At 37.7% G+C, this 144179-nt stretch overlaps 8 protein-coding genes and 1 long non-coding RNA gene across 24 annotated transcripts in view; 5 read left to right on the forward strand and 4 right to left on the reverse strand.

The window, feature by feature from the left end:
* Window positions 1-7199: 7199 nt before the first annotated feature.
* Window positions 7200-15120, reverse strand: LOC138698670 (uncharacterized). 4 transcript variants are annotated; one of them, XM_069824827.1, is made up of 3 exons: window positions 14990-15120; window positions 11559-12759; window positions 8493-8763 (listed from the first exon to the last, which is right to left on the reverse strand). In XM_069824827.1, the coding sequence occupies exons 2-3, from the start codon at window positions 12742-12744 to the stop codon at window positions 8642-8644; spliced, it is 1308 nt and encodes a 435-aa protein (XP_069680928.1). In that variant the 5' UTR covers window positions 12745-12759; window positions 14990-15120; the 3' UTR covers window positions 8493-8641. The 4 variants fall into 4 exon arrangements, with proteins under 4 accessions (XP_069680926.1, XP_069680925.1, XP_069680928.1 ...); XM_069824825.1 differs by lacking the exon at window positions 11559-12759 and having other exon boundaries at window positions 7200-8763; window positions 14990-15109; XM_069824824.1 differs by lacking the exon at window positions 14990-15120 and having other exon boundaries at window positions 7200-8763; window positions 11559-11696.
* An 84-nt stretch (window positions 15121-15204) lies between these two features.
* LOC138698671 (uncharacterized) lies at window positions 15205-22338 on the reverse strand. 3 transcript variants are annotated; one of them, XM_069824830.1, is made up of 2 exons: window positions 22028-22338; window positions 15205-19012 (listed from the first exon to the last, which is right to left on the reverse strand). In XM_069824830.1, the coding sequence occupies exon 2, from the start codon at window positions 19000-19002 to the stop codon at window positions 17662-17664; it is 1341 nt and encodes a 446-aa protein (XP_069680931.1). In that variant the 5' UTR covers window positions 19003-19012; window positions 22028-22338; the 3' UTR covers window positions 15205-17661. The 3 variants fall into 3 exon arrangements, with proteins under 3 accessions (XP_069680931.1, XP_069680929.1, XP_069680930.1); XM_069824828.1 differs by having other exon boundaries at window positions 15205-19017; window positions 22028-22335; XM_069824829.1 differs by lacking the exon at window positions 22028-22338 and adding an exon at window positions 21631-21962 and having other exon boundaries at window positions 15205-19017.
* A 4278-nt stretch (window positions 22339-26616) lies between these two features.
* Window positions 26617-34276, reverse strand: LOC138698672 (uncharacterized). Of its 2 annotated transcripts, none has more exons than XM_069824832.1 (2): window positions 34148-34276; window positions 26617-30066 (listed from the first exon to the last, which is right to left on the reverse strand). In XM_069824832.1, exon 2 carries the CDS (start codon window positions 30053-30055, stop codon window positions 28715-28717), a length of 1341 nt encoding a protein of 446 aa, XP_069680933.1. In that variant the 5' UTR covers window positions 30056-30066; window positions 34148-34276; the 3' UTR covers window positions 26617-28714. The 2 variants fall into 2 exon arrangements, with proteins under 2 accessions (XP_069680933.1, XP_069680932.1); XM_069824831.1 differs by lacking the exon at window positions 34148-34276 and adding an exon at window positions 33159-33661.
* Window positions 34277-36486: 2210 nt separating this feature from the next.
* LOC138698674 (SAC3 domain-containing protein 1) lies at window positions 36487-51795 on the reverse strand. Of its 6 annotated transcripts, none has more exons than XM_069824842.1 (8): window positions 51224-51792; window positions 49990-50106; window positions 49303-49390; window positions 47685-47788; window positions 43666-43827; window positions 43309-43521; window positions 41714-41854; window positions 36487-39717 (listed from the first exon to the last, which is right to left on the reverse strand). In XM_069824842.1, the coding sequence occupies exons 2-8, from the start codon at window positions 50055-50057 to the stop codon at window positions 39447-39449; spliced, it is 1047 nt and encodes a 348-aa protein (XP_069680943.1). In that variant the 5' UTR covers window positions 50058-50106; window positions 51224-51792; the 3' UTR covers window positions 36487-39446. The 6 variants fall into 6 exon arrangements, with proteins under 6 accessions (XP_069680943.1, XP_069680942.1, XP_069680940.1 ...); XM_069824841.1 differs by having other exon boundaries at window positions 50854-51792; XM_069824839.1 differs by having other exon boundaries at window positions 50422-51792.
* Window positions 43411-48107, forward strand: LOC138698676 (uncharacterized). The gene is made up of 2 exons (XR_011331922.1): window positions 43411-43536; window positions 47717-48107. It is a non-coding gene; the product is annotated as an uncharacterized lncRNA (long non-coding RNA).
* Window positions 51796-53290: 1495 nt separating the features above from the next.
* On the forward strand, window positions 53291-99734 carry LOC138698673 (zinc finger protein 271-like). Of its 5 annotated transcripts, XM_069824835.1 has the most exons (7): window positions 53291-53372; window positions 55329-55372; window positions 86818-86885; window positions 91211-91281; window positions 93712-93816; window positions 95046-95119; window positions 96772-99734. In XM_069824835.1, exons 4-7 carry the CDS (start codon window positions 91264-91266, stop codon window positions 97790-97792), a joined length of 1218 nt encoding a protein of 405 aa, XP_069680936.1. In that variant the 5' UTR covers window positions 53291-53372; window positions 55329-55372; window positions 86818-86885; window positions 91211-91263; the 3' UTR covers window positions 97793-99734. The 5 variants fall into 5 exon arrangements, with proteins under 5 accessions (XP_069680936.1, XP_069680935.1, XP_069680934.1 ...); XM_069824834.1 differs by lacking the exons at window positions 53291-53372; window positions 55329-55372 and adding an exon at window positions 75927-76080; XM_069824833.1 differs by lacking the exons at window positions 53291-53372; window positions 55329-55372 and adding an exon at window positions 75930-76080 and having other exon boundaries at window positions 86815-86885.
* On the forward strand, window positions 99263-117439 carry LOC138698988 (zinc finger protein 891-like). Its single transcript, XM_069825176.1, has 5 exons — window positions 99263-99335; window positions 106631-106724; window positions 107355-107508; window positions 110810-110892; window positions 116400-117439. The coding sequence occupies exons 1-5, from the start codon at window positions 99263-99265 to the stop codon at window positions 117184-117186; spliced, it is 1191 nt and encodes a 396-aa protein (XP_069681277.1). The 3' UTR covers window positions 117187-117439.
* A 2797-nt stretch (window positions 117440-120236) lies between these two features.
* LOC138698677 (gastrula zinc finger protein XlCGF57.1-like) lies at window positions 120237-130124 on the forward strand. Its single transcript, XM_069824845.1, has 4 exons — window positions 120237-120564; window positions 122399-122500; window positions 122746-122831; window positions 124220-130124. The coding sequence occupies exons 1-4, from the start codon at window positions 120466-120468 to the stop codon at window positions 125271-125273; spliced, it is 1341 nt and encodes a 446-aa protein (XP_069680946.1). The 5' UTR covers window positions 120237-120465; the 3' UTR covers window positions 125274-130124.
* A 1693-nt stretch (window positions 130125-131817) lies between these two features.
* LOC138698678 (myosin-4-like) overlaps window positions 131818-144179 on the forward strand; it is a 12522-nt gene continuing 160 nt past the window's right edge. The window contains exons 1-3 of the mRNA XM_069824847.1: window positions 131818-131972; window positions 134691-134783; window positions 141202-144179. The exon at window positions 141202-144179 is cut by the window's right edge and continues 160 nt beyond it. Coding sequence (XP_069680948.1) covers window positions 131965-131972; window positions 134691-134783; window positions 141202-144118 — 3018 coding nt within the window. The 5' untranslated portion in view covers window positions 131818-131964 and the 3' untranslated portion in view covers window positions 144119-144179. The remainder of the gene's footprint in view (window positions 131973-134690; window positions 134784-141201) is intronic.

Genomic DNA, 144179 nt, shown 5'->3' on the forward strand with positions numbered 1-144179 from the left:
AACTCTCTGGATCATGATCCACAGTTAATTCCCAATTTACCACTGCCCATTGTGCAACTCAAACCAAGAAATGGATTCGGAACACCTCAAAATCTATGCTTCAGTGGTTGACCATGATAATATCTTTGAAAAATATTTCGAGTGCAAGAGGTCAAATGACTTTATTGTCAAATGCCTGGCATTAGAAAACAACAACAACAACAACATAGTTTATTTTCTTGAACTCTCATCCAAAAGACATATATATATATATATATATATATATATATATATATATATGAAATCAGTTAGGTAATATGCACCAAATAAGAAAATAAGTCATTTATGAAGTATATTGATTTCTGAAAAGAAACTGGACTGTACTGGATACTCCATGTTTGGCTCCAGTGTGGTGAATGGTTACAGGGAATAGCCCTCACCGTGATGCATCGGTCTTCCAAGTGTCATTGAGCCGTGTACATGCGAAATCTATGAAAGAGGTCCATGAATTACTTCTGGAGGTGTATGATAACAAAGCCAGCCATGGGCCGAACTCCATGTTTTAAGTGGCACGCTTATTTTAAAAGAGTCTGTCATCAATGGAGGACGACAAAAATTCTGAACTGCACACCAGCACTACTTGTGAAAATCTGGAAAAAACTGTATGACTTATTTGGGTTGATTGTCAAATAACGATTCAACAAGTTGCTGACACCTGGAGTATTTCGCTTGGTTCAGCTCTGGTAATCATCAGAGGTGGTCTGAACATGCGTTGCATCACTGCAGAATTCGTCCCTCATCTGTTGTCTAATGATCAAAAGAACCTTTGCTTCAACATCTGCGAAGATCTCAATCAACAGACCAAAGATGTCCAGGATCATCAAAGGGGACGAGACTATAGCTACAACATGAGACCAATGGTAGAATATTAATCTCCGAGATCCGAGAAGGCAAGATAAGTCAGCATGCAACAAAACCATCGTGATTACTTTCTGCGACACCAAGAGAGTTGTGCACCTGGGATTTGTCCCTCCTGGTCAGACAGTTAATGCGATCTTTTGTGGCAGCTGCATGAGGACGTTCATACAAAATACCGCGACTGTGGCACGACAGAAACATGGCGACAGTCATTGCACATCCTCAGTACTCGCCTGACTTGGTTCTTTGTGACTTCTGTTTCCAAATACTAAATTGAAGCTCAAGGGCGGCCCTTCGACACTGCTGAGGAGATCCAGGCCGAATCGCAACAGATGCTTCACGCAGTTCGAGACGAGGACTTCCGGGCGTGGCAGAAGTGGCGAGATTGCTGTGTGAATACAGGAGCAGACTGCCTCAAATAGGATGAGGCCAAATTTAAATTAGGTAAGTCTTACATTTTTAAGCCTAGTCTGGTTTCTTTTATTGTTTTGCACTAATTCATATAATATAACTGTTTGTACAGTAGAACTGACTTATGACGTCATCCAAAAGCTCTGAAAAGTTATGTTATTAAAAATGAGTCTTGTAACCAAGGTGTACAGAACACACATTAAACCCACCGGGGCGGCTCGAGTGGTAAGTGCAATTGTCTGCTGATTCAGAGTTGTGCTGGAGCGCGGATTCGATTCCTGTTTGGGCTGATTACGTGATAGTATATTTTCCGAGGTTTTTGCTTAAGTGTAAGATTATTTTATGACCCTTTGTCAACTTGTATGGTTACTTAGCAACTCAATGAGATGAACGTGATGAGTCCAGGTCCAGTGCTGAAAGTTACCCAGCATTTGCTCTTAATGAGTTGAAAAAAAAGAGGAATGTCAGGTAATTTCATGGCAAATACTCTGCCTCATCTCGCTTAGTAACCTATTGTGTGTCCAAAATAAGAACCATCCTTGATGTAAACACTAACCGAAGTACTTATGGTGGAAGGAAGGAGTTATTTGATTTCTCATATTTTTTTCTTTGTATACCAGTACGAATATTTCCTAATTTATAGCCAAGACGTGGTGTACCTTTATTCTTTCTTAAAATAATACTCGACAATGCCTCATATAGTGTGAAATGGCCCATAAAAGTGAATTTGTTACTGATAAAACTATAGTTTGTTATGCTAATACACAACAAATTATATTGGCGAGTAATATTGTGTTTGTCGAATTAATTGGGAACTATAAAAATATATAAATCGCCGAGTTACTTTCCTTTATGTATCGTCAGTGATTTATTTGGATGTAAAATTTCCATTGTAAACAGATCTGCAAACTATTAGGGAACTTTTTATTAAAGCAAACAAGTAGTCAGTTTGGTAGTAAATCCCGAAAAAACAAAGTATATGATTATTTCTCGTGACCAGATCATAAGCTTAGTATGAAATGGAAATATAAAAAATTGGAAATTTATCCTTTGAAAAGGTGGAAAAATTCAAATATCTTGGAGCAACTGTAACAAATATAAATGACACTCAAGAGGAAATTAAACGCAGAATAAATATGGGCAATTGCCTGGTGTTATTCGGTTGAGAAGCTTTTGTCATCCGATCTGCTCTCAAGAAAGCTGAAAGTTAGAATTTATAAAACAGTTATATTACCGGTTCTGTATGGTTGTGAATCTTGACCTCTCATTTTGTGAGAGGAACCAAGGTTAAGGGTGTTCGAGAATAAGATGCTTAGGAAAATATTTGGGTCTAAGAGGGATGAAGTTACAGGAGAATGGAGAAAGTTACACAATACAGAACTGCACGCATTGTATTCTTCACCTACCATAATTAGAAATACTAAATTCAGACGTTTGAGATGGGCAGAGCATGTAGCATGTATGGGCGAATCCAGAAATGCATATAGAGTGTTAGTTGGGAGGCCAGAGGGAAAAAGGCCTTTGCGGAGACCGAGACATAGATGGGGGGATAACATTAAAATGGATTTGAGGGAGGTGGGATATGATGACAAGAGACTGGATTAATCTTGCTCACGATAGGGACCAATGGCGGGCTTATGTGAGGGCGGCAATAAACCTGAGGGTTCCTAAAAGTCATTTGTAAGTAAGTCTGACTGTGTACAGCGATTTCTACTAAACTATTGGACGGATTTTGTTCATATTCAGTATCTACGAGTCAATTTATCAGGGAATGATGTACATGAAATATAATAATATTAGTACTAGTCTGTCTGTGTACAGCGATTTCTACTAAACTATTGGACGGTTTTGTTCATATTCAGTATCTACTAGTCAATTTACCAGGGAATGATGTACATGAAATATAATAATTTTAGTACTAGTCTGTCTGTGTACAGCGATTTCTACTACACTACCGGTATTGGACGGATTTTGTTCATATTCAGTATCTACTAGTCAATTTATCAGGGAATGATGTACATGAAATATAATAATTTTAGTACTAGTCTGTCTGTGTACAGCGATTTGTACTAAACTATTGGACGGATTTTGTTCATATTCAGTATCTACGAGTCAATTTATCAGGGAATGATGTACATGAAATATAATAATATTAGTACTAGTCTGTCTGTGTACAGTGATTTCTACTAAACTATTGGACGGTTTTGTTCATATTCAGTATCTACTAGTCAATTTACCAGGGAATGATGTACATGAAATATAATAATTTTAGTACTAGTCTGTCTGTGTACAGCGATTTCTACTACACTACCGGTATTGGACGGATTTTGTTCATATTCAGTATCTACTAGTCAATTTATCAGGGAATGATGTACATGAAATATAATAATTTTAGTACTAGTCTTGTCTGTGTACAGCGATTTCTACTACACTACCAGTATTGGACGGATTTTGTTCATATTCAGTATCTACTAGTCAATTTATCAGGGAATGATGTACATGAAATATAATAATTTTAGTACTAGTCTGTCTGTGTACAGCGATTTGTACTAAACTATTGGACGGATTTTGTTCATATTCAGTATCTACAAGTCAATTTATCAGGGAATGATGTACATGAAATATAATAATTTTAGTACTAGTCTGTCTGTGTACAGCGATTTCTACTAAACTATTGGACGGATTTTGTTCATATTCAGTATCTACGAGTCAATTTATCAGGGAATGATGTACATGAAATATAATAATATTGGTACTAGTCTGTCTGTGTACAGCGATTTCTACTAAACTATTGGACGGATTTTGTTCATATTCAGTATCGACGAGTCAATTTATCAGGGAATGATGTACATGAAATATAATAATTTTAGTACTAGTCTATCTGTGTATAGCGATTTCTACTAAACTATTGGACTGATTTTGTTCATATTCAGTATCTACGAGTCAATTTTTTGAGAGATAATGTACATGAAATACAATAATTTAATAAAATAAATAATAATATAATTAAATTCTTTCAGCCTTTTTGAGAGCAGATTGGATGACAAAAGCTTCTCAACCAAATAAAAGTCAGACTAGTATTAAAATTATCTTTCATATTTCGTAAAATGTGAAAGTAAAAGTCAGTGACTGATATTAAGAGAAAGATTAGTGAAATGCTTACTGGCTACACATCTGGTTGAGACAATGGTCTGTCACTCATGTGCGGGTTTTTGCTTCCATTAATGACATAGCACTGGATGACGTTCAGTTCGTAGCAAAAGAGCACAGGAGCTGTGCCAGTGTCTAAATTAATGCACACCACATTCATCAGAAGTCTTGCTGGGCCTTACAATAGTGTGTACAAACGAACTTAACCTCTGAATTACATTATATATTTTATTTCCAAAATTAAAGTAAGGCTGTGGTAACACTGCAGCCTACATGTCACGATTACAATTCCAATATTTCAGGAATAACATAAGTCAAGGTCCAAGCTTAAATGCAGTGCATTCTTTCGCAGAATAGTTTGTGTGCGATGTTCCACTGGCACTTGATTTTTTTCTTCATTTTTCTATATACACTTTTAACACATATCACTGATTAACTTTCCACATTTTTTACTGTGTTAATATTTAGTAATTTACCTGGCTAACTAGTTTCATTGTCCAAAGCTTAGTGAAGATCCCATGCTATCAGTGTATAGGTAATTAAGTATGGGCACTTCGCGTCGGTACCTTTGATGTAGCCGGACTGATTTCAATGACCTTCAAGCCAGCTAGAGCGTGAGATTCTGCTTTCTCCCTAGAGTTGGCGCTGACATCACACAGCTAGCAGTTGACACAGCGGAAATATAACACATATAATTAATACATCTAGGTACATTATGTACTCAAAATAAAATAAATTGGATCCATAAAATAATAAATCCGTCATTAACTGTAATGTCTAGACTCTTGAGTTCCTTTATAATGAGAGTTGAGACGTTGACCCCAACAACAATTAAAATATGTAATGATTTGATAGAGCTGAAAATGGAAAAACAAAACTCTTACGAGAAGTAAAACCATATACCTATATTATATTATATATAAATATTAAACGAATTGGATAATTAATTTTATAATGTATTATATTATTTTATAATATAATTTATGATATCTGAAATATAAAATATTATTACAACTAGTTTGTCACTGAGAAATAGGGAAAAGCTGTTAACTTGAATTTATTTGAAGCAAAGCGTTACTGGATTATGCAATAAGGTAGGCGATGTTTGGATCCTGTGTCTCAACTCTATTCTCAATTATTATCTTAGCGTATGCTCGATTACACTAACCTCTAGCGCTTGAAAGTGGAACTAACCGCCGGCGCACAGAGAAACAAAACACAGGAAAATTCGCTCAGTGTCCATTCTTTATGATCCTTATTCACTGATTCTATCGTCTGGTTTCCTGTTGTGGCGTGTGTTCATGACTGTGTCGAAAAGGAAGTATGTTTTGAAATTGAGCTGTGTGTTCAGGATGTGCTAGGAGTGTGTTTTTCTATGTTTATAAATTTCGTATTGTTCTAGAGTTCCAAGTTTCTGGTTTTTTTTAGCTGGATGTGTAGTATTTTCATGTCGTCATCTATGTTGCTGTAGCTGTGATTGGAGTTTGTGATATGTTCTGTGTTGGTTGAATTGTGTAGTTTTTTTATGGCTGTGATATGTTTCTTGTACCGTGATATGGAATTTTGAATCTAATATTCAAACTGGATATAAAGTAGAAATAGCCCAAATGTTTTGTGGTGCCTGCTGATTTATATTATTCACACACACGATGCCAACTTGTACAACGTTCTCTAAACCACATGTAACTGCTCATATAAAACTATATGTATTGTTAGAATGTACAAAGGACCTTAAGATCTCCTCGATGATATAGACTTGTAATCTTTGTAGAAATATATATTTATACATATTGCACGAGGAAGGTCAAAAGGTTATAATTTTTAAATGTGAGATAACACAGAATTTAAGCAAATTGTTATACCGAAATTTGAGAAGTTTATTCATCGTAAATTAGATTGAGTAGTTATTACACCTATGTATGTATGTATGTATTTATTCACACTGCAATGGGTATATACCCGGTGGCAGTGGTAACTAATTACACTCAATAATGACAATAATAAACTTATTAATTAAAAATACAATTAATGATAATACTAATAATTAATACTAATAATAATAACAATAATAATAACAACAACAACAGGGAATATACTAAATTAAATGAAACGATCACTTAAAATAACATTTGAAATATTCTAATTTGTATCTTAAAACTAAGATCGAACTAAAACCCACGAGTATATGTTCATATCTGCACAAGTACCTTTCAACATTACACTCATTTCGCTGTCAACTCACTCACTGCACTGGAACTACGACACATTTCACTGATTCTATCCTGATTTCACTAACACTTCAAAAACATTTCACTGTTCAAATACTTTGCACTGCCACTATAACCTATACAGCTTAACTGACAGGAACACGTTTCACTTACACAGCACACTTCACTGACACGACATACTTCTTCACTGATACAACACACTTCACTGACACAACATAATTCTTCACTGATACAACACTTCAATAACAACATATCATTTACACCCTTTAAGTACTGTGTATAATTACCGTCTATTAGTAAGGTCCTTAAGCCTATTTTTAAATACATTTTTGGTTGTTGGTAAAGCCTTTAGTAAGTCTGCAGGTAAAGCATTCCAGTCCCTGATAGTACGATTGAGAAAAGAAAACTTTCCAGTGTCCGTCCTCTGCCTTCTTTCCCTCAATTTATATGAGTGGTCGTTCCTTGAAGAGTAATTTGGCGGCTGCAACCTATTTTTTATTTCTTTCCAGGCTGAACTGGCCATACTTAGTTGAGGCTATTTTCACGCGAAAATGCTAGCCTAGCATTGAACCCTAAGCATGAGGATCAGGCACTCTTCTGTTGGGTTGCAGGTGGCAGGCACTCTTCCTTTCCTCCACCCTATCTCCTGGCTGTTTTGAGCAAATGAGTTCTTCAGCTTGATGCAAGTCATACTGCTGCTATTAGCTGTGATGTGTCATTCTACACTTGTGAAAAATGGATATTGTGTCACATCTAGACGTGCCTTGTTGACTATCTGATTGTAAGGCTCTGTGATTGGATAACTCATTTGAAGCATCACTTTCTGGCGCTTATTGTAGTCTAAGGCTGAGACAACTGCATGTCGCTCACCAAACTGGAAGATCGCAGCTGCTTCCATTCCAATGTTGACCAGCAACTCTTGCAGGAGGGGCAGGGCCACCAGACGATTCAACAATTTGGGGGTCGAACAGCAGGGCACGTAGAGTTTCTTGAGGTTGATGCAGCGAGATACAATGCGCTCAGCCAAAGCCTCACGCCTCACCGTCAACACGAGGCAGCGTACAGATGGTAACGGAGGCACAGGACGCTGTATGTCACGTAGATCCAAGGAAGAGAAGTGGAGGCAGTGAAGCTTGGGGCAGAGCTCTGCAATGACTGCCAGGTCCACGTCTTTCACGAAGGCAAGGTCGAGGCGGTCCAGTGGGAAGCATGCGGCTCGTAGCAGCTGATGAAGTTCATCGAAACTGCAGTGTTCCAGTGACAGTCTGCGTAGGTGCTTCAATTCCTGAAGTGGCAGCAGGCTGCAGGGATCCTGACGAGACAGTGACAATGACAATGACTGGAGGTCCTGGAAGCGCTGTGCCAGGATGAGGAGGTGAGAGGAACTGTGAGTTGAACACGCGAAGCCATGCAAGGATGGCGGTAGACCTTCAATCAGTTTTGTTAGGCCGTCTGATGTAATACGAGTGCGAGCCACGTTCACCTCTTGTAGCTCTTGCAGCTGCAGAATGGCCGGCACAGCTGCGTCTGTCACATTGGAAAGCCGTACATTGAGTAAGCGAAGGCGCGGGCTGGACAGCACCAGCCTCTGAATCACAGAATCGTCGCAGCCACCATAATGGAGCTCCTCCAGGGAAGCAGGGAAGTGTGGCACAATGTTGTTACTCGAAGCACTGTAGCGCACCACTTGTAGCTTGGGCAGTTGGTGCAGCACCCTCAGCACATTCTGCGGCAGGTAGTAGAAGCGGATCAGGATGTTGTAGTGCAGAACATCCGGTATGTCTTCGAGGCGAGTCACTGCCGGATGCATGATGCTGCCGACTATGGCTGTTGCTATTTTGTCCTTCACATAAACTCTGCTGACGTGATGCAGCAACTTTCCTATCAGGCTGTTGGCGAGTGTTGGAGCCACCTGCTGCACTGACTCCTGCAGGTATGTGCACACTTGCTGCAGGTCAGCCTCTGCCTTGCTGTCCAGCAACTTCATTGCACGTGATATGCTGCATCCAAAAGCATCTATTGCCAGATTGCTGAGACGGTCTGGATAAGAGAGCTCCTCCATGCTGCTGCAGCTGTTCTGAATAAAGGAGAAGAAGTTCACTTTATGCTATGCATTTGGAATATGACAGCTGTAGAACATGTGCAAACAACTGACTGTTAAAACTAAATCATAACGTGTAAAGATTCTTATGATGTACCTACAGTTATCGAAACAAAGACTGGGCTCTAGGAGTATTAAAAGCCCTAAGTACAGACTGCACAAGACTGGAGACGCACAACACAGATAGACAAGATAAAGCGTAATTGAGTCATTTAAATTCAATGTAGTTTGTTTTGGAACTTGCTCTGAAACTCAATTTAAAATTACGCAACAAAATGTTAACTTCTTGGAAATACAGATGCTCTCTCATACTCATACACGCACATAACAGGAGTTCATTTACTGCACACCCACACAACTTCATAGGAACATTGTTAGAGAAGCGTGGAGTAGTACAGCCTTGTCCAGGCAGCCTCTGTGATTGGCTACTGTAGTTAGAGTATGGTAATTGAACTGGATGCTTAATAGAAATGTCTAGTTTCCACAAACCACAGAGTAGCGAAATAATTTTCTGTTAATAAAAGCGAATATTTTATGTGTCAAAATATCGTAAGTTTAAACTGGCGAAATAAAACGAAATTTTGTTATACTGGAAATGTTTATTTTGAGCACAAAATAATTCGAAAATACTGTTTTTCAAGTGGCTTTAATTTTGTTTACGAAATTTAATGTAAAGTGTCCAGAGAACAATATTAATATACATAATTTTGGATTTAACACTCAGACCCTATTTCAATGCAGAATTTTGAATCTAATTTTGAAAATGGATTGTCATCGACTTTATATTTAAATATAAAGTAGAAATATTCTGAATGTTTCGTGGTGTCTATTAATTTATATTACTCAACCACAGGAAGGCAGACTGTTACACAATTTTCTCTAAACACCATATAAGTGCCGATAGAAAACTGTAAGTGATGTTAAAATGTTGCTGTTGTTTTCTAATGCGAGGCATTTGACAATAAAGTCATTTGTCCTCTTGCACTCCAATATTTTTCAAAGATATTGTCATGGTTAGCTACTGACGCACAGATTTTGAAATGTTCTGAATCCATTTCTTGATTTGAGTTGCACAATGGACAGTTAGGAGACTGATATATTCCAATTCTATGCAGATGCTTGGCCAAACAGTCATGGCCTGTTGCCAATCTTAAAATGTATAAAGAATTTAACATTTCCTTGATGATACAGACTTTTTACTCTTTGTAGTAACATACAGTAATGTATTTTGCACGAGGCAATCAAAAAGTTGTAATTTTTAAATGTAAAATAACTCGGAATTTAAGCAAATTTTTATACCAAAATTTGATATTTTTATTCACAGTAAAATACAATATAGCCAGGCTACTTTCAAAACATTTTTGTAGCGAAATTGTATATTTTTATTTGCAGTAAAATTAGACACAGCCAGTCTACTTTCAAAACATAGCGGTTCCATTGTCGAATCGCACATGACGTCGTTGTTCTACATGACTATTTAGGCCCGGTTTCTTTAAACTTTTTTTAAATTATAAAAGTATGTTATTCCATTTTAACTGTAAACTTAACAGTTGAAGCATTTCTTCATCTACTGTTAGTACTAACAGACTGTTAAAACCCATGTTAATTTAACTGCTCAATTTCATGCAGCTAAATCATTTAACTCTCTGTTAGCATAGAAGTATTCAATATGGCTGATGCGTCAGATGCTGAAGTTTTATATCTTGATTATTTATAAAATGATATCCATGAATACATAAACAGAGCGGATGATTTGTGTGATTTGACAGAACAGAAGTTCATGCAGAAGTATAGACTATTTTCTGCCAAGCCTGACTTTTCGCTTTCGTTTGTTTGTTTATTTTCAATAATTGGTTTATACTGCGAAATTATTTCCTGCAGAAGGCTTCCCTCGACGGAAGACAAATTAGTCCCACGATTTGTTTTTGTTCCAGTGTTTTCCATTTCACAACAGCAATACCAATACGCTGCTCCATGCTACTATGATACAGACAATGGAAAGAAACATAAGTCAAACTTGAGAGTGCAGAAAGACTTCTATCCTCTCTGAATCAAACAACGGAAACAAGCGAGAATCGCAACTGTCAGAGTTCAGAAAAGAGAAGTAGCTTATACTGGTTATAGGTTATGGTTAAATTATAGAATCTCTGTCCTAACAGAGAGTTAACAAACAGAATGTTAAAATGTGAAATGTAAAGTTGAAGAAACGCAATATTTTTAACAGCAATTTATACTTTTAACTTACAGTTAATTAACGCTATGTTAGGTGCATTTTAACAAAGGTTGAAGAAACTGGGCCGTAATCCCCACTCCCATCTGATCGTTAGGAGCATTTGGATTCTGCGCACTATGAAATGTATGTTGCCTGGCTGTACCTAATTATTACACTTCTCTAAAAGCTAAACTAGTCACATTTATCTGAATATTTCAAAACAAGCTATTTTTACGAGAAAATGTCACTCTAGCATTGAACCCTGCACATGAGGATCAGAAACTCTTCTGTTGGTTACAGGCAGCAGCCAGTCTTCCTCTTCTCTAGACTATCTGCTGGTTGTTCTGAGCAAATGAGTTCTTTAGCTTGAAAAGAGTCATGCTGCTGCCATTAGCTGCAATGTGTCATTCTACACTTGTCATAAATGGATACTGTGTCACATTTAGTCGTGCCCTGTTGACTATCTGATTGTAAGGATCTGTGATTGGATAACTCATTTGGAGCAGCACTTTCTGCCGCTTATCGCGGTTCATGGCTGAGACAACTGCATATCGCTCACCAAACTGGATAATCGCAGCTGCCTCCCTTCCAACGTTGACCATCAGCCACTGCAGGCAGGGCAGAGCCACCAGACAATTCAACAATTTGGGAGTCGAACAGCAGGGCATGTAGAGTTTCTTGAGGTTGATGCAGCGAGATACAATGCGCTCAGCCCAGTCCTCGTCCCTCACCGTCAACATGAGGCAGCGTACAGATGGTAACGGAGGCACAGGACGCTCTGTGTCGCGTGGATCCAAGGAACAGAAGTGCAGGCAGTGAAGCTTGGGGCAGAGCTCTGCAATGATTGCCAGGTCCACGTCTTTCACGAAGGCAAGGTCGAGGTGGTCCAGTGGGAAGCATGCGGCTCTTAGCAGCTGATGAAGTTCATCAAAACTGCAGTGTTCCAGTGACAGTCTGCGAAGGTGCCTCAATTCCTGAAGTGGCAGCAGGCTGCAGTGACTCTGACCAGACAGTGACAATGACTGAAGTTGTGAGAAGCGCTGTGCCAAGATGAGGAGGTGAGAGGAACTGTGAACTGAACACGCGAAGCCAAGCAAGGATGGAGGTAGACCTTCAAGAAGTCTTGTTAGGCCGTCTGATGTTATACAAGTGTGAGACACGTTCAGCTCTTGTAGCTCTTGCAGCTGCAGAATGGCCGGCACAGCTGCGTCTGTCACATCGGAATGCCGCACATCGAGCACACGAAGTCTCGGGCTGGACATCACCAGCCTCTGTATCACAGAATCACCGCAGCAAATGAAATGCAGCTCCTCCAGGGAAGCAGGGAAGTCTGGCACAATGTTGTGGCTCGAGTTAGTGTAGATCAGCACTCGTAATTTGGGCAGTTGGTGCAGCACCCTCAGCACATTGTGCGGCAGGTAGTAGAAGCAGAGCAGGATGTTGTAGTGTGGAACATCCGGCATGTCTTCGAGGCGAGTCACTGCCGGAAGCATGATGCTGCCGACTATGGCTGTTGCTACGTTTTCCTTCACATGTTCTCTGCTGACGTGATGCAGCAGCTTTGCTGTCAGGATGTTGGCGAGTGTTGGAGCCACCTGCTGCACTGACTCCTGCACATATGTGCACACTTGCTGCAGGTCAGCCTTTCGCTTGGTGTCCAGCAACTGCATTGCACGTGATATGCTGCATCCAAAAGCATCTATTGCCAGATTGCTGAGACGATCTGGAAAACAGAGCTCCTCCATGCTGCTGCAGCTGTTCTGAATAAAGGAGAAGTTCACTTTATGCTATGCGTTTGCAATACGACAGCTGTAGAACATGTGCAAACAACTGACTGTTCAAACTAAATGCGTAACATATAAAAACTCGATATGATTGATGTGCAGTTACTGAAAGAAAGATTGGGCTGTAGGAGTAATAATGGCCCAAATACAATAGACTGCAGACGATTGGAGATCCACAACCCAGATACATAAGATAAAACGCAATTCAGTTATTCAAATTAACTCTATTTAATTTGTTTTGGAACTTGTTTCGAAACTCACTTTAAAAAATTGAAACAAAATGTTTAATTCCTTGCAAATACAAATGCATAATGATGTGGGTTTGGTGCAAAATTTTAGTTGGAGTGTTTTGTAACAAGAAATTAATCTAATCTTCAAAGTGAAGGCCATTAGATTCTTGAGTCTTGAGCTACTTTTCAGCTAAGTTTTTTTTTTAACCTGCAACGGTACCAGTTCCTGATTTTTGATGTGAAGAATTCGGTGATATTTTTTTCAATGGACTGTAAGTTTTGTAAATTTCTTCCATGTAACAAGTGGGCCATTGATCATAAATGCCCTGGATTTTTTCTGTGGTTCATCTAGCAGTATGGGGTCGCTCATTGTCCTGCTGCAAGAGAATTCTATTCCGATTAATTAATGCCGGGTACCTCTCTCTCAAAATTTGAACAACCCATCCTAATTGTTGAGAATAAAGAATCGCATCAAATGGACGTTCATTTGGAAGAAACTTCCAGTGTATCACACGTTCAGAACTCCATCTGACACAATGTATTGCAGTGAGGCCGAATCGATATTGTTTATCAACAATTTTGCGAGCCTGACAGAGATCAAGCCCGTTTTGAGGTGTCAGGATTCCGGTAATATATCCGTTTTTCATCACATGTGTGACAATATATTCTCCTGATAAATCTATCATTCAACTGTCATTAGCTATAAGATACCTGCCCTGTGTTGAGCCTACTCAGTTGTCACGGCATGAGTTACAGATCTAAAACTTCTGTATAATTTTCAAAAGTCTTAATGTGGCGATGTATTGTATGTTTTGAAGTACGAAGATCTTCTGAGAATTAGACGAATACTTTTTTTTTTTTTGTGAATTTTCTTCCAAAACTTTGTTATTCTCAATTTTCCAGCCTTAGGTTTTCCAGGACGTTGTAAATTAATGTATCATTCTCCATTACTTAAACCTCATGTCCCATATAACAGATTGATCACACTTATGAGTTTTGAAGGCAACAATTTTAATCAGTTTCATTATGCTCCCATCTAGCGACAGTAGAAGAAGTCATGTTATAACTCTCATCTGAATTGCATGGAACAATTGTACTTGCATCTAGCACTCGTTAATAACAGAGTACGTGGATATAAGAGAGTAGTACAATCACCTAATCGGCCAGCATTGTTATTCCTTTTCAACACGCTTCGAATAGGAATATTTAAAGTAAAACTCAGATATTTTTAATATGAAGGCTAAAAACTTCTAAAAGATATTCTTACATTTTAGAACATTATTGTCAGTCAACATACTAATGTATAAAAACTTCATTTAATAATTATTACAGTATAAATACGCATTTAAGTGTTCAATACACTCCTGCATACACATCACAGTTAGGCCTATAGGTATTACAGCAACATGAACTTAATAAATTACAAGTAACAAATGAAAACAACAATGTTGCAAATAAACAAAACAATAAATCTAAATATTTCCAACTGCATTCCTCGTGCATACTCTCCGGTTTCTACATATAGGGGGATACTATACTGAAATTTCTTAGTTTTAAGAGTTCACAGTGAGGTGAGCTTACAGCTCTCCCAGTGATCACATCAATTTCTACTAATCAATACTATAAATCCCAGGCATTTTCAAGGTATTTTATCAATTTCTATAGTGGCTGGGACATAAGAAAGATTCACCGAATTGTAAATTACAGTTATTTTAGAAAGCCTAGCAACCCCTGAAGACTATCAACAAATCAATACGAGAACCAGATGAGCGATGTAGGCCTAAATAAGATTAAAGTACACTCGAGCTATTGGCGATAATTTACGAATTTGTTTTTGTTTTATAATGTGGCAATTTTTGTAATGTCACTCTTTTAAATGATATTACAAGTCGATGAATCGTTCCCGAAACTATAATTCTACCGGGACAATGATATACAATAACAATATCCCTAAAGTGTTTTTTTTATCTACTTACCGTTGTAGCCTATAGTTATATAACGTCTTTGGCCTATAGATGCGTTGTCACTCGTTAGATAGTACTCGTATTTCGGATAATTAAAATGTAGTCCTGGTACCTGTTTTTATTATTTTGTTGATTAAATGACGTCGAACTGAATATAATTACAATAAATTCTTAAGTGAGATTTTTGTAAACACGTGTATACACCGCCTCTTTGATACAGTTTCCAAAAAAAAAAAAATGTTCATAATTGTTAAGGTAGGCGCTCACTAACCGGAAAAAATTCGTTCGTTGCGTTCGAACTTTTATTATAACATCGCTCACTTGTTCGCATTTCCGAATTATTCCACGGCCGTGTTTAGTCATAAATAGTGTTGTAATTTACCGCTAGAGCGCATTATTTCATTGTGTTCTGAACTGAACCTGGAAATGGAATAGTTTGTAACTTAAATAAACTGTGAAGGGCATACCTGGTTGATTTAGTGTTTTTCCAATCTCATCCCATATGTTCTTTCTGCACATTACATTGCTATAATTATAATTTTATGAATTATAAAGCTCTTCATACTGTTCGACTTAATAAAATAAGGTTCGCGTCATCCATTTCATTATACTGTGGTATCCGTCTGGAGTATTCTATCGCGTCGGGGAGTTTCGCGCGCGTCTGGCCGGATGGAGGGCGCGGGGAAGTGAAACTCGCGCTTCGGCAGACGCTGCGGCGCGGCGCGGGGCAGAGAGAGCGGAAGTAAGGAAGCGCCTGGAAGTAGATTGTTGTGGAGACCCAGAGGCTTAGGGACGCAGAACATTCTAGACGATAGTAGTAAATAAATAACACCGTGAGTTGCGACGAGGAGTGAGTGAGTCAGTCAGCTGCGAGAGAGCTAGTTAGTCTTGTCTTGGACAGCGGAGACGTATCCAGATGAACTGAGTTCGAGGCGCAGTGAACTTGAGTGAGTCCGTGACTGTGGCAGTATCCAGGCGAGTGCAACTTACCCGAACGTCTTGGGTTCGAAGTGCAGGGAACCGCGTCTGGAAGTCTTGGGTTCGAAGTGCAGTGAACTGTATCTGGAAGTCTTGGGTTCGAAGTGCAGTGAACTGTATCTGAAAGTCTTATGTTCGACGTATAGTGAACTTGAGTGAGTGAGCTAGAAGAACTAGCCAAGGCGAACGAACTGTGAACTGACAGTTTTGTTCTGTACAGTGTTTGGTGAACATTAAGTTGAAATCAGGAGTGCATTGTTGTTCTTCTCAATAATATACGTGAATTGTCATTGTCGTTCGGTGGAGTGCAATAACGACTACTGTGTTACTGTGTTGAGTGGAATACCCATTGTTGACGGGTGTGTGGCTAAAGTTAGAAATAATAGTCACATTGTTGTTGTATAAAAGTTACAGTACAATACTTTCAATATTATCGCGATTCTTGGCCTTGCAATCGATATATTTCCCATGACATTCCTTATTTCGATCTTGGCCCGTACGGAAATCCATTTAGAATTCTCTGGCCAGAATTCTGGCCGGAATCCGGTCATGCGGACAGAGGCGATACAGCCAAGTGGGCGATGCTCCATTTAAAATAATGCAAAGAATAAAAATCCGAATGCGCCATACGAATCCGTTCCGGTAACAGGGCGCCTGTCTTTAAGATGCATTTACACGGTTCAACTTTACGCATTCAAGCAATTCATGTACGAATGGTATTTAATATTAATCATTATATATATACACGTAGTGAAGATGACATACAAAACGGCGCGCCATGTAGAAACAAAATCTTCATGCATCTTCACTGAACGTGCGTTTTAAACTTGGTTCTCTCAATATTCTTTCCAGATTGCATGTGTACCGCATGGAAAATTGAACCGTCTGAAGATGCAGCTTTACAACCTTAACTATTGCACATCAATATTAATGTACATAATTTTGGATTTAACACTCAGACCCTATTTCAATGCAGAATTGTGAATCTAATATTCAAAATGGATTGTCATCGACTTTATATTAAATATAAAGTAGAAATAGTCTGAATGTTTTGTGGTGTCTATTAATTTATATTACTCACACACAGGACGGCAGACTGTTACACAATTTTCTCTAAACGCCATATAAGTGCCCATAGAAAACTGTAAGTGAAGTTAAAATGTATAAAGAACTTAACATTTCCTGGATTATACAGTCTTCTAGTCTTTGCAGTAATATACAGTACAGTAAGGTATTTTGCACCAGTCAATCAAAAAGTTGTAATTTTTAAATGTGAGATAACACTGAGTTTAAGCAAATTTTTATTCCAAAATTTGATATTTTTATTCGCACTAAAATAGGATATAGCCTGGCTAATTTCAAAACATAGCGCTTCCATTGTCGAGTTGCGCATGACGTCATTGCCCCCACTCCAGTCTGATCGTTGGATTCTGCACACTATGAAATGTATGTTGCCTGGCTGTACCTAATTATTACACCTCTGTAACAGCTGAACTAGTCATACTTATTTGAGGATTTCAAAACGAGCTATTTTTAAGAGAGAATGCCACCCTAGCATTGAACCTTGAATGCGAGGATCAGGAACTCTTCTGTTGGGTTGCAGGAGGCAGGCATTCTCCCTCTCCTCCACCCTATCTGCTGGTTGCTCTCAGCAAATGAGTTCTTTAGCTTCAAAAGAGTCATGCTCTACCATTAGCTGCAATGTGTCATTCTACACTTGTGAAAAATGGATATAGTTCCACATCTAGTCGTGCCCTGTTGACTATCTGATTGTAAGGCTCTGTGATTGGATAACTCATTTGAAGCATCACTTTCTGGCGCTTAACGTAGTCTAAGGCTGAGACAACTGCATGTCGCTCAGCAAACTGGAAGATCGCAGCTGCTTCCATTCCAATGTTGACCAGCAACTCTTGCAGGAGGGGCAGGACCACCAGACGATTCAACAATTTGGGGGTCGAGGAGCAGGGCATGTACAGTTTCTTGAGGTTGATGCAGCGAGATACAATGCGCTCAGCCAAAGCCTCATCCCTCACCGTCAACACGAGGCAGCGTACAGATGGTAACGGAGGCACAGGACGCTGTATGTCACGTAGATCCAAGGAAAAGAAGTGCAGGCAGTGAAGCTTGGGGCAGAGCTCTGCAATGACTGCCAGGTCCACGTCTTTCACGTAGGCAAGGTCGAGGCGGTCCAGTGGGAAGCATGCGGCTTGTAGCAGCTGATGAAGTTCATCGAAACTGCAGTGTTCCAGTGACAGTCTGCGAAGGTGCCTCAATTCCTGAAGTGGCAGCAGGCTGCAGTGACTCTGACCAGACAGTGACAATGACTGAAGTTGTGAGAAGCGCTGTGCCAAGATGAGGAGGTGAGACGAACTGTGAGTTGAACACGCGAAACCATGCAAGGACGGAGGTAGACCTTCAAGAAGTCTTGTTAGGCCATCTGATGTAATACGAGTGCGTGACACGTTCAGCTCTTGTAGCTCTTGCAGCTGCAGAATGGCCGGCACAGCTGCGTCTGTCACATTGGAATGCCGCACATCGAGCACACGAAGTCTCGGGCTGGACAGCACCAGCCTCTGAATCACAGAATCACCACAGCGAATGAAATGCAGCTCCTCCAGGGAAGCAGGGAAGTCTGGCACAATGTTGTGGCTCGAGTTAGTGTAGATCAGCACTCGTAGCTTGGGCAGTTGGTGCAGCACCCTCAGCACATTGTGCGGCAGGTAGTAGAAGCAGAGCAGGATGTTGTAGTGTGGAACATCCGGCATGTCTTCGAGGCGAGTCACTGCCGGATGCATGATGCTGCCAACTATGGCTGTTGCTATTTTGTCCTTCACATGAACTCTGCTGACGTGATAAAGCAACTTTCCTGTCAGGCTGTTGGCGAGTGTTGGAGCCACCTGCTGCACTGACTCCTGCAGGTATGTGCACACTTGCTGCAGGTCAGCCTCTGCCTTGCTGTCCAGCAACTTCATTGCACGTGATATGCTGCATCCAAAAGCATCTATTGCCAGATTGCTGAGACGGTCTGGAAAAGAGAGCTCCTCCATGCTGCTGCAGCTGTTCTGAATAAAGGAGAAGTTCACTTTATGCTATGCGTTTGCAATACGACAGCTGCAGAACATGTGCAAGCAGCTGACTGTTCAAACTAAAAATCATAAGGTGTAAAGATTCTTATGATGTACCTACAGTTATCGAAACAAACACTGGGCTGTAGGAGTACTAAAAGCCCTAAGTACAATAGACTGCATATGATTGAAGACCCACAACACAGATACACAAAATAAAGCGTAATTGAGTCATTTTAATTCAGTGTAGTTTGTTTTGGAACTTGTTCCGTAACTCAGTTTAAAAATATGCAACAAAATGTTAACTTCTTGGAAATATAGATGCTCTCTCATAACTAATGTCTGTTTTGGTACAACATTTTAGTTCAGTGTGTTGCGAAAAGAAATTAATCTAATCTTCAAATTAACGGCCATTAGATTCTGTGATCTTGAGCTACCTTTCAGCAAAGTTTGGTAACTTGCGATGGTATCAGTTCCTGGTTTTTGATATTCAGAATTCGGTGATATTTATTTCAATGGATGTAAATGTTGGTAATTTTTTTCATACAGCAATTGGCTCATGGATCATAACTGTCCTGGATTTCTTCTATGGAGTCGCTCATTGTCCTGTTGCAAGAGAATTCTATTTCGATTAAGTAATGCCGTGTACCTCTCTCTCAAAACTTGATCAACCCGTTCTATACAAAGTAACAATGTTAACCCATTTATGCCCACTGGGTCGTTAACGACCCAGTGATTATAATTTGTATAAAATATGCTGGTAGTGTTATATTGTGACTTCTATAATATAGGTTGGTAACTGAGAGTGTTGTCTTGAGTTATAAACATCTGTGTTTGATTAGTGCTGCACCATTCACATTTTATTTGAAACTATCTCTCAGCTTGCGTAATTGACTATAATTCTGCAGCACATAGCTAATAATTTCTATTTGTTGGCATGGAGTGTGGCTCATTGTCGAGCTTCTGAATACGAATCTAAAACATCAAAATGTAAGTAATACAGTATATTCTGATAGCATTGTAACAGTTATAGTAGTATAGCAACAATGACAATAGTTTTTTAGAGTGGGTCGTTAACGACCCAGTGGGAAAATGAGAGGTACCATTTTGTCGCTTAGTAATATTTCTGTTTATATGATTCTTTTTCGTTGGTTGTAGTTTATTTTTGTTTTGATATACTAGGAAGGGACTGAAAACTCATGAAATAATATCTGAACTTGAAGCAACAGACACGAGGAGCATATCTGGAGAAATTGATGTTTATATTGCACCACCTGTGCATGGAGAAAGCAATGGGGATTCTGGAGATGAGGAGTGTTATAATCCAGACTGCTTGACGAGGACATTGTTGGAAGCAGAAGCTGAGGTAAGGTTTTCTAATGAAACAAGATATGATGAAAAGGATTTCCCTGAGTCTACATTGGAGGCTACGGTATTGTTGGAAGTAGAAGCTGAGGTAGAGACTACAACTAAAACAAGAGGGGATAAAAACTATAATCCAAGATCTGCACTGAATATAAAATATATTCCGCAGTGGAAGAAGGGTCAGACCCTCTCTAATTTTCCACCTGTTTTTAATCCTGTCCAGTCGAGTCATCCATTATCACTTTCTAAAGACAGTCATCCAGCTGAATATTTTGACAGTTGTTTCAAATGAGTTTGGCGTGCACCCTATAGGAACAGCAGATCGGTACTTAGCCAAAGAAAAGAAGAGGATATCCATTACACAATCCACCTCATCAAGAAATACAATAGTTTTATGGGAGGTGTTGATCAGATGAATCAAAACATGGCAGCATACAGAATTGGAATAAGAGGGAAAAAATTGTATGTTCCAATTGTTTTGAGGATGTTTGATGTTGCCATGAATAATGCATGGTTAACAGAAAGATCAAAAGGAATTTCCTGGGATAATTTGTCCTTCAGACGGACAACTGTAATCGCTATGATGCAGAAATATGGGACCCCAATATCTTCACTGGGCCCCAGAAAGCATCTGAATGTGGGAAATATGGTCGCAGGTCCAGCACGTCGCAATGCTGGACACTTGCTGGTGGTTGGTCAGCCACGTCGCCGATGCGCTGTCTCCAAAAACAAGACTACTAAAGGCTGTTCCAAACCTTCATGCCCGGCTTCGCTTCATGACAAGTGCGTCAGAGAGTTTCATACATAACAGGGTAATTGTGTTTGGATAATATTGAGTCATTTATATTTTACTACACGTATTTTTATGACTAAACTTTATGTGAATATTTACTTGTGCACTGTAAAATTATAAATATTACATGTAAAACATCAATAATATGTTGATTCAATAACACAAAGTAATAATATTCACAATTATTGTCGTTACATGTAGTAATTTAGATATAAATAAAAAGAAAGAAAAAATGTATATCAGATTTTCCCACTGGGTCGTTAACGACCCACCCTGAAAAAGGGCCTAAATGTAAAGATTCATCTGTGTTCGCTCATTTACAATTAAAAATGTATAAAAACAAAAACTATGTGTGACATTCACAACATTTGGACAAAAATAAAGTTACGGGCATAAATGGGTTAATGTAAATATATATATATATATATTTTTTTTCCTAAATGTCGCTGTACCTTATAGATGCATTATCACTCGTTAGTTAGTACTTGTATTTCAGAGAACTAAAATCTAGTCCTGGTACTCCTAGACATCCGCCGTGTTGCCTTTTCTTGCGTTACCAACAGAAGCAACTATAGCACGTCAGTTTCAAATTAATGTAGGCGGTGGAAAAAAATTCCTATACTTCATCTATCATACGAATGAGAACAAGCTCTAAAAACCTTAACAAACCAAACCTAACCCCCGTTATATTAACCAACGTTTCCTACCGAATTTGGTATTTAGAGTATTATTATGACATATTAGCATTAATTTTGACGAGTTGTTGGCGACATTCATTATATACAATTGTGCAAAAAAAAAAAAAAAAAAAAGCATAACTGCAGTAGTGGGAAATGATCTAGAGAATACCTCCTGTTTTTATTAATTTGGTGATGAAATCACGTCGAACTGAATAGAATTGCAATAAGATTTTCAGCACAATTTTTGTTATAACGTGTATTCATCACGGCCTCTTTGATACAGTTCCCGAAGAAGTACTAAAATTATTATTACATTTCAAGATTATCATTTCCTGATAAACTGACTCGTAGATACTGAATATGAACAGAATCCGTCCAATAGTTTAGTAGAAATCGCTGTACACAGACAGACTAGTACTAAAATTATTATATTTCATGTACATCATTCCCTGATAAATTGACTCGTAGATATTGAATATGAACAAAATCCGTCCAATAGTTTAGTAGAAATCGCTGTACACAGACAGACTGTTACTAAAATTATTATATTTCATATACATCATTCCCTGATAAATTGACTCGTAGATACTGAATATGAACAAAATCCGTCCAATAGTTTAGTAGAAATCGCTGTACACAGACAGACTAGTACTAAAATTATTATATTTCATGTACATCATTCCCTGATAAATTGACTCGTAGATACTGAATATGAACAAAATCCGTCCAATAGTTTAGTAGAAATCGCTGTACACAGAAAAACTAGTACTAAAATTATTATATTTCATGTACATCATTCCCTGATAAATTGACTCGTAGATACTGAATATGAACAAAATCCGTTCAGTAGTTTAGTAGAAATCGCTGTACACGGACAAACTAGTACTAAAATTATTATATTTCATGTACATCATTCCCTGATAAATTGACTCGTAGATACTGAATATGAACAAAATCCGTCCAATAGTTTAGTAGAAATCGCTGTACACAGAAAAACTAGTACTAAAATTATTATATTTCATGTACATCATTCCCTGATAAATTGACTCGTAGATACTGAATATGAACAAAATCCGTTCAATAGTTTAGTAGAAATCGCTGTACACAGACAAACTAGTACTAAAATTATTATATTTCATGTACATCATTCCCTGATAAATTGACTCGTAGATACTGAATATGAACAAAATCCGTCCAATAGTTTAGTAGAAATCGCTGTACACAGACAGACTAGTACTAAAATTATTATATTTCATGTACATCATTCCCTGATAAATTGACTCGTAGATACTGAATATGAACAAAATCCGTCCAATAGTTTAGTAGAAATCGCTGTACACAGACAGACTAGTACTAAAATTATTATATTTCATGTACATCATTCCCTGATAAATTGAGTCGTAGATACTGAATATGAACAAAATCCGTCCAATAGTTTAGTAGAAATCGCTGTACACAGACAGACTAGTACTAAAATTATTATATTTCATGTACATCATTCCCTGATAAATTGACTCGTAGATACTGAATATGAACAAAATCCGTCCAATAGTTTAGTAGAAATTGCTGTACACAGACAGACTAATGCTAAAATTATTATATTTCTTATAACTCATTCCCCGATAAATTAATTGGATGCATCCAGAGAAGACTGCATTTCTAGAAGTTTAGCATTTTGATGTTAGGGATGCTCTTTATATTAAAGTCCGTGATTGATATTAACAGAAATATTAGCAAAATGCTTGTTTGGTACACAACGTAAGTGTGGCTAATGAAATGGCCTGTTACCCACGTACATACGAGTTCTTGCTTCCTTTTTGATATAGCACTTGATGACGTTGATTTCATAGCAAGATACAAGTGCTGTTCCCATGTCTAAATTAATGTACACAACATTCGTCAGAAGTCTTGCTCAGCCTTACAATAATGTGTATAAACTTAGTCTCTGGATTGCATTATATTTTTTATTTTCAAAATTAACACAAGGTACTGGTAACATTGCAGCGTACAATTATGATTACAATCGTGAGACAAACTAAAAGAAACACGTGAGACAAAGTCCAAGTTACAGTGCAGTGCATTCTTTTCTGGCATAGTTTTTGTGTGATGTCCCACTGACATTCGATTTTTAATTGTATCTTATTTAGACTGTAATCTGCTTGTAACATCTTTTTCTTTTTTTCTTGTCGATAGCCTTTGTGGGTACTGCAACTTGCAATACATCCCTTTTGCAAACAAATAAATGCAAAGAGTCTCATAAACTGTAACACGTCCGATGTAAAATGTAAGTAAGTAACCCCAAATACATTCACAGCACACAAAATAAGCCAATGTTTGCTAGAAAAACAACAAAAGTATGTGACTTACAGTGTTACTCAAAAGAACACATAAATCAATGCCTTATAAAAGAACACAGGTAAATCCTAACTTATGTGGTTTCTGAAATTAAAAACTCCTTTATCAGTGTTGAATACAGATACACTCGTAATTCGTTTTGGCGGAAAATTGACTTACGCTGCTTCCCTGATCACATATGTTATATAACAGATTGGGCCTCCCCATGTTAAAAATGGTAACATGTGGAAGAGAACAATGACCAGGAGTGCCACCATCGATTGGGAATGATCACTAAATGGAAGTACAGTTGCGCCATGCAATTTATATGAGAGCTATAACGTGACTTCTTGTGTAGTACCTAGATGGCAGCACAGTGAAAGTGATGAAAGTTGTTGCTGTCAAAGCCTATAATGCTGAGCAATCTGTTATATGTGTGATCTGGGATTGTTTCTTAAACGATCAGTAATTCATTGTTTATCATATTGCAAATGCATATAATGTAATGTGTTTACAATTCTTAATATAGATTCCAAAAATACAATTATTGTTGTGTGCACAATATCTGAAAATGTGGATCATATACAGAATGTAGGAAAAGAAATCTACCGGTAACTACTACTTTGTCCTCCAGAAGGCCATATGATGATGATGATAAAATACAGGTTGAAGTGTGTCATCCAACAAAAAATAATAGAATTTCTGAAAATTGAAAAAAATGAGTGCTTCCTACAAAACTTGTAGAAATAATATTTTACAAAAGTTGATTAAAGGATTTTAGTTTATATTGTTCATGCAGTAATAAAATTACAAATCTTTTAAAGTGTGAATGGCTTAACAATTCATACAGTTGTGAAAAACAGCAAGAAAATGCATAATTATTATAACATAATTCTCGTCCAGAATTTTGTGGACGAATTATTGTTAATTAATGCCATTGCTTGGAAATGCTACAAATGCAAAATGAAGCAAAACAAATGTATTGCAAGTTTATCAAATTTGATATCACGAGGACTAAAAGATACTCAGGTTGAAATGTTTTAATTATTGCCTGCTTAATTTATACAATAATTGGTATTGGAAAGTTGTACCTCCCACTTCAGAGTGACATCCAATACTTTCTCTTCCAAGTTGAAGCTCACATTTTGTAATTGTTTTGTAATACAGTAGAACTTGTTTATAGCGACCTCGTTTTGTGCGATACCTCGCCTATAACGTCAAATATTCTGTGGCCCAACTAATTCCCCATAAGACATATGCTTTCCTACCTTGCTTAATACGACAAACGTATATGCGTCTACCTCGCATATAACGTCATTTTTCAACCTCAGTTTGGAATAAGATTTTCTAAGAAACAAAGTATTTTAAGAAATATTTTGTTGAAATCTGACCCTGACAAATTCTTTACAGTCTCCTTCCGTCATAGACCTCTGGAATGCAGGCGGATTCCCCACTCCACTGTAACCTGCCCGAATTCATGCGGTATCAGATCAGTTTCGACAGGAAGTTTTCACTAAGTGCACGCATTTTAACGCAGTATGGCCACTAAAAGAAGTGAGTGATGCTTTAGAAGTCATCAGAATTATTAACATGTTCTATGAAGCTAAGGAAGGGAGCAGTGAAATTGCAACTGAAATTATGAACATAGAACGTAATTTAGCCCTAGAAAGTGTGTATTGGGCAAGTAGGAGACAACAGGGTAAAATGACTGATTACTTCACTTCTATGTAAAGTAGTTTGGTGAGTACTGAACAAACTGTTTTAATACAGAATACTGTATTTATAATTGTAGGCCTTCGTGTATTTTATTATGTTCATGGTAGGCTTAAAAGTCAATACATAAATCTAAAATAAGTCTAATTAAGTTTGTTATTTTTCATTTTCCACCAAACTAGATTGATAATGTGAATCTTGGTTACTACGACACTCGTTTATAACAACATAATTTTTAATATATATTATTTTATTTTAATGTACCGAAGTACATATGATATTTCCATGCAGATATTCTACGTCATCACACGATGAAAGAGTAATGGAACGGAGAAAAATTCTCTCCGGCGCCGGGATTTGAACCCGGGTTTCAGCTCTACGTGCTGACACTTTATCCACTAAGCCACACCGGATTCCACCCCGGCATCGAACAGAATCATCTCAGTTTTAAGTTCCAACTCTTGGGTTCCCTCTAGTGGCCGCCCTCTGCACTACATCATAGATATCTATGAACCTAGGACCGAAGTCCGTCGGATCCCGGCCAACTAGTCACTCATTACGAGTGCACCTCAGCACATGTGTGGACTTCAGTCCTAGGTTCATAGATATCTATGATGTAATGCAGAGGGCGGCCACTAGAGGGAACCCAAGAGTTGGAACTTAAAACTGAGCTGATTCTGTTCGACGCCGGGTGGAATTCGGTGTGGCTTAGTGGATAAAGTGTCAGCACGTAGAGCTGAAAACCCGGGTTCAAATTCCGGCGCCGGAGAGAATTTTTCTCCGTTCCATTACTCTTTCATCGTATAATTTTTAATGTCCCTTGGATGTCGTTATAACCAAGTTGTACTGTATTTCTATCCCTCCTTACTCCTCGCATGTACAACTCTGCCTGTATTTCAAGTAAGATTAGTTGAAATGAGTGACAAATGAATTTTATGAACTGATATGAACACTGCAATAATAAGAGTAAATCTCTGTCACTAGCCGCTCAGACACAATTGGCACAATTGTATGTAAGAAATCTCTTCATTGTACAAATTCTCTTTGGCGTTCAAGAAATCTCACTCATAAAATGTTTTTACAGAAATGTTAACATATTACTGTTCAATACTTCACAAAGCTTCCAGCAGTTTTTTCAAAATAAACTCTCTGCTGTGAGCAAAACTGTAATGTTCTTGTACATAACAGGAGTTCAGTTAAATGCACACTCACACAACCTAATAGGAACATTGTTAGAGAAGCATGGAGTAGTTCAGCTTGTCCAGGCAGCCTCTGTGATTGGTTACGGCAGTTAGAGTAGGGTGGCTGTCACAGCTGCGTGTAAATAATTAAACTGGATGATTGCTAGAGATGTGTAGTTCTCGCAAACTACAGAGTCGCGAAATAATTTTTACCTAATAAAAAGAAACATTTTATTGTCAAAATATCGTAAGTTTAAACTGGCGAAATAAAACGAAATTTTGTGTATATGGGAAATGTTTGTTTTTAGCACGAAATTATTCGAAAACACTATTTTTAAGAGGAACTTTGATTTTTTTTTTTACGAAATTTTAATGTATAATCACCAGAGAAGAATATTAATGTGCAGAATTTTGGATTTAACATTCAAACCCTACTTCAACGCAGAATTTTGAATCTTATATTCAAAACGGATTGCATACGACTTTATATACAAATATAAAGTAGAAATAGCTTGAATGTTTCATGGTGTCAATTAATATTACTCAACCACAGAATGGCATATATATTATTTTAATGTACCGAAGTACATATGATATTTCATGCAGATATTCTGCGTCATCATACGATGAAAGAGTAATGGAACAGAGAAAAATTCTCTCTGGCGCTGGGATTTGAACCCGGGTTTTCAGCTCTATGTGCTGATGCTTTATCCACTAAGCCACACCGGATACCTACCCCGGCGCCGGACAGAATCCCGGCCAACTAGTCACTCATAACGAGTGCACCTCAGCACATGTGTGGACTTCAGTCCTACATTCATAGACATCTATGACGTAGTGCAGAGGGCGGCCACTAGGGGGAACCCAAGAGTTGGAACTTAAAACTGAGATGATTCTGTCCGGCGCCGGGGTGGGTATCCGGTGTGGCTTAGTGGATAAAGCATCAGCACGTAGAAATCCCGGCGCTGGAGAGAATTTTTCTCCGTTCCATTACTCTTTCATCACAGAATGGCAGACTGTTACAGAATTTTCTCTAAACACAATATAAGTGCCGATAGAAAACTGTAAGTGTTGTTAAAATGTAGGCTATAAAGAACTTAACATTTCCTCGACAATAGAGACTTCTAGTCTTTGTAGGAATATACAGTAATGTATTTAGCACGAAGAGAGTCGAAAAGTTTTAATTTTTAAATGTGAGATAACAAGGAATTTATGCAGATCTTTATACCGAAATTTGATATTTTTATTCGCAATAAAATAGGATATAGCCAGGCTACATGCAAAACCTAGCGAGTCGTGAATGATATCATTGATCTACATAACTTGAACCTCACTCCAGTCTGACTGCCAGGAAAATTTGGTTTCTGCACATTATGAAATGTATGTTGCTTGGCTGTACCTCTGTAACAGCTGAACTAGTCATACTTATTTGAAGATTTCAAAACGAGTTATTTTACGAGAGAATGCCACCCTAGCATTGAACCCTGAGTGCGAGGATCAGGAACTCTTCTGTTGGGTTGCAGGAGGCAGGCACTCTTCCTCTCCCCCCACCCTATCTGCTGGTTGTTTTGAGCAAATGAGTTCTTCAGCTTGAAGCACGTCGTGCTCCTGGTATTAGCTGTGACGTGTCATTCTACACGCGTGATAAATGGATATTGTGTCACATTTAGTCGTGCCTTGTTGACTATCTGATTGTAAGGCTCTGTGATTGGATAGCTCATTTGGAGCAGCACTTTCCGATCCTGCAGGAGGTGGACCGCTATGACAACCGCATGCCGCTTGCCAAACTGGATGATCGCACCGGCTTGCATCCCAATATTGACATTCAGCTGCTGCAGGCGGGGCAGGGCCACCAGACGATTCAACAGTTTGGGGGTCGAGGAGCAGGGCATGTAGAGTCTCTTGAGGTTGATGCAGCGGGATACAATGCGCTCTGCCAAGCCCTCGTGCCTCACCATCAGCACGAGGCAGCGTATGGACGGCAACTGAGGCAGAGAATGTTGAGAGTCGCGCGAGTCCCAGGAAATGAAGTGGAGGCAGCGAAGCGCGGGGCAGAGCTCTGCAATGACTGCCAGGTCCGCGTCTTCCACGTCGCTAAGTTCGAGGTGGTCCAGTGAGAAGCATGCGGCTCGCAGCAGCTGGTGAACTACATCGAATCTGCAGTGCTCCAGTGACAGTCTGCGCAGGTGCTTCAGTTGCTGGAGTGGCAGGAGACTGCAGGGATCGTGACCGGACAGTGACAATGACTGGAGGTCCGGAAAGCGCTGTGCCAGGATGAGGAGATGAGAGGGGCCAAAATTTGAACAGGCAAAGCCATGCAAGGACGGAGATAGACCTTCCAGAAGTGTGTTGAGGCCGTCTGTTGTAATGCGTGTGTAAGACACGTTCAGCTCTTGTAGCTCTTGCAGCTGCAGAATGGCCGGCACAGCTGCGTCTGTCACATAAGAGTACCGCACGTTGAGGATGCGAAGTCGCGGGCTGGACAGCACCAGCCTCTGTATCACAGAATCGTCGCAGTTGCGCAGATGCAGCTCCTCCAGGGAAGCAGGGAGGTGCGGCACAGTGGTGTGGGCAGAGACGCTGTAGCGCACCACTCGTAGCTTGGGCAACTGGTGCAGTGCCCCCAGCACATTGCACGGCAGGTGGTAGTAGCGGTCCAGCATGTTGAAGTGCAGAACATCCCGTGTGTCTTCGAGGCGAGTGAGTTCCGGGTGGAGGATAGAGCACGCTACGGCTGTCGCCACGTCCTTCTCCCCAAACACTGTTCTGACGTGATGCAGCAGCTTTGCTGTCAGGCTGTTGGCGAGTGTTGGAGCCACCTGCTGCACTGACTCCTGCAGGTATGTGCACACTTGCTGCAGGTCAGCCTTTGCCTTGCTGTCCAGCAACTTCAGTGCACGTGATATGCTCTGTCCAAACGCCTCTATTGCCAGATTGGTGAGGCGGTCTGGGTAGGAAAGGTCTTCCATACTGCATACAGCTGCGTTATACAAACGACATATTAAAATCTTTAAAATATTTCTAACACCATCTGAGGCGCACAGTTCCAAAACCCTCTAAATCCACTTTTTCACTAAAATTATTTTTTTTATCCCTTTATAGTAAGGATTAATGCACTCTATTGACCTATATATTAATAATGCTCAGAATAGCTCTACATATAGTGAAAAAAGTCATTTGAAAAATAGTTACTTTTCCAATATCCTCTAAATAAAGATTGAGTTCCAAAACCCACTAAATACAAAAAGGAACATTAATTTTTGGCAATATGGTTTATAATATTTATATGAAAAATTATATTTATGTTTTCTACTTTCAAGTTAAGTTCACCAGAAAAAAATCAGTCATTTCAAAATAAAAACAAAAGCAGTGAAAGTTTTTTTTGTTTCCTGAAAAATTTGCTCAAATCGATTTAGAGGGTTTTGGAAGTGCACGCCTCATCTGTGCTCAGACGACCTTCAACTACATATGAACTACATTATTGACAAAATAATTAAAATTAACGATTATCTCCATTCAATTTGGACATGAACACAAATTTCGACTTAAACTAAATTCAGAAAAAACATAGACAATAGTTGTGGATCATCATTACTAACTTCAATGTCTGCATTAAAGCTGTTTTTCATAAACAAAGAGTTTCTACAAATTATCGATTTTGTGCTATGGTAAATATACGAATACAATATAAATTTATCTCAATGTTTACTTCATTAAGAGTATAACATTTTTACAGTTAAGAGAATGAGAATTCGGCCAAGCTTCCATATCATCTACACCACACATGGGACTGAAGTGTGATTTAAGTTTCTCTATGGTTTAGATGGGTTAAATGATAGGATAGCTGAGTGACATTAAGCCGAGGTATGTGACAACTGATAAGGTTAGTGGGTTAGTTCAGGGGATTTTTAAGTGATTATGAGGCCAAGGAGTGTGAAAATTATTTAAGTAGTTTTTCTGTCCCATGTGGATTGTATTATTATATTGTATTTATTTACATTTCATGGTATTCATACATTGCTTCACAGTTAGAATATGGAACATATAAAAAATCTTAATAGTAGGCTATTACAAAGTCTAGACCCTTGTGGTGGCACGTAGAGCTGAAAACCCAGGTTCAAATGCTGGTGCCGAAGAGAATTTTTCTTTGTTCCACTCATCTATCATCATACTAAACTTAGTTTGGGAGTAATTTCTTTAATATGATTTTTCCAGTTTAATGTATTATCGATTTGTAAGCCAAGAAATTTGGATGTTGTTTCTAATAGTGATCTGTTGTTAATTGTTGCACTTGAAATTTGCGAGATTGAATTTGGGCAGGATTTAAATTGTATTATGTTAGTTTTGTTACAGATTGGCTGAGAACCAATCACATATTTTGAGGAGAATTGCCTCTATTGAAGATTGGAATGTGTTGGGGTTATTGGCTGTAATTACTATACTTGTGTCCTCTGCAAATAATATGGGATGACCTACCCGTACATCTTTTATTAGAGAGACAAGATCATTTACGAACACTAGATAATATAGTATGGGGGGGGGGGATAGCGAAGTTTCACCGAAAATTCGTATAGGCCTACTTCCATTTCAGTGGAATTTCCATCACTCCAGTGCATACAATTACGCATGTTGACCGCCAAGCAATTCTAAAGTTGCATCTACACAGTTCACAGTGCGCATACACATACAATGTGGGAAGAATAATGAAAAAAGCAAGTTTAAAACGCGTGTTCAAGTAAGATGCATGAACATTTTGTGTCTACATGGTACTGTTATGCCGTTTTGAAGGTCATCTTCCTACAGGGTGAAGAATAAGTTTGGAATATTGCTAATAACTTTTTTAAATTTTACTTTTACAAAAAAAAAAAGTTTTATAGAAAAGCTGTTTGAGATAGACCATACAATATGATACCAGTGTTCCAAAAAAGTTAGTTACTCAGGTATGCAAAGTGTGACAGTAAACTTTTATTTTTTTAAATGGCATCCTATATTAAAATTTACATATTCCGAATCTCCATTAAATTGTACGTATGAATACGTAGAAATTCTACTCATTCATCAGTTTCATGTCTTTTAACAATTTATTGAACTCCTTTCGTGGACTTTATACTTGAGGCAAATAAGTTAAATATGTAAAATCATGTTGAGTAGGCCACGAAAATAAACAAAACACTGTGACTACCAAACCTGACAACAGATGCTCAAAATGAGAATCATTCACAGCTAAACAATATCCCAGTCTATCACGGAAATAGTCCCTAGTCTTTCTTACAGTATGACTGACTATTCCATCTCATATTTACAATAGACTGTTTTCGTGATAGACTTGGACATTGTTTGGCTGTGAATGGTTCTCATTTTGAGCATATTTGGTAAAATTTGGTTAGTCATCGTGTTTTGTTTACTTTGGCCGACTCAACATGATTTTACGTACCTTAAGGTCTTACTTTAATATTGTAGCCTACCGGTATATCGCCCATTTATATTGTGTGTTTTCTTTAACAATAAGTTTAATTTTTCATCAGATTTTAATTGTGGGCGAGAATTTCGTGTTAGATACATTCAGACTTAAAGACCGAATATCAACATTTTGCAGTTCAGGCATAAGCTACTTAGGCCTAACAATAATGTTAGAATGACATAGACAACAATTGGTTCCAATATTTTTTTCAATATCATCTCATCTTATCATTATTCAGATATACAGAGTCAAGGATAATGTGATTTAAAATTATAGTTATTTTAGAAAATTATCGCAGCCCCAGAAGACTATAAAAAAATTAATACGAGAAACAAACGTACGCTGTAGGCCTACGTAAATACGTAGATATTGGCTATAATTACGAATGTTTTTGTTTCATAATGTGGCAATTTTTATAAAATGCCACTCTTTCAAACGGTATTAGGAGCCGATTAATATTTCACGAAATTATAATTCTACCGGGACAATGAATGATTATGCAATAACAATATTAAAGTATTTTTTGCTAATTGTCGCTGTAGCTTATACATGCGTTGTCACTCGTTAAACACTACTTGTATTTCAGAAAATTAAAATCTAGTCCAAGGTACCTGATTTTATTAATCTCTTGGGGGATCTGTTGATTAAATGAAGTCAAAGTTCAGACTGAATGGAAATTAAAATATTCTTCATTAGGATTTTTTGTAACAAATCACGTGTATTCATGGCCTATTTGATACTTATGCCTACCGCAGAATTGTTAATTATTTTTAAAGTATGTACCGGTACTGTATGTTTGGTCATTTATGCAATTTTTCGAAATTGTGGAAAATAGAAATTTCACCCCTCACCCCCTTAAATTATGTCACAGGGAGAATGAAATTTCTCCTTCAGTCATTGAATCATATCACGTCATGCGGTCTTTTGTTCTAGCCTACAATTGGGATTGCCTTTCCCAATCCCATCTGAGCATTTATTCTCAAAGGTAACAGAGCCCCTTCAGTAAACACGTCTCTTTCGGTGTCAGTCTGTACTTCTGATTTCAGATATCTTACTGTTGGTCTCAGACATAACCAGAAATCTTATCATGCTGTTAAGCTTCAATTTTTTTTATCCTTTAATTAATAGTAACTTGACTTGCAGCTAAGAGCTCTGTAGTAAATTGTTTAGATGTATATTCTTTTTAAATTATGGAATTTTGTTACGGCGAAATATTAGTGGTTCCAAGGATGTAGGCTACTCGTATTACAAAAGAAGGCAATCAGAATTAGAACTTCGTTTCTAGCTACTGCATCATGTAGACAATTATTGGTGAAGGAAGATCTTTCAATTTCGACTGTCTCATCTGTGTAGGCCTACTACATCTACAAGTACATAAATCACGTTTACGTAAGTAAACGGAAATCAGATGTGTTTGGTCATTAGGCCTATATTAGAATAAGATCTAATTTTTAGTAACATTCATTTGTAGACAAAAACAGAGAATATATTTCTATATTAATCTGTGTAAAATAGTAGGCCTACCTAATACAGAGTACCAATTTTAAAGGTTCTGTTAAAAGATTCTTTAAATTCTTGATTACACTCTTTTAACACTTACATCTCACGGATGAACTATAAAGACTGAAACTAGCGCACAGTTAGTTCTGCTGATTTCGGAAGTGAAAATCCGCCATTACACCACCATAGATTCATTCATGACACTACCCCTAGATAATGCACTACCTTATTACAGACCAGTACTGACAACATCACAAAACAAAAAATCACCAGCCTTTGATCATGGCTTGAAAATCCTGCACAGATTCGTAATATACAAAGGCATAATAAAAGCATAAAGTAACCTAACTTGTCATAGATTCGTATATCCAAGGCGTAGCGTGAAACTTTCGTATATCACCAAAGTTATGTTGGTGTGTCTGAGGAGAGAGCTGTAAACATTTGAATGTATACAAGCTGAGTACGAGGAACTGTCTCTGCGCTAGAATCATTTCAAGGTAAAAATTGTTTCGGGGCCGGGTATCGAACCCGGAACCTTTGGCTGAGCGCGTCAACGCTCTACCGACTGAGCTACCCAGGAACTCTACCAGACCCAGGCTCAATTATCCCTTTTTTATCCACATACCCGAAGTGGGTTTGCAAGATGTCTGAGACCCAGCATTGAGTCTGGGTCTGGTAAAGCTCCTGGGTAGTTCAGTCGGTAGTTTGTTGGCGCGCTCAGCCAAGGTTCTGGGTTCGATACCCGGTCCCGGAACAATTTTTCTCTTAAATTATTCAAGTCAGTTTCATAGGGAGCTATACCTGAAAGCCAGATTTGTATAAATCTGTGCTAGTTTAGCCCTATGAAGTTATTTAAATTAAATAACAACTTCACTTTGTTAATGTTTAAATTGTGGTGTTATTTTACCTGATTGTTTTCGATGTAATTTCTATCATCCTCTGAATTGTAACAAGTTCTCGCATTATCTTCTGGCTTCCTTTATGATGGATAATTGATGATCGGTAGTGTTGTATGGGAAAGGGTGTGTGTTCTGAAATTCAATTGGGTGATGAGGATGTGTTGTGGGTGTTTTTTTGTGTGTAAAAATTTCGTACTGTTCTAGGGTATCAGATTTCTGATGTTTTGGTTGAATGTTTTCATGTGAGTTTCTATGTTGCTGCAGTTGTGCTTTGGGTTTGTGATTTGTTCTGCATAGGTTGAATTGTAGAGTGACTTAGTTATGGTTGTGATATGTTCCTTGTAACATGTTTGAAAGATCTTCCAGCTTGTCCAGTATTATTTATTTCATTTAAATAATTTATAGTTCATCAGTAAAAGATTTTTATTGACTCTGAGATTATAGTGTAGAAGAGTTTTTCAATATATATGCTATGGCCTGTTACGAGGGGGATCCAGGATATAACGACCGTTTTGTTGTAATAATTAAAAAAAATGTATTTATTTGAAAAAACAAAGTCTGTTACATAACTGAAGCTTCCTTTACTTCTCTAATCACCACCTACATTTAAACATTTGTCGTATCTGTTCACTAGCTTTAGAATTCCCGTGTTATACTCCTCTGCCGCCAGTTCATTAAGCCAGGTGTCCACTGTCTTCTTCAACTCTTCATCACTTCCAAAACGCGTACCACCCAGAAAGTCTTTCAGCTTAGTGAAAAGGTGAAAATCGCTAGGAGCAAGGTCTGGACTATAGGGCGGATGATCAAAGATTTCCCAACCGAATTGATCCAGCAATTCTCGAGTTGAAGCAGCAGTGTGCGGGCGGGCGTTGTCGAAAAGAAACACAACTCCTCTCGAAAGCATTCCTCACCTCTTGTTTTGGATGACTCGCTGTAGTTTTCATAAAGTCTCACAATAACGATTTGCATTGATCGTAGTGCCTTTTGGCATGAAATCCAGCAAAAGAACACCTTTGCGATCCCAAAAGACAGTAGCCATGACTTTTTGTGTTGAGAGAGTCTGTTTGAATTTTCTCGGTTTCTTGGGTGATGAGGGATGATGCCACTGGCGTGATTGGCCCTTGGTCTCTGGGGTGTTGTGAGACACTCAGGTCTCATCACCAGTCACAATTTGATCAAGAAAGGCGTCTCCATCTGTGTGATATCGCATCAAGAATGTCAATGCTGAAGCCATTCTCTGAGTTTTGTGTTGGTCACTCAGTTGCCGTGGAACCCATCGTGCACAGATTTTGTGGTAGCCAAGATGTTGCGACACAATTTCACCAAGCAAAGAACGAGAAATGTCAGGAAAGACAATATGCAATTCGTCGAGTGATGTGCGCCTGTCTTGCAAGATTCTGTCGTTCACTTTAGTCTTCAGGTCTTCTGTGATGAGTGATGGGCATCCGGGTCGAGTTTCATCGTGGACATTTGTTCGCCCATTGTTGAACATTTCGCACCATTTTCTCACATTTCTTTCATCACCATACACTTCTTTCAATTGCTGGTAAATTTCTGCAGGTTTCAAATGTCGGGCATTCAAAAATCGAATCACACTCCTCACCTCACAGTCGGCGGAATTATCAATCACGTCGTTCATTTTGAAGTAACACAAAATGCACAATGGCGACTTGTTGCAACCAGTACTCACAACATTATGAGAACACATGTTAAGGAAGCCAGTTGACCTTCAAACAAGGAAGGGGAGTCAGCTGCGCGGCGGGTATGCGCGAACGGTCGTTATTTCCTGGATCCCCCTCATACATATATGTTTAATGGCCAAATATATAGTTGTTGTTGATATTATTATTATTATTATTATTATTATTATTATCATCATCAAACAATTTAAATCTTAAATCAGGCATTTTCAACCTGGTGCTCGCGAGCATTGTTGTGCTCTTTTAATGACATTTGGTGCTCTCGTCATGGAACGCGAGCAAGAACGCTCCTGAGGTCATTTTTTTTTTATTCAAACTTTGTTTATCAACAAAATCTTAATAATATCACAGTCTAGTATAAACAGTGAGGTGCTAGGAACAGTAGAATGTGCCGGTACTATATCGCATTGTCTGTAATGAGGCGATATTAGCGATCCTAGTGGTTAGCAACTATCTATGGATGCATATTTATTACGTATTGAGCTTCGTGACTGTATATACTAGATTGTAGTAATATAATAGTTCGTTCTGTCTTTAACTTATCTTTGATGTACGAGCTGGAACAAAGAGTGTTCCTATCCATCCATTATATCTTACAGATCTGGTAGGGCTTCTCATACTTCATGGTATATAATCCCTTTCAATTCATTGTGGATTTACACAGAGAAATCAAGGGTATTCAAGAAAATAATATGGCTGCTCGTGAGGAACTTGAACTGATAGATCTCCAGTCTTTTTCAGCTCTGAAATATTTGTTTCAAAAGGAAAAATAATAGGTTTTGGGGAGCAGAGGATACAAAAAGGCTCCAAATATGGCAGAATGTTTCTCTCAAATATCCGGCTATGCTAGGAACAACTTACATACGCGGGGGGGGGGGGATTTCACTTAACACGACCATGATTAACTAAATCACATCTGCAGGACTGTTTACATCTGTGGCCAGGAAGAAAAAGGTCTTAAGTCAATTTTTTTGAAAATAAGATTTTTATATATTCTGAAAGCGGAAACAATTCTCTACAATCTGGTAAAACGGCTGAAGTCAAATAAGACTCCTGACTGGATTTATACAGCCTTACCAAATCTCCTAAGTACTTTTTGAATCGAGCACACACAGAATAAATACTTTATTCCTTACAAACCATCACATGTTTACTTTCCATGCTTCCCTATTAAAAAGGTCTAACTTGTATTTTAGCCATTTTATCACATACTGATGCCCTTTCCTTTTAAAACTTTAAGCACTAGGGTAAACAGTCCTATATTTGTTTAAGACCCATTTTGCATTCCTAATAATTTACATTTCTCATTTATTTTTAACATTAAAAAGGTCTTATGTTTAATAGTCCCTTCTACTCAGTTTGGGTTCTAATCTTAAAAGTGCTTAAGTGCGGCTATTTTTGGAAATAATCAAGAAAATTGTTAAATGAACAACATTACCTATTTTAGAAGAAATGTAAACAAATGATATCCAGGAAAAACGTCTTAATTAAAAAAACTCTATAATTGACACCAATTTTAATCTTTCTACTGCTTTCCTGAAAAGTATAAAATTTTTACTTAAGACCTTTTTCCTCCCGGCCACAGACATATAGCTATAAGCGAATTAACATTCAAGTTCAAGGATATCATTATTCTAGTAAGTTTTTTAATTAATTAATTAATTAATTTCATTTATACAGGGTGTTTCAAAAATAGAAGGCATAATTACAGATATGTTTTCCCCATATGTAGACAATACAAAAAGTTCATTACAACATGTGTCCGAAAATGCTTGGTTTCCGAGTTATGGCCTTCAAAACAGTGATATTCACTGGAACGTTTTTCTTCCCGCAGGTAGGTGTCGTGACAGAAGATATAAACAGAGGACACTCTGACAGTTAATTCCGAGACGAAGGATACATTGAGTGTTGTGTTTGGCGTCGTAGTGTGCGACATGTACTCAAATCAGGTGGCAGAAGTGCACTTCATGTACGGTAAGGCAGACGGCAATGCTGCGCTGGCTCATCGTTCGTACCAGGAGAAGTACCCTGATCGACGGATAGGTAGAGGTGGCCCAATTGCTTGGCCTCCACGCTCACCTGATTTGAACCCTATCGATTTCTATTTGTGGGGCTATTTAAAATCATTGGTGTATTCGTCTCCGGTGCCTGACATAGAATCCCTTTGGAATCGAATTGTGGCAGATTGTGAGGAAATACGCAATACTCCTAGAATTTGGGATCGTGTTCGCAGGGCCATGAGACATCGATATGAGGCCTGTATTCAAGCAAGAGGTGGACATTTTGAACATCTGCTGTAAAGGCAACTAACTGCGGAAAGAAAACCTTTCCGGTGAATATCACTGTTTTGAAGGCCATAACTCGGAAACCAAACATTTTAGGACATATGTTGTAATGAACTTTTTGTATTGCCTACATATGGGGAATACATACCTGAAATTATGCCCTCTATTTTTTAAACACCCTGTATAATTTACGTATTCTTATAGGCCTATTAAACCTATTCCATTCCATGATACTCGCTCATTTATTATTACATATGGATAGTGCTCACAATCTCAAAAAAAAAAAAAAAAAAAAAAAGCTGAGAACCCTTGTCTTAAACCAATCACATTTATAAAATACATATCAAATGGTTTTTACTTCCAGTCCACAAACCCTACATTTTTCCAAAGCGTAAAGTCCGCCCTCAACAAGACCTTCGTTTTGTCCTTTCCGGGTCAGCACTTGCTTAGTAATGTGATTTCAACTTGCTGAACAGTTTTTTCACCACATCCACAGCGCTGCAGACCGATGCGTCTCACTGCTTACTATGCAGCAGCAGGCTGGGCAGGCTGCAGGACTCCAGCGCTGTGTCCACACAGTCCAGCTGCTGGCAGGCACCCCGCACATCTGCCCTGAAGGCTGCCCGGCTGAACACAACGCTGCTGCCCTCCACAGTGAAGCCATGACGCTGACAGTCCGAAGCGGTCTCTTTGCAGCTGCGATACAGCAAGAGAGACTGCAGCGCATCCAGCGGAAATGTGAGATTCCGACAGCTGTATGCATGCGACATCACCTGAAGTGCCCGCCTGCAACATCCGACACCAGCTATATTGTAAGTTCACTGAAACTATTATATTTCATATACATCAATCTCTGATAAACTGATTTGTAGATACTGAATATGAACAAAATCCACCCAATAGTTTAGTAGAAATCGCTGTACTCAGACAGATTAGTACTAAAATTATTATATTTCATGTACATCATTCCCTGATAAATTGACTCGTAGATACTGAATATGAACAAAATCCGTCCAATAGTTTAGTAGAAATCGCTGTACACAGACAGACTAGTACTAAAATTATTATACTTCATGTACATCATTCCCTGATAAATTGACTCGTAGATACTGAATATGAACAAAATCCGTCCAATAGTTTAGTAGAAATCGCTGTACTCAGACAGATTAGTACTAAAATTATTATATTTCATGTACATCATTCCCTGATAAATTGACTCGTAGATACTGAATATGAACAAAATCCGTCCAATAGTTTAGTAGAAATCGCTGTACACAGACAGACTAGTACTAAAATTATTATATTTCATGTACATCATTCCCTGATAAATTGACTCGTAGATACTGAATATGAACAAAATCCGTCCAATAGTTTAGTAGAAATCGCTGTACACAGACAGACTAGTACTAAAATTATTATATTTCATGTACATCATTCCCTGATAAATTGACTCGTAGATACTGAATATGAACAAAATCCGTCCAATAGTTTAGTAGAAATCGCTGTACACAGACAGACTAGTACTAAAATTATTATATTTCATGTACATCATTCCCTGATAAATTGACTCGTAGATACTGAATATGAACAAAATCCGTCCAATAGTTTAATAGAAATCGCTGTACACAGACAGACTAGTACTAAAATTATTATATTTCATGTACATCATTCCCTGATAAATTGACTCGTAGATACTGAATATGAACAAAATCCGTCCAATAGTTTAGTAGAAATCGCTGTACACAGACAGACTAGTACTAAAATTATTATATTTCATGTACATCATTCCCTGATAAATTGACTCGTAGATACTGAATATGAACAAAATCCGTCCAATAGTTTAGTAGAAATCGCTGTACACAGACAGACTAGTACTAAAATTATTATATTTCATGTACATCATTCCCTGATAAATTGACTCGTAGATACTGAATATGAACAAAATCCGTCCAATAGTTTAGTAGAAATCGCTGTACACAGACAGACTAGTACTAAAATTATTATATTTCATGTACATCATTCCCTGATAAATTGACTCGTAGATACTGAATATGAACAAAATCCGTCCAATAGTTTAGTAGAAATCGCTGTACACAGACAGACTAGTACTAAAATTATTATATTTCACGTACATCATTCCCTGATAAATTGACTCGTAGATACTGAATATGAACAAAATCCGTCCAATAGTTTAGTAGAAATCTCTGTACACAGACAGACTAGTACTAAAATTATTATATTTCATGCACATCATTCCCTGATAAATTGACTCGTAGATACTGAATATGAACAAAATCCGTCCAATAGTTTAGTAGAAATCGCTGTACACAGACAGACTAGTACTAAAATTATTATATTTCATGTACATCATTCCCTGATAAATTGACTCGTAGATACAGAATATAAACAAAATGCACCCAGTGGTTTAGTAGAAATCGTTGTATAGAATACAGAAAATCATAATTATGTGCAGCTGAGAAAATAATGAAATATGAAGCAAAATGACAGTCAAATATGGAAATAAAGCTAGATGGTGGAATTCTTGAAAGAACATAAAATTGCAGAGCATTAAGAAGAAGGCGTATTGAGATCTCTTAAATGTTGGATTGATAGCGAGTAATGGCAGATAATCTAAATATATGATTCTTAAAATGGCTACTTCAAAAGAAACGAATTATAATTTTTACGATCAGATGGTAGAATTTGGCTTTAAATTCGCAAGGAAATGAGAAGTTTACTCAGATTTGGTTCATCTCCTAACAGAAACACCGGCATGTCTGACCTCCTGATGTTGGGCAGCTGCAGCGCGGCGGCGCACATGAGGAGGGGGGGCAGCTGAGGAATGAGGGCGCACACGCGTGCGTAGTTGCCATTCCACATGGCCAGTGACATCACGAGTGCAGTGTGCACCACGCCACGCCGTCTGAAACAAGTATCAAAACAGGTAAAGATGCAGCAAATGCATTTGAAGGATGGAATCTGTTCGTTGAGAAGAAAGTAATCCATTAATTTGTTTTGTTACTGTCTATTCTAGTTGGCTGGTAGACTTGAGTTGCATACACATATAGCGAACGAGTAATGAATGACTGACAAAGCAAACCTTTGCTGTTTGTTTGCTGTTCAGAGCAACATACAAATAAAATAAAAGGTGACCATGGCAACCGCCACTATATGAAAGTCGCAATGGGTACAGAGGCATCGACTTGCTTAATAATTTATGTCGAATTGAATTGGGACAGTTTCAGAACTTGTGTCGAATTTCAGCAACAGACTTCGAAATGTTCCTATGGGCTATTCCATATGAAATCGATCAGTAAAAAACCTCGCATTTTTTTTATACTCTAATTTTTTTTTCCCTTACTTATACAAAGTGCTGAGGGGAGTGCATTTTCAAAAATATGTTGTTGTTGTTTTCTAATGCCAGGCGTTTGACAATAAAGTCATTTGACCTCTTGCACTCCAATATTTTTCAAAGATATTATCATGGTCAGCCACAAGGAAATGGCAAGTTGTAGCCAATTTAAGTCAACACCATATTTTAACGTTTTGGTGGCTACTTCATTCACACACAACACCCAATATATCTGGAGGACCACACCTGCTGTTGGTCGACGGGTCCATTGGACCTAGCTGGGAGATCTTGTTGATCACCAGCTTTCCCTCCTTAAGCCACTGGAGGACGATTTTAGTGCCATAGCAGGTCAGCACTAGGAGAAAAGTAGAAAGAGGAGGAAGGAAAGGGAAATGAACCCCTAGGCCTCGAATGCTCTAATGTCGTCGGGGTCGAAGAAAGTAAGAGTTCAGTCAGAGGACTGGATAGGAAAGGGTAAAGAGGGAATTAGGTATTGAATAGAGGAAAATTATACCAAATTCAGTCATTAACTCATCAAGCTGACCGGTGCTAATGGATGAGTAGCCCCTCCCTTTAGTTCAGCTTGTAAAATTATGCTTACTAACAGCTGCACCACGGGAAGGTAGGGATGGGACATTGGGTATTTGTCCAAATATTTCAAAAGTATACTACGGAAAGTCAAACCGTTTTCGTATTATTGAGCGACAAATTTAGCGTATTTTATAAAAACAACCTTCAGCACTCAGAACTCTGGAACCATTCTGATTGGTTCTGCTGTACAAACTTGTGACGTCATATGCCAGAAATGCTACAGCGCATATAGCAGCCGACCGCCTTCCGAAATGCCGTCTAGTCTAGAGACGTGTCGTGACTCACGTTGACTTGCAGTTATCGTCTGTGCATGCAATGAAAACTAGTCCCGAAGCAAAATGCTACTATTGTGACAATAGCGAGAACATCAATCAAGGAAGTTAAAAATGATGTCAGTGATTTACAGTTTCAGGAGATCGTATCTGCGGCCTTACCGCAGCTTGGTTGGCAGTTGCAGGGCCCGCGTGAGGGCCTGGCCATCGCCAAGCGCTACCAATAGGTACAGTGCCTCCATCTCGCGTCTCTCCTCCGACACGTGGCAGCACTGTTGCACTTCGTCGTACAGCACGAGCAGACGAGTGAGACACTCCAGCAGGTGCGTGTGGTTGATGGTTGCGTCGAACTTGGAGGCGGGTTGAGAGCACAGCCTGCAGCAAGTACAGGTGAGTCATGAAGACAATATCGAGCGTGAATGATGCATAGAGGCAGTATAAGGGAAAGCCATACAACACTATACCGGTACAGCGTGAGTGACACAAACACTGTCTATGCAGAGTATGATATGCTCGTACCTGTAACCAGCATAGCAGTGGAACCTCACAATGGGCTCGAGGATCATAATACCGTGCTTGGGGTTCAAACCCTGGATCACTAAGTCCTGGCGCACGGCTCGCAGGCGGTCGAACACGAAGTCGTACACCACACACCAGTCCACTTCCTGCCGCTGGGCCACGCTGCACAAGGAGAGCCACTGGTTACTCCTCGACAATCGACTGCTACTCCGAACTATTATAGTACATTATGCATGAGCCTATAATGATAGTAATTAAGACGCAAGTATGTTTGTTTATGAAACCAGCGCAAGCGAGTTTCATAATTTTCATACGAGCATTTTAATTACCATTATAGGCAAGTTTCATAAACTTTTTATGCTCGACCATATTTCTAACTTGAAATTATTAAGAAGTATTCACTTTATTTGTATCTGACAGAAGATTGGAAGTGAACTTGTTCATAGCTCGTGAATTGTGAGATGTGCGCAGACGCGAAAGTATTGACTTTTTCCGAGCAACAATGTCATTGACCTTGATGTAATGCAGAGAATGTAAAAACCTGGAAATTGATTTAGAATTGAAAAACGAGATGACAAATTGAATTTATTTGAATATTATTTACAATTAACGCTAATTATTATAGTAACAGAACATAACCTTCTGCGACAGTATTGGATTTCCAGCCTCCGTGATGTTTCCCTCGTCTTTCGATTGCATATCCGACAATAATCGAAAACCTGAACTTTAATGAATAGGTGTACTTTAATGACATGCATTAAAGGATTGCTACCAGGTGTATAATTACTACATTTCGGCATGGTCGAGCATAAAATACAGTAACGTTGCCTTCTACAAATTACCATCGCTGTTGAATGACCTGATGGGTGACCATGGGTCTGACTGTTTTATAATGTTAATGTTGCACGGCAGGGAAAGAAGACCGCTTAAGATAGGCACTCACCAGAATGGAGTCGTTCGTCACATTCGGAGTTTTATTCTTTGTACTATTTAAACTCATCTTACTTATCAAAATGAAAAAGATGTGAACAAGAAAATTACCAAATTTACACAAATTCTAGGAATAATAAATATATTAAAAGCTAAATTAGTACAAAAATCTACAAGAATAAAAATATGTAATACACTAGCATTACCCTCCCTTTTATACGGAAGTGAGATTTGGATATTAAAGAAAAGAGACATGAACAGAATCAAAGCAACGGAAATGAAATTTCTCAGGAGGACAGCAGGATATACTCTTTTAGACCGAAAAAGGAATGAAGAAATTTTAGAACAATTAGAAGTAGAGTCAGTAGAAGAAAAAATCAACAGATACAAATTCAATTGGTTAGATCATGTAAGAAGAATGGAAAATTCAAGAATCCCAAAAGTTATGATGCAGTATAAACCTAGAGGACATCGTCGACCAGGAAGACCTTTTAGAAGACTGCTAGATGGGGCCGAAACAGGTCTACAGAGGCCTAATTCGTGAAGGATGATGATGATGATGATGATGATGATGACTATTTAAACTTAGCATCGCCCACTTGGCCATATACACATGACTGGATTCCGTCCAGAATTCTGGTCAGAGAAATCTTGATGGATTTCTGCAGGGACTAAAGATCGAGATAAGAAAAGCTATGTCAATATGTTGATTGCAAGGCCTCCAATTGTGATGATCACGAAATTTGCAGACAAGTGAGCGATGCTATAATAAAGTCTGAAAGAGCTGAATGAATGCATTCTGGTAAGTGAGCACCTACCTTTAACGGGAGACTTCACTGAAATTCTGAAATTCATGAAAATTTTTCGAAAAATTTTTATTGGCTATTTCACTCCTTTAGATTGTATATTTTCATTCTCCAAATAGATTTAGTTCAAATTTGATTACAAATATGTTTCATTGTTTTTAATTAAGACTGTAAGGGGGCTGTCAAAAATTGTTTTTTTTTTTTTTTCATTTTTTTTTTACAAATTTCTGATTACAAATCTAGTAACTTTTTGTTCTAAAGTTGGTTCCCTGAAATTACTAGATGAAAGTAGCGGAAGAGAATTTTAATAGATATGTGTTACATAAATATTCATTTTTACTTTCAAATCCATTTTTCCGAAAGTTTATTTTTCTTGATTCAACACCAACTTCTTAATGGAAAATATTAATGTAGAAAACAAGAAAATGATATCTTGAAAATATATTTAAGATCCTACAAATGATGAAAGCTAAGTCTAATTGGTTAAAAGAATAATTAGAAAATAATATAAGGAGTTTAGAACTATAGTCCCGTCGCTCTAATTTCCGGCAGCCAATTACGTTGCACGTCGGCTACATTTAAACGTGTGCGTCTTGTGATTCGCTGAGGAAGACGTTATTCATTTCTGAAGGCTCGATAAATACTTAATATAATCGCCCGCCATTTTGGCTCTTTCGTTGGCGTTTGCAGAAAGCACACGACGTTATTTGCCGCTCAATTATTTGCAGAATTACAGTGCGTTTGATTTATTATCATAGGAGCTACGACATGATAATGTTTAACAGTGTGGCAAATAGATTCTTCATATGGTAGCTCGGCAACGAAAGAACAAAAATGGCGAACGATATTACCTACCTAGACTTTATAGAGCCTTCACTTCTTAAGACGTAAGCAAAGAGGAGGAGTCACGCCGGGAAGAACAGCGTCGTGACTATAATTGGTTATGGCAAGAAATTGGTGAAATTAATATAAATTTGATAGGTAAAATTATAATGAAGAGGAGTAACGAAATAGTGAAACGGGAAATGTTTAGAAATTTAAATGGTTGGAAATCATTATTAAATTACAAAGAAATGAAAATCATATGGGGACAGGAAGAATATACAAAAGTTAACAACAGGGAAGAAAGGATGGGGCTAGCGTGGTGGAGATTGGGAATTTGCAGGTTAAAAATAGAAGAGGAAACGTAGAAAAAGATATATGTTCTTTATGTAATCAAAAAGAAGAGCATTTCACATTGTACTATCTTTGCCCAAAAAATGAAAGAACAAGAAACTTTTATTCAGGAGGCATTACTGAAACTAAGTGTAGACATAGCATACTCGTATATAGGAAATTGTATGGAACAGTAAATGGAAGAAAATTGAGGGAAATTAGAAAATTGTTCTATATAGTAAAGAAAAAATGAGAAGGGAAAATTAAGCAACATGCATATAAGATTGGCAAGTTCATGAAGAGGTCCACTGCATTTCTGAAGACGACTCTCACAGAAGAGCTGATATAATAGCAATAAACAGGCAACAACAAAAGGCTATTAGCATAGATCCAACTATACGCATGGAGAGAGATCTAAACCAAGCTCATCAGGAAAAGAGGGCCATTTATGAACCTTGCATTCCCTACCTTAGTGCCAAGTATAACATCCCTCTCTTCAATTGGTCAGTGACAGGTTTATTTTTTTGTGCTCGGAGGCCTTTACAAAAATTTACATATAATTTTTTAAAACAATTATATCATCTTTTGAAATTCAAAAAATCATCTCGCAAATTCTTAAAGATTCCCTGCAGATTATACAATTTTATTTATACCACTCAGAAGGCCTTAATTAAGGATATGCTAATTTTAAACAAAATCTTTTATTTATAAGTATAATTTTATAGTCATCTTCTAAGATTTTATTTTATAATTGATAATCAATGGTGTTTAACTATTACATTTTATTTTTATAACAATATTCATATTTAATTAATTATATTTTTATTTTCTATTAATTTCTGGATCCTCGTGGTCATCCTTAATTAAGGCCGGATGAGTTATTTCTCTCTCTCTTTCTTTTAATTAATGGGAAAGAGTTTTTGTAAATAAATAACTAGAATGATTGTACGTAGTGTGGAGTATATAGCAATAGTCATTAACAGTATTGTAAAATGGAGTTGAGGGTGATTTCCTGGAAAACAGAAATGTAACAGGACCATCATTAACGAATGATATTATACAGATTGTACATAATTTTGATGGCAATAAATATACATCCAGATGCCGTGTGAAATCTGCTGTACCTACTCTTTGAGCAAGTAGTGCACTGTCTTTTGTAGGACTGCAGGAGGTCGCAACTCATCACGGCGTGGTGCAAGCTGACCGGCAGCTGAGCGACTGAAGCTCTTCACCTGGAAAAGATGGACGTTCATAAAATAGCAGCACCTGCTAGAAGAGGTTAGTCACATTCCCTGGGGTTCGTGCGTCTAAACTGTCAACATTCCAGTGTAAAACATACTCTACTCCAGCTATTTGTACCACGAGAAAATAAAAATAGCAAATGTTGCCATAGCAACAATTGGAAAAGCAAAAGTGAAAAGAGTGACTCCGAGAGAACATTAATTGAACGCGGCACAAGTTAACAGGTGAAAGTTCTTTTTTTTTTTTTGCCCCTGAATAGAAGAGTGGAAGCTATAAAAAAGCTTTAATAAAAGTTGTTTCTTTTTAAAAGTCTTCTTCAAAGATACCTTACACAATCTATGTTCTAATTCCAAATTTCAAAGTTTACTCCAGTTATCCCTGCTTCCGGTTTGTTCCATAAAATGGAAATCATTGCACTCTACTGGATGACTACAGAATCATCATCCAGCGTTGTCCATTATCTATGTTCCTGGCTTAACTACTTATCCTTCAATCATAATCTAAACACCAGTTCACTGCAGAGCCAAATCCTAGCAATTCCTCCTCATAGAACATCCCACTATTTATCCTCTTTTACAGTCTCAATCCTCCGTGAATGGAATTGTATACCTCAGATCAGGAGCTGCCAGACAATAGCTACAAGAACAGGCTAAGCGATTTCTTACAGACGCAGTCAAATTGAAGTTATAATTATTATAATGATTGAGTTTAATAATTTCATTATATTTAGATCTGATTATTATTACTATTATTATTGTTGTAAAGGTAAGGTAAAGGTATCTCCGTAACATGCCATGAAGGCACTTGGGGGGCATGGAGGTAGAGCCCCATGCTTTCCATGACCTCGGCACTAGAATGAGGTGGTGTGGTCGGCACCACGCTCTGACTGCCTTTCACCCCTGGGAAAGACCCGGTACTCAATTTTATAGGAGTCTGAGTGAACCTTGGGCCCGTTCTGAAAGTTTGCCAACGAGAAAAAAATCCTGTTACCACCTGGGATCGAACCCAGGACCTTCCAGTCTGTAGCCAGCTGCTCTACCAACTGAGCTACCCGGCCGCCATTGTTGTTATTATTATTATTATTATTATTATTATTATTATTATTATTATTATTATTATTATTATTAGCATTATGCGATTATTACATAATTATTTTATTAGTGTATTGAGAAGATAAAAGGAACTGTTATTGTATTATATTATGTAGGCTATTATCTATTGTATTACCTGGATATGTTATATTAATTATGTTTTGCTTATAGAAATGTAGCAATTTTCTGTCATACTGATTGAGTGGAAGAGAAGCCCGAATGACCTTAACTCTGCCAGTTAAAATGAACAATAATAATAATAATAATAATAATAATAATAATAATAATTATTATTATTATTATTATTATTATTATTATAAGAAGAAGAAGAAGAAGAAGAAGAAGAAGAAGAAGAAGAAGAAGAATTATTGTTTAATGTATCCTAACCAAGCCTTGTGATTCTAATAACGCACCGTGAGTTGTGGGTTAGCTTTTGGTGGGGGGTGCAGTCTGCAGCCCTCTGGAAGTTCCAGTATGTGTAGCAAGCCTTCTCGCTCTCTCCTGGAACAGACAGTGACAAACTTATAGTTTCTTAAAATACTTTCGTATACTGTATCTAGTGCTGCATAGTCTGAGTGGAATTACTAGTGAAAAAGACGATGTTGGGGCACGTCCGATTTTCGTCTATTTCTTCAATATGCTAGGCTATTATTCTGACCGCTGGAAAACTACTGCACCATATTATGTTCCCAAAATACCAAGTCCATGCAATTTTTACACACGTTATGTAAATTCAATGATTTTGTTGTGAACTGCTTTTATATTCCGAGTTTGTAAAGGCCCTACCATACCGGTACCTTTTAATTGTTCATCATGAAACAGGTGTTCATAAAACAATACACGATTCAGGACCTGAAGATGTAATGGCGAAAACGTTTCATATTTCTGTAATATTTTAAATGTTCGGCTAGACTTAAAGTCAGACCAAAGTAGGATAAGTTATAGACTGAACAATACATTGAAAAATATTTGTTTATTTGTAATTTATCGGACCAATATGTCAATGAAGTTCTATGGCAATGTTAATACCCAGAAAAAACATACATAATTATGAGCCAGTGGAAGAAGAGGTGTGCAGGCCTAAATGGGTTTGTACTTACAGTCTACGTTCTCTGGCAGGACACATGTCTGTGCATGTACCTCGAATGAAATCTGAATGCTCACTCATTTTCTTAACGGAGCTTTCTGCATCAGCAAACCAACATGAAGATTACAAACTGCAAAATAAATAAATGCCGTTGAGTGAATGCTTGATGCAAGTTCAACAATCATCCATTTTGAATCTTGCATACACTACTTTTAACACTTGAATATAATTAATTGATTAACTAGCGGACTTACTCGTGTTAATTATGTAAGATTTGTGCGGCTTACATAATTAACACGAGTAAGTCCGCTAGTTAATCAATTATATTTCAACAATCAGTTCATTGTTGACAGCTTGTTACATCAATAATACGACCCATGCTGCAGCTTTAATGTTTTCCGTTAACGATAAAATATGTTCCTCTGCTAAACAAAAATTAACTTACAAAAATGATTGGTATCAACCATAATTCAATAAACTCTCAACAGTACCCAGTCTCATAAACAGTACTTTTATTTCTTTCAGTTAAAGCTTTATATGCGGTAGTTACAAGGTTGTAAATTGTATTTGATGGTCATATTTATTGGAGTTTAGTTGAAAAAAAAACAGCTCCATACACTGTATTCTACTTGAGTCGATACACGATCCCAAGAGGACCTCGTAATATAGTGAATTAATTATAGAATCATGTTTATGAAATAAATGCTGAGAGTATTGCTCACGTTACTCCTTTTGATCTATGCTCATTTCCGTGCACAGAGAAACAAACATAACCTAACTTCGTTTATATAGTAATCTGGAGGCTAACGCTTTTACATGTCAAGGATTTTGGATTAACGTATATCTGGATTTGGATTTGAACCGAAATGATACGTACTAAAATATATTTTGAGTAATGAAAATTCAGTTAGGCTCAACTGGAAAAGGGACGATTAAAAATACTGACACTTGTTATTAACCTCAGGTTGAACCAAATGAAAATATACAACTGTTTAATCAGTTAACAAATATCGTGTTGTAACATTTGTGGCCATGCCCATTTGTGAATCTTTTATTCATTTTTAATGTAAATATATAAGTAATAGTTGTGCTTGGATACATAAAAATAACGCTTTGAGGTTAGGATTTCTCTGAATATGCGAATATAGTTATTATGAACAGCTTAAGTTATAAACTGTAAATTTTGGTCTAAACCTGAATATTTTCTCTATAATATAATAATAATAATTTGCGCTATGGCACTTAACCCGATTCAGAAACCTGTTAACAGAATATAGCCTACGTATTGTAACCTATGGCCAGTTTCGTAATCTTCAGATATACACAAAGGACTGAGAAAAGTCTTCGATTGGGAGGGGGTCATGTCAAACCCGTAAAATATTTCCTTTATTATTTTTCTGGGTACGTTTGGGGCCCCGAGTAGTTGTTCTTGCGGAAATGTCCGGAACATTGTTATGCCATTTATTGCAAAGCATATCTTTAAAGATGAACATTTTGTCACATGTTCATATCATTGTATTTGCTATATTTTTCTGTCAGTTTGTGTTATTGTTTCATTACATGGGAACATTTAATTTAGGAATTTATTTTATTTTATAATTTCAGACTACATTCAAACCGGCACCTATCAAATATACTAGGTACCTAGCCTAAAGAATGTAATAGGCTGACGCTCATAAGAAAAACGCTCAATATGACATTAATATGTTGGCTGTGTTATATTTAACTGACATTAAACGCTGAGGGGACGTTTGTAGTGCAATGTTACGAAATTAAGTTTGATTCCTTGTTGAAACAACATTCGGATTTATAATTTTGTTACTGCATTTTAGTCGATGAACAATGTGTATCCTATATAACTTTACAATCAGTGCAATCTCCAAATTTGGCGAGAGCCAGTTATAGATATGGTGCGTATGATCGCGAAAGCTGTGGTGAAAGTTGAAAGTAGGTAACTTGGCCTAATGTACTACATTTCACTATGGTAAGGAGATTATCGTGCGCATTCTTCTGAATATAGGAACTGTTGCCCATTTACACAGTTTTCTTACTTACGGGAAAATAGACAGTATGAAGGGCACCCTCTCAAATAATTTGGTTCTGATCAAAACGGAACCCGTTTCCGACAATTTGTGTTCCAATATACGGGACACGTGTGCTCCGAAGGTGACTGTCAACTTGAAGAGCGATGTCAAGGTAGGTCTTGTAAGATAGCTCATATCGAGATGGGGGATGTAATCAGAATTCTTGAAGCCATTGCTTGAACACATCGTATAGTTTAACACAGTAGATACAACAAACAGTAAGATAAATTAGGTTAACTGGTTGGAATATGGTCCATTTTCTTAGTTTCTTGGTTTCTGCAATGTCTCAACTCTGCCTCAGAATTGGCAGTGTGAGGCTTGAGACAATCATTTACGAGGGTCCTTAAGAAGAAAAAAAGAACGAAACTAAGTTACTTCTGAGGATATCAAATGGAATCGTCAGGCAAATCATATCGTCGCCTGAATGCAAGAACTAGGTACGGTAACTTGATTTTTCATATTTTGTGACACTGCCTATTTACTTATTTATTGCACTAAGGAATTTTTTTTTTTTTTTTCACATTCAGCAATTTATTGATAAAGTTCCAAAACAAATATGTTTTCTGCCTTTTCGTATTTTAGTGTAAATTCAAATAACGATGCACAAATATTGTTCATGTCCAGCTGTCAAAACAATTGGGCACAGAGACATTAGTGTAGGTTTAAGGAAGTCAGAGGTTGTGGAAAAGTGCATGTTATTCACTTAAAAAGGATTTTGGTGTTCTGTGTTTCTTGTAGAAATTTGCATTGTATTGACCAAGACGCTTGATGAATGGATTTTCACTTGAATTTGCACTGTTATAAAACTTCTTAACTTGTCCACGTAATGAGTCTAAGGAATATGTCTCGTTTTCTTTTACCTATTTGTTATATTGGAAAATAGATGTCGCTGGTATCGTTCAATCTGTTACCTAGATCCTGGATTTTTGCTGTGCTATAAAAGAGGTAACTAAAAAACGCAAATTTCGAGTTACCTAGTTCTTGAATTCACGGGACGATATGAGTCAGAGATTACAGAAATGTTAGTGATTCCAAATGGCCTCATTGGAGCAGAAAGGGTTAAACAGAGGAATAGTGTAATTTAGAAGCTATGTCTTGTCGAATGTGAAAATTTCCATCTACTCTCACTATGAGTGAGAGTAAAGAAAAACAACATTCATAAGATAAAATGCACACTGGGTTTGTTTGTTGACAGCAATGTGATGCGACTCCTGTGAAAGAAGAACTCGAGTCAGATGAGGACAATGGCTCCATGTTTGTCCTGGGCAAGGCCTGGGGCGTGGAAGAGGAGTCCACACATTCTGACGAAAAGGTGACTAGGGGCAAGCACTGAATTTATCACTTTTCACTTCTGGAAGATGATTTCTTCTTATCTTATTTTAATTATATATTACTTACCTAATGGCTTTTAAGGAACCTGGAGGTTCATTGCCCCCCTTACATAAGCCCGCCATTGGTCCCTATCCTGAGCAAAATTAATCCAGTCTCTATTATCAAATCCATTTTAATATTATCTTCCCATCTACGTCTCGGCCTCCCTAAAGGTCTTTTCCCCCCCGGCCTCCCAACTAACACTCTATATGCATTTCTGGATTCGCCCATATGTGCTACATGCCCTGCCCATCTCAAACGTCTGGATTTAATGTTCCTAAATATGTCAGGTGAAGAATACAATGCGTGCAGTTCTGTGTTGTGTAACTTTCTCCATTCTCCTGTAACTTCATCCCTCTTAGCCCCAAATATTTTCCTAAGCACCTTATTCTCAAACACCCTTAATCTCTGTTCCTCTCTCAAAGTGAGAGTCCAAGTTTCACAACCATACAGAACAACCGGTAATATAACTGTTTTATAAATTCTAACTTTCAGATTTTTCGACAGCAGACTGGATGATAAAAGTTTCTCAACCGAATAATAACAGGCATTTCCCATATTTATTCTGTGTTTAATTTCCTCCCGAGTATCATTTATATTTGTTACTGTTGCTCCCAGATATTTGAACTTCTCCACCTCTTCGAAAGATAAATTTCCAATTTTTATATTTCCATTTCGTACAATATTCTGGTCACAAGACATAATCATATACTTTGTCTTTTCGGGATTTACTTCCAAACCTATCTCTTTACTTGCTTCCAGTAAAATTCCCGTGTTTTCCCTAATCGTTTGTGGATTTTCTCCTAACATATTCACGTCATCCGCATAGACAAGCAGCTGATGTAACACGTTCAATTCCAAACCCTCTTTGTTATCCTGGACTTGCCTAATGGCATACTCTAGGGATTTTAATTATATACGAAACTAAAATTAATTCTGAGGAAGGCAACATAGTTATTGTAAGTAGAGTGAGTTGCAGAATGTTTCCAGTCAGCTAACTAGTGTCATGGCATCATGGGATTAAAACTTACTTACCTTATGATGAAAGAGTGATGGAACGGAGAAAAATTCTCTCCGGCGCCGGGATTTGAACCCGGGTTTTCAGCTCTACGTGCTGATGCTTTATCCACTAAGCCACGCCGGATACAACCCCGACGCCGGTTAGAATCGTCTCAGATTAAGCTCCATCTCTTGGGTTCCCTCTAGTGGCCGCCCTCTGCACTACGTCATAGATGTCTATGAACGCAGGACCGAAGTCCATACATGTGTTGAGGTGCACTCGAATGAGTGACTGGTTGGCTGGGATCACTTTGTGATTTAAGACGGCGCCTATACCATCGGATCCCGGCCAACCAGTCACTCATTCGAGTGCACCTCAACACATGTATGGACTTCGGTCCTGCGTTCATAGACATCTATGACGTAGTGCAGAGGGCGGCCACTAGAGGGAACCCAAGAGATGGAGCTTAATCTGAGACGATTCTAACCGGCGTCGGGGTTGTATCCGGCGTGGCTTAGTGGATAAAGCATCAGCACGTAGAGCTGAAAACCCGGGTTCAAATCCCGGCGCCGGAGAGAATTTTTCTCCGTTCCATCACTCTTTCATCATATGATGACGCAGAATATCTGCATGGAAATATCATATGTACTTCGGTACATCAAAATATATATTACTTACCTTGTTATATTAATAACATTTGGTACTACTCTCCTCACAGTAGTTGCTGGAAGTGTTGCCATCTTGTGTTATACGTAATCGATATCATGTCATTCACAAAATAAGTAAATAATGACGCTATGAATAAGTCCTATATAACCTTGTGTATCTAATGCATTTCTAACTGTATGAAAACAAGTATATGTATGTGAACTCTAACAGCAAGTTGTATGTTGCCAGGTGGAGGACGAGGGCTGGCGAGAGGAAGCGTTGACACATGCAAGGTGAGTATTGTATTGTATTGTATTGTATTGTATTGTATTGTATTTATTAACATTCCATGGTATTCATACATTGCTTGCAGCTAGAATATGGAACAAGTAAAAAAACTTAATACTATTATAAAGTCTTAATTTATAGTCACAGCCTAGATGAAATATATACAGACGAGATTTACAATATAGTCTACTAGTACAACACAAAGTTTTAGTATCAATTTCATGAAGTGTTATTGAATGTAATGAATTCACCTACAGAATAGAAGGCGTGAGAAATTAGGTACTTCTTTAATTTGGCCCTAAATAATCTTATGTTTTGAGTTTCATTTTTTATATCGATAGGGAGGCTATTAAAAATTTTTACTGCCATATAACGCACTCCTTTTTGATAGCACAATAGACTTGCCAATGGCGTATGAAAGTCATTTTTTTGACGTGTATTTGTGCTATGAACTGTTGAATTAGTTACAAAGTTTTCACGATTACATACGAGGAAGATTATTAATGAAAAGATATACTGACAAGCCATGGGCATTTGTAGTTTTTTGAAAATAGTCCTACATGATTCTCTAGATTTGGCACCTACTATTATTCTAATTACTCTTTTTTTGTAATAGAAAGATATTGTTATTATCTGTGGAATTTCCCCAGAATATTATTCCAAAACTCATTACCGAGTGGAAGTATGCAAAGTATATTGTTTTTAAGGTATTGATATTTACTATCTTTTGCATAGATCTAATAGCAAAACAAGCTGAATTTAGTTTGGGGGGTAATTTCTTTAATATGATTTTTCTAATTTAAGACATCGATTTTTAAGCCAAGAAATTTGGTTGTTGTTGTTTCTAATAGGGATCTATTGTTAGTTATTGCGCCAGAAATTTGCGACGTTGAATTTGGACAGGATTTAAATTGAATTATGTTAGTTTTGTTACAATTTAATACTAATTTATTGACTGAGAACCAGTCACATATTTTGAAGAGAATTTCCTCTGTTAAAGATTGGAATGTGTTGGAGTTATTGGCTGTAATTACTATACTTGTGTCATCTGCAAATAATATGGGATGACCTACATCTTTTATTAGGGGGCAAGATCATTTATAAACACTAGAAAAAGTAGGGGGCCTAATACTGATCCTTATAAAAAATGTTATACAAAAGAAATGAACAGAAGAAACTAGAAATAATGAACAATGTTTTAATCAGTGAATTTCCTCATAATACTAGAACCTGATAGTACAATTTAGTAGAATATACCAAAATACAGACCATTGATTAGGTAGGCAGTGCTGTTTATGGAGTAGAGACAGATTGTTCACAATGAATGGAATATGTTATGGCGTGTGTGTGATCCTACATGCATTTGAAGCGTTTTAGTAAAATTTGCCCCACATCTGTTGCATTCACATCAAGGTCAGTGAAGTAACATTATTTAACCCTTTGTTGTCAATATGTGTGGGCGAATGTTGTCACATGCCATGCATTACACTTCTGTCCGCATGTTCTCAATGAATTGGCATAGTGGAGAAATGTCTGAAGTATTTTAAAATAATGACGAAGTTATGGAGGTTCAGAGATTGGCATACTCCTTGGTGTTTCCATTGCTTCACCACAGTTTAGTATATACAGTCACGAAGCTTGGGGTGATTTTTTGCAAATCTCGTGATAGTTGCTAGCCGCTTGGAGCGCTGTGAGTACTAGGAACAATAGACTGTGTCACTGCCATCGTGATCTAATACAGGTCGTAAGGCAAACCTGTGACTCGCTTAACCCGATCATGAAGGGTGGCTTTTAAATCATATAAATTAGTTGGAATGCATAAAAACAACATATATTACTCTAAAATGCAGTGTAATTGCAATAATAAAATTTAATTAAAACAATGATTATGAGACACTTCAGACATAATTGACTTGCGAGTTAAGGTGAAATATTTTTGGTGTGAAAATTACGTTGTTCGTATGTGTAATACCTCCCTTTATTTGAATTAAATATTGCGAAATTCTTGTACATTCGTTTATGCACGATTCAATAATTTTCAGTTGCTCCGCACGGATATTTAGATATGTTGAAATTATAGGTTATGTTTACTGTACCATTACTGCAATATTCGCATTTATACATTACAATTAAGCATAATGTCATGTATGATACGCCGCAAATTCAATTTGTCTGTATTTTAATACTACAATTGAGTACTGAATTATTGTATTTATCTACTACCTAAGAGACGAAGTAACACAATTGTACGTACACTAATTTCATAGGAGTGGTATGGTAAATTTTCTGTCTACAATTAAGCAAGGTAGATGTGCTAAATTAAAATCACAGCATATTAAACCCCAAAATAGCTGCCATTCTAAACCTAAAATTTTAATGCGAATATATTATGTTAACATGTAAAATTCTCTTCACAATAAAATAACACAGTTTTGTAATTATTTCTGCAACAAATTATGCAATAAGAAGTAAACAGAACTTATGGACACATTACACTAAATAAAAACTTAGTAATGAGTATTGAGCTTCGCAACTGTATATACGAAACTGTGGCTTCACTTTGTTCTTAGAGGACATTTATTTTTGTGGGAGCAGTGTACTTTTACAATTTCGAAATTCTTTTGTCTTTTTTACGTAGTGAATGGCTTTCCTTTGCAAACGAATTTATGTGCTCTATTCACGTCAACCGTGATCTTGTCTCGGTAAGTTCAGCCTTCTTCAAACACTTTGTTGTTATCAAGGCTCATTTTTCTTTCTGTTTTAAAAGCAATTTATCTATTTATATGTGTAAACGATATCTAGAGATGAAATATAATGAATTAATAATAAATACAAGATAAGATAAAATATAAAATACAAATATAATAAAGCAATAATATATATAAGAAGAAACCAGAGGATATAATATTTTTCTTTTCTTTTTCTTATATATATATATATATATATATATATATATATATATATATATATAAGTTTGAGGCCGAATGACCAGTGCTCGTGTTCTGTTGCAGTTCCAAAACTATTACTAATTACAAGATGAATAGATAAATAAACTAGAAACTAAAGTAAGATAAGAGCTATACTACTTTAATTCATTTAACAAAGACCGCAACAAGATGTACGCATTGAAGATGTGAAGACGCGAGTTTTGTAATGCTGGTATTCAAAGATAAAAACATCGACCAATAAGCTGCAAGCTTAAATTACATGATTACGAAAATAAAGATTCCGATTCAGAGTGAAGACCATAATTCCCAAATCTGTAGAAAAAGAAAAATGCCATGCTGTATTCTTTTATCAAGATTCCGAAACAATGAAAGGTATTATAGCAGTGGACCAAAATCATTTACAGACAAAACTTAGGTTAGGGCGAAACAATGCTGTGGGCGAAAGGTCCGACGGAACGAAATGCCCAACGGGACCATATGTCACTGGATGAAATACATTGAACATACTGCCTGTGGATCGCAGGCCGTACTAGTATTGTCTGTTGAGATTGTGATGTACAAGGTTTGGCAGTTGGTTCTGACGAATTTCAACATGCTGTTCTGCAGTGAATATAATGTTCAGAAATGTCAAAATAACACAGGATATAGCTTGAACTTACTACTTACTGGGTTTTAAGGAACCCGGAGGTTCATTGCTGCCCTCACATAAGCCCGCCATCGGTCCCTATCCTGAGCAAGATTAATTCAGACCCTGCCATTATATCCAGAGTGCTGCATTGGAGTTAAATCGCTCGCTTGAACTTGGTCGAGGGTCGCACCCTCGAGTGAGATACGATTGGTCGTGATACGCTCATAATAAATAGAAGCACAATACAAGGTCATCTCACTGACATGTCTTATCTTGTATGGAAGGCGACAGATAAGATACACATATGTTTTGCTCACACGGTAAAAATAAGGCTTTATTTTCTGTGTTTATGACAAACGTTTAATGGAACAGTCAATGGAACGTACCAAAACAGGAACATGAAGTTATAAATAAAATAGTATGAAAAACTTCGATATACAGTTATTATTGCTAATTAATAATTATTCAATATTTGATTTACCACATATATAATATGATAGGTCCATACATAGTGTTCCGCCTATATACTGCGACAATGTAGAAACGTTTTACAAAATATTATTGATATAGCAGTAGATTAATAACAATATTAGTACAGAGATAACGTCACAGAAAATATAATAAAACGAATAATCATGCTGCACAACTGTTACAGACGCAAAGATTGATACACTAATTATTAGAGATTATTATTATTATTATTATTATTATTATTATTATTATTATTATTATTATTATTATTACTAGAAAACTTGATACAGTTCTTGCATTATCCAGATTGTGTTCTCCGTTTATAATAATTACATTTACATCCAATAACATCTATCAGATGTGGCAAAAACAAAATCAGTCCTGTGTGGGGGGAAAAAAAAAAAAAAAAAAAAAAACCATTTACCTACAACATTTATATTACATTTTAAAGCAAGTTTTGTAGTTGTACTATGGAGAGGTTAGTTAAAGTTTTGAAATGATAAACATCTATGATGTTACTACACAGTTCATCACTGTAACAAGAATGAATTCTAACACTCGGCTTATACCGTTCGAGGATTTATCGCTCGTGACAATTTTACCCATCATGCATGTGCGCTACCTATTGGATTATGCTATGAACTACTTGGCGCTCGAGCGAAAACGTGCGATGCAAACCTCTGTTATGAACAATTTCTGGGTAAGAGTGCAACAAACTATAAGATACTTAGGGTATCACATGAAATGTGTCATTTTAAAAAAAAATATATATATATGCCAGTAAATAGCATTGTTCAAGCATATCCTGCGTTAATTTGATATTTCCAAGCCTTACAGTCATTTAACTAACTGCTGGATCCTGTATAATGAAGACCACAGTACCTATTGGAACTAGTAAGTCACTGACTGTGAACTTGTGTCGCAGAGGCGGGGAGGTGATGTGGGGCCCCAGTGAGGGTGGGCGTATATCGGAGCCCTACCTGTGCGTCATCTGCAGGAAGGCGTTCACGAACAGAAGCGGCCTGCGCCGTCACATCCGCGTACACACGAAGGAGGCGTACACTTGTTCCGTATGCGGGAAGCTATTTTCCAGGCGCTCCCATCTAGAAGCGCACAACAGAATTCACACCGGAGAAAAACCATATGTCTGCGAAATCTGCAGCAAGACATTCACTCAAAGGGGATCGTTGACAGTTCATTACAGAACTCACACGGGGGAAAAGCAGTACCCTTGCCTCGTGTGTAACAAGCACTTCTCCAGGAGGGACACCATGCAGGTGCATTACCGCACGCACAGCAACGAGAAGGAGTTCGCGTGCGATGTGTGCGGCCGGCAGTTCCTGCGGAAGGCCACGCTGACGCAGCACCGGCTCGTGCACGCCAAGCAGAGCAAGGAGAAGGCCTTCGGGTGTGATGTGTGCGGCCGGCAGTTCCTGAGGAAGGGAACTTTGCTGCAGCATCGGCACGTTCACTCGGAGGAGAAGAAAGTGTATAACTGTGACATGTGCAACAAAACGTTCTCGCATAAATACACTCTGATGAAGCACTGCGTCGTCCACTCGTAAGTGGATGTCCTCGGTATCTAGTGGCTGCCTGTCTTGCCTCTGTGTTAGGTACTGCAGCGTCAAAGCTCCCCAGAAGCGATGGAATTTTAGGCTAAAAGATCCTAATGCCAAGGCCACACAGAGCGCTATGTATGCTTTGAACAGTACGTTCGCAAAATATAGCTCTCTTTACACACAGTTTCACTGGCCATACAAGCTGTGGTATATATGCTTTGATCGCTGTCTTAGCTGCATTGCAGAGAGTTTTATTCTCGGCTATCTTTTCAAAACGTCACTGTACACAGACATGCGCAGTACAGACGTGGACAAATTATTAGTAAAATTGAAGATTTTTATTAGTATATATTTTTTACAAAATATCACTCTTCAATTCAGAATACAGTTGACATTTTTGCGTATTTACACATTTAAAAAAATGAAGATTTGTATTGTATATTTTCAAAACTTGACTCTTCAATTTGGACTACAGTTGATATTTCGGATGTTTCCAAATTATTAGCGAAACTGAAGATTTTTATAATATATTTTTACTAAATTTGACTCTTCAATTTAGACTGCACTGGCATTTTTGCACATTTACAAATTATTAGCAACATTGAATATTTTCATTATATATTTTTTTTCAAAATTTGACTCTTCAATTTGGAATACAGTTGACATTTTTGCATAGGCCTATTTCTATCAACTGTAATGATAGAAATATGCAAAATTGTCAACTGTAGTCTAAATTGAAAAGTCAAATTTTGTAAACAGAATTATCATAAAAATCGTCAATTTTGTTAATAATTTGTCCACGTCTGTAGATCACTGGACAGTTTTCTGTCACTCTACGTGCATTGAGCTTGCAACAGTAACCTTCATAAATACACTAGTGTCCAAAAGTTAAGCATAATTCAATATTTTGTTCCCAACCTAACAGAATGGCACCAAACTTATACAAATGAATCATACAGGATCTGGTATGTAACAGAGTAACACATATCAGCAAATTTTGTCTTATTGTGGCCTACGGATACATTTACACAATTACGGTACAAAATCTGACTATCACTTCCACAACATTGATGGAGCTGAGCGGTTAATATGGGGTGTGGTTACCCCTCATGGCTACACAGGCGTCACAGCGCCGTGGCATGCCCTCTATCAGGTGGTTCAAGAGCTCTGCAGACAGCTGTTTCCATTCCTGACCAAGAGCATTGCGGAGGGTTGAAAGTGTTTTCGATGGAGGCTGGTGGGCTGCAACTCGTCTTCCTAATGCATCCCAGGCATGCTCTGTAGAGTTCAGATCCGGGGACATCGCTGGGCAGTCCATGCGCCGGATATTTTCCACCTCATGATACTCGTCCATGCCCACACCTGTGGAGTAACGGTTAGCGCGTCTGGCCGCGAAACCAGGTGGCCCGGGTTCGATTCCCGGTCGGGGCAAGTTACCTGATTTAAGTTTTTTCCGGGGTTTTCCCTCAACCCAATATGAGCAAATGCTGGGTAACTTTCGGTGCTGGACCCCGGACTCATTTCACCGGCATTATCACCTTCATCTCATTCAGACGCTAAATAACCTAAGCTGTTGATAAAGCGTCGTAGAATAACCTATTAAAATAAAAAATATTCGTCCACCAGGTTGTCTCTATGCAGATGTGCATTGTCGTCCATAAAGATGAAGTGTGGACCAACTGTAGCTCTGAAAAATTGCACATGCCGTTCCAATACCTCGTCTCTATACCTCTGGGCATTCACAGTACAGCTGCAAAGATGTGCTGATCTGTACATCTATTGAACATTATGCCTGCCCGCACGAGTACGCCACCACCACAAAATGAGTGTTTTTCCACGATTTTTGTGGGATGAAACCTGGTTCCACGTTCCCTCCAGATTATTGTGCGACGGGAATCATTGGTCAAACTGAATCTGGACTCGTCTGTAAACAGCACATTCCTCCATTCTTCCAAGGTCCAATGTTGGTGTTGCCGACTCCACTGTAAATGGTTCCTTATGTGTACTCAAGTGACCTGGACACACACTGCAGGTCTGGCACAGAGACCGCCTCCGGTATACAGTTTGCCTGGAAACTCGAACGCCTGAGGCAGCTGCAAGCTCAGAAGACAGTTGTCTTGCAGGCATCGTCCGATGCTTAACGTGCTGTTAAGGTGAAATATCGGTCCTCTTGCGGCGTTGTGACCCATGGGCGACCTTGTACAGGCATACGACGAACATCCCCTGTGTTTTCGAACCGTCGCCAAATGACACTTTGTGCCACACTCAGGGCTCGAGAGACTTCGGTCTGTGTCTGACCTGCTTCCAGACGTCCGATTATTCCACCCTTCAAAACAGGGTCCAGTTGGCGTCTCTGTGGCATGTTGCTGCAGTCCTGTATACACTGTGATAAGAAACTGCCCTCTGTTCACAATGAGAGAACAAGAACGAATGGGTCGCACTGGGTCTGTTTGCTTACCTTCGAAACACGTGTTTATTCGGAGGGTAGGCGGAGGTTGAGGTACCCCCTCCCTATGCACAGAGCACAAGTACGATGCGACACACACAGTGATAAAGTTTTATAGCGATTGCTCACCGTTTTCCCTTTCATTTCCCTGTTTTAAGAATTATGCTTAACTTTTGGACACTAGTGGGTAATATTTATTTGTCAGAGACCAGTATACATGGCTGCAAATGACATCCTCAAACTTACAAGCTAGATTAACTACAGTTAAAGTTACAAATTCTTGGGTTGCAAATTAACTATGATTCGATTGCTCTTTATTAACATTCTTTAAAATATATTATTTTAATGTACCGAGGTACATATGATATTTCCATGCAGATATTCTGCGTCATCATACGATGAAAGAGTAATGGAACGGAGAAAAATTCTCTCCGGCGCCGGGATTTGAACCCGGGTTTTCAGCTCTACGTGCTGATGCTTTATCCACTAAGCCACACCGGATACAACCCTGGCGTCGGATAGAATCGTCTCAGATTAAGCTCCAACTCTTGGGTTCCCTCTAGTGGCCGCCCTCTGCACTACGTCATAGATGTCTATGAACCTAAGACCGAAGTCCACACATGTGCTGAGGTGCACTCGTTATGAGTGACTAGTTGGCTGGGATCCGACGGAATAAGCGCCGTCTTAAATCACGAAGTGATTTACGCATATCATATATATTATTTTAATGTACCGAAGTACATATGATATTACCATGCAGATATTCTGCGTCATCATATGATGAAAGAGTAATGGAATGGAGAAAAATTCTCTCCGGCGCCGGGATTTGAACCCGGGTTTTCAGCTCTACGTGCTGATGCTTTATCCACTAAGCCACACCGGATACAACCCTGGCGTCGGATAGAATCGTCTCAGATTAAGCTCCAACTCTTGGGTTCCCTCTAGTGGCCGCCCTCTGCACTACGTCATAGATGTCTATGAACATAGGACCGAAGTCCACACATGTGCTGAGGTGCACTCGTTATGAGTGACTAGTTGGCTGGGATCCGACGGAATAAGCGCCGTCTTAAATCACGAAGTGATTTACGCATATCATATATATTATTTTAATGTACCGAAGTACATATGATATTACCATGCAGATATTCTGCGTCATCATATGATGAAAGAGTAATGGAACGGAGAAAAATTCTCTCCGGCGCCGGGATTTGAACCCGGGTTTTCAGCTCTACGTGCTGATGCTTTATCCACTAAGCCACACTGGATACAACCCCGGCGTCGGATAGAATCGTCTCAGATTAAGTTCCAACTCTTGGATTCCCTCTAGTGGCAGCCCTTTGCACTACGTCATAGATGTCTATGAACATAGGACCGAAGTCCACACATGTGCTGAGGTGCACTCGTTATGAGTGACTAGTTGGCTGGGATCCGACGGAATAAGCGCCGTCTTAAATCACGAAGTGATTTACGCATATCATATATATTATTTTAATGTACCGAAGTACATATGATATTTCCATGCAGATATTCTGCGTCATCATACGATGAAAGAGTAATGGAACGGAGAAAAATTCTCTCCGGCGCCGGGATTTGAACCCGGGTTTTCAGCTCTACGTGCTGATGCTTTATCCACTAAGCCACACCGGATACCCATCTCGATGTCCGACAGAATCGTCTCAGATTAAGCTCCAACTCTTGGGTTCCCTCTAGTGGCAGCCCTTTGCACTACGTCATAGATGTCTATGAACATAGGACCGAAGTCCACACATGTGCTGAGGTGCACTCGTTATGAGTGACTAGTTGGCCGGGATCCGACGGAATAAGCGCCGTCTTAAATTACGAAGTGATTTACGCATATCATATATATTATTTTAATGTACCCAAGTACATATGATATTTCCATGCAGATATTCTGCGTCATCATACGATGAAAGAGTAATGGAATGGAGAAAAATTCTCTCCGGCGCCGGGATTTGAACCCGGGTTTTCAGCTCTACGTGCTGATGCTTTATCCACTAAGCCACACCGGATACCCATCTCGATGTCCGACAGAATCGTCTCAGATTAAGCTCCAATTCTTGGGTTCCCTCTAGTGGCAGCCCTCTGCACTACGTCATAGATGTCTATGAACGTAGGACCGAAGTCTACACATGTGCTGAGGTGCACTCGTTATGAGTGACTAGAGGGAACCCAAGAGTTGGAGCTTAATCTGAGACGATTCTGTCCGACGCCGGGGTGGTATCTGGTGTGGCTTAGTGGATAAAGCATCAGCACGTAGAGCTGAAAACCCGGGTTCAAATCCCGGTGCCGGAGAGAATTTTTCTCTGTTCCATTACTCTTTCATCGTATTCTTTAAAATATCAAACCGTCTTTACTACTTCACATCAGCTTCTTGCATAGAGTACGAAAAGAATTCTAATACCATATTGGTTCCAAATGAATACTTTTCTAGGAAAAAATAATGTCCCCTCAATGTTAACACTGTTTTACTCAATAGGTACTTTGAAGTTTTTAAATAAAATGGACGGTTTTCTTGCTAATTAAATGAAAACATTAACACATATCATTATTCCCTATCATTAGGAAGTCTGCTAACCCATTAGTAAGGGACGAAATGCCGCCATTCAGACTTGAGTTTGTGTGTATCCATAGTTAAGCCAGTGATGCGTTGTTAAACTACGCAGACTTTCAGTGTAATTTTCGAATTAAGCATACACTTAATTACAAAACGCATTACAAAGTATATGATTATGTCTCATGACCAGAATATTGTATTTGAAGAGGTGGAGAAGTTCAAATATCTCGGAGCAACAGTAACAAATATAAATGATACTCGGGAGGAAATTAAACACAGAATAAATATGGGAAATGCCTCTTATTATTCGGTTGAGAAGCTCTTATCATCCAGTCTGCTGTCAAAAAATCTGAAAGTTAGAATTTATAAAACAGTTATATTACCGGTTGTTCTGTATGGTTGTGAAACTTGGACTCTCACTTTGAGAGAGGAACATAGGTTAAGGGTGTTTGAGAATAAGGTGCTTAAGAAAATATTTGGGGCTAAGAGGGATAAAGTTACGGGAGAATGGAGAAAGTTACACAACACAGAACTGCACGCATTGTATTCTTCACCTGACATGATTAGGAACATTAAATCCAGACGTTTGAGATGGGCAGGGCATGTAGCACATATGGGCGAATCCAGAAATGCATATAGAGTGTTAGTTGGGAGGCCGGAGGGAAAAAGACCTTTAGTGAGGCCGAGACGTAGATGGGAGGATAATATTAAAATGTATTTGAGGGAGGTGGGATATGATGATAGAGACTGGATTAATCTTGCTCAGGATAGGAACCGATGGTGGGCTTATGTGAGGGCGGCAATGAACCTCCGGGTTCCTTAAAAGCCAGCAAGTGAGTAAGTAAGTATAATCGATGTTTAATTATTTTAATGTATTTCATTACCTCTTCATTCTGCAGTTATACAATTTCCACCTTTTATACTGCACTAGGATTGTAAGGTATTCTCAATTTTAGGTTATGTTTATTGAAATACGAAAACAAAATTACTCTCACGTTTCGATACTACTAATCAAACCCCGTATTTTCAATAAATCGTACTAGTCACTACTCTCTATTGCCATTTACCTCGCTCTTCATCAGAAAACTATTTCTTGATACATTTCGAGCATGTAGCACTTCTGTCATTGAATTAGTTGAAGCCACAGCACGCAAGGATAGAGCATGTTCTTTTCGTTAATGTTAGTCTGGATTGGCGTTTGCTGTACATATTTGTGCAAGGCAACATGGCTTGGACTATTTTATTGGAAAAAAGTTCAACATGGCATTCCAGGGGACGATGATTTTCCTCTCCAAGTATCAGCAAGTAACTACAAATATTTATCGCCAGAATCGTCACTACTGTCCCAGGCATGGCGGGCAAGAGATTCGTAAAAACATAGCGAACAAAGTGTACATAGCCTAGCCCATGATGTGGTCTTGGGCTTCAGTGTGGCTTCCAGAGACGAAGTAAAGCCCGTAGGCCATGTGGTGTACTTACTACATACAAAAGATTTCTCTGTTCATTACTGAAAATGGATTAAGATAAATTCTACATTCATGTCGCCATTACTCCATTGTCAACTGCTGGTAATGTGTCACCGCAGTGATTAGAAGCAGCTGATGAAAAATCACAATGGTCTACCTTCAGTCGTGTATGTGTAATGATTCTGCAGACGTACAGGGTGCAAGTCAAATAACCCTGCAGATGTTTAGAGTGAATAGCTCATATTGTATGTAACAAAAAACTGTAATACCACATTGGTGGAAAGTTCATAGTTTTCTCAGAAAAAACAAGTTTCCCCCCCCCCTCCAAATGTTTAACACCCTCTTATTCAGTAACTATTGCGAGTTGGATTGTGATTTTTGTCCATATACACAGAAAATGTAATAAAGAATCATTTACGAGGGTGGACCCAAAAGTAACCGGAACCGAACTGTTGCGTGCGAAAGCTTTGTAGTTAAGAGTTGTGCTGTTAGGTGGTGTTAGTTTGGGGTCTCCTGCGACCGTTAGTGAGCTGGCGTCAGTCTGAGTTAAGTGGTTTGTTTGTGGTGCTGTGTTGTTTGCGTTCCTGTTTCAACCGTTTGGCGATTAGTGAGATGGCCGACCACAAGGAACAAAGAGTGTGTGTCAAATTTTGTTTTCTGTTAGGGAAAACTGCAGCTGAGACCGTTGGGATGCTTCATGATGATGCTTTGGGAAAATCACAGGTCTACGAGTGGTTTTCCTATTTCAAATCTAGCAACATGTCAACTGAAGACATGCTGCGCCCCGGGCTTCCTTAGACAGGAAGAAATGACGAAAACATTGCCAAAATCAAACGTGCAATTGATGAAGATCGTCGAAAGACTATTGACGAAGTTTCTGAGCAAACGAACCTGTCACGGAGCATGGTCCAGTGAATTTTAACCGAAGATTTGCATATGAGATGGGTGTCTGCAAAATTTGTTCCTTGCTTGCTCACAGATGAACAAAGAGAAAACCGCGTGAGAGTTTGCCGCGACTTGAAGAGTGAAGTGCAGAACGATCCAAATTTTCTTAAAAGAATTTTGACTGGGGATGAGTCTTGGTGCTATGGATACGATCCAGAATCAAAGCAAGCGTCGAGCCAGTGGAAAACTCCAAATTCACCACGACCCAAGAAAGCACATCAAGTGCGATCCTATGTGAAAACATGTTGATTTGTTTTTTTGATGTGAATGGCATTGTCCACAAAGAGTTTGTTCCGCCAGGACAAACAGTGAACCAACATTTCTATTTGGATGTGTTACGAAGACGAGTGTGCGACGAAAACGGCCCGAAATGTGGAGAAATGGGGACTGGTTGCTTCGCCACGACAATGCTCCAGCCCACACAGCTCTGACGGTCCGACAGTTTTTGACAAACAACAACATGGTGCTTGTGCCTCATCCATCCTACTCACCCGATCTGGCTACGTCGGACTTTTTTTTTTGTTTCCACTGATGAAGAAATGTCTGAAAGGAAAGCGATTCAGTGATGTGGATGACGTCAAAGAAAACACGCTAATGGCTTTGAACAGTATCTTCAAGAGTTCCAGCACTGTTTTCAGCAGTGGCAAAAGCGTTGGGACAAGTGCATTAATGCACATGGACATTACTTTGAAGGGGACTGAAGTACTGTGAATGTAGAGTTCAATAAAAAAAAAAAAAAAAAAAAACCATTCCAGTTATTTTTGGGTCCCCTATCGTATTCCTCTGTCATATTTCAATAGCGTGGGCAGTTTTCATGTAAATTTAATTTAAAAACCACTAATTTCAAGTCACTGAATGATGCAACTACATCACAACATTGTAGCTAGCGGAGGAGGCACGAGGCAGTTCACTTATAATGAGTTTGTTGACCGCTTACATCTGTATTATGATACGAGGTGATGTTGCTGGACTGCTGAAACTTCAAACTTAATTTTCTAATTAACCGCGCATTTGATCACAAAACGTAATACAGGTTTTCTATTCATTTACGTGTACCCTATCGGCTCTTTCAAGCTGCAGGACTATTTCACTTCCATCCTGTATATACAGGATGTAGCAATTGAAAATGTGTGTCAATCAAGTTGAGATCGACTGTGGCATAGTTGTTACAAGCTCAGAATTGGAAACCAAACTTCTTAAGACATCTGATGACACTTAAAAATCAGATCTAAGTTGCTAAGACAGATTTAATTGATTTAAAGATAAATGTGACTAAGGAAAATGGCCTGTGTTTAACGTAAACGTAATGTAGTTAGAATTAGCAGTACGTTATGTCAGTATGCCGCAACTAGGCAGACAGGAAGTGAGGGAGCTTTGAACAACCAGGACACAACACATGCAGGTAGAAAGCGGTGGATTAGTTTAAATGTTGTGGAAACGTCAAATGTCTGTTGAGTTATTAATTCTCTATGTTCCTAATTGCGAGTGAATCAAATCGACTATGTATGTGGTGTAACATTTCTGTTAGAATGTGTGTTCAGTATGGTGCTTATTGTAATTAACTAACAAATATAAATTATATTTATTCGTGTCGTATGTGACACTAAGTTATAAGCATTCCCCTGTTGTCTAATTCTGAATACGTTTAATTCAGCAATTTGGTAGCATACTGATTTTCTGTTTCTTCCTTTATTTAATGACAATTTTAAGGGGAGAGGACGATATTTTTTGGTGAAAAATGAGTATATTTTCGAAAATTTTTTTTTTCTCTAGAATACTCTGTCATATGTGTGGAACGCATTGCATAACATTATGTGGGTATTTGTGTCCTTAGCGGATGTTGAGACGCCATTTTTAAACTTCCTGCGCTATGGATTTTTAAATCACACGCCCCCTTTCGTTGTTTCCAGTAACTTCATTTTTTTTGCAGCCAGACAAAAATGGATATAATTTCTGAACTATTCAAGATACATGCATGAAATTTAGAACACACATTCTTTAGACTATTAGGAAACTTTTCTCTGTAACAGAATTTTGTTAATTGATTTCATTTTAAAAATACGTCCGTTTGTTTGCGAAAAAGGATAACATAAAATTGTTATTAAATTTTAATTGTTTATTTTACAAACGTAGGGACTAATATCAAAATTCTGTTACAGACAGTTTGCAGAGCATGCTTTTGCAAGTACATTGTAAAAAATTGTTTGGATCTATCTTTAAAAATGGTTAAGATATATCGGTTTTAGTAAAATCCTACATTGGGTGTATTTTTTTCAAATCTGAGCCCCCAATTTTTTTTTTTTTTTCAAAATATTTATATTTGGTTGAGTTGCTACAGCTATGAGCTCTCTACATACAAAAAAAAATTAATATTTTACACCAAATAGGAAAAAAGTTTTAAAAAGTACCATCCTCTCCCCTTAATATTTGTTTCTGCCTTAATGCAGAAAGTAGCAGTATTAGTGCTGGCAGCATGTCTACAATAGAAAAATACTCAGTGTAAAACAACCACATGGCCTTCAGAAAACTACTTTATAACGGATTCTATCACATTGCAAGACGCAGGGTAACAAGAAAGATATATAAGTCCTTCAGCACACTGAGGAATTCAATTGTAGGTCTTTGTTTTATTCGGATATGAGTAACGTAAGTAAGATAGTAAATATCAATACCTTAAAAACAATATACTTTGCATACTTCCACTCGGTAATGAGTTTTGGAAATTCCACAGATAGTAACAATGTATTTCTATTACAGAAAAGACTAATTAGAATAATAGTAGGCGCCAAATCTAGGGAATCGTGTAGGACTATTTAAAAAAACTACAAATAATGCCCATGACTTGTCAGTATATTTTTTCATTAATAATCTTCCTCATATGTAATCGTGAAAACTTTGTAACTAATTCAACAGTTCATAGCATAAATACACGTCAAAAAAATGACTTTAATACTCCATTGGCAAGTCTATCGTGCTATCAAAAAGGAGTGCGTTATGTGGCAGTAAAATTTTTCAACAGCCTCCCTATCGATATAAAAAATGAAACTCAAAACATAAAATTATTTAGGGCCAAATTGAAGAAGTGCCTAATTTCTCACGCCTTCTATTCTGTAGGTGAATTCATTACATTCAATAACACTTCATGAAATTGATACTAAAACTTTGTGTTATACTAGTATAATATATTGTAAATCTCGTCTGTATATATTTCATCTAGACTGTGACTATGAATTAAGATTTTATAATAGTATTAAGTTTTTTGACTTGTTCCATATTCTAGCTGTAAGCAATTTATGAATACCATGGAATGTTAATAAATACAATACAATACAACATTCACCATTTGAACAGTTATGTTCATGTGACGTATCGTATTTTCATTGTGTATGATGAAACTAGAGACATCTTGTATTGTATTGTATTTTATTTATTAACATTCCATGGTATTCATACATGCTTACAGCTAGAATATGGAACTAAATTGTGGTAACTAAATGAAATTCGGATCATTATGGTGCATTATGAATTGTCAGGTAAAAAAAAAAAAAAAACCAAAAGGAAGCATCGCTTCTGTACTAATCCATGTGATCCCATTTAAAATGAGTGGATCTTCTGAAATTCCGATTGATTCAAATTGATCTCGGCTGGTACCTAACAACTCCAAGTGGCATGTTCCATAAGAATTTTTGTAAATCAACGCGAACACGTGATCTGGACGGCAAATGGGGATCCCACTGCATGTATTGAGGAGGTTGAAGTAGCCACAGCAGTACTGGCATGCAGAGCAAAGAGATCAATTTTCAGGGCTTTATAATATCTGGATCACATCGGAAATTAATGCATCTGTGGCCATGATTGGTAGCTACAAAATGGCAGCTCCATCAGTCTTACCTATAAGACGTTGGTAGCATCTTCAAGGACACATTATTACTTCAAGGGACCAGGCAGAGGCCGTACACCATGTGCAGGGAGAAGCTAGTGAAAACGAAAAAAATCATATCTCAGAAACTACTGCAATTATTGTCTCGAGGTTTATATGTTGTGAAAGAGAAACTCAAAAATTTTCGTTGGATGCACTTGCAGCAACTATGAGCTTGTGCATATCCTTCTGTGAGGAGAAACAAAAAGTCTTTCTCCTGCATCGTGATTGTTGACATTGTTGCTAAGAGCTTTCTTTCATTGCAATTTAAGCTTGCTTTCATTACAATTTAATCTTGCTTTTATTCCAATTTAATCTTGCTTTCATTGCAATTTAATCCTGCTTTTATTCCAATTTAATCCTGCTTTTATTGCAATTTAATCTTGCTTTTATTCCAATTTAATCTTGCTTTTATTCCAATTTAATCTTGCTTTCATTGCAATTTAATCTTACTTTTATTGCAATTTAATCCTGCTTTCATTACAATTTATTCTTGCTTTTATTGCAATTTAATCTTGCTTTCATTTATTGCAATTTAATCTTGCTTTTATTGCAATTTAATCTTGCTTTCATTGAAATTTAATCTAACTTTTATTACAATTTATGCTTTTATTCTAATTTAATCTTATTTTCATTACAATAAATTTTCCGTACATCCGTGGTGCTACAGCCCATGAAGGGCCAAGACCGACCAGCCAGCTGCTGGCTTCACATCCACATGCCGAAGCAGAGGTGGACGATCATCCAACCAGAATGGAGGTATCGTGTGGTTAGCACGATGATCCTCCCAGCCGTTATAGCTGGTTTGCGAAACCGGATTTTTGCTACCTATCGTAGCTCCCTAAGTGCATCACGATACTGGGTGGGCACCGGTCTCATACACTGGCCGAAATTTCATAAGAAAATTTCTTCCCCCATGAGGACTCGAACCAGCGCGCATTCCGTAATGCGAGTCCTAGGCAGCATGCCTTAGACTACAATGCCACGGCACGGGACTTCATTAGAATTTAATCTTGTTTTCATTGCAATTTAACCTTTCTTTCATTGCAATTTAATCTTCCTCTGGGGTGTGCAGCGTGCAGAAGGTCCAGTGGTTTTGTGTCTGGCTGATATGCAGTCAGCCAAATGAGGGCAACATCGTTTTCAGATGAAACGAGGTAGAACTCTCCTGACACGTGACAGCATCTTACACTGGACAAGCAATTTCAGGAGACAGGTAGTGTTGTATGTCAAAGCAAAAAAACAAAGAAACAACGCCTTACCCAGGATGATGTCGATGAGACACATACAACTTTCCTCTGACGCCAGTCTAGCCTGGCTGACTCACTTTGTACAACAGATGAATAATTCTAGGCTTTTTGTGAAAAGTACTGGATGCCGGAAAGTAAAACCATGTATTTAGTAATCTATACCATTCATAGTAAACAATTTAAAAAAAATGTCGACTTCATTTGTCTAGTTCTTCTGTACAATTACTATCTTTTGAAATACAAATGCTTCATGTGATAAGCTTCTTGTGATTGGAACGGCATCTGAGAAGGCCTCATCAATAACTAAACACTTTCTTATCTCTTCAGAGGAAAGCAGCAGTTTCGATTATGACTGGTATTAATGATGTTTATGATACTAAACAGCTGCTTCTGCTAAATTTGTTTTCTTTAGTTTAAGGGGAAGGACCTACAAGAAATCTCTTTTCTCATTTTATTTTAAGTAATGCCTCTATTTCCCTAACATAGTTTCATATCAATGTATGAAGCCTTTTAAATACAACCTTTTTACTTCTGCCCTCTATAGTACAGTCATAGACATAAAAAATGCAAAAAGTGCAGTATTATAAAGAAAATGATATATCTGCTCTCAAGAGTATCATGGAACCACAAATCTTGTGTTAAATGAAAGCTAAAAGACTGCTAATAAATTTTGTTTGATAATTTTTAGAATTTTAATTTTTATTTTGCATGTTTATGAACACAAAGAAAAATTGCACATTTATTTTTAACTTATTCTTTAATTTGCAATTTGACAATTTCCTCTCAGAGAATTATTCCTGTATAATGTGAGAATATGCCCTGAAAATATTATTCAGTTATCTCTATTATTGTCTGAGATATTACATATTAAATGTTGAAAAATGTAAAATAAACTCCGGATATTCAATGGAGAAGTTAGAGCACAGGGTAAAGGAACTGGAGCGCTGCGGCTATTTAAAAATAGCGTAAAAGCAATTATTTTCTTCCTGACAACCTTGAAATGTCGCTCAAATTAATACTGTGAAGTATTTTGAGGCTAAAAATAAAAGTAAAAAAATGTTAAATTTGGTACATATTTGGTCATTCCTGTAGGTTTTTCCCTTAAGTTGTAGCATACAAATCTGTCAGTCTTGGGTTCGATTTGCGTAATACGAGTGAAGATTTATCCCGCCATCCAGAGGGACTGGCTATATTGTCTTGCAGTATGGTACCGGTAATCAGTGGTCATACCTCATGGTGACTCGACAAAGAAGCCACATTACTGAAATATCTGCGGTTGTTGTTGAACTTAATTTAAACATTGCATCTTATTACTATTTTATATAAAACAATCACAGCGGCAAGGACAAACATGGGGGAGGCTGACTCCATTCGAGTGGGGTGCGGGATGGCTCGATTTGTTGATGTTTCTTAGGAAGAGGATACAAAATATTCACAAAACTTTTTTACATGGCTGAAGAATTCTGTTAAATCACATATTATTGAAATAGTAATTAGATTTTGACTGAAGTGACCTACTTCTCAACAGCTTCTGTAAAATACGTGGTCCTTCAGTTAGGACTTATTTATTTATTTATTTATTTATTTATTTATTTATTTATTTATTTATTTATTTATTTATTTATCTACAGTCATTGAACACAAAGTGTTTTAAACCTAGTCCAAAAATAAAAATTACAAATAAATTAATATTAAAATTTACAGTAAAATTTACACATTTCCATAATTAATATTAAAAAACTGAATTAATGTTATAAAAGGACTTATCTATCAACCATCCAGAGATAATTCTTTTAAATTCGCCCTTGCTACTGCACAACAATTGAGTAGGTACGTATCTGTTTAATATATTGACACTAGACCTTTAACAAATTCAATAAAATTGAAATGAACTTACGGCGATTCTGAAGAAAATACGTATGGATGGGAAAGAGAGGAGGCTATTCTGTAACCTTTATATGAAACGAGTCAACGTCAGGATATGAAAAGAAATGTCAGAAGGAAGTGGAACAGGGAGAGTAGTACCGGTATGACAAGAATAATCTTTATCACTTAACCGTTCAACATTTGGAGGATTTGGTAAAGACCTGTTTTCAGAACAGGAAAGGATGATTTGAATTACATTTATTAGCAGAATTTGGAGTCACTCCAATAGCATGTGGGTATAATTTTGAATTACTGAACGGACAGGTTTTATTTTCCTGAAACGATTTAGGATGGAAAGCATAATCAGCGTCTTATTGGAAACGTTTACATTAGAAGTAATGAGTATTACTTCGTTCTGCGGTCAGCATTATTTCATTATAGTTATACACGTAACAAAGATAAGATCACGGCTTCTCAGAATGCAATATGGAGTACGATTCAAATGGCTGTGGTTTGTATAATACTAGTAATGGAAAAGTTACAAATTCCTTTTCGTTGTTATAAAGGAACACAAGCAGTTTTGTGATATGTGATTGTGAGTTTTTCCTGTTCGAACAGGAGGCAGTCCAACTTGATAAAGGTAAAGCAGACTAAGAACAGCATGAAAACTGGAGTGGAGGCTGTTGCAGCCGTTCCGGTACCCGGCTTTGATGTTACATGTCAAGCAATAAAGAATTGCGTCAGCTGCTCTTGAATTATTCAAAATGTCAGTTGCGCAAAGCAAATATTAACTTACACGTATTTAAAAGCTTAGTTTTTATATCAATTTCTTTAAGAGGGATGCTGCTCTGAAACTCTTAATGTATACAGCTATTAGAATTTTGATATTGCGTGCGTTATATTAGCAGAGGCGGCTCTGCTATAATCTGGTGACTGCGCCTCGGTATCCTGCGCAAATCAAACAATAATTATTATTGCTTTATATTTAAGCGATATTTACACGAACGGCTAGTGCTTTATTTCTGGCGGAACTGCAGTTTTTGTTGTATTTTTCATCATGATACCCGAGAAACGTGTTAATAATTAATTTTTTTGAACCCCGCTTAGGCCTTGAAAGTCGGGAAAAAAGAAATAAAATTCCCATTCACTGGACAGCAATCCCTTTCCTAGGCTTTATAATATATTCTACACAGAGTTTCACCACAGTCTACTATATACAGTCACGAAGCTTGAGTTTTGAGGGTGCTAGAAACAATAGATTGTGACGGTACTATTTTGCATTGCCTGTAATGAGGCGATATTAGCGATCCTAGTGGTGAGCAACTATCTAATGTTTGCATATTTACTACGTATTGAGCTTCGCGACTGTATATACTAGACTGTGGTTTTACCATCTTTCTCTCCAGAAGGAAATCACTGCAAACGGCTATGTAAAATTCACAGTCCTGAAATTGCTAGAGGTAAGAAAATTATTCAAAATTATATTTCGTTGCAATCTGCATTATATCTTTACAATGTTTAATAACGAAGACTGATAATGATTTGCAGATCTGTCATAAATATATAGGGTGAGTTAAAAGGTTTTGTGAGATGCTATGAAGAGAAAATATAAATATCTTGAAAAAAAATACTGCATCTTTTCATAGATGCAATATGAAGAGTCCATTGCAAGAATGATGGATGTCATTTTATTGTCGAAAATGAACCAAGACTGTCGATGCATAGCTTAAGACATATAGAATGTACATACAGAGTTATATGGCATTAACACTGATAGTCATTGTCCAGTAATGATCGGAAAATCACAGTTAAGCTTTGAGCACTAAGCATTTCAAACTTTCAATTGCTTCTCCTGCAAAATGTATTCCAAATGACATCAATCATTCTTGCAGTGGACTCTTCATATCTTGAAGTGTAATTTGGAACACCGTGAAATTTTGATGCGATTTCTATTACATGGGGTTAGTATTACTTGATTAGGATTGTATTAACATCTGAACAACATTAAAATATGATTAAATAGGCTACTTTATTATTGTTAGACAATACCCGTTCGTACCAGCAGTATTATATCAACATTTAGCTCACTGGTACTGTTGAGTCTCACCTTTATTTACAAGATGCATTCGAAGTGTCTTTCATCCATAGAGACGCATGGATGCGTGACAGCTATAATTAGAGTCCGAATTTTTATGTAATTACTGTACGTCTTTTTTCCTTACTATGTATATGTTTGAAAACTAAAAAAGTTGGCGAATTAGGACCCTAAGACCTTTATATTTAATTGTAATACTAGATATTTTTACATATTTCGCACATACATACATACATACATACATACATACATACATACATACGTGTTCTGCCCAAGGGCTGATCTTTCACTACAAACCCAGCATTCTCCAATCTTTCCTATTTTCTGATATCTTCTTCTGCCCCAAACTCTTCTCCCATTCACCACTCCTTCCAGTACATCCTTCGGTAAGCAGTTCTTTCAGCCAGTGACTCAACCTATTCCTTTTTCTCTCTCTGATGAGTTTCAGCATCAGTTTATTCTTTCTTCACCCATTCTTTTCATCGCAGCTTCATTTCTTATTCTGTATGTCCATTTCACACGCTCCATTGTTCTCCATATTCAAATTTTAAATGCTTCTATTCAGTTCTCTTCACTTCGTCGTAATGACCATGTTTCTGCCCCATACAATGCCACACTCCACACAAAGCACTTGACTAGTCTCTTCCTTAGTTCTTTTTCCAGAGGTCCACAGAAGATGCTCCTTTTTTTATTAAAAACTTCCTCTGCCATTGCTATCCTCCTTTTGACTTCCTGGCTGCAGCTCATGTTACTGCTTACAGTATACTCCAAGTATTTGAAGCTGTTCACTTGCTTAATTTCGTATTCGCAAGTTTCCCTTCTTTATTTTTCTTCCGACATACATTGTCTTTGTCTTGTTTGCATTTATCTTCATTCCATACTGCTCACAGCTGACATTTAGCTCCAGTAGCATATCCCTCAAGGCTCATTCTCAATGAAAATTAAACATAATGTAAGCATTAACTTAAGAATATAAACGTTATAGTAAAATCAAGAAGTCATACCATCATTCACGATGGGAACATAAACAGAACAGCAAACATACTTGGTAACCATGGAAACATAACGACGCCATTTTCTCATATTCTATTGTATACTTTAGCGCTTCACGATTGTGTTCTGTTTGCAAATCACGTAAGCATAAGCATGAAAGTTTGGTGTTAACGTCTTACGGTAATGTTTATGTCAATGCTTATGTGAATCATTGTGAATGATCCCATTTGGTAGCCTGGGCGCAAACTTCTGTGTTTATGTTACGGTTATGTTTAATTTTCATTGTGAATGGGCCTTTCTTCTGCTAACAATGCCATATAATCAGCAAATCATAAGGCCCATTCACAATGAAAATTAAACATAACCGTAACATAACCACAGAAGTTTGCGCCCAGGCTACCAAATGGGATCATTCACAATTATTCACATAAGCATTGACATAAACATTACCGTAAGACGTTAACATGAAAGTTTGCAAACTCCAAACTTTCATGCTTATGCTTACGTGATTTGCAAACAGAACACAATCTTGGAGCGCTGAAGTATACGACAGAATATGAGAAAATGGCGTCGGTGTTATGTTTCCATGGTTACCAAGTATGTTTGCTGTTATGTTTATGTTCCCATCGTGAATGATGGCATGACTTCTTGATTTTACCGTAATGTTTATATTCTTAAGTTAACGCTTACGTTATGTTTAATTTTCATTGTGAATGAGCCTTCATGTACTTTATTCTTCTTCCTCCTACTTTCACTCCTCCCATGTTCTGGAAACAGTTGTTCATCAAATCCTCCAAGTAGATATTGAACAGGGTAGATGATAAAGGGCAGCCTTGTCATACTCCTTTCCCTATTTCACTTTCTTCAGACATTTCATCTCCTATCCTGACTTTGGCATGTTTCAAGATCTGTAGCATGGTTCATAACAGGCTATAGTTTTAATTCCTTCTCAGCATAGATAGGCCTAATGTATATTTACATAGAAGAGCGAAGAAAATATATCTTTATATGAGCCAGAACTTTCTGCTCGGAGCATGCATAGTGTGGCATTCTTTGACTTAGAAAAAAGTGACTGAGCTTCAAAATTAAGCTATTCTCTGCTGTAGATTTATATACTACTGCTAAATATAGAGCAATGAGATAAAATGATGTATCCATACAGCTTGTAGGTACAGTACTGTACCTATATTATCCTTTGTTATGGTCCGCTGGTACAAGTGTGCCATGTTCTGACAGATACCGTCAAGTGAGACGTCCCTACTGCTTGATAATATACAGTAAGTACATACATATCAGCCAGAACCTCAATCAGAGGTATTGTGAATATTAATTAGATATTTCTGCTTTAACCTTACAAAGTATATGAAGTCAAATGTATTGCAATTTTGATTTTAAAAAATGTATTTCCTGTTCAAATCAGATAACGAAAGATTAACTTTATTTCCGTGCATATTATGTGATTTCATTTACGCTGATATGTCTTAAATAAAAGTTCATGACATTGACTATGAACAGCATGATAACGGAACTGTGTTATTACGGAATGCGTAGATTTATACAATGCGTCAACATCATGATATTCGTGTTTTAATTTTTGTTTGATATCAGGGTATCACGTGAAGAAAATGAAACTGATACTAATGAGCACTCATATTTAATATAAAAAATATAATACAAACCCGGAAATTCCTTTAGGGAAAATACCACTGTGAAGACCCAGGTTTAGATATTTGGACAATCTGAAGGACCTAAAAATTTTAGAAATTCATGATAATTGGAAAATTGTTTGTCAGGACAGAGCACAGTGGTATTATATTTTAAACTTACCAGCCAAGAGCTTTCATGTAATAATAATAATAATAATAATAATAGTAGTAATCATTATAATAATAATCCTCACAATAATAATAATAATAATAATAATAATAATAATAATAATAATTTCATAAGTCATAATAATAGTAATAATGAATATTCATCATTGTTATTAAATTTTAATTTTTTTTTACTTATTTATTGATATTTATGTGCTGGACAACAGCCGTAGGCCAATTATATAATATAATTCAGCACATTAGTACTATACAAAAGAAATAATAAATATATTAAGATCACTTAAGATATATCAATAATTACCGGTAAGATTAAGATGATTAATGTAAATCAAAACATAACCTATAATTTCAACTGATACATAAATAAAGAAACATAAGAATATAATTGCCAAAATTTACAGATTATATAATACAAGTCAATTAGTCATACTGTACTGTACATTAAATGGATCAAAATTATAACCATGCATATTGGCATTTTTTGTACATCTAGAGATCAGAGAAAGAGATTTAGAATTTCTGATATAGTAAATTTTGTGAACTCTAAATTCTTTTGTAGAAATACGAAAGCTGACATTTCTTATGACTAATATTAATAGCAATGATCATCATATCATAACAATAATAATAAGCATCATCATAGTAATTGTAATAATTAAACTAATTATAGTAATCATCATCATAACACCATTATCATACCAATCACAATAATAGTAGTAGTAATAATAATAATCATAATAATTTTATAATAATCGTAATAATAATCATCATAAATGTCACAATAATCATAATATTAATAATATTTTTTTTTTATTTTATTGTATTTATTAATGTGCTGCTTAACAGCCATAGGCCAATAATAACGCAGCACAGGGATACAATAATAATACAAAAATAAAAATTGAATATAATATTTACAATGGTAATAATACAACATATGAAATAAGTAAATTAGACCTAACATTGTAATGTTAATTAATGGATGCAAATAAAAATAAATCAATCTTAAACGAAGAATTCTTTTCTAATCGATGATATATTATGCCATAATAATAATAATAATAATAATAATAATAATAATAATAATAATAATAATAATAATAATAATAATAATAGTCGTACTGGTAGTATCATAATAATCATCATCACAATCATGAAAATAATATAACTTCACAGTAGTAAAATGTTAAAAAAGAAAAGGTGCCTGAGTTTTCTGTACAGTCATTAGTTTTATTCTCTGTCATGAGTACCAGTAGACTGTTAATGATGAAGAATACGAAGTTGCGAAATTCTGAAACGGCCATACAGCAAATTCAATATAATTATATTATCTTATTTAACATTTTAGCACTGTGAAATTTTATAATATTTTATATATAAAGTGTTACAATGCGAATCACTTCAAAAAATTGTAGGCCTATTTAATGTTATTAGCATTTTGCCAGGACCTGTGATAACTCGTCTTCCTTTTTTTTGCATTCATGTTTAAGGGTCCCTTGACTTTTCAACAAGTAGACACATCCAACTTTCTTCTTCCTTAAGCTACGGTTTGGCTACGGTGATCTTCGCCGACGATCATCGCTGGCGATCTTCGCTGGGATTCTGTCCCGTTGATTTGAATGTGCATGATTTCTTTACGGCGATGAACGTCAACGAACGTCGCTGGGCTCGACGAACTTCATCGGCATTTGCCTTGGAGGCAAAAACGTAGCGATCATCGCCGAGAAACCAATTGTAAAATTACAGTAGGTCATTTAATAACATGTGATTTATACATCATACATACCATAATGGCGGTAAAAGAGAAATCTTTCTGCAATTTCTTCACTAATGAGGACGAGATATTAATTGATTAAACACAAATCCCTGTTTGACATGAGCCAAAAAGAAGAACCAACGTAAACAATAACAAATCTATATTTTGCAACAACCAGAACTGTTAATACAATTGAGTGAAGTGATTCATAATTGAAGGACACACACGATGCGGCAGATTTAGCTACTGAAGCAAAAATTTCAGTGTGAAATAGTAAGTGAAGTGGAATTGCGAGCAAAGGAGAGAAGAGCAACAACCTCCTTCTCACATTCTTTTTTTATATGTAAAATCATTTCCTAAATGAAAAATAATAACATTGTAAAAAGTAAAAATAAAATGTTTATATCACTGGTTTTTATGCTTATCTTTCAGCTGGGCTTATTGGTTTGTGCATAAATTTTGTGGGTAATTTTGCAATATCATTTTCAATTGAACTTAAAACAAAATGAAATTGTTCGGGAGAAAGTCTGAAATATTCCTTAAAATTGATGGGTTCATTTTCAAGATGTCTTAATATCAATGAATTAAAAGACCCCTCTGTATATCTATTTCTAAACATGACATTAACTACTTTAAAGATCCGTACTTGTTTTTCAAGGCAAAATTTATATTATAACGTTATCATATTGTCATCCACTTATCAGCTGATCAGACATGGTCAACTATATAAAACAATAAACTATCCACCTACGAAGTTCACCGGTAAAGAAACCACTCTCTAACTATGACCGCTGGCGATTTCAATCATCAGCGATGTTCGTTCGACGAAGATCGTTGTAGCCAAACCGTAGCTTTACTGTATAGCGACCTTTACATGTTCGAACTTACCGGCTGTCTAATGTGGGCCATATTGAGCTATAAGTTGAAAACTGAAAACGTCAACTTTTTCCTGCATCAATTTAGCCACATTACTATAAACATTGATCTTTTTTCCATACCAGTGAGTGTAGTTACAATATGTCCAATGGGGTATTCTTGTGAAAAACAATATAATATCGTTTATACTATCCCTAAGTGTATTTCTTAATTAGTATTAAATTTAAGTGTTTCTCAGTTACTGTGTAAATAGGTTTTTAAGATTCAACATTGAATAACTTTTTTTGACTTTGATCATTATTCTCCTGGATCCTTGAAATGTTGGAAATAAAGTGGCCCTTCTTGCAGTGGGGTAGGCCTGTCACAATACCAAGAAAGAGGGCTGCCCAACTTGATTAAGTTGCACTCCTGCTCCCCAATTAAAGATGCTGGCATCACCCTCTTCATGTGTTACTCACCAAGACTCAAAACTCTAGAGTCACTTCTTTCTTTCAGCTTGACTTTTGTGTTCGGATTAGCTGATATATTTCTCTGTATTAAAGTTAAGATCCTTTGGCACAAACAATTAAAAGTAGAGAGACATCTCTGGCTCAAGTGCTATCGCGTTGGTCTTCCATCCTGGCGGTCAGAGTTCGATCTCCAGCCAGATCGTGATACAATTTGTGATGGATCAAGCAGACGTTGCAGAGGTTTTTTTTCGGGGTACTCCCATTTTCCTCCATTCCATCAACACTCTCCCCTCCCCCTCATTTCTCTATCATCTGCAACAGTAAAAATAGGCAGGGGCGAAGTTTTGGGGGTGGTACGGGTTTCCGATGTTGATATAGGAAGGGTTTTGTAGCTCTGGACCGCATGGGCCTAACAGGCTACTCGTGTTCGGATGGAACCCAGCTCTATCAGGGGCTGAGGTAGGATGGTCCATCTGTCAGCGTCGGATTCACGAATGCCATCCAGGCCCTTGTCAGACTTAGGACAATTATAGCGTACGTAGGGTGCACAAGGACCAAAGTATGCCTAACTGTATGGATCTGCCCCAGTCTAGCCCTCGGAAAGCAAGCAAAGCCAAGGAGGCAAAAATATTTAGGGAAATATGCAGTAAAAGCTAATTAGGCAGTAGAAGTATATATATTGATGGAATTTTCATTAAAGAAAAATAGATTATATTATTACAATGTACTGAAGTACATAATTATGATATTTCTGTGCAGAAATTCTGCGTCATCATATGATGAAAGATGAGTGGAACAGAGAAAAATTCTCTCCGGCACCGGGATTTGAACCCGGGTTTTCAGCTCTACATGCTGACGCTCTATCCACTAAGCCAAACCGGATTCTCATCCCGATGTCGGATTAAATCCTCTAAGTTTAAGTTCCACCTGTTGGGTTCCCTTTAGTGGTCTACCCTCATGCACTGCGTCATAGATGTATGACAGTGGCACAATGTCCACACATGTGCAGAGGTGCACTCATTATGAGTGACTAAGTGACCGGGATCTGACGAACTAAGCACCGTCTTAAATCACTGAGGGATTATTTTTCGCATATCATATATTATGATGTATCGAAGTATGTATGATATTTCCGTGCAGAAACCCAAGAACTTAAACTGAGAGGATTCAATCCGACATCGGGATGGGAATCCGGTGTGGCTTAGTGGATAGAGCATCAGCATGTAGAGCTGAAAACTGGGTTCAAATCCCGGTGCCGAAGAAAATTTTTTTCTGTTCCACTCATCCTTCATCAAAAATAGATTAGTTAACTTATCAAAATCCAAAAGGCAATTATGTACATGTGAAATATTAATTGGGAATCTCAACATATTAAATTTAGATTCCACTGAAAGTAAAGGATTTGTTTATGGTTGTATCATTCCACAAATTGGAAACAGATTAGAATTTATAAATCTTCTCACTATTCGTGAGCTGCCACAAGGGACAAAGAGTACTTAACCATATAAATGTTCACAAGTTGAGTGAACCATTAATTTTGTTTTGACAATGAAACTCCTACAAGTACATAGCTGCAAATACATTTTGTGATTGATGGAAATATACCTAGTTTTAGAGAGGCAGGTGTTACAAAAAAGTAAAGAATGCTGATGAACTTGGTTTCATTTCGAATATAATTAATAATAATTATTTATTTATTTAATCTGGCAGAGCTAAGGCCAGTAGGCCTTCTCTTCCGCCCAGCCAGACTCTAATTCTAATTAAATACATTTGCTTACATAGTTATTACATTAATATCTAGATCATAAAACAACATGAAAGTAAATGATGAAAATTGGATAACTAATGTTAGTGTGACAATAATAAACACTGGCAAGAAATAGTTATAATAATAATGATAATAATAATAATAACAATAATAATAATAATAATAATAATAATAATAATAATAATGGTAATTATAATAGTAATAATAATAATAATAATAATGAGATAATTTATATATTTATCTGTGATATATATAACCATTAAACACTGAGAAACCTGAAACAGCTATTATTGTTGACAATAATTGTTAGAAAAATATCTCGTTAACCTATTCTTAAATTGATTTGATGTCTGACAGTCCCTGACATTACTCGGTAGGGAATTCCAAAGTCGAGGAACAGCCACAGTGAAAGAAGATGAATATGAGGATGTTCGGTGGGAGGGAATGGATAATATGGGTGATGCTTCAGGAGAGCAATTGATCCTTTCAATGCAGCTAAAGTTACAATCGGAATAATAGATGTAGGTATTCCAAGCCTCTTAAACACATCTTTCGTGAAGAGAGTAGCGGTACCTCTTGCTCCAACCAGAAGTCCGATTACTTCAAGCTCTTCTAGCTGATACTTTTGGAGGTAATAGGGAATGGTAGGATTGTAGATATTCTTTTTTTCCTTATCCACTTCTGCTGGCTGTTCCTCATCCGTTTCGAAATGCACAGTGGGATCAATTATGAATCCAGATCTTGTAGATTCCTTGAAAGCTATTATATCTATGCGCCGTGTACTGCCAGTGATGGAGAGACCATGTACTTCTTCAAAGGTGTTGTAATTGGCATCTTTAAGGGCAGTGGCTATAATTGATCGTACTTGGTGGTGTCTAGCGTTTCGCAGACCTTCGCCATGCGGACAGGATCCCAGGACGTGTGCAAGAGTTTCAACCTCGTCGTGGCAATGCCTACAACGGTTGTCCTGAGATCTTCCCGGCACAGCACGTACTGCAGCAACATTTCCAACCATTTTAATGCCATCGCGCCATTCGCTATTGGAGAGTCCTTCGTGTTTACAAATCCATTTGTTGGCACCAGGATATTGCTTAAATAAAACTACGCCTTTCCCTTTCTGTGAATGACGACACCAAATATCAAATTCTCTGTTCCTCAGAAGGTTACGAATCTTTGTAACATTTAAGAAATATTCATTCTTATGAAATAAGGCATCTTCTGGAACAATGTCAATATATTCTGCTCGTCACTATGACATGGACTTCTATTAAAAGATACAGGCTTTCTTGATTTCAAATAATTGATTGTTATACAAATGCAGATTGTGAACTGAAGATATTAGTAATAAAATAAAGTTGTGCTCTTAAATATGTTAGGTGAAGCATCGGTGATTGCAAATAAAGTGATATGGTAATAAGAAACAGGTTTTACTCTTGAATGTCCAGACTGGGCCTGAAACAAATTTATCTGAAAAAGCCTACAAATCTGCAAGTAGGAACAAAATAGTTAAATTGATTAAAATTCTAGTAAATTCTCTCTTTCAATTTAATTTCAATATCTACAGTGATGCTACACATTTCTATGTTTTTACGTTTGTTTCAGCAGCATTCATGTTCTGACATCGTGGCATCGAGGATGCCAGCAATGCAAAGCACGTGGATTACCCTGATGCGGTGAGTTGGGACAGAGAGCCTCCTGGACCTATCTCTCTTTTATATCCGGATAAGTTTTTCGGCATTTATCTGTATTTCGAATACATTTTTAATGCTTATTATTTTTATAAAATATATGTTATTTATTGTAATGTATTTTATTTACTACCATAACAAGAAGTATGAGTTTTTTTAACAATTTTGCATATTATTTCACTTGTTGCCATAGAAACAGTGCTATTACATAGGCCTGCTTTATGCTATTACTACATAGCTATTATCAAATACCTTAATATAATAATATCGGACAGCTGTATACTAGCAGCATTGGCGTGAGTGCGAAATATCGCGGACCTGACATCTAGCGGAGCAGCGTGGAATTACGTCCACAAATACAAATATTAATTGAACTATAATTTATATTTGAGTTGCTGTTCATGATGAATGACTATATATTCTGAAAAAAGAATTGTCAAGGTTTATATGAAGTCGGAACAATAACAATACTACAAATGAAGAAGGTCGTCGTTATTTAATGTAACATTATTTTATATCAAAGCTGCATATTATGAGAAATATTGCATGCTTCATATTATTTTCCGTAATTAATTGTTGCATATTTTTTCTTTGCTTTAGTGAGGCAAATTAATTCTGATATTAATAATGGATTGAGGCCATGTCTCAAAGCTCAAGTCCACACTACACACTACTGACTAGCAACTAGCTGACTTGTAAACTACACACTAGGGAGCTTTGGACATGTATGCTTGAAACATGGCCTTCTTCATAGATTATTTTTCTAAAAACCATGAAATCACGGTGCAGCACTAAATTAAGAAGGCAATGTCCTATGAATTATGTGGAAAATATAAGGACTTAATATATAATAATAATGTTTAAAACATTGTACCGAAGGCACTAACAATGCAGTGTTCAAAGTTAACGTGTTATTCTACATTATATTTACATTATTTCACTTCCAAAGCATTTTCAGATTTAATAACCCCAATTGCTGATGAGGTATCCATGTTTGTTTAGTGAACAAGTCAGCAATCAAGCAAGCATTTTCGATTACTAGCTACTACGGACTTGATTGCTATCCACTATGTAGCTTTGGATCATAACTTCTGACGTCATATCCGGCTATTTAGTCAACAATCTAGTTCACTTCAGCTGAAAATGTGGCTTTGAGACACGGCCTTACAATAATGCTTTATATACGCATTGCTGACAACTGCAAAGATAAAAATGGTAGTAATCTGATGCTTGTAATAATTAGTAAAGGCATGTGGACAACAATGAAACTTAATTTACTAAACCTCAAAATTTTCAATATATTTTAACTTCTATTCATTTATTAGGCCTAAATAAAACAACTAATTTTTATTGTCCTATCAACACAGAGACAAAGGCATCAGGCCTAATAAAGAATTTTGTTGACTCACGTTTTATGAATTCTCGGAAATCGAAAGTACGATTTGGAGCAATTTGTAATGCTGTAATTGTAGCAATTATAAACAGCATAATATACACAACCTGACATTTTAACACAGCACTAATTAATAAAACTATAAACTAGCCCAGCAACAATATACATTGCAGTTGATTACAGCTTGTTTCACGAGTATCTCCACACCGGCAGGTAGGTAGCAGCACCAGCGTCGTTCGCGCGTAGAACTGCTAAGCTGTCCGGTATTATTATAGTAATGTGTTTGCTATTATTATCATAGGTCCCAGAAAAGAGCGGATAGCCGCACCCTGTGTGGTTTCCGCCGAGCGCATAACCATTTCTCCAGCACTTCTCCAATATATAACAGTACTAACAATAAATGTTCAATAATGTGGACTTGTCATATTCACAGTCATTGCTGAAAATGGCCCCCATTTGCCGCCACACACAACTGACGTCTTCTAATGAATGAACGAATGAACAGCACTCTGAAGTTCCACATCGTTGATAGCTTGGATTTCTTCTCGTATATAATCTTCCTATAAACTCTACCTTTTAGTGTTCCCCATAAATAAAAGTCACAGGGTGTTATATCTGGGCTTTGTGGAGGCCACAAATTATTACTGATTAATCTCGTACCGAAAATACGCCTCAATTCCCTCATTGACACGACAGTTGTATGAGCAGTGGCAGAATCTTGTTGGAAATAAACTGACAATTGTTCCGCATAAGAACACTATGTTTTCTGCTTGATTTTCGATTCTTCACTGAGCCTGTTTCTTTAAATCTTTTAGTGAGTCGTCTAATTGTGGCAGAAGGCACAGGTCTGTTTTGAAACTTTATTCGAAATTTTCGTCTTGTTTTCGCACATGAGCTTCTGCCTCTTATGTACGTATTGTACATATACACACGCTCACACAGTGAGAATTTGTTGCTAGGCATTACCTAAATACACAATAATCACTCAAATTAATTCACTAACGTTGTACACTTGAAGAATCGAGAGTTTCATTACACGACTTCTAAGCACACTGAATGCCATATGGCTACTGGAGGTCGATTGCACGGGAGAAGTGGTTATGTGCATGCCGGAAGCCACGCAGGGTGTGGCCGGCCAGCTGCTCTTTTCTGAGACCTATGATAATAATAGCTCTGTATTAATGTTAAAATACGATCCATGACCTACTGTAACATACTAGATATTCTGTTGCCTTTTGATAAGATGTTTTTATTTTGAGAGTAGAATAAATTTCTTCTCGAAAATGTGTCTTTGTTACGGTAATGAATAAAATTATTTATGCAACTTATGTGTGGCATCTGAGTGAAATGCCAACGAATTGAGTCCAGGATCCAGCGCCAAAAGTTACGCAGCATTTGCTATTAATGGATTAAGGGAAAACCCCAGGAAAAACCTCAATGAGATAACTTGTCCCAACCAAGATATGAAGCGGAGCTCACTCGTCTAATGGTAAGACATGCTCCACAGTGGGGGACCTTTTAAGTGGTTGAAGCGTCGGCTGGAACAATGTTGTAAGTTACAAAATTTTCATTTGGCGTGTTTCCGTGTAATAATGTTTTATGTCATGATACTTTGCTATACTCTTTGGCTTGCAACTGTCCATCAATGCAGTACGTGAAATTTGTCCACTCAAAAGTTTGCTACCCTCATAAGAACAACGTTGTACGTGTACATATTTTTGCAGCTCCTGTAAATTTTACCAAATGTAACTTATAACATTGTTCCAGCCGACACTTCAATTATATTTCTACGTAGAAAAAAAATTGAAATTGTTAATTAATTAGGGAAAAAAATACACACATAACCATTCTCTCCCCTTAAGCAATGTTCAGTACACTATGGAGACTGGGTGTGTAGTCAAGAGAGCTGTTGGTCGCACATTTATAGCAACTCTCGTTTCTGACTCTGTCTCATTGCTGATTCTTCAGGCCTGCTAGCCCCTTCCTAAGCCTTCTAGTGTAATACAATTTTCGTTACAGTACCATGTTCGAAGTTCTCATCCCATCATTGTCCCTAGGTCACAATTATTGCTTTCTTCTTCTTCTTGTTCATGATCAATCAATCAATCAATCAATCAATCAATCAATCAATCAATCAATCTTCTTAATGTATCCAGCTGTTTGCTGACAACATAAAGTCCACTATAGTCCACTGTAGTCTATTCAGTTGTTGTTTTTCACGAGAAATGAGGGGTATTTTGATCGGTGTTCATTATAGATGCCTGTTGCTAGTAGCCAGAGGTGGGGTGTAGTCAATATATACTGCAGGGCTGTGTCTTCTGCAACTGGTACTGATGATTTTAATTTACTTCTTTTGTGGTTTATGGATGGACAGTATAGAAGAATGTGTTCCAGATCTTCACCATGATTATTACACCACAGACAAGTAGGATTATCAGAAATATGAAATCGGTGTAGGTACAATTGAGTGACAATGTGACCTGTTCTGGCTCTTGTTAAAAATGTTTGAACATGTCTGGGCAAGTTTTTGTACATTTCCAGGTCATTTGGTTTCTTTTGTACAGACTGTAAATTTTTTCCTTTGTCAGAAGAGAGCCAATTGTTGATCCATAGGTTTGTAAAATGAGACTTCACTGAAGCAAAAGCACTGGATAGAGATATCACTTGAAGAGGTCTTGGTTGCAAATATGTTGCCTGTTTTGCAATATTATCGACTTTCTCGTTTCCAGGTATACCACAATGACTAGGTATCCGTTGAAATATTATTTTCTTTTGGAGTTCTTTTAGTTTACTTAGTTGTTTCTGAATTGGAATAATTCTATGTGCATATAGGTTTGGTACATATTTAATTATATTAAATATAGCCCCCTTGGAGTCAGTAAGTGTGTTGTTCATGATGATGCATTGGTCTGTGCAGGATCTTCCGTGCTGCGTGCCTCAGCCAGTGAGAAGAAGTACAGTTCTGAGCAAATGGAGTCCAGCAGTAAGGTGAGTGGTAGTCCAGTCTGAAGACCAAATAATTCTAAATTGTTAACCAGTTGTGTTCTTGGCATGTGCAGAGCAAGATACATAACCTCGCAGGGTTATGAAGTAAAATTAAGTCTCGAAGAAGATGGAATATTTGATATGAAAAGTCTAGCACCGAGAATATCACCAAAAGGGTTTCTATTGGTCTTCCTAATGGGGTACTCTATCCCCGGAAAACACACTTTGTAACTAAAAAAAAAAGACTTCGTAACTTATTCAACATTTCATAATGAATGAATGCTCTGCTTGCGACTTTTTCGCTTCCAGAACAAAGCAATGCTGACACTTGTAAAAGTTATCAATGCCAACCTTCACATATACATAGATATAAAATGGATTGTTCTACTTCTGTAATTTTTAGTACCTAACATCCCTTGTATAAATCGGTCAATTTTTATTACTCTACTGCCACTTCCAACGGACTCCTAACGAATATTCACACATTTATCACTGGGATTGTGGCGCTGGAAATCAATTTAGAACACTTTTATGTCAGGCACAACCAATTTCAATTTTTATTGTACAATATAAATGCAATTATCACTACAATGACACAATAATTCTTGCACTTAACACAGAAACAACTTCGGAAACGTAATTAACAGTCGCAGTTTCACTTCACATCTACTAGATGACTCTTGAGTTCCAGCCTATAGGCGTAGCAGGGATGCCAATATCGGCAAATGAAATAAAACTGTGAGGAATGTTACAACAGGTGTGCTAAACGTTAGGAATGTTACAATAGGTGTGTAGCACGTTAGGTTAGGTTAGGTTAGGTGTGTAAGATAATATGAATGGTTACCACAGTTGGCGAGACTGCAATCATTCTCCCACTCCACCTCTAATAACATCACAACGACGGAATATGGCCGCCTTCTTCCTTCAAGTACGACATTTTCCTATATAAGTAAGGAACCTATTTAGAGCGGGTTGGGTGGGACCACAGCTCTCCCAGTGATCACATCGAGTTTCTACTACTCCACACTACAAAACTAAGGTATTTTGTATTGTATTGTATTGTATTTTCAGTGTTTGTTTTTAATTTCCTATAATGGCAGTACAGTAATAAAAATTCACCTATAAATCTATTCATCTATAGTCGCGACGCTGTTATTTCCGGCGTGACTCCGCCTCTTTGCTTACGTCTTAGAAAGTGAAGGCTCTATAAAGTCTAGGTAGGTAGTATTGTTCGCCATTTTTGTTCTTACGTTGCTGAGCTACCATACGAGGAATCTATTTGCCACACCTTTAAACATTATCATGTCGTAGCTCCTATGATAATAAATCAAACGCACTGTAATTCAGCAAATAATTGAGCGGCAAATAACGTCTTTGTGTGCTTTCTGCGAACACCAATGAAAGAGCTAAAATGGCGGGCGATTATATTAAGTATTTATCGAGCCTTAAGAAATGAATCAGCAAATCACAAGACGCACACGTTTAAATGTAGCCGAATTGCAACGCGATTGGCTGCCGGAAATTAGAGCGACGGGACTATAGCTTGCACTTGCATGGTTGGCTGTTATCTTATAAGTATATGACGTCATCATTTCCTTTTATATACATTTCATTTGGAAACAGCCATCTATCACCTGGTACAGTAACGAAAGCGATGGTGCTCTCCCTATAATCAACTTTAGGAACTTTATCTTAACGAAAAACAAATGATGTTAGATGCTGAAACTTCTGTAATGTTTTCACCATTTTGATCCTCAAGAACATACATTTCACATTAAATAAAGATTACATCTTTGGATGTGATTCGTTAATTTTCGGAAGATATGAATATTTTTTAGTATCATAATTGAGAAGGTAGCTAGGAGAGGAGGAGAGAGGTCTGTACTCCAAAATTGTTTCGACAAAAAAGCATTTGAAATATTAATTGATCATAACATAATGTATGTTAACTGAATCAATTGCTAATTACATGCTATTTGAGAGACTAAACTTTTTTAAAACTATATTTTAATAAAAAATTGTACAATCCTTTTTTATTTCTGAAATCTCACGTAAATGAGAAATGTGTTACAGGCCCTTGTTTTGAACAGTACTTTGAATGCCTATTTAAATGTCCCTAGAAGCTATTCTTAGAAGTTTTAAAGTACTTCTATTTATGATTTACTCAAAATTCTTTATAAAACTTACAATTTGGAGTATAGTTTGTTGTTTTACTTTAAAGTTTGCCTTCGGATCCGTCAAACTTAACCTCACTTCCATGTTTTGCTGGAGACACAGATAAAATAGTGGGATGGTAATTTGTAGAGTTGCAGATTAAACTATGGGCAGTTCATTTCTGCATTCTCCAGAAGAAGAGCCTTAGTCTTATATGTCTCATATGCCCCTCTTCCTTGAGTGCTCATGGCTAGCTCAGTTTGCATTTCTTTATCGTAGCAGGATGGCGAACTAAACGAAGAACTAGAAGTGGAAGCTGCATCTGCGGGCTCGGATGTGGCTGGCATGCGGGAAGAGGAGCCGGGGTCAGACAGCGACTCTAATGTAAGCCTGCCATAACAGTCAAGTCCATAGTCTTATCAAATGGAAAGGAAGTTCTTGATTTGAAGAAATGTATGTGTAGCTGTTCCCATCATCCGTATCTCACTCTATGTCCATTTCCCCCTCTCCTCTCCTCTCGTCTCTCCTCTCTCCTCTACTATCCTCTCTTCTCCTCTCTTCTCTCCTCTCTCCTCTCTCCCCTCTCCCCTCCCCTCTCTTCTCTTCTCTTCTCTTCTCTTCTCTTCTCTTCTCTTCTCTTCTCTTCTCTTCTCTTCTCTTCTCTTCACTTCACTTCACTTCACTTCACTTCACCTCACCTCACCTCACCTCACCTCACCTCACCTCACCTCACCTCACCTCACCTCTCCTCTCCTCTCCTCTCCTCACCTCACCTCACCTCTCGTCTCGTCTCTTCTCTTCTCTCCTTTCCCCTCTCCTCTCCTCTCCTCTCTTCTACTCGCCTCTTTCCCCTCCTCTCTCCTCTCGTCTCTCCACTGTCCTCTACTCTTCTCTCTTCTCTTCTCCTCTCTCCTCTCCTCCCCTCTCGCCTCACGTCTCTACTCTCCGCTCTCCTCCCTCCTCTCTCCTCTCTCTCTCCACCCCTCTGTCCTCCCCTTTCTCCTCCCCTCGCTCCTCTACTCTCCTCTCCTTTCCCCTCTCTCTTCTACTCGCCTCTTTCCTCTCCTCTACTCTCCTCTCCTCTCTCTCCTCTCGTCTCTCCTCTCTCCTCTACTCTTCTCTCCTCTCTTCTCTACTCTCCTCTCCTCTCTCCTCGCTCCTCTACTCTCCTCTCGTCTCTCCTCGCTCCTCTACTCTCCTCTCGTCTGTCCTCTCTCCTCTCCTCTCTCCTCTCGTCTCTCCTCGCTCCTCTACTCTCCTCTCGTCTGTCCTCTCTCCTCTCTTCTCTACTCTCCTCTCTCCTCCCTCCTCTCTCTCCACCCCTCTCTCCTCTCCTCTCTCCTCTCTTCTCGTCTCTCCTCTCTCCTCTACTATTCTCTCTTCTCTTCTCTCCTCCCCTCTCTCCTCTCTTCTCTACTCTCCTCCCTCCTCTCTCTCCACCCCTCTCTCCTCTACTCTCCTCTCCTCTCTGCCCTGTGAATTAACAAACAATACATCCTCCTCATCTTCATAAACGATATTCACTGCATGTTTGTGTACTAGACACAACACAATGTTAATTCTTGACTATAAATCTGTGTCAGTCTATGGAACAATTGAATTTGCTATTGCAGGACGATTCGTGGAATGTGGACGAATTCCTAGAGGTGGAGGTGATGACGGATGACAACGATGTTTGCCCTAAGAGGTAGGTGCTGATCAGAAGTCTTGACTCTGGTTCTTAATTGAGATACATCCTGGGGACTGGCGCTCTTGGTGACTAGCAATACAAGGAAATGCAGCCTAGGACTGATGCGAAGTCCATACCTCACTGTTAAAGATATCATGTTGTTACGTCACTTTTCATCTAAGACCTCCAGTCCCAAGTACCAAACAAGAAAAGTGGATACGAGGCATAATTAGCTTCGAATCCTCATATTCATTCGTCATAATTAGTAGTAGTTTTTTACAGTTAATATTTTTATGTTTCGTATCATTATCTTTGATTAGTGTAACATGTAGCTAATTGGTGATCTATGCAATGGATGGGGAAAGGAACTGGCCACCCTACCCCGTTATCTCCGGGCCTAGAGTGACGCCTTACTGGTAGCACGAGGTTCAGACCTGTCTTTGGACAGTTGAGTAAACAACAACATATTGTCTAATGAACTCTTTTTTGTTTAGTTGCTATAAAATAAGGCTAATTATTGTAAAGTGTAAACCATTTTGGCCTATATAGCTTATTTTTTAATATATTAAAATACTGTTTAATACCATCCATACAGTAATGGTTTTTCATGCATTGTAGGGTTCCATACAAATTTTACGGAACAGAAGGTTTAGTCCTGCTGCACCAACAAAAGTGCTCCTTTGTTTAACTCGCCTTAACTTGGAAACCAGTAAAGATTTTGAGTAGGGACCACTAATTCCCATTCTTTCTCAACATTTCTTTCACTTTGAACTCCAACTTTTGAAGGTGTAAATGTCTGTTCTGAACAGATCTCATTGAATTTACAATTCATGTTGAGAAATAGTCAACTAAGCCTCTTGTTAATAATATATATCGAATATAATTAATTATTTATTCCGTCTTATGGCTTAAGCATTCATTACATATGGAAGAAAACACTGATGTGTTACATCTTATTTAGTCTTAATACTAACGTTTTCGCCCTTTGTAGGGCATCTTCAGGTACGAGATATAACAGATATCCATCTAAAATCAATTACAAAAACTTTGCTTTACATTTGGAAATGACATACGGTAACTAGAGTAAAAATATGACATAGTGACAATATTAATCATCCAAAACAACATTAAAAGATCATGAAGTAATACTGAATACGTGATGTTGGCACACAAAGTAGATCTAAATACATTGGTGTCCTAAATATATTGTACTGTTGCCAATAACTTGTTGAAAGTGAATAGAAAGGCTTACAGAGAGTCTAAATCAATATGCTGATCATAGTAAAATCAATAAATTACTAGAAATATTAAAAAAAACTGATATTATTAAATGTAGAGTCGTAAAAGAAAATATCAACACATTGAAGTTAATATTTTTTTCTCACTTTCAAAAAAGATTTCGAATTGTTTTTCTATGTTTTTTTTTTTTTTTTTTTTCTAGACATTGAGCTATCAACTATTATTATTATAAAAAAAATAATAAATTGCAGTGCAATTGATTATCATAGGAGCTACAACGTAATATGTTTAAGGAAGTGATAAATATCGTATATGCCACATGCTTCTTAGCGCTCCTGTAATCGAGGTGACGTCATTGTACGGAACTCATCCAGCATTTGCCGTCACCATTGCTGTGGTGTGTGAGGTAAACGACAAGTGTCTGTCGGCAGGGTGGAGAGTGACGACACCGAAGATCACAAGGGTGGGCAGCTGCGGCAGATGTTGACAGGAGCAGACGATGCCGGCCTCTTTCCCATCATGCACCTCGCGGGCATGGGCAGCTCATCGCAGCAGACCTTCCTCAACATGGCGGAGCTGAGGAACAAGTTCTTCCCGCTGATGGCCCAGCTGCAGCCGCCGCCCGGGGCGGAGATGTTCCGCTGCGACTCTTGCGGCAAGGCGTTCCCAAAGCGCATCGGCCTGATCAGGCACATCCGCAACCACCGGGAGAACGCGTACAAGTGCGAGCTGTGCCCCAAGTCCTTCTCGCGCAGGGACCACCTGGAGACGCACCGGCGCATCCACACGGGCGAGAAGCCCTTCGCCTGCCACATATGCAGCAAGCGCTTCGCTCAGAGGGCCTCGCAGCTGAACCACATCCTGACGCACACGGGCGGCAAGTCGTACGAGTGCGTCATCTGCAACAAGAAGTTCTCGCGGCGGGACACGCTGCAGCTGCACTACAGGGTGCACACCAAGGAGAAGCCCCACAAGTGCGACGTGTGTGGCAAGGCCTTCCTGCGCAACGAGAACCTGACCGTGCACAAGCGCGTGCACTCGGGGGAGAAGCCCTACGAGTGCGACGTGTGCAAGGAGCGCTACTCCCTGCGCTCCACCCTCAAGAAGCACTACCGGATTCACACCGGCGAACGACCTTACAAGTGCGACCTGTGCGAGAAGGACTTCCGGCAGTGTGTGAGTCTGGTGAGGCATAAACGCACCCACCACGCCGCCTCCGCGGCCCAGAAAGCGCCCGAGAATAACTCTAAGTCGGAGCTCTTGCGCCCCAGCAAAATGGACATCCTGAACTCGCTGTCTCTGCATGCCGGCAACAGGGACATCCTCAACTCCCTGCTGCTGCACCCCGCCAGTGCAGACTCGTTGAACTCTATGTCCTCTTTTTTGGACAAGGCAGCGGAAATCCGGAACTTTGTGCCTAGTAAGGTAACAGAAATCCTCGGTCCTGAATGAATTTATTTACGTTCAGAAACCCTTTGCGGTAGAATTTCATACATAACCACCATTATAGTGGGATCTCCGGGACAACGCCTCTCTCAGTTCCTCTGAATGTTAACAAAACACAGTGTACGACAGTCCAGCATGCGTCAGTTTCCTCCTCATATGACAGCCAGGGTTCAAATCCGGCTGCAGATATTTTCACCTCGTCGTAACTTTCCCAAACTGGGTGCTGAGTTTTTCCCCTGAAACAAAAGACAGCCTAATTACAGTGCTGATTATACTGCGTGTTCAGTTCAAAGTGTGTCATGGCTCGCTGTATGCCGTCATGTGGCTAGCCGATGACCCTAGAGTGAATTTTCTTCCTACACTTCCGCAAAGGCGTATTACCTATGTGTCAGAGAAGTTGCATAGCAAGTACGGCGTTCATTCTGAAGAGTACTTACCTATACATACTGTAACGCCAGTAGTGGTAGGAATGTGAACCGTTTGGAAACACGTACTGAAGTGAGTTTTTTCTTACTGTCGGGATATGGGGAGAGGTTAAGACGATTACTTACGTATTTGTTGACATTAACTTGGACGGTCAACATGGACACGGAGCATTTGATTTGTGTTGTGGAATGTTGCCGTACGCAACCGATGATAACAAATACCCTGCGTACGACTTGCCCGCGCAAAACACAGTTCGAAAGAGGTTATGGTAGCACACAGACCGTACAGACTGCCATCTGTTGCTACGACGTTCAAGTTATACCGTACACGTTCTCAAGTTCAGATTGAACGCCTTGATTAATAGGCAACTTCTCTGACATAAAACCTGAAACTCGCTTCAAATCGCTAACTCACAACAGTGACGTCACAGTCTAGTATATACAGTCGCGAAGCTCAATACGTAGTAAATATGCAAATATTAGATAGTTGCTCACCACTATAATCGCTAATATCGCCTCATTACAGGCAATGCAAAATAGAACCGTCACAGTCTATTGTTTCTAGCACCCTCAAAACTCAAGCTTCATGACTGTATATAGTAGACTGTGGTGACGTCATGACACACTTTGAAATGAACACCCAGTATTGCCTCTTTGTAATTGGCCCCCCCCCCCCCCCAGCATATCAGTGACACCTAGGATCATTATTGGTGCCAATACTTCAGTTTTGGGGAACATACAGGTGGAAATGCCTTGGTGGTGATATGATAGCCCCAGAAGAGCCCTCAAATTTGGGTGGGGAGACTGCTAAATTTCCTAATTTAATTTCTTTTTTGTATTCTGAAACAGATATTAGTCTGCAAAACATAAGAAAAAGGCTGCTTGTGTTAGCATGTCAAAAGGTTCAAATATAACACGGGATAGGAACCGAAATTTCCATTGTGCCATGGCAAATGTCTTGCGTGATGTTTTTCATCATCAGTTACAAAGATTAAGCCCATTGATAATCCACCATGCACTCAATCTGCGGCCCTAACGGCCCTAACAGCCCATGAAGGGCCAAGGCCGACCAGCTGGATCCACGTATCTCAGCAGAGGTGAACGATCATCCAACCAGAACGGAGGTATCATATGATTAGCATGATGATTCCCCCCCCCCCCAGCTGTTGTAGATGGTTTCGAAACCGGATTTCGCTACCTATCATACCTCTCAAAATTCATCTCAATGTTGGGTGGGCACCGGTCCCATACACTGGTCGAAATTCCTTCCCCTTCTTATTCCATAACGAGAGATCAGGCATGATGCCAACTCACAGCACTGTGGTGCAGAAAGATCCTTAAATATAAAGAAGTATAATAAATAATTGGTTTTGGAGTGTTCTGAAGCAAGTTATATATACTTCCAAACATAGCCATCTTCAGAAAATAAATTACGGCTCACAATATCTTCTTAAAACTAATGTAACTCTAGCCAATAATAAAAGTACTGGACAAAATAAAAGTAACTTATTTGTGATTAAAAATTTTATCGTTCTCTTTAAGAATAAAAAAAAACATGCTGTCACAACCTGTGTCTGATCCTGTTACATATAATTTAAATCTAGTAGGACCCGCAGACTGGATCTTTGAAGAAATCTACTTTTTAAATGCTTAGAGAAATGTCGAAAATAGACGTATTAAATTCCAGCAAATCTAAGAAATTTAACTTGTTTGCAATGTATGAAGTAATTCGATAACACAGTACAGAATTAAAGTTTAGTTGATATCAGACCGTATTATGAAGATACCATGCTATTACAGTGTGTACGAGAAAACAAATTTGTTGTTTGCCTTTTATGATGTACCAAAGTACATATTATGATATTTCCGTGCAGAAATTCTGTGTCATCATGATGAGTGGAACAGAGAAAAATTCTCTCTGGCACCGGGATTTGAACCCGGGTTTTCAGCTCTATGTGCTGACGCTCTATCCACTAAGCCACACCTGATTCCCATCCCGATGTTGGATTGAATCCTCTCAGTTTAAGTTTCACCTTCTTTCAGTTTATTTATACATACTTTAACATCTTAGGTTATCACGTGTTTAGGATCTTTGGGCATATCAGTAGGCCGTGAACTATTGTGATTGTTGTCATTTGTTATAAATAGTAAGTATTCATTTTTAATCCTTCTGATCATATTATTACTCATTAAATTATATGTTTTGACTTTATCTCAGAAACAGATGAACCGAATTATTATTATTATTATTATTATTATTATTATTATTATTATTATTATTATTTGTAGGTGGATGATATTATGTTATTAGTTCACGATAAGTCCTAATTAGTTTGGTTCATTTATCATGTGCAAACTGTTTCAAATGCTGTTTTTATTAATATTGGATATTTTATTTACACTACAATCCTATTAATTGATTTCTTCAGTAGGTTATCCGTCTAAGTCAATCTGCTGTTCGAGCTAGTTACAAAATTGCTTTAATGAGGAACATCTTATAGCCTTCACTGGAAGACAGTTTGTGAAGGAATGTTTACTTGTGGCAAGGCTTTAAATAAATGCTATTTTAGACAAGGAAAAGAGAATCTTTATATGTGCTCCAGAACTTGATTCGTAATTGTAGTAACAATAATAATAGTAATAATAATATTAATAATCTACAAGAAATTTCTACAAAATAATTATTCGTAAGAGCGCAAATAGCCATAGATGCTGACGCGCCCTTTTTAAACCCCACTAACTAATTATTCGTGGTCTCAAATGTATGCACTGTAGAGATGATTGTGTAATTACACAAAAAATATGTAATAAAATGCCACCAGGACTATTACTACTTTAATGATAACAACAATAAGGTGATACTAATACTAATAATATGCAAAAATCAGTTTGATTGCCAGCGTCATGTTTTGTAAGTATGTCAAATTACGACACAGATCATTCTTCTGCTGTCTGAAGCACATGGCATCAGCAGAGCATGTAATCTGTATTTCTTAGTGCTTCCAGCTGATGACTCCTGTATTAACATGATTTAGCTCCTCAAAAAAACAAAGAAAACAGCATACCACAGACTTGCTTTGTGTGGTGGCTGAAGTACATGCTAGACAGTTGCCATGGTAATATAAACAGAAGAAGTACAAGCTATGGACACCTTCATAGGGACTGTCAGAGACGTTCTGAGTACAGTTTATTTATTGGTATTAGGAAACCAGCCATATCGACGTAGCATTGAAGCACCGACAATTGTGCTATTCAACCATGATGAAGTCGTATGCACCCATACACTGAACAATGTTAATGTAAGACAATGAATTAGTGTAGTGCAGCAGTATTGTAAATTGGTTGGATACAAAAATGCTGGAAAATGAATTATACAGATCGTATTTCAAGTCCAGCAGTTTTATATCTGAAATAAAGGTTTAAGAAACAAAAAAAAAAAGGTGTTTTTTGTCACTGGTTATTAAGGATGTGATCTTGTGGTGGCTATTTTACTTTTACCTCTGTTTCAGTGCTTATTTCATCAGGATTTCGGTGAAAATCTCATGCAAATGTGAAGGTTTGGGTTCATATTTCGTGAAAATATCAGAATATAGCATACAAAATTAATATTAAATATGTAGAAATGCACTTGCTAACTTTGTTACAAATTTTCTGTCACTTTCAATACCGGTACTATGAACATTAAATTACATAAATAAAATTTTTCAAGTGTAGGCTTACTTCCAAACATATGATGAAAGAGTGATGGAACGGAGAAAAATTCTCTCCGGCGCCGGGATTTGAACCCGGGTTTTCAGCTCTACGTGCTGATGCTTTATCCACTAAGCCACGCCGGATACAACCCCGACGCCGGTTAGAATCGTCTCAGATTAAGCTCCATCTCTTGGGTTCCCTCTAGTGGCCGCCCTCTGCACTACGTCATAGATGTCTATGAGCGCAGGACCGAAGTCCATACATGTGTTGAGGTGCACTCGGATGAGTGACTGGTTGGCCAGGATCCGACGGTATGGCGCCGTCTTAAATCACAAAGTGATTTATTACGCATATCATATATATTTTGATGTACCGAAGTACATATGATGTTTCCATGCAGATATTCTGCGTCATCATATGATGAAAGAGTGATGGAACGGAGAAAAATTCTCTCCGGCGCCAGGATTTGAACCCGGGTTTTCAGCTCTACGTGCTGATGCTTTATCCACTAAGCCACGCCGGATACAACCCCAACGCCGGTTAGAATCGTCTCAGATTAAGCTCCATCTCTTGGGTTCCCTCTAGTGGCCGCCCTCTGCACTACGTCATAGATGTCTATGAGCGCAGGACCGAAGTCCATACATGTGTTGAGGTGCACTCGAATGAGTGACTGGTTGGCCGGGATCCGACGGTATGGCGCCGTCTTATATCACAAAGTGATTTATTATGCATATCATATATATTTTGATGTACCGAAGTACATATGATATTTCCATGCAGATATTCTGCGTCATCATATGATGAAAGAGTGATGGAACGGAGAAAAATTCTCTCCGGCGCCGGGATTTGAACCCGGGTTTTCAGCTCTACGTGCTGATGCTTTATCCACTAAGCCACGCCGGATATATATAAAATATATTCCAAACATAGCTTAACATCAGTTAACATATTTAGTAAAAGTAATGAGAAGTACTCTGACCAATCCACAAAATGGGGAGAGTTCAATCTGAAGATGAAATTTGATAAAATTTAAAGTTTCATAAATATAAATACAGGGTAATGGTAAGATATGTAATTTTTTGAAGAATGGTCTGCAGCTGGTAGTTTGAGATATTTTAACTATGGCTCTAATAGCTCGTAGTTTAAATATTTGGATTGCATTAGGTGAGTTACCCCAAAAGATTATACCATACGTTAAGATAGAGTGAAAGCATGCAAAGTACAATGTGCGAGCAGATTCAATAGATGATGCTCTTATTAGTAATTGAAAGGCAAAGCAAATTTTACTTAATTTCTTCCCTAGTTCCTGAAGGTGTACGGACCATTTTAAATGTTCATGTAGCTATATACCAAGAAATTTTGTATTGTTAGAATATTGAATTGTTTCATTTTGATACTCTATGATCGGCCACTCAGAATTATTGTTTTGTGAATGATGAAAAGAAATGGCTATGGTTTTCGACTTATTGATTACAAGTCTATTTTTCTCAAACCATTCTACTAGTTGATTTATTGTCTTTTCTATAAGAAAAGGCATCGTATTGACATCTTTTCCTGATAAAAAAAAACATAGTATATTGGTGCAAGTTATATTGGCTATCATTTTATTCCCAACAACAGTTGCGCAACGATTAGAGATTTGATTGGTGCAAGGTATATTGGCTATGATGGATAAGTTGTATTCCCAGCAACACTTGCGGAGTGATTATGAATTTGAATGGTGCAAGATATGTTGGCTACATTTTATTCCCAGCAAGACTTGTGCGGCGATTACAAGGTTGATTGGTGCAAGCTATGTTGGCCACATTTTATTCCCAGCAACTTTTGCGTGGTAATTACAAATTTGATTGGTTCAAGGAATATCGGCTACGATGGATAAATTGTATTCCCAGCAACACTTGCGCGGCGATTACAAATTTGATTGGTGCAAGCTATATTGGCTACATTTAATTACCAGCAACTCTAGCGCAGCGATTACAAAACTTGCGCAACGGTTGCAAATTTTATTGGTGCAAGGTAGGTTGGCTACGCTCTATTCCCAGCAACTGAGCAACACTTGTGTGGCGATTACAATGTCAATGGTACAAGATATGTTGGGAACGATTTATTTCCAGCAAGACTTATGGGGCGATTACAAATTTCTTTTTATCTTCTAATTGTGTTATTGGCATCAGTAAGATAGATACTACAGGTTAACAAGGACATTGATATCGGGTCTCGAGGGGCTATATGACTTCCGAATATAAAGCCCGGTTCAGACAGTGCGTGTTTCTGTGATGGATTCCAAGGTGGCTGCGCGGATGGGTCGCCTGCGTGGTCACTCACCGTTAATAATGCGCTCTGCTGGCTCTGTGGATGGCTAGCTTGCTGGATTTCGAGGGTAGGTTCCTTACTATTTTTCCTGCGTGCTGCTGTGCTGGTTCAGTGTTACCAAAATAGTTGTTCTCCAACTAAATCTTTTTTTTTTTTGTGTATTTTTTACTTTCTAAGGATAGAATAATCAAATATAGAACTTTAGTTGTTTTAAACGTCTTGTTTAATTGCTTTGTTGCAACATTTACTATTGTTAATGTAGAATTTTAGTTTTTTTCCACTTATGGTTAGTTTCTTATTTATCATGAGTGTTATCTAGACTGTTCTGGGACCTTGGGAGCGAGAAAACAACAGTGTGGATCAACCTCGGGAAGGTTGCAGAAGCTACTATTTTAAGGGGAGAGAATGGTATTTTTTATGAAAAATTACTAAATTAAAAAAAAAAATTCTTTAAAATACTCTGTGATATGTGTGGATCGCCATTTTTAAACTTCCTACATTATGGATTTTTAAATCACTCGCCCACTTTTATTGTTGTTTCCGGTAAATCAAATTTTCAAAAAATTGTTTTTTTTTTTCTTTTTTTCTTTAAAATACCCTTTGATATGTGTGGAATACATTGCATAACATTTTGTGGGTACTTGTGCCCTTATCGGACGTTGAGACGTCATTTTTAAACTTCCTGCGCTATGGATTTTTAAATCACACGCCCGCTTTTATCGGTTTCCAGTAACTTCATTTTTTTTTTGCTACATTGCCAGACAAAATGAATATAATTTCTAAACTATTAAAGATACATGCATGATATTTAGAACACACATTCTATAGACTATTAGGAAACTTTTCTCTGTAACAGAATTTTGTTAATTGATTTCATTTTAAAAATACGTGCGTTTGTTTCCAAGAAAGGAAATCAGAAAATTGTTATTAAATTTTAATTGTTTATTTTACCAACGTAGGGACTAATATCAAAATTCTGTTACAGACAGTTTGTAGAACATACTTTTGCAAATACATTGCAAAAACAGTTTGAATCTATCTTTAAAAACGGTTTAGATGTATCGGTTTTAGTACAGTCCTGTATTGGGTATATATTTTTTTTTTCAAATTTGGGCCCCCAAATAATTTTTTTTCTTCAAAATATTTTTATTTGGTTGAGTTGCCACAGCTATGAGCTCTCTACATACAAAAAATTAATAATTTACATCAAATAGGAAAAAAGTTTTGAAAAATACCATCCTCTCCCCTTAAGAGGGCAAATCGAAAATTTTGATTATGAATTCCTACGGTTGGACCAAAGATCAAGCCAGAACTTTAATTGAGGCGTACAGAGAAGAAACATGTTTATATGCTATACAAACAGCATTGTTAAGACATATTGGCTCGTATTTCTACGCAGTAACCATTTTCGGCTCCACATTCTGAACTGGGATCCAACCAAAGAGTTTATAATACTACAAACTCTTTGGATCCAGCATGCAAGGCAGCTCGCTCCGTGTGAACGAAAACCATCACCGTAGCCACCACGGCACCCAGCCTGCTAGCCACTTTGGAATCCCTTCACAGAAACACGCACCGTCTGAACCAAAGACGTTGAACCAGGCTTAAGTGATAATATCTTCTCAGTTCTCAAGGAAGCTGTGATTACAGATCAGGGATGGAAGATATGTTATCATGGCTTTCTTGATGCATTGGATCTCGTGTTAATATGCAAATTCCAAATAGGACTTCGACTGACTGAACATCGAATCGAAATATGTAAATTAACATTTTACTTTTCTGTAGGAAACATCTGACACAGGATAGGGACCGGTAGCGGGCTTATGTGAGGGCGGCAATGAATATGCGGGTTCCTTAAAAGCCATTTGTAAGTAAGTAGGGAATATAATTGCATGCATTTCACATTTCCACACTCGCATGTGTGTTGTGTGCAGTTGCCCTGTGCTCTACGGCGTCTGCTCTGCGACCGGAGCGTGGAAAAATAACTATATTAGCGAGTGACATAATCATGAAATGTTAACACCATATAAACGCTTTTGTTTATAAGGTATATATACATTCTTTCAAGTAGAAAACGAAAATTACAGTGCGTGTAGTCTTCTTTGAGCTTCTATCGATTATTGAAGTATTAAGATTAAAATAATTAACCCCAGATTTTAAGTTCCACTTTTTATTGGTATTCTTAGTAGGAGAGAGTTACGTGACGCATACCCGAAAAGTTCTTGTATAATTTTGCCTTACGGTTGGGAAAAACCTCTGAGAAAAACCCAATCAGGTAATCAGTCCAAGCGGGAATCGAACCCACGCACCAGCGCAAATTCGGATCAGCAGGCAAATGCGTTACCGCCTGAACTACGCCGGTGGCCAACAGGTATTAGTAATGTCTTGTGTTCATTTGATTCTGCCCTTTCAGTTGTGATGGATGTCATCAAGATGGAACCTGACGTCGATCCCCTGGCTATACAGTCTAGTAATGATACAGAGAGTGAAGAGAGAAAGCCTCTACTGCAAGTAAGTTGGAAGACATTTGAAAAAAATTACCCACGTCATAGTCATTAACTTTTAAATAAACGAAAAAAAAAAAAAAAAACACTTTTTGGATTAATCGTTATCTGTGAGACGAAATGATAATAGTGTTATGCAGGACAGCAATTGAAGTCAGTGTAAGCTCCTGTTTGTCACCTCTTCACATAATACGTTGAGTTGATGCATAAAACTCTAGTGCTGAATCTGTGGGCCGAGAAGGCCTCACCCCCAGCCTTCGTGTTTCTTGTGCACTGCTGTGTTTCTAATTTTTGTTACATGTCAAAGGATTAACAAAATGAGAGCAGACTCAGAAATCAATGATATGAGGGTTACCAACTCTCCCGTATTTGCCCCTAATTTTTAACAGTCTCCCGACTCCCATATCATTCTTCTCTTTGAACATTTTTTCTCCCATATTTTTGCATAATGTAAAAATTTTTAATTCTAAACATTTGATTTCGCAGTTTTTGGAAATATGTTTTAATACTGATAAATCTTTGACGACAAGTTTTCGTGTAAAATATTGAATTGGAAAAACGATTTTGATCGTTTACAAGCAACTTAACACATGAAATTCATTACTAACAATGATAAATATCATATTTATGAAGTCTGTATGTTACGCAGGAAGGGAATTTATTGACTTCACACGTGGCTTGGATCAAGGAGGAGTGTGTGGACCCCAGCTGTGAACCGACATTGAACATAAAACATGAGGAAACTCCTGTGCCGATTACAGTTCCCGTGGTGAAGTGTGAAGCTGAGGTAAATAGTTGACAGTGCTGGGTGTAAGCTCTCATTATGTTTTCTTGTGTGGAACTTCACTCTGTTGTATGATAAAGCCTTTTATGCTCGACCATGCCGAAATGTAATTATACACCTGGTAGCAGCCCTTTAATGGACCTCATTAAAGTACACCTATTCATTAAAGTTCAGGTGTTCCACCAATCAGAAAACACCATTGTAGCAATACGAAAGCGCAAGTATCGATTATTCTCGGATATGCAATCGAAAGACAACTAGCGAAACGTCACGGACGCTGGAAATCCAATACTGTCGCAGAAGGTTATGTTCCGTTACTATAATAATGAGCGTTAATTGTAAATAATATTAAAATAAATTCAATTTGTCATCTCGTTTTTCAATTTCTAAATCAATTTCAAGGTTATATCAAGATTAATGTTCATTTTACTCTCTAGATTAAATCAAGGTCAATGACATTTGTTCCTCGGAAAAAATCAGTACTTTCGCATCTGCGCACATCTCACAATTTACGAGGTATTGCACAAGGTCAGTTCCACTCCTCGGTCAGATAAGAATAACATGAATACTTATGAATAATTTCAAGTTAGAAATATGGTCGAGCATAAAAAGTCGTATGAAACTTGCCAGTAATGGTAATTAAGACGCTCGTTTGAAAATTATGAAACGAGTGCAAGCGAGTTTCATAAACATACTCGCGTCTTAATTACTACCATTATAGGCTCGTTGCATAATGTACTATTGTACATCAGTACATTATTAACGAAACTTTCCTCGGATTTTCAGTCCCCTAAAATCCAGTCATAATATATTCTTGACAAGTAGTCTTTGAGGTTCACTGCAGGCAAATGGTTGAATTGAGAACGATTAAAACATCAGAGATACAAGGGAAGAGTTAGGCAACTTGAGGAAATAGTAACTTCATGCTTTCTTTGTAGAAATGTTCCTCTTTCACTACTTCTTTAGAAACGTCGACAGTGACAACATTATAGCTGATGTGATCTAAATTAAAGTGGGAATGGCGAACCACACACCATATTAATGTTTCAATCCACTATAATTATTTTAAAATGATAGGCATACATCAGCCTAGCGATCTAAGTTGGAAGACTCAGGTAACACACACTTGCAAAAAAAATATTTCCTATACTTCACTCTTTACTTCATATGAAAGAATTTCTACCACTTAGTCTAAAAAAGAATCTAATTCAGATGCTTGTAATGCCCCATTTTGATTATTGCGATTCCTTGCTAACTAATGTAAGTTCACTCTTAGCTGAGAGACTACAACGTGTTCATAATGTGTGCATACGATTCATCTGCAATACTCGCAAATTTGACCATATAACATCTTCCCTCCAGTTACTTTCATGGGTGCGTCTGAAGGAACGAAGAACAATACATTCACTGTCTCTTCTGTTTAGAATCATGCATACTTCTACTCCGAATTATCTGTTATCGCGCTTTCAATTTCTTACAACTCTTCGAAACCGACATCAAGCACTTCTTTCTATCCCTCATCATAGATCGTCATTATACTCATCCTCCTATACTGTAAAAGCACCTTGCCTCTGGAATTCGTTACCTAATGACGTCCGTGACTGTCGGACTTTATCACAATTCAAAATTAAATTGGAAAATTTTGTCTTATTTCATGGTTTTTAGGTATTGCTGGAACTGTTGATTTGTGTTCTTTTACTCTAGATTAAAATTGCAAGTTTCTTGTTTATGTTAGTTAATTAGTTAGGATATAATTAATTACTATACTTAATCACTTCTTTTAAAGTTTGTGTGACTGGACTCTGTGTATATTTTTGTGTGGCTTTACTTTGTTTATAATGTGATTTTTCTTTTTATTTATGTTATTGTATTTGTATTTCTGGTGGTGTGGAAGAGAAGGCCTGATGGCCTTAACTATATGAGAATAAGTAAATAAATAAATATGTGGAGCTAATATTGTTGTGACAATTTTGATTACATTAGTTTCTTAATCAGTATGAATATTATGGTAAAAGTGATGTAACACTGGCGTTGTTTTGAAGTCAGTATTGCCACAGCCATCAAAGGTTACACGATTTGATACGTCGATGGCTAATTTGCAATACATGTGCAGCTCTGCAGTGGAGCCTGCTTCGACCTTAATATGAAGTTCTAATACAGTTTTTTGTAACACCATCATCACCAGACTCAAAGCTGCATTCAGTCACTTGATGTTCGAATCACAGTGACTATAATCTTATCGCTGTAAGAAAAATCCTAATGTAAACAATAGCACGTGACTGAAGTGAGGCTTCATTGGCCGCTGTTTGGCGCCATAGATTCTCAGTACGTGTTCCCGCCTACTGTTGTACATTCTGTTTCATGTTAAACATTTCCCGTTACTCGTCAAGTAGGCCTAACCTCACTACTATGCATTCGTTTGCTTAGAAAACATTTACTTTATAATTACTGTAATTAAATTATTTTAAACTTAGGTATAAGGTCAATCGCTGCCGGACAAAGGAGTTATTCTTTCCAAATCGGAGCCGTCAGAACTGTGGTCGGCAGGATTTATGACGAGCCTGTCCACAACAGCGTCAGTTATCTCTTCCAGCTGGAACATGCAGTCTGACTTGCTCTGAATAGATAATGTTGGTTTCAACTCAACTTATTATATACATTTAAGACTATTCGTTTTTATCAGCTTTTCAGAGGGTTTGCACTCTTATGATTAATAACCACACACACCGAGGATGCAGAAGTCATACTTCAGTACCACGTGCTTACGTGAACAACTACGAGCTCTAGTGACGCCAGCTTGTTACAAGAACAGACTACCTCGGTATTACTGTTGGTATTCATCCGCGTTCAAAGCACATAACAAAATATAAATGTATCTTTTCTTTTACATAGCGTTTTACATATTAGTGAAGTTATATGTTTCATCATATTTAGCAACTAGAATTCAATGTTTTATTTTGAAATAATACAAAATTGTGGTTTCCCAATACGAACTATATTTTCCTGCGTTGTGTGAGTGTTTCGACTGGGAGCCAATCACGGGTATGACAGCAATGTGCTTATGTTTACATTAGGATTTTTCTTACAGCGAAAACATTATAAGTAGCAAGCATTAATTTTGTAACTTAACATCGCAGCTTTGCAATATGTTGTGTGTCAGTATTGATTGCATAATGAATGGAGATTATTGGCAATGACATTCTTTTTATATGTTCTTACGAAATGACAAGTGATCTGAATTGGCAGACGGTCTCATGCATTTCCATCTGCTGTTCTTGTTACTCTGTTAATGTATTATTTCCAGGAAGATCTGTGTGGCACGGTTGCAGTGAAGCAGGAGTTGAAGCTGGAGGTAACAGCAGAGGATGATGAAGTCTTGCCTCACAGGTGAGTCTTTGCTTTGTACTCTGTTAAATGACGACGTAGGACACAAATTTCTAACGTTCAGTTATTTTTGTATAGAATTAGACTTTCAGCTTTGCCTAGCAGGTTTTGGAGCTTTCGTCATTAGAATCATATATGTTACGATCTGTAATTGTTTTGGCACTATGCTGATCTACCGCTAAAAATTGGACTTTTTTTTTCATTGATTATGGAACACATAAGTTAGTGATGTGCTTTTCCCTTGGCACTGCTTTGTCTGGTTTACTAACACGCAAAATGACGTTAATAAAATTACTTTCAGTTGATAGTTTTCGCCCGTGCTTGATTGTCATTGGTCTGTCTCATGTTGTAGTTCTATTTTTTGCACTTAGCTAAAAACTGGGACCTGACTAAAGGTAAGCATAATAGTCGAAACAGACTCTTTTACTGGAACCTATAGGTCATATATGGCAAAGGTATTAAATCTGGACAAATAATTAAGTCAAATTCACAACAACTCATTACCACTTTAAATCTGGTGGCAGTATTAGTACATAATACGAAATATTTATTTTCAGTCAATGACTTTCCTTTCTATATATGTGAGGTGCAAGTCCTTACATTACATAATTTTAATATTGTATGAACGTTTTCGTCGGTTTCATACCAACATCATCAGATACAACATTTTATACAGCAATATCATCTCTAATAAGTACATATGTCTCTGCAAACCAAAATACAATATATATGGGCTATTCCATCTCACATCGACCGAAATATAGAGAAAATTGACCTTGCAATTTTTAAATACAATGAAACTTTTTCTGTCCGTAGACAACTGTGATACAATGTTTCGTGCAAAGTTTGAGGCATCAGAACTTAATAGTGTTTAAATTAATAATATTTAAATTTATCGTATTTTCACAAAATTAGCAACTTTAAACTGTTGTGGCTCCGAAACCCTTTCACCCAATCATCAAAATCATGGTTTATTTTGATGCTGAGAAGTTAAAGTTTATATTGACATGTAAACAGTTTTTCTTACTCTTTATGGAAATGGAGAAATTTAGATTTTTCTTCATTAAGACGCCTTTGGCAACGAAAAAATATTTTAAAATATATAGTTAGATTCCGCATTGAAAGTACAAATAAACACATATTTTTTACTGGTGGCACGTTGATAAGAAAGTATTGAAAATATCAAATAAAGAAAATAAATAGTACGCGTGTGAACTAACCAGCTGACTGCGAGACGGGAGGTAGTCCAGACAAGCAAGGCCAGGAGACAAACACGTGATTTGTCGTCTAGCAGTCATGACTGGGCTAGCTTTATCACAAGTTTTCATAAACACAGGAGTAAAATGACGCCCAACGCTCGCTTATCTACAGCTCTCGGCCACTGCGCCGTTCAAGTCTAGGCATGTGAAAATAATTTATTTAATACTCTCGAAACTTATTGCTGTACCACTAAGCAAACAATGCCGAATCCCTCTTAATAATGCAAGGTTTTTTCTCAATATTTTTTTAAATTTTAAAAATGATCAAAAAGCCTAAAAACAAGTAAAATCAGATTATCTGTCTGTCTCTGTACAATAAAAATAAGGATTACTTCTTATCATAACCTACCAAATGTCAGCTTCAAAATGAGCTCTCGTTCAATGTTCTGCAGTAAATGGTTCCAGAGTTCTGAGTGCTGAAAGAGGCTTGTTTTTATAAAATACGCTAAATTTCTCGAGGTTTTTTACTGATCGATTTCATATGGAATAGCCCATATAATGAGCATACAACATGATAAAAACATGATAAAAATAACGTAATTTAGGACATCAATATATCTCTTTTCTTGTGTGACTACACCCTACTGTCAATTGATTAAAAAGCACACGTGTGATACATGTACATATATAAAATTGCAGGTCTTCACTGATAAAATTATAAAAATAAAATCTATATACTATATTATGTGAAGAGATGCATTACAGTCTTTGATCTATACTATCTGATTTGTTTGTGCCCATGTTCTTGTTTTCTCATTACTGCACGCCTTTGCAAAGTATTAGTACACCTGGCATTTAAATCCCCAAGAATCTCGTGGTGATACTAGTATTCCTAAGTGCATGTTCAAATTTGCGAGAAAACCAGCTATAATATTCATATGAATTCTCAACCATTCGACACTGTTTCATCCAGTATTCGTATTAAAATGAATAGATGTTCCTATATCTCAGCATCGCACCTCTGAAAATGTTTCATAGAGGGCCATTTGAAAGTGCTGTCACAGGGTTATGCTGCATATTTAAATACCTTCAGACTTAAAGCGTTGTTCTTGGTCCAATGCCTAGGCATTTGACAGTGGCCCGCGGTTACAGAGGTTGACAGTTCTGCATGAAAAATAGTGTATTTAGCAAATGCAAGCTGTTTATTGCATTTAAATCAGATAACGCGTGTAATTACAGCCCCTTCTCGAAGTTGACTGTGCACCCGAAATTGTACTCCAGCCATCCGTGCGCTACACCTCTCCCACCTGGTACAACTAGTCACGTAGTGGAGATGTGCCCCACATGCTTTTCTAGTTTTTTAAGTCAAATTAACTAAATCCTTCACTCCGGTGTTTGTCCATGTATTTTCTCCTCTAAACAGAATACACGGGTGGGGAGAAAGCATTTTCATGAGCGCAGCAAAAAACCAATCGTTTCCATTACACATTTCGGTATTAAAATGACTAGTAGGCTACATGATTTCCTCGACTTTTTCCAGAAATTTCAGTATTTAAGTTTTCTGTAGGATGTCCTAATTTCTTAAGTTAACGTGCAATTTCTCTTTTAATTTCGAAAAGGGTTGGTCGATTAGGTTCTCATTTCAATCATTTTTAATATAAAACATTTCCTTAAACACACTGACTAATCACATCACAAAACCCACAGTACTATAACACACTGGAACTGTAATGATATACAGTAGTCCAGAAGCCTGTGTGTTCTAACGCAGGTCATAAAGAGATGGGGGTGTTGACTGTTCTTTTGTATATTCGGAGAGAGCTGCTTTGGCTGCAGCTCTAATGCAGTCTTATGGGACGGTGAAGAAAACCAGTTTTCTGCTGCCGACTACCCTATGTTGAGCTCCAGGACTGCCGATCACAGATCCGAAAAGTACACTACAGCTAAAATTCTCGAGCAGTTCAAGGCTCCTACAGACAGTAAAATCTCGAATCGAAGGAGAATGAATTGGAAAAATAAATGAAACAATGAACTAGCTTACATAAAAGCACGTTTAACATGTTTAATTTTTTCAAGTCCATTTAAATCGCAGCTCTGCAATTCTTAGTGTAGAGCCGCCCCTGCAACAAAGCCATTCGCTGTCTTGCATTCCAATATTTTTGTATGATGTCATCTTGTAGCAATGCTGTGCATCTTTTGATGTGATCCATGTTCAACTCTTCATTTGCATCACGCAATACACAGACGGATCTATGCGAAATCCCTATTCTGTGCAGGTGGCTTGCCAATCAATCATGACCTGTTATCAGCCTGAACATCGCAACAGCAGGTTTACGTAGCCCTTGGGGGATTATCTAGGAGTTGCTGAAAGTGTTAAGCATGGAATGTTAATTATAAGTAGGGACCGGATTTTTATGTAATTACATATTATATTCCTTTGAACCTAACCGTATATAAATAACAAATCTTTGCGAATCTTGTAATTACCATTAATATATTAAAATTTGATACTACATATTTTTACATATTTATCCCACATTACATTTTGTGACAGCGACGTGAGATTCGAACTCACGACCAGCGTCCCGCGAGAGAGAGCCTATCGCGCGGGCTTCATGAAGCATGAGGGACGGCGCGACGAGGGGAAAGGGAAAGGCCCACGCGACAAGGGGAGAGTGCACGCGCAACTGCTGCATGCGGAGTAAGGGGGAATGGACCTTCTCGACCCTTCCAGAAAATGCGTCGAAGTGGAGATATCCAGATAATTCTCTACACACCTGTAGAAGGTTCTCGCAACTATGATTTTGCTATAAAAGAGCAGGCGCCAGCGAACTAGAGCAGAGTTTTCAGTTATTCCGTCAGTGAGTAAGCCAGAGCAAGCAAGCCAGAGTTCGACTCGAGTGTGCGTCCGCATCTGCGTCAGCATCCGAAGGCCTGAGTTCGAGTGCAGTGGACCGCAGTTGGAGGGACCTGAGTTCGAGTGCAGTGGACCGCAGTTGGAGAGACCCGAGTTCGAGTACAGTGAACTGTCTCTGAAGGTCTGTGGTTCGAGATACTGTGAACTCGAGTGACTGAGATAGAAGAACTGTGAACTGAGAACTGGTAGTTCTGATTTGTAAATAGTGCTTGTAAATATTAGTTAAGATTAACAGTTCATTGTTGTGCGTAATAATCCAAGTAAACTGTCATTGTCGTCGGTGGAGTGCTATAACGAATACTTTGTTGAGTGAAGATCCAATTGTTGACGAGAGCGTTTAAGGTGAATTGTAGAAAGGAATTATTGTTGTGACGAATAAATTACATTGTTGTTACAATAAAATTCACAATATTATGGCTTGATATTACATAAATCTACATATTTAGGGGTTTTATTCATTTTTACTTCTTTAAAAGAAAAAGAAAACTGCTGCTGGGGAAGTTTACAATTTGAAGTAAGCCTTTTTACCTACCTGAGAAAAGATATATTTCGGGACGAAACATAACATCTTAGTTCCAGGAAGTAAAAGAGGCACTCATCCCTTACCGCCCACTTTAAATATGAGTGAACAAAAGGCAACCTTTCTCATACAACTACTTTGTATTATAAAAATCAAGAAGGGAATAATCTCATACGCATAAGCGGACGACATAGTAGTAGGGTCTAAAGACCTTACAAAGTTACAAGAAACAATAAAGATCATAGTAAAATGGTGCAATAGAAACAAATTTGATATAAATGTGAACAAGACAGAAATGATGATACTCAGGAACGGCGGAAGAGCACCAGAAACAGTAGAAATCGTCATGAAGATAAGAAAATAAAAAATTGTACCAGACTACAAATATCTAGGCTTAACAATGCAAACCAGCGCAGATATTGATATTAAATATTTTCATGATTTTACATATTTTGGTACATATTCAGCTTATTTTTCTTACATAAATATGTACATATTTCACACCTTAATATTACATAAAAATCCGGTCCCTAAGTATGTTACATTGTTGATTGCTTCATTCCGTTTTCTCAGTTGGTTTTGGTTTTCAGGTTATGTAATTACCTTCAGTTTGTGCATTGTGTGTCTTGGCAGATATCACTTATCATAGAAGTTGTGGACTACAGATATTTTGAACCGATATTTTTTCATCTTTTCCTGGTATTCATTCTCTGTTACTGGAAATTGAGTACAGAAAAAGGGCGCATCTAAACAGGGAAATTCTTATTCTTACTGCATGAAGATAATTTCTTGGACAATAGTTTGTTGATGTCGATATTTCTTTATTGCAATGAGTAAGTTTGTCATGTAGTTTTGAGAAACCTTTTCTTCACAGCATCGCAGTTGCCAGTGACAACGGAGTGCCAGTTGAAAGAACATCACAGCGGCATAGTTCAAGCTTGGAGGAGCGTAAGTCCAGTCAGAGTCCTGAACACCGCCCCTCAGGGAAGCTTGCCCGTGAGTGCCAGATGCACAAGACATTTTCTAAACCAAAGAATAATTTGAAGACGAACTCTTGCTCTCAGACTGGAACCAAATCCTTGAAGTGCAGTGTTTGTGGTAGGACTCTCTCGAACTCCTATACTCTGAGACAGCATTTGGTCACCCATACACGCGAGAGGCCATTTAAATGCGAGTTCTGCGGGAAGTGTTACACGCAGATGGGGAACCTCAGAAGACATGAACGGAACCACACGGACAAGAAACTGCACAGATGCAATGTTTGCGACAAGTACTTGTCAACGTCACAGACTCTGAAGTTGCATGTACTGTCCCACCTGAGTGAGAAACTGTTCAAGTGTCCTATGTGTGATAAGTCTATGGCTTCGCCCAAAAGTTTCAGGATCCATGTGCGCCTGCACACAGGCCAGAATACTCACAATTGCGACATTTGTGGTAAGCGATTCGCAGACTCCGGCAACCTCGAAATTCACAGACGGAAGCACACGGGGGAGAAACCCTTGAAATGCGATGTTTGTGGGAAACTTTTCAGATATCGGAATTCCCTTCGTTATCATTTGCAAACTCATGGAGCAGAGGCGGTGTCTGGCCATGATTTGAAGAATGAAACTTCTTTGAAATGTTACATGGACCGAAACAGTGTGCACAAACCCTCGGACTAATTAGTTTCTGTCCGGGATTACAGCAGAATTGCAGCAGTTAGATATTTATCCAAAGATTAGAAATGTAGAATTCGTGTGGAAAGAATTTTTTATTGTGTGAACAGAAATAATATGTACAAGACACAATCAAGACTAAGCTGGATCAGTTAATTTTATAGATTGTGATATAACATTGTGTTCATATTTTATACTTCTTGGCTGCCATGAAGTAGCTAACAATGCTAAATTTAAATGCAGGGAATATGAAGACTTATATGAAAATATATATAAAATATCAGATCACAAACATCCTTACAATCCCAACCATGCTCACAATAACAATACGAACAGCATAACAGGTTTTCCCCAACTGTAAAGCTAATGTCAGGTAATGTGACGAATTCGCAACCTCATGTCTCCAGATACCATCTTGGTATGAGCAATTTCAATGCTAAACAACCTAGTAGTTGATACAACATCGTTAAATAACGAAGTAAAAAAGAATAGTAGTAAGTACAACTTCTAAATATGTGGCTACCAAGTAGGGCATCAGACATGTTACCAACCTTTGTAACTGACAGTGTTGTAGAAATACGGCAAATAAACTTGGAAAGTGTAATATTAAGGAAATGCACTTTATATTATTCGAATTACTTCATTACATACAGTATATGCTTGGAAATAATAGGTATAGTTAATGGAAAGTTATTGAATATCACAGGTAGTTTTTCGAACACTTATCCTTGAGTGAGGGTCCTCAGATACAAAATCAGGAACTTTTATAATCTTCTTACATCTCATGATGAAAGAGTAATGGAACGGAGAAAAATTCTCTCTGGCGCCGGGATTTGAACCCGGGTTTTCAGCTCTACGTGCCGATGCTTTATCCACTAAGCCACACCGGATACCCACCCTGGTGTCGGACAGAATCGTCTCAGATTAAGTCCAACTCTCGGGTTCCCTCTAGTGGCCACCCTCTGCACTACGTCATAGATGTCTATGAACGTAGGACCGAAGTCCACACATGTGCTGAGGTGCACTCGTTATGAGTGACTAGTTGGCCGGGATCTGACGGAATAATATATATATATGATATGCATAAATCACTTCGTGATTTAAGATGGCGCTTATTCCATCGGATCCTGGCCAACTAGTCACTCATAACGAGTGCACCTCAGCACATGTGTGGACTTCGGTCCTACGTTCATAGACATCTATGACGTAGTGCAAAGGGCGGCCACTAGAGGGAACACAAGAGTTGGAACTTAATCTGAGATGATTCTGTCCGACACCGGGGTGGGTATCCGGTGTGGCTTAGTGGATAAAGCATCAGCACGTAGAGCTGAAAACCCGGCTTCAAATCCCAGCGCCGGAGAGAATTTTACTCCATTCCATTACTATTTCATCGTATGATGACACAGAATATCTGCATAGAAATGTCATATATACTTCGGTACATTAAAATAATATACAATATATTCTTACATCTCGTTAAATAATTTCTTTGTTTTATTTACTGTGGTAAGATTTATTGCAGGACACTATAGTACACAACAATTTAAGAATTAGTTCAGATATTTTTTTAAGAATATCTACTATACTGTAGATATCTTGTCATAATTGCATGGGGACAGATTTTTCCAATCATATCATTTTGATGTTTATTTGATGCTGCTGTTTTCTGCAGTTGATAAAGGTGGAATAACATAGATTAGAACCTGGTGTCATGACTGGATATACAGGCTTAAGAATTCTGATGCCACGTCTGCTTGATATCTTTGCAATTTGCACATTTGTTGATATAAGACATATAGATTTATTGCGTGTAATACCATACTTTAAAAGTAGAATTTTAGTGACCAATTAATTTTAATTTAGTAAAAGTAAATTCAATTTTCCTCCTCTACCGAAGTGTAGTGATTCTCTAACACTTATTCGCGGAAATCAGTTGCCAAAACTAGCAATCGTTGACATACAATACTTTGTTGATTTCTGTAATTTTGTAAGATTTTTTTTTTGCACTATAGTGCATTATTTCGTACTTATTATTGTTGATGACATACCATGTAAGTTGATTATACCACAACCTGACTGGTTACTATAGAAAACGTAGAAATAATAAAATTCTTATGCTTATTTGCCTCTTGGTTGTGACGCAAATACATTGGCCTAGAATAAAATCACACAACCAATTCTTAATGCATTCAAATTAGACTTATTGTATTTTCGTACGATGTTTAAAATTAAAAACTATCTTCAGAAAATGTATTTATATTAGGTTGGTGCATAAGTCCGTAGCGTTTTTTCATAAGTTTATTAAACTTATCAGGTACACATAAGAGAGAAGTTAATCATCAGCAATATATTCTCCTTCACTATTTACAACAGTCTGCCAACGCTGAAGTAGTTTTTCGATTTCACGCCTGTAGAAATTGCGTGGTTTTTAGTTAAAGAAGTCGTTAAGCCATGTTCGGAGCATATTTAATAAAAGTAAACAAGCATGAAACTTATCAACACAGATAGTTAATGTCATAGTTCAGGTACCAGTAAAGAATTTTTAAGATACAAAAAAGGATTAACAGATTTTTTTGGGAAACTAAGAGGAAGGCAGAAAATAGGAAAGATTGGAGAAAGCCGAGTTTGCAGTGAAAGATCTGCCCTTGAGCAGAACACTAAATGAATGAATGAACAGATTTTTAAGCTGATATAAAATGAAGTGTTGAAGTTGGTGATATTTTTGTCGTCCGTTACAGCGCAAAAAATTGCGATAAAATGAAAATCTTCATAGCAATAATGATGAAAATTGACATGAGTCTAAGGAAGACCGCAAGGAGACGAGGTGAGAATGAAACATGAAAAGAAATCTATTTTCATTAATTAGGTAACTAATAAAACTGTGTAATGTCATATCTGTTAGGCCTACTAAAAGAATGGCTGTATAGCAACAAAGCAGTGCTATGAAATACGCTCAATTTCGAAAGCCTTTCATATTGCATTATATTGCCACTTAGGCCAGGGATTAAGTTGATGCAATCTGATAATATTATTTGTCCCATGACCCATTCCGTTAACAAAAATAACGGGATCTGATGAAACTGGGTCGCAGTATTCCCTAATCTAACGGGCCGTGACCAATACCGTCCACGTCCTCTCCCCTTCGCCATTGTTGACCTATAACAACAATATTATATTGCAACAGCTAAACCCGTATGGAGGTTAGGACATTGAGCAGTGAAAGCTTGCATTTATTCTCAAATACTACAGTTACACACGTTCAGTTTTTGCATGACGACGCAGTGAATGAACGTAAATTATTTTATTCAGATTGTAATTGGATATTATTCGAATTGTAGTGATGTATGGCTGAAATATTGTGACGGATTTGTGAATTTTATTCGGGTAAGAATCTAGTGTTTACGTTCAGATTTCGAAGAAATCAGTATTTAATGATTAAGGTGCGTTTTATTCAAATATGTCTCGCAGCATTTTCGTGTTTAAATGTGCATACGTATCAGATACCTGTGCTCTGGTTTTACAAGTTTAGTGACGTATTATTGAACATTGATAACAAAACATCACTTGCCCGTAATGACTTGAAAGATGAAATGTCAATCTGATTATGAACATTGCTCAGTGAAACAAATTGCTTGAGACTACATATTTGTCTCTTCTCTGTCTCGTTTTTAGACACGACACATTGCTGATTAACATGTCCAGCACGTATTATTATTATTATTATTAGTATTATTATTATTATTATTATTATTATTATTATTATTATTATTATTATTATTACTACTACTACTACTACTCCGGTTATTTAAGTAGCGTAATTATCTACCGTATATAGAATATGTGATAACGAGATGAAACAGAATTTACTATGGGATTACCTAATATTCGTCCTGCCTATGAAATAAGGTAATCTCCAAAGCGGGATACACGAGCACGAGTCCCAATTGAACCCCATGGCCTTACTGAATCAGTATACATAGCGACCTCTCAGTATTATAGCTTCATTTTTGTGTTCGTTTATAGCATGAAAAAAAAAATTGAGAATGTGAAACATTTAAAGAACCGTATGATTGAAGCCTGTGCTAAAGTCACCCCGGAAATGCTACAAAATGTTCTATCCACATTCTCAATTTTCTCTTCATATATCAAGGGGCGTTAAATCTGGAGACCTGACCGGGGATTCTAGTGGTCCACGTCGACCAATCCAATTTCCAAGGAACTGTACGTCCAGTCTGCTGCAACATTTCTCTGGCTTAACGTACCAGAATGAAGAATGATATCAATTGAAGACATTATTACAAAAACAGCCCTTGTCAAAATTGCTATCTTTCAGGAGAACAATAAAAAATAAAAGAATTACACATGTCAGCTATTTCCGTTCAACTGGTGTTTTATCCTTGTGTCTATTGCACTTGACATGAGCCGTTTTTGGAGTCTATAAACATTTGAAATAGTAGCAAATGTGTCTTTGACTCAATTTCATTAAAAAGGACTAGGGCTGGTTTGTAATAATGTCTTCAATTCTTTCCTCTTTCGATAATGCCATCACGAAAATCAAGAAATTTGTTACAGGAAAGCTTCAAATAATTACAACAATGCATTGAAACTGTTATAGGTTAACCAAACAGTAAAGCAGGAAAAGTTAATTACCAGAATTGCATAAAAATACCTTTTCCAAAACCTCCTTAGTACCGTACCATGTTACAAAATATCTCTAGATACAGTAACTAATGTTTGTGTCATTATGACAGTTATCTTTAAATAACTTGAAAACGATTAGAGATATCTCAAAATGGATTGCACCATTGTTTTTCTCAGAAAATTTCACATGATTTTGAGTACCTACATGACCCCCCCCCTTTCCATTTAAAATTTCAAAGTTGCATTCAAAACCGCGGCTTTTGAGATAGCTGAGGGCTAGAATGGAATGTGTCACTGGTAGAGCATTTGGTCTTACAAATACTGGTAACACCAATAGTAATCAAAAATCTAGTATATGGAAGTTATTTATATGGTTTGAGACTTTTGATTCATCCTCTATAGGTATTTATATTGAATTTCTGTACTTATCGGCCATAAATTAATAACTTAAGATGTGGAGTTTATTTGAAAACATTTTAAATCACTTCTGAATAGGTCCATTTTTTTCTTTTTTTAGTTTAGCTATTTGCAAACTTTGTCAGTTTGATTCACTGTTTGCCATGTGTGGTGCTTGCAGATGGACGAAGTGAAGGCAGAGCCAAGCGGTGATGACGAGACTTCAATGTCCGACCCTGACGCAGATGAGCTGCCAGACCCACTGTTGAAGTGCGAGGTTGAGGTGAGATGTGATGTACAGCGTATGACTGACGCTCCATGGACACTGACCTAATAATCTATTTTCTTAAATAATGCTGGAGCTAAAGAAATTATGTAATAGTTCCTATTACCTCATGTGGCTGGTACTATGGTAGCATCAGTGAATCGTCACAGATCATGAGTTTGAGGGTTGTGCGCTAATTTCTTACAAAATCTTTTTGTAAATGTAATCAGATTCTTTTGTTTGGTATTTGCATTGCTTTGAAGCTGAAGGAGTCCGGTGAGGCATGTGCAACCAAACTGCAAATGAAGGACGAAATGACAGTGGAGAGCCAGGAATCGGGAGTGCCCGAGTAAGTATCTAGCATGAGCAGCAGAGAAGGTGCTGCCCCTCAGTCAGCTGCAGTACTGAACAGTGCTACACGAGATTTATTCCTTTAAATTATTTCACAAAATGGAATCGTAACCAAATATTCCACTCTCTGACTGAATTTAGGACAATCAAGGATTCCAAAAAAACAAAAACAGTCGAAATATCCCAACCAGAGTGCTGCATTGGAGTTAAATCGCTCGCTTGAACTCGGTCGAGTGTCACACCCTCGAGTGAGATACGATCGGTCGTGATATGCTCGTAATAAATAGAAGCGCAGTACAAGGTCATCTCACCGACATGTCTTATCTTGTATGGAAGGCGACAGATAAGATACAGATATGTTTTGCTCACACGGTAAAAATAAGGCTTTATTTTCTGCGTTTATGACAAACGTCTAATGGAACGTACCAAAACAGTAACATGAAGTTATAAATAAAATAGTATGAAAAACTTCGATATACAGTTATTATTGTTAATTAATAATTATTCAATATTTGATTTACCACATATATATAATACCATAGATAGATATAGTGTTCAGCGTATATACTGCGACAATGTAGAAACGTTTTACAAAATATTATTGATATAGCAGTAGATTAATAACAATATTAGTACAGAGATAACGTCACAGAAAATATAATAAAACGAATAATCATGCTGCACAACTGTTACAGACGCAAAGATTGATACACTAATTATTAGAGATTATTATTATTATTATTATTATTATTATTATTATTATTATTATTATTACTACTAGAAAACTTGATACGGTTCTTGCATTATCGTGATTGTGTTCTCCGTTTGTAATAATTACATTTACATCCAATAACATCTATCAGATGTGGCAAAAACAAAATCAGTCCTGTGTGGAAAAAGAAAAACATTTACCTACAACATTTATATTACATTTTAAAGCAAGTTTTGTAGTTGTACTATGGAGAGGTTAGTTAAACTCTGGAACATTTTGAAATGATAAACATCTATGATGTTACTACACAGTTCATCACTGTAACAAGAACGAATGTCTAACGCTCGGCATATACCGTTCGAGGATTTATCGCTCGCGACAATTTTACCCATCATGCGCTACCTATCAGATTATGCTATGAAGTACTTGCCGCTCGAGCGAAAACGTCCGATGCAGACCTCTGATTCCAACCCATCAAGATGGTAGAAAACGACTCCAACTCCAAATGTTTTCCCAGCATACTAGAGGTTTTTGGTTCTTTGAGGCTCAGATTTCCTTTTTGGCATGGCTTTTGGCAAGTCCTCAGAACTGCATGGACCTTTTCTGGCAATGCGATTACCACATTCATTCATTTCCACTCGCACCATGTCTATAACATTCTCTGTTTGACGCAGCTTCATGGAGCCGCCACTGTTCGTTGCTGCAGAGAGCATGCGGCTTGCTCCTGCAGTCTGTCTGAATGCAGAGAAGTCCTTCAAGTGCGAGATCTGCGGGGAAAGGTTCTCGCAGCACTGGAACTACGTGCTGCACGGACGCTCCCACACGGGCAAGCCCCTCTACGAGTGTGACGTATGCGGCAAGGAGTTCGACAGACTCGGCAACCTAGAACGACATTACCGCACCCACACGGGCGAGCGGCCCTTCAAGTGTGACGTCTGTGATAAGAGGTTCATCACGCGAGACAACTTAGCAGCGCATGCGCGCACACACTCGGGCGAAAAGCCTTTCAAATGTGATATTTGCGGCAAACTATTTTCTCACAGATTAACTATTACAGCTCATTTGCGAATTCACAGCGGTGAGAAGCCTTTTAAATGTGAAGTTTGTGGGAAAGGATTCGTATTTCGTAAGAAACTAGTCTCTCATAGCAGCATTCACACCGGATATAAGCCTTTTATCTGCATTGTCTGCGGAAACGGATTCGCCGATCGCGTACGGCTTACGAGACACTATCGCATTCACACCGGGGAAAAACCGTTCACGTGTACAATTTGTGGTAAAGGTTTCGCCGATCGTTCGGCACTTGTTACGCACGGTCATTCTCACACTGGAGAGAGACCGTTTAGTTGCGATGTTTGTGGGAAACGTTTCGTTAAACGCTCGACTCTGGTGAACCACAGTCACACTCATACCGGAGAAATGCCTTTTAAGTGCACGATTTGCGAGAAGGGATATGCTGAGAAGTCTCTACTGGTAACACATAGTCGAATTCACACCGGTGAAAAGCCGTTTAAATGCGACGTGTGCGGTAAAGCTTTCGCTAGACGCCATTCACTTGTCATCCATGGCCGCACTCACACTGAAGACAAGCCGTTCAAGTGCACGATCTGTGGCAAAGGCTACACTGTGCGCTGCAACCTCGTGACGCACATTCGGACGCACTCAGAGAATGAGAAAATAAACAGGACTAATGGTAATTCTCTCTCATGCACTTTCTCTGTGATATAATGTTATGTATTTCTAATTAAATTCCTCCAAATATAAAACAGTGTCATTTATGCTGACATGTAATATATTATGAATTATTTGCACTCTGATGAACAATTTAATGGCTCTTAACTGGTCTCGACTTCATTGGTACCGATTTCCAATTTCAAGTACGTTTGCGGATATTGTTACCAATAGAAGGATGTGAATCGGTGAGATTTTGAGTCAACGCGTTTCCACTCTTCTTCCAGAGGTGTAGCAACCTCAATATAGGAGTGGCTTTGAAACTTCGATCGCGCTGAGTGTTGCCAACTCGATTTTTAAAAACCCGCTATGAAACAGTGCAGAAATCGTTAAATTGTTATATTGTCAATGTTGTTTTCTAATGCCAGGCATTTGACGATAAAGTCATTTGACCTCTTGCACTCCAATATTTTTCAAAGATATTGTCATGGTCAGCCACTGACGCACAGTTTTTGAGATATGAAAATGGCAAGTTGTAGCCGATTTAAGTGAACACCATATTTTAACTTTTGGTGGCTACTTCATTCACACACAACCCCCAGAATGTCTGGAGGACCACACCTGCTGTTGGTCGACGGGTCCATTGGACCTAGCTGGGAGATCTTGTTGATCACCAGCTTTCCCTCAAGCCACTGGAGGACGATTTTAGTGCCATAGCAGGTCAGCACTAGGAACAGAAAAGTAGAAAGAGGAGGAAGGAAAGGGAAATGAACCCCTAGGCCTCGAATGCTCTAATGCCGTCGGGGTCGAAGAAAGTAAGAGTTCAGTCAGAGGACTGGATAGGAAAGGGTAAAGAGGGAATTAGGTATTGAATAGAGGAAAATTATACCAAATTCGGTCATTAACTCATCAAGCTGACCAGTGCTAATTGATGAGTAGCCCCTCCCTTTAGTTCAGCTTGTAAAATTATGCTTACTAACAGCTGCACCACGGGAAGGTAGGGATGGGACATTGGGTATTTGTCCAGATTGGTTCCTTAAAGTCTTCAATGGGAAAGATTAATGGCTCTCCCCCCCTGTATTCGACAAATACCGTTTTGCAGCCATATTGTCAATGTAAAGTGATATTATTTTCCCCACTGTAAGTGCTGAAAAAACGCTAACTCTCTGTGCTAGCAATAAGTTTCATCAATTTTCCCCACTAAACTAGCACAGAAAAAGGGCCGGATCTAGCAGTAAAACCGCTGAATTGGCAACACTGATCGCGCTATGCTTGACATACGAGACTGACGTTTGTTCCGTTATTTCATAACAAACTGAAATAGAGATGGTATAGCTTAAGAAGTATACAGGGTGTGAATTGAATATTTTTCCAGGGGCTGGGAACATTAAAATTAAAAAAGAAATCCAGTATTCATTATTCATTCTACTTTCTTACCCTGCTGTTTTCCTCAGCCGCTAAAACTGTGTAAGAAGAACGAAGTCTGTTGCCGCGTTTTAAATTAAAATTTTAATTGCAACTGCTAAAAAACCGAGTTTGTCAACTCACTGTTAGAAATATTGTTAATAATAATTAGCAATGTTGACCACTCGTATTGTTGCCGTGCCTAACTTATATAAAAAGAGAAACTAAAATCACTCTTGTGTACTGCATTAGTAACATAATGTACGAAAAGCATGAATTAGTCATCCTAATGGGTGTAAATGTCCCTGGCAGGAACAACTTGTAATACCATTTCTGCAAGGGACAACAAATTTTCCAAGGAGGAAATTATTATTTTTATTATTATTATTATTATTATTTCTTTAATGTGACATGTTGTGTTCATATTTATTTATAATATGGTACCCTGTCTGTCAACACTGTTCCACTTAATATCTACGCCTCTGTTTACCTATCTATTTCGTTAATCTGAAAAGCAATAGACTTTGCAGACAATATAAAGGATTATGAATCTTGTATCGCATTGTATTAATTAATTTTCAATCTTTTTATACTTGCAGAACCTCTATAAAATATTGGAAACTCTTTCACCTCTGTTTTGATATACCTACTTTCAGAAGCAAAGGTTTTGAAACCTGAATTTTAGTTTCACAAACAAACATTGTTTTAACTATAATATTGCTTACAGGATCAATGATTCCCTCTCCACTGGTATGTTGTTTCTGTAAATGTTAAAAGAAGTTTCAAGGGAAATGTTAGCTGTAGTAACTGTCTTAACAATTTTCTTCTGACTCTCTGAAAGCTGGGGGGGGGGGGAACTCTTTTGTTTACTTATCTTTCCTATTACTGAAAATTTCGCCACAATTTGTAGACAGTGGCTGAGGTTTGTATATGTTACACCATTTAAAGTCCCCTCAATATGTTGTACCAACTCCTCCTCAGTGACGTTCCTCTTGCGGTAAGAATAACAATGTGGCTTCAACAAGATGGCTTTCCAGCTCACTTTTCACTCATGGCTCGACAACTTGCTGACCAGTTATTCCCTGGATGGTGGATTGGACGAGGAGGACTGGTAGCTTGGCTGCCCTGATGTCGTGATTTACCTCCTTCAAATGACTTCTTTTTGTGGGGGTGAATTAAAGAAGTCGTCTGCCTGGCACATCCAACAGCAAAGGAAGATATGAAAGATGGAATTAGAACAGCCTGTGGGTCTTTCAGCTGTGCTGAAGTCCTCCGAGCATCTCAGGACGTAAGAAAGAGATCACAGAGTGGTGTACATTTGTCGTTTCTTCATACAGTACCATTTGTAAAGGCTTGTTATGCTTAACATTCAAACAGCTGTATCTCCACACCCAATGAAAATTGGACTAATGTTTATGTAATAAGTAATGATAATAAGTTTATTGCCAGAAGAATATGTTGTTGTTTTCTAATGCCAGGCGTTTGACAATAAAGTCATTTGACCTCTTGCACTCCAATATTTTTCAAAGATATTATCATGGTCAGCCACTGAATCACAGATTTTGAGGTGTTCCGAATCCATTTCTTGGTTTGAGTTGCACAATGGGCAGTTAGGGGACTGATATATTCCAATTCTATGCAGGTGTTTGGCCAAACAGTCATGGCCTGTTGCCAATCTAAATGTTATACCGCCAGCATTCCATTGTAAGATGTTTAGTTGATTCTGTACCATTAAAGTAGTCCCCGCCCAGAGATCCGATTGGGGGACTATTTTACCTCCGGATAATTTTACCTTAATGGTACTCATTTCATATTGGAATGAAAATGGCAAGTTGTAGCCGATTTAAGTGAACATCATATTTTAACGTTTTGGTGGCTACTTCATTCACACACAACCCCCAGAATGTCTGGAGGACCACACCTGCTGTTGGTCGACGGGTCCATTGGACCTAGCTGGGAGATCTTGTTGATCACCAGCTTTCCCTCCTTAAGCCACTGGAGGACGATTTTAGTGCCATAGCAGGTCAGCACTAGGAACAGAAAAGTAGAAAGAGGAGGAAGGAAAGGGAAATGAACCCCTAGGCCTCGAATGCTCTAATGCCGTCGGGGTCGAAGAAAGTAAGAGTTCAGTCAGAGGACTGGATAGGAAAGGGTAAAGAGGGAATTAGGTATTGGATAGAGGAAAATTATACCAAATTCAGTCATTAACTCATCAAGCTGACCAGTGCTAATGGATGAGTAGCCCCTCCCTTTAGTTCAGCTCGTAAAATTATGCTTACTAACAGCTGCACCACGGGAAGGTAGGGATGGACATTGGGTATTTGTCCAGGTTGGTTCCTTAAAGCCTTCAATGGGAAGGATTAATGACTCTCCCCCCTGTATCCGATAGATACCCTTTTGCAGCCTGGCAGAAGAATATAATACAGTGCCATTGTGAGTACCTATACAAAATTCTAGCACTCCCATGCAAGAGAGTGATCTTGTGCTCAAGGGAACTGTTTTTACGCAGAATAATTCATACCCCCCCCCCCAAATATGCACTGTTCCAGCTGAATCATCCTGTATTTTAATTTACATTAACAACTTTTAATCAATAGTTGATAATGGATAGCGTGTGTACTTCCCAACCAAACCGTCTGGGCAATGAAAGAAATTAATCTTCCGTCCACGGCCTGAATGTTTATCCGCTGCTTTGTCCTGTGATGTCACAGCAATGACCCTGTGCCATGCTAATCACATGACCAGGGAGACCTGCACTTTTTAGACGTCTAGTTTACGATCAAATTAATCTCCGTCCCCTCCCCTCCCGGCAGTGGTGTGTAAGTGTATAACAGGGGAGACAAAACAGAGTAAGAAAGTTTTTTTTTGGGGGGGGGGGGTGTCATGCTGACTCGTTGGTCCTGACTTCGCGTGGTTGGAAAGTTATGTGATCATAAAATGGTAGGTCAGGTATCTTTGAACGCCACTATACAATATTTCTTTAACCAAAATGAAATTAATTCGTTTTCCTTCTAGTCTAAAATGATCTTGGTATAATAAGAGTACAAGAAGATTACTCGTGAAGTGATCATAAATGATTTAAAAACATTTCCTTTGACGAAACCAAAGTGACAGAAAGCACCTTTAAAATAACAGCAAATCAGTAGCTGTTCGTGTATTTTGCGACACATTTGGGAGGATGACGGACAGATTGCGGCGAACAGGAGAACTATATTTATCCATGACTTGAGTTTGTAATAATTTGTAAAGTGAAAAATAAACATCTAAGTCCACACCTGTGGAGTAACGGTTAGCGCGTCTGGCCGCGAAACCAGGTGGCCCGGGTTCGATTCCCGGTCGGGGCAAGTTACCTGGTTGAGGTTTTTTCCGGGGTTTTCTCTCAACCCAATATGAGCAAATGCTGGACCCCGGACTCATTTCACTGGCATTATCACCTTCGTCTCATTCAACGTTAAATAACCTGAGCTGTTGATAAAGCGTCGTAAAATAACCCACTAAAAAGTAAAAAAAAAAAAAAAAACATCTAATATACATGAAACAATTTTCTTACCTTGTAGGCTACTCATCAAAACCATAAAATTAGTGTTAAGGGATTCAGAAAAATGAACAGCATGTGAAAGGGATTCTCGAACCCCAAAGTTCAAGAGGCGCTGCATTAAATGAATCAAAGTAATCAACACTGCTAGTCTTCACTTCTAAGTAAACACAACGATCACTGAAGAAAATAAAATATACCTATCGCACAAGGCGAGAAATCACAATTGAAGACCTCAGAACAATAAGTGGGTTATCGACCAAATGCGGTATTTTCAAGCTTTCTTACTATTCCCGCCTCATAGAATCAGAATCTGTCATTGGTTCTCTCATAAACTCATTTGTGGTATTAGAAACTGAAGTTCATGTAACATGCTGTTCCAAAAAATAAAGTGAATAAAAACTTTGTTTTCGTCTCCTGAAAAGTTGCCTTTTGGTTTATAACCCACTTACCGTACTGAGATCTTCAATAGGTTACGAATGTACCAGACTCCACCGAAATTAATTTTCTGGCCGTCTTACGAAATTGAAGCCATTTTGTTCATGGTTATTGATTGCTATAAAACTATGTGAAATCGTTTTGTGTACCACGCACGCAGCAATATCTCCAGTCCAAATTAAATGGAATTTCCCGAGTCTTGATTTAACCTCGATTATATTTTCATATGTTTTATTATTTTTAATGGATGAAGACCCAATAAACATCCCCGTGCGCACGCCTATTCCCGCTGCTCCCTGTGCTTGAAGAGATATAATAAATTCATTGTTGGGATTTAATCCTCGCCTGCACTTGCAGTGTTGCCAGACGTACAATAACTGTGGTATTCATATAGCAGTTTTGCCATTTGTATAATGTACCAATATTGAATGTAAAAGATGCAATATTTTTAGCTACAATGAAAATATTTAAATTACAGGCAATGTAACATTTCACCTTTACAATCAGCATTAGTCTATAGTATAAAAAATGCTTCTTCGATGGATTCTGCGTTGTAATTAGAAACGGGAAAAGAAACACGAGTGCAACAATGGGTGTTACGGTAGGGATTCGATTAATGAATTTAATACAAAGAAGTATTAACTCAACTGGCTGTTTTGTTTAGTCAGTTCTCCGAAGACAGGTCTGAACCTAAGTCATTCCAATAAGCAATTCATGAAGCAAATAAGCCAGGAGATAATGGGGCAGGGTGGCCAGTTCCTTTTCATTTAACTGCCTGTATTAAGACAGAATCTACGTATTTATTATGATAACTTCTTTAATATAACCATTCTTGTTCAATAAATCCGGTATGTAAGAGTTACCTATTATTATTATTATTATTATTATTATTATTACTATTATTATTATTACTTGGTTATTTAACAAAGCTGTATCAACTACTAGGTTATTTAGTGTCGAGGGATTGATGAAAGCGGCGAGATGAGGCCGAGAATTCGCCATAGATTACCTTACATTCGCCTTACGGCTGAGGAAACCTAGGCAAAAACCCAACCAGTAATCAGCCCAAGCGGGAATCAAACCCATTCCCGAGCGCAACTTAGGATCGGCAGACAAATGCCTCAACCGACTGAGCTACGTCGGTAGCTTATTATTATTATTATTATTATTATTATTATTATAGCTAGGAGGGCATGTCGAGCTACAATTGTAGCTATAAAGCTATTACTTCCAGAAAACCCAAGTCACAATCCTCTCTATGTTGGTTGCACTGACGTGAAGTGAGTTAAGAGACACCCTGTGGCATCGCAGTGCAACATCACGGGATAGCGGATTGGGCCTTCATTCGCAGCGCGGACTAGGAACATCAACATGCTCAGGTGAGGAAAAACAGCTGAAAGTTTCAGCTTGATTTTCTGTTCAGGAGATTTTGAACACGTTTCTTATTAACTAGGCAATATAAACCGAAATGTTAATGTGTTCTTATTTTCGTCTGCATAGATTTGCAAATCCTTAATGCAATATTTAAACTTGTTTATTCCTAGTCGAACAATATAAAACGACATTTAGTGTGTTCAATTCAGGGTTTCGGAGTTGTACAAAATGTTTGATGCAGCGATTAGTTTTATATTGTCAGAAAAAAAACCCTTTCCTAATTTCATGTGGCTTAATTTTGGCTTAGCATGCAACTTCAATGCAATATATGTTCGTGTATGTTAAAGGCGTAATTTAAACGGTATAAAGATCGCATTTCAAGTTGTTTCTATTTCTAAAACAATGGAAGCTGTACAAAATTGGCAGTAGCGTTCGTTCCCTTGCTATTTTTTTTTCCGTATCTACTTTAAGTTGTATTGCTTATAGATGGAATTTACGAGACAGGGCATTGCAAATGTTTATTTGCAAAATATATGCATTCGATCATAGCCTATCGATAATTTCGAAATGTGTCACATTTATTTAACGTTTAACGTGTCAGATATATTTATCAAAATCTGTTTAATAACTTATTAAAATGTATTTTGTTCTATTACTGTGTCCCTTCCATAATAATTCTGTCTGAAATTTCCCTTTTAATGAGTTTCCTAGTAGTTTAAACCCAGTTATTTTCTTACCTAAAGCCCATTTAATGCCACGAGTGCTTACAGTTTATATTTTATTCTGTTAAAATATTCGGATTTGTTTTCACTCTAAAATCTTAATCCTACAGACATTTAAAGTTTTAAATGTAGCTGAGGAGTTCCACAAGACACGTCAAACATGATTCAGTTGACTTCTAAATCTAAGGAAGAAGAGTACCGGTAGCAATTTTTTGAAGTTATGTAGTTCCTTCTGAATAAGTGAAATCATTCGCTTCACTAGGTTACACAAATGGTTGCTTATGCCTATTAGCCACATTCATAATGCCTCGTGGCGGAGATACAGCTGAAATTATGTAAAAATCTCCAAATTAAACGAGGACTTTCGTGGCCATAAATATAAAAGAAATGTTGATTTTTTTTATAGTGTGCCTGATTTATGTCTTTCTTGTACGAAACCATTTACGCATATTGGAGTGTGATGTTGTCTATAGGCCTATACAGGGTGATTCAAAAGCTAAAATCAGGAACTGATAAAGAATGTTATTTAGAGTACAAAAATGTGTTATAATAGTGGTATTTTCTACCGTTTCACAGATACAGAAGGTCAAATATTTCGTGTGATTTTTACAATATTTGTAGTACTTGTTTAAGTATTTGTCATTCAATGCCCATTATTGGATCAAATTCTGAAAATGTCATTCCTCACGTAAGCATACTTGTGCGCGTTCTGTAGTAGCGATGTGCACAGCTTCCAACAATCCATTCTGTTCTTTGATATGTTGCAGCTCTAGTAATTATTCATTGCAGAAGAACATATCTGTAGGTAAAGTATGAATCATGCCACTTTTCTCTCAAACGGCCCTAGGAAAAAAACCCAGAGGTGTTAAATCGGGGGAACTTCCTGGCCAAGTCATCTGCGTGGATGGTGTTCAACTATCACATGCATTTCTACGCAATCCAGTTGATATCACATGCGCAAAGCAATCCGAAGTATGAAGCAATGTCACTAATAAACAAGTAATTGAGGCGTTCTCTGGAACAAGAACTTAACTGCAAAATCTGTGTGTGAAAAGAAATGTCACACTTCAATGAGTAGGTTGCAACGTTGCAAACACACATCACTGACTCTAAGCAATCAGACCTATGTTCCCGATTCTGAAAAGAAGTCGCATTAAGGGGTTAGGCACAGTTTACAGCAGTAAAATTTTTGGAAATATTAAACATTTTTCCCCTATTACTGTAACTTGTACAATAATAAAAATTGGTATGTGTAAAACATTGTCCTTGTACTATATGAAAAAAAAATACGATTAAAATAATGATTTACATTTTTTTTTACAAATTCAAAATGGTGGCAGTTCACTGTGCAGTGAATATATATAATTTTGCGTTAAAAGAAAGTACTGATACTTGACAAATTTTTAATGAATTTATTTTTTATCAGACAATCTATCAAAGGTAGAGAAGTGATCTTGCACCATATTGTAGATATAACATGCATAAATGCACACAAAATATTTCATCACAGAATTTTGGATAGTTTTTTAGTTATGTGGGGAAATACTTCATCACTGCACAGTGAAATGAATAAAAAAAATTGTAAATAATTTTTAATCGTAAAAATATTTTTTTCATATAGCAGAAGGACAGTGTTTTACACATACCAATTTTGATTATTGTACAAGATACAGTAATGGAGTAAAAAAATGTTGAATATTTCCAAAATGTTACTGCTGTAAGCTGTACCTAAACCCTTAAAGGAACATTTAAACGCGCCATACTTCGTTTCTAATCACTAAAATGTCGTCACTCTTTTTCCTTCAGTCCTGCAGGGTCTTTCCCGCATGATCATCGCATGGTCCATAGCTGGCGTGATGCGAAGACCACTCGAGCAGCACTGCTATCAGAACGTTTGTCGATGAAGATTCGAGAATTACAAAAGCAAATATTTCTCCCAATCAGCCTGAATGAAATGCCTAACCTAAACTCGTCTAAACAACACTTGTGTGTTCCTTACAGGCTGTGGGTATTGGCAGCCCTGCTGTCCCTGGCTGCAGCTCCCTCCATGTTTGAGATCAGTACTGATGTCAGGAAGACAGAAGTCGCTACAAGGTAAGCACATTAAGAAAGTTGTTTGAATCTTATACAGAGTGTATACGAAATACTTCAACGAACTGCGGGAGGTGGTTCTAGACATAGAACAACGAGAATGTTGAAATATTGGGGTGGTGCAAAAGTTCGTAGTGTTTTTTTTCGCTGTGACATGAGTTTATAATCGTTTCAAAACATATTAAGTCCCCCAGTGGACGAAATTAAATTTGTTACTTTCTACTTCTTTATCTTTCATGCTGTGAAGTCTGATGGTTCCAAATCGTCATATTTGTAAACTGTGAAACCAGTACTAAAAATGGTTTTGTGTAGTGTTTTGAAAACTTCTCCGGTTTACGAGTAATCCAGTTTTTCGTCGTTCGTGTAAAAAAATTGTAAGTTGCACTTAATACATTTTGAAACGATGCTCCTCTTTGAGATAAATAGGAAACTGAAACTAATCGGTAATATATTGTCCCACATTATCTATGACTCTGTCAACCTGCGGTAATTTTTCGATTCCGAGTCCGAAAAAATCTGCCGGTTTAAAGTTAATGAAGTTGTCAAGAAGTTTCTTGGAATAGTGTTGTATAGAGGACTAAAAAGATGAAGCAAGATCGGGAGAGTATGAGGGCTGTAGAATCACCTCCCAACCAAGCTCCTAGATAGCTGTTTTCGTCATGTTAGCGGAGTGAGGGTGTGCATAATCTTGTTGCAGTAGCACTTGATGCAGTCTTCCTGGTCGTTTTTCTTCAATTTTGACCACAAGGCGTGTGTGCTATTGTCAATAAATGTCAGTAGTTATGATTATATTCTTGAAAAGAAATTAGTGGTACACGACATCTTTATCCCACGAGACGCATACTGTAACATCATCTTCTGTAGATGGAACTAAAACTTTCGTACGGGGTGCTGTGTGTTGAAACGAAAGAACCATTTTGTTGCAGTGCTTTCTGAGATGGCATTCTCCCTGTACATTGTACAAATGTTTCGAGCCGCCTCCGCTGCCTTTGCTCCTCTATTAAACTCAGAGAAGAATATGTCGGTAGTGTTAGTTTTGTTTATGCTCGACCATGCCGAAATGTAGTAATTATACACCTGGTAGTAGCCCTTTAATGGACCTCATTAAATTACACCTATTCATTATAATTCAGTTGTTCAGCCAATGAGAAATCACCATTGTAGCATTATAAAAGCGCAAGTATCGATTATCCTCGGATATGCAATCGAAAGACAACTAGCGAAAAGTCACGGAGGCTGGAAATCCAATACTGTCGCAGAAGGTTATGTTCTGTTACTATAGTAATTAGCGTTAATTGTAAGCAATATTCAAATAAATTCAATTTGTCATCTCGTTTTTCAATTCTAAATCAATTTCCAGGTTATATCAAGACTAATGTTCATGTTATTCTCTAGATTATATCAAGGTCAATGACATTCGTTCCTCGGAAAAAATCAATACTTTCTCGTCTGCGCACATCTCACAATTTAGAAGGTCAGTTCCGCTCCTCACTTACATAACCATAATATAAATACTTATGAATAATTTCAAGTTAGAAATATGGTCGAGCATAAAAAGTCGTATGAAACTTGCCTATAATGGTAATTAAGACGATCGTATGAAACATACTCGGTTCTTAATTACTGCCATTATAGGCTCGTTGCATATTGTACTATTTCCATTTGACACTCCATCTTCTCTAGCCCACAGATAGTACAAGCTTTCTTCAAATACGCAAAATTCAAGGCGTATTTACAAGCATAGAACTTCAAATAAATGACAACCGATAACAGTCTCCTAGCAACGCAGTGTTGTGATGACGAACAAAAACGCTACGAACCTATAGGCTACATCAGCCTAATAAAACGTAATGTCCAAAATAGCACTGCCCGAATTTACACTTATTCTTTCTCCGTGAACTGTCTTGCACGTTGGTCTCCTTTTTGGGCAGAATTCATTTCACAAATGCAAAACCGGCGTTTCAGTACTGACAGACTAAGTTGGTGGGTCTGTTACCTGGTTTCTGAAGTCGCCGTATTTTAATTAAGTCTACTTCCCCTTGTGGTGATGTTTTAAGTGTTTACTGCAGTGATGTCAAAGCAAGCGCATTTTTCTGACCTTGACGTCGTGCGCGGGCATTAAGCGCTAGGTATGCTAGAAGGAATAAGCATCCTGTTGGATTAAGAAAACAGTGGTGCACAAACTTCAAACGGAACGTGAAATTTTATGTCGTTATTTTTATATGGCTTCTTCCTGTTTGTTATTTTCTATATTGTCTGTAAAACAAAAATACTAACACCTATTTCTTAGCCTAATATTGCAGTTGTGTCTTAAACGTTAATAACATAATAAAGAGTAAAGAAGGAATATTCACACAAATTCCTTAATAACTACAACTATACTGTACTAAGTGAATTAAACATAAAGAAAGTGTTATCCCAAAGAAAAACACTGAATATGACATGATAAGTTGAAATTGATATTGATGGTATCTTTAGCCTTATAAAAGTAATCAAAGCAATATTATAGTACAAAGCAAAGTTGTCTAGGTATATGTTTTAACTGTAACTAATATTACATAATAAAACTCTTATCGCATTATGCTTTTAGGTGATATTGGTGCGCAACTTTCTGTTATCAGAATATTAAATTATCTCTAATCTGCTGAAGCTATAGAGCTGACGTGTTACCAACACATAGGCACGTATATTTTGTTTGTGATGTAACAGTATTTGTTTTGTTAATTCAGTTCCTTACAAACATTTTCCATGCGAATATTTTCAAACATTTTAATACACTATCTTCAGTACCGGTAATATGTATTTACGATGTATTAGATTTACGAAGACATTGTTTTAGTACCTGTAAGGCTACTAAACAAACATATCTGAAAATTTAAACTTTTCTGTAAAAAAGTTGAGAAAATATTCCTTTTGAATAAAAAAGCAAACTTGTGAAAAATGAATATTAAAATTAAAACTTACATTCTTATAATGCACTTATACTTCTCAGACAAATCTAAAAATTAACATGGATACAGTTTTAATAAGTTCTCTTCCCTTTATCCATTGAATCAGTGCTGGCCATCCCTGAATATAGCTCGACCAAGCGGCATATACTACCTCTTTCGTCTGTCTCTTTCCTTTCCGCTGTAAAGTGCTCAGGCTCTCCTGGGCTCTAAAGCGCGCGCTTGCTCCTATGGGCATCAGTTGACATCACTGGTTTACTGTGTCTCTGTGTTGTCTTAGTGAATGATGTTGAAACATGTGTAATAGTCTGTCCAACGACAGTGCCCAGGTCTTCATTGAGATGGATGGATAATTTTCTCCAATATTTATACCGTAATTTAAAACTTTCCAAGTGTGAACACTCATCACAATCTTATAGTTACTTAAATGCTTCGGTTTTTAATACGCGTATATGATCTTTTATCATTAATGTTGTCTAGAACCACATCCCAAGTTAATCGGAGCAATTCAGAGGCACCCTGTGTAGTTTTGATTTGCCCTGTGTTGTATGCCATTTGTCTCTAGATTGAAGTATCAAGGTACAAATTTGTAAATAATTTTGTGGACAATTGTAAATGCATTTATCGTATATGGAAAATAGCATAGTTCGCGAATAAAGCCCAATAAATTTAATATAACAATCGGGGATTAAGAGGAACAGTGAAAGTGGTCAAAATATTCCGCTCTGCAAAGCAAACAATCATTGCCCAGAATATTATAAGCTTGCAAATTCTGAACCAATCCCACAAACTGTTGGATATTTTACTGAACCAAGGTGTAAGCCTATTTATATACCGGATGTAACAGGATTCTTGTAGATCGCAAATAGTTACATTTTACAGTTACAGTATGTTACCATTTACGTGAAACTTGGGGAGGTGTTCATGTGATAGAAAATACACAAACATTTGCTTTTGTTATTTAAATACCATTTCCGGTTTCACCGAATATCTCTTTGACTTTATTTTTTTCAAATGGAACCCCCTGTGTATTTGTACATTTTTACTCGTCTTCAAATCTGAATCTGATGATGTAATGTCCAGATTCGAATAGGCTATAGTCTTTTGTTTAATAAGGAAACAATATCTGCTATGGAAGATCGTGGTTTGAAACAAATGAATGTTTGTTTACATGTTTCTTTGTTATTGCAGTGATGACAATTTATTACACAATTATTAAGCAATTAAAGCCATTGGTGGTGCAAGATGTAACGTTACTGTTATACTCGTGATGAAAAGATGGACTTGTTAATATTTTGACGTACACAGAGGTAATTCATATTTCATTAAGAGAAGTTGCTAGTGTTTCAGGAATTAGTCATCAATCTGGAGAAATTTTGAGGAAATCTGGGTTTCATTTAGTGCCTACTCATTTTATTTGTTTGTAGCTTTATAAACAAACTAATCAAAGAGCGGTATAACAAAATGGAAGCGCGTAACAATATTAGGTACGATCTGTTTTTATCTTTGTTCACCTGTAGATACTTTCCTTTTTAGAAATTGTTGTTGTTTTCTAATGCCAGGCATTTGAGAATAAAATCATTTGGCCTCTTGGACTCCAATATTTTTCAAAGATATTATCATGGTTAGCCACTGACGCACAGATTTTGAGGTGTTCCGAATCCATTTCTTGATTTGAGTTGCACAATGGACAGTTAGGAGACTGATATATTCCAATTCTATGCAGATGCTTGACCAAACAATCATGGCCTGTTGCCAATCTAAATGCAGCTACAGACGATTTGCGTGGTAAATCGGGAATCAACTGTGGATTATGATGCAGAGTGTTCCATTTTTCCCTTGGGATTGTGTTATCAAATTTTGTTTGTTGAAGTCTAAGTATATAGATTTAATAAATCTCTTCACAGAGTAATACGTAGATTTAGTAACAGGTCTGTAAGTAGCAGTGCTGCCCTTCTTTGCTAAAGCATCCGCATTCTCGTTTCCCAGGATTCCACAATGGGATGGTACCCATTGGAATACAATTCTTTTATTGAGTGTTATTAATTGAGAGAGGATTTTAGTTATTTCTGCTATTTGAGATGGTGTGTGTTTAGAGACTATTGATAGAATAGCTGCTTTGGAGTCTGACAATATAATTGCATTCCTAAATTTATTGATGTGGCAGAGAAGATTCCTGAGACTTTCACTTATTGCAATGATTTCACCATCAAAACTTGTTCCATACCCAAGAGATCTATAAAGTGAGAAGAGACAGCACGTAAAACCTGCACCGGCACCTTGTTCTCTGGAGATCAAGGATCCATCGGTGTATAAATGAAGCCAATTTTGTGCAGTGGCGTAGCGTCAATGTAAGCTAAAAAGCTTAGCTTCCCCAGTTAATAATAAGTTCATAATAAACCTGAGTTTATGGATAAAAGTATGTATTAATTTTAATAGAATTTATATTTACGCGTTAAATATTGTGATGTGGCAGCTCAGGGTGATTTGTGATGCAGCAGTAAACATGAAGCCTGCACACACCAGCTTCCAAGCAGACTGGTTTCTTACACTCATTCTTCTGTGTAACCCACCCCGCAGATTTTCCATCCCTTTCTAACTAAACTACCCTGGTCGCAAGACTCGCAAGAAGCTAGCTTTGACATTTAAAATAAGTAGTTTCCGAGTTATCCCTTTTCGTCAGTTGTGTTCAGTTGAAGTGTTAGTGTGCATTGTGGCTGATATAACAAATGCAGTATGAGTCAAATAACAGTTCCTGACACCAATTTACTTGAATTTTTTAGGACAATTCTATTATCAAGACTGACTTACGAACAAAAGTGTGACCGACTCCCTTGCTGTCAAATGAAGGACACAACCAAAAGACAGACGCATACTTACGTAATGATACTAATACTGTATCTATTGACTGTTAATATTGTGATTCCTCTATGACAGGGAGTGAGCTAATGTTATACGTATACAGTACGTGTCTATTTGTTAGAGATATGTGTAAACCGTGAAATCATATTTTACTACGTACCATTTGAGGTCATGCCTTATTGGTTATTGGTTCCAACCAGTCTTCGATTGCTGACTTTACATTGACTACTATTTATTCAAAGACTGTATTTTTGTAATACGTTTTCTCATATTGCATGAAAGACAACTTGAGTTAGCTTCCCCTGCTCAAAATTTCATGCTACGCTACTGATTGTGTGGAGGGTACCTAATATTAATTGTCTCGAAAGACAATTGTTTTTAGAAACTATGTGATCTCCTAGCTAACCTGGGTGGAGTGGGTGGTTAGAAGACAGGGTTTCTGTGACCGAGGATCAATGTTGATGCACCGCAATTGTATTTTGGCCGCGGGTTTCTTTTTACTGTGTTTCGATAACCCTTGATCATTAAGTTTTTTATTGAGATTGACGCACTTCAAGAAACTGCAAGAATGTCCATTTGTAAAGACGTTTAATGTCTTGCTCTTTGTTCAGGGAAGTCGGTGAGACGGCCGTGAAGAGAGTGGAAGTCTGCACAGCTGAGAGGAGTGCAGTAGCCCTGAACCTGCAGGCAGAGAAGAAAGACGGACACAAGATAAAGAAGATGCGTACGGTGAAAAAACGAAAGATTCAAACAGAGATGATGGACGAGCGACAGGGGGACAAAGGGAAGAAGAAATCTCAGGGGAAGAAGAAAGCTGCAAGTAAGAAGGTTGTTTATCTTGTGAAGAAGAAGCTACGTCGGGCCAGGACAAAGGGCAAGTCCAAGAAGAAGACAGAAAATGAGTGCACTGGATTGATCGTGAAGCAAGAGGATAGTAGAAGATGCCAGAAGACTGTCAGTAAGAGATATGATAAAGCAGACCTGGTTGACGGTAGAAAGCTACAGAAGGAAGATAAAGTTAAAGGAAGATGCAGTGTGGAGAACGGAAATATTGAAAGCACAGAGCAAGAGCGACCGTTGAAAGTTGAGGAAACAGTTGAAGGTGCACGAAGCGTGCTCGATGAGAAGACAATTATTCCGGAAGAGAGCAGTTCAATCGAAACAGAAGAAGGGAGAAGTCAAGAAGATCAAAAGAAATATGACGGATTACAGGAAGGAGTGAGAAATGCAAATGGAGATATCAGTGACGAGAGAGCAAGTGAAGATATCAGAGGATATACGGCAATTAAAAATAAACAAACAAACGTGGAAGAAGAGAAAGATGAAGTGTTGGAAACTGGAACAGTGGATCAGCACAAAGGCAAGCAGTTGAAAAAACCCTTCGAGAAACAGAGAGAAGGGTCGGGACATTTAAAGGGAGAGAACGTCTTTCAGAGATATTTTGGGGATGTTAAAATTGACGTATTGCAGCTAGGAGCTTCAGGAATAGAAGAGGAATCCGACGAAATAATTGAAAGCAACTTAATAGAGCGAGATAAAATGGGAGGAACTGTTGAGAATAATTTAACACATGGAGGTGCATCAGCTATAGCAGAAGAAACGGGAGACATTGTTGAGACTGACTTAATACATCGAGGTGCATTGTCCATAGACGAAGAAACTGGAGAAAATGTTGACGTAACACATCGAGGTGCATCATCCATAGAAGAAGAAACGGGAGAAATTGATAGTGACGTAACACATCGAGGTGCATCATCCATAGAAGAAGAAACGGGAGAAATTGTTGACGTAACACATCGAGGTGCATCATCCATAGAAGAAGAAACGGGAGAAATTGATAGTGACGTAACACATCGAGGTGCATCATCCATAGAAGAAGAAACGGGAGAAATTGTTGACGTAATACATCGAGGTGCATCGTCCATAGGAGAAGAAACGGGAGAAATTGTTGACGTAATACATCGAGGTGCATGGTCCATAGAAGAAGAAACGGGAGAAATTGTTGACGTAATACATCGAGGTGCATGGTCCATAGAAGAAGAAACGGGAGAAATTGTTGACGTAATACATCGAGGTGCAAGGTCCATAGAAGAAGAAACGGGAGAGATTATTGATAGTGACGTAACACATCGAGGTGCATCGTCCATAAAAGAAGAAACGGGAGAAATTGTTGACGTAATACATCGAGGTGCACGGTCCATAGAAGAAGAAACGGGAGAGATTATTGATAGTGACGTAACACATCGAGGTGCATCGTCCATAGGAGAAGAAACGGGAGAAATTGTTGACGTAATACATCGAGGTGCATGGTCCATAGAAGAAGAAACGGGAGAAATTGTTGACGTAACATATCGAGGTGCATCGTCCATAGAAGAAGAAACGGGAGAAATTGTTGACGTATTACATCGAGGTGCATCATCCATAGAAGAAGAAACGGGAGAAATTGATAGTGACGTAACACATCGAAGTGCATCATCCATAGAAGAAGAAACGGGAGAAATTGTTGACGTAATACATCGAGGTGCATCGTCCATAGGAGAAGAAACGGGAGAAATTGTTGACGTAATACATCGAGGTGCAAGGTCCATAGAAGAAGAAACGGAAGAGATTATTGATAGTGACGTAATACATCGAGGTGCATCGTCCATAGGAGAAGAAAAGGGAGAAATTGTTGACGTAATACATCGAGGTGCAAGGTCCATAGAAGAAGAAACGGGAGAGATTATTGATAGTGACGTAACACATCGAGGTACATCGGCCGTAGAAGAGGAAATGGGGAAAATGATCAAAATAACAGAAAATCAAGAGGAGGCCCAAACAGATCAATATATTGCACAAATAGAGAACAGAACTAACGAAAAGGCGCAACGAGTTGAAGATTATTATCAAAAAAAGGTGCGAGAAGAAACAACGGATATAGAGCTAGGACAAGAAAATACGGAAATTCAATGTAGCTCTAGAAAATCAGGGCAGCAGGCAGTGAATGTCGAGAGAAGCGAGGGACATAGAGGAACTAGAAATACAGCAGAAAATGTTGATGAAGGAAAGACGGAAAGCGTGGAAAAGAAATACGATATGAATGAAGCCGTGCAAGAAGCAAAAAGATTGTACGGAGAACAGAAATTGTTAGTAGAAATTTACACACAGACGGAGAAAGAAGTCGATGCTCTCCCGGACTCTGAGGAACCTGGAAAATGTGCGATGGATACGGATTACGAAAAATGCAGGGAGCAGGTTCGACAAACATTGCGAAATTCCGAAGGCCGGAAAGATGTAGAGGAAGAGATCAGTAAAATAAGTGCAGATGTTCTAGAAACAGTAATCATTCCAGAAAAAGACTATAAAATGGACGTGGAGAGCGGAGGTGAAGAAGTGGAGGTTCAGGGAAAACCACGAGAAGATGAGGGAGATGAGCCTCATTCAGGATCAGAGGTCAGCGAGCTGTTGGATCACTTCAGGAAGCCATGCGCCTATGCTCCGCCCCACAATGCAGTGCCGGACACTTGTCCCCTTATGGTATGCGTGTAGCAGGTTTCGTCGTTAGTCTGTATTCTGTACTTTAAGTACGTCAATCGCCGGTTCTTTTATA

Source organism: Periplaneta americana, chromosome 4 (assembly GCF_040183065.1).
Source record: "Periplaneta americana isolate PAMFEO1 chromosome 4, P.americana_PAMFEO1_priV1, whole genome shotgun sequence".
Classification (NCBI taxonomy): Eukaryota; Metazoa; Arthropoda; class Insecta; order Blattodea; family Blattidae; genus Periplaneta; species Periplaneta americana.

Excerpts from the sequence above, each read along its gene's own strand:
- LOC138698670 (XM_069824825.1), bottom strand. The coding sequence starts at position 8,748 with ATGGAGGAGCTCTCTTATCCAGACCGTCTCAGCAATCTGGCAATAGAT.
- LOC138698671 (XM_069824830.1), bottom strand. The coding sequence starts at position 19,002 with ATGGAGGAGCTCTCTTTTCCAGACCGTCTCAGCAATCTGGCAATAGAT.
- LOC138698672 (XM_069824832.1), bottom strand. The coding sequence starts at position 30,055 with ATGGAAGACCTTTCCTACCCAGACCGCCTCACCAATCTGGCAATAGAG.
- LOC138698674 (XM_069824842.1), bottom strand. The coding sequence starts at position 50,057 with ATGAGTGAGCATTCAGATTTCATTCGAGGTACATGCACAGACATGTGT. Across the intron at positions 43,828-47,684 it reads GTGCACTACTTGCTCAAAGA|CGTGGCCCAGCGGCAGGAAG; the intron begins GTAGGTACAGCA and ends CTCCTTGTGCAG. Across the intron at positions 43,522-43,665 it reads CACTGCTATGCTGGTTACAG|GCTGTGCTCTCAACCCGCCT; the intron begins GTACGAGCATAT and ends TACTTGCTGCAG.
- LOC138698673 (XM_069824835.1), top strand. Across the intron at positions 93,817-95,045 it reads GGTCAGACAGCGACTCTAAT|GACGATTCGTGGAATGTGGA; the intron begins GTAAGCCTGCCA and ends TTGCTATTGCAG. Across the intron at positions 95,120-96,771 it reads AACGATGTTTGCCCTAAGAG|GGTGGAGAGTGACGACACCG; the intron begins GTAGGTGCTGAT and ends GTCTGTCGGCAG.
- LOC138698988 (XM_069825176.1), top strand. The coding sequence starts at position 99,263 with ATGAAGGGCCAAGGCCGACCAGCTGGATCCACGTATCTCAGCAGAGGT. Across the intron at positions 107,509-110,809 it reads TGGTGAAGTGTGAAGCTGAG|GAAGATCTGTGTGGCACGGT; the intron begins GTAAATAGTTGA and ends TATTATTTCCAG. Across the intron at positions 110,893-116,399 it reads GATGAAGTCTTGCCTCACAG|CATCGCAGTTGCCAGTGACA; the intron begins GTGAGTCTTTGC and ends TTTTCTTCACAG.
- LOC138698677 (XM_069824845.1), top strand. The coding sequence starts at position 120,466 with ATGAACGTAAATTATTTTATTCAGATTGTAATTGGATATTATTCGAAT. Across the intron at positions 120,565-122,398 it reads GATTTGTGAATTTTATTCGG|ATGGACGAAGTGAAGGCAGA; the intron begins GTAAGAATCTAG and ends TGGTGCTTGCAG. Across the intron at positions 122,832-124,219 it reads CAGGAATCGGGAGTGCCCGA|CTTCATGGAGCCGCCACTGT; the intron begins GTAAGTATCTAG and ends TGTTTGACGCAG.